General features: G+C 38.9%; 1 protein-coding gene across 6 annotated transcripts; it reads left to right on the forward strand.

Annotated features, from left to right (window-relative positions):
- Positions 1–21,738: 21,738 nt before the first annotated feature.
- On the forward strand, positions 21,739–71,841 carry SOCS5 (suppressor of cytokine signaling 5). Of its 6 annotated transcripts, none has more exons than XM_045549539.1 (2): positions 21,739–21,962; positions 67,627–71,841. In XM_045549539.1, the coding sequence occupies exon 2, from the start codon at positions 67,639–67,641 to the stop codon at positions 69,247–69,249; it is 1,611 nt and encodes a 536-aa protein (XP_045405495.1). In that variant the 5' UTR covers positions 21,739–21,962; positions 67,627–67,638; the 3' UTR covers positions 69,250–71,841. The 6 variants fall into 6 exon arrangements, 5 of the variants coding, with proteins under 5 accessions (XP_045405495.1, XP_045405494.1, XP_045405498.1 ...); XM_045549538.1 differs by lacking the exon at positions 21,739–21,962 and adding an exon at positions 22,030–22,300; XR_006734694.1 differs by lacking the exons at positions 21,739–21,962; positions 67,627–71,841 and adding exons at positions 22,037–22,300; positions 48,984–49,004.
- Positions 71,842–105,918: the final 34,077 nt, after the last annotated feature.

Below are 105,918 nucleotides of genomic sequence, written 5' to 3' on the forward strand. Positions count from 1 at the left end.
CACTTCAACACAAAGTGAAAGACATTAGGAAAGTTATATAACACATAAAAGGATAACATTAAACAAAATTAGAAAAACTCAGCAAGGAGGAGACACAACTCAGGAAAGAATTAGAAATAAAAGAGAAATTTAGTTCAGAAATAAAACTAAATTAGAAGGAACACAAGAGCAAATAAATGCAACAAGTATTCTTTTAAATATGTGTAAGGTAAAAAGGAGGAAAACCTTTAAAATCTATATGAAATGAAGACAGAAATCAAAAGACTCAAGAGAAAGTGACAAATATGGATGGGAAGCAAAGAAGATACAACATACAATAATACGAGTCCCTGAAGAAGAAACTCAAAGCAAAGAAACAGAACAAATATTTCTTTTAAATATATTCAAGAAAATTTCCTGAAATTAAAAAAAAGTACATATATAACTACATATAGAAAAAGCATATCATGTACCTGAGAACATTGACTTAGAGTGATGAGCCAAGGTATATTCTAGTAAAATTGCTGAATATTAAGGAAAAAAAAGTCCTTTGTGCATACAGCTTTAAAAGCCAGTGACTTATAAGGGAAAGAAATTTAGATTAACATCAGATGTTTCAGTAAGAACACTCATGTCTGAAGAAAATGGAGTAACATATTTAAGATTCATAAGAAAATGTGACCTGAGGATTTGATATGCAGAAAAACTGACTTTCAGGTACAAAGAACACAAACTTGTTATCAACATAAGAACTCAGGGAATATTGTTCCTGTGAACCTTCCTGTGTATCTACTGGGAAACAAGCTTCATGACCAAAGACATATCAATATAAAGACTAGTGATGAGCATTAAATATATAGCTACTTATAGAATTAAGATTTAGTGAGGGACAGAAGAGAGCAGGAGTTGTATGTAATGGTTATATACTCTGACAATGTAGATACAGTAAAAATTACTTTTAGAAAGTAGAGGCAAATACAGAGAGCAAATGAAAAACTCTAACTCTTAGTAATCATATTGGTTTATGTACTACAAGCATTGTTGTTCTGAGTCTGTTGCATTTGTAAAAACCTGTAGTACTAAATTTGAATTGGAATATCAAAATGAATTCATAAGGTACCTCATATTTAAGAAATATAGATATTTTCTAGCTCTGAAAAGGCCTAGAAACCATGACCAATACAATAGTAATGAACATACGTGGTACCTGGATTTTGGTTTTGAAATAGCATTTCCTATTAAAAGAAATCGGGCTTGTTGGAGAAGCGGCAGATTCCAGGTCTGGGGCATGAGATGTACAAGATGAGCTTAGAATGTCTGGTCATATCAGATAGCAAGCAAGGCTATCAAAGACTGCTAGAGTCATGAAAAAATGATTCAAATGCCAATGGAAGAGGCTCTCACTAGCCAAAGATGAGAAAAAAAATGAGCTACAATAAAGATAATGATTGCAATGGCTTGAAACTCATAAAATATGTTTAATACATATATGAATACATGGGTTCAGGATAACTATTAATACAATCCACCTTTGTAGGATGATAGGAAGCATTCATTACCTTGAAAACTGGCAAATAAAACGAAAGAATCAAGCATTTACTTTGCCTTTCCGGTCTGAATTGTACCACTGATTAAACAAATAGTAGACGAGGGGAAGTATCTTCTTAAAGAACCATTCCAACTAGTAAGTGAAAAATAAATAACAGAATTAGAATATTCTACAGCCCACAATAAATTAATGGATTTAGGCATTGAGCATCAATGTCTGTAAGGTCACAAAGAGAGACAACCTGGTATCATGAGCTTCTGATGTACCATCCATCATTGTCTGGCCAAAGAGATCAAACCTGAGTCTCACCAAGCCTCCAAATCCAGCTGGCAGTTTGCAGGAAATGAGGAGGACAGAAGAACATGCTGAACCACATCAGGAGTGAGCAATCAGCAACTTACAGATGGCAGGATTTCCAGACAGTAGGAAACTATAGGCCAAAGACCCTGGGTTCTTTAACAGATAAACCGCATGGAAAAGAAAAGTTTGAAGGGGAAACTGTAAGTTTAATAGGTTTAAAGGAGACACCAAAGTTTTTAAAAACAGACAAAACTACACTACTGTTTAAGGATACCAATTGGTAGCAAAACCACAAAACAATAGAAGGAAGTGATTTCTATAGAAGTCAGCATAGTGGTTACTTGCAGGGGGAAGGAGTTGTGATGGCAGCAGAGCACATGGAGGGCTTCCGACATGCCTGACAAAAGTTCTCCTTCTTGATCTGGGTGACAGTTAAAACAGTACTGCCTTACAACAATCCATTAAGCCTTCTATTTTGTTTTGTTTGGTTTTCTGCATTTGTGTTTTATTTTATGATAAAAAGAGGCTTTAAAATTAAAAATGCACATAGCCTTTGACCTAGCAATTCCACCGCTAGGGATTCATCTATATGATAAGCTCACCCAAATATGCAAGGATAGGACTGTCCATCATGGCACTGTTTGTAATAGCTAAAAAATTAGGGGTGGTGGTGAAAATAAATGTCTATTAGGTGGGGACTTACTGAATAAATCATGGTACAACCACACAATGGAATATTTTGCAGCCAAGAAAAAAATGAGATAAGTCTACATAGGTTCCTAGATATCATTAAATGAAAACAAAAAGCAAGATGTAGAACAATATCATTATGAGATCATATGTGAAAAAGAAAAATATACACTTTATTTGCATTGATATTTGGAAGGCTACCAGTGATACTGTTGAGCTCATTACCTATGGAGATGGAGTGGGACTGGGAATAGGATCAAAGGATCAGAATTTACTTGTCATTTTACATGCTTTTATGATTTTTAAAGGGTATGTGCATTTTATTTTTATAACTTTTTAAAACTTAGTTTAATTTTTTCAACATTTGTGGCCTTTTATTGTCATCTCAAACAATGAGTGATAGGGCACAGAAAGTAAGGTTTGGTAAAGGAGAAAATGGGGTTAGTCCTTCTTTTATTAGAAACTTGGAGTTGCTACAAAGCTAATAACTGACTGGCAATGCCTTTGAAAACCCCAAGTCCCAAGACTTTCTTCTTTCCACTCTTGGATATAAATGCAAGTATTTCTGATGCTCCGTTTCTAGAGGAATGTCATCAAGTGCCTGGCACATGATCTCATAATAGATCCACAATGAATTTAGTTGAAGTCATTCACTTAACAAGTATTTGTTGAGTACCTACTCTACATTAAGCCCTGGGATTAGGCACTGGAGATACAAAAAGAACAGAGTCCCAGCCTTCACAGAGCTTACATTCCAACTAAACAAGTGAATGATTATTTCCTTCATTGACTCAAATAGTCTGCCTACTGGCTAAGATGATCTGGACTGTTCAGTGGCATATGAATCATGTAAGCAAATTAAGCCATTTACTGATGAATACAAGAGACATGAAACATACAGATTTTTGAAGCATTTTCCTCCAAGGAAAGTATTTTTGGTCTTGAAGACAGCCATTTATTATTTCTATGCTATGAAAGTAAGGGAAAAATAAAATAAGTTGATGTGGTAGGCAGTTTTTGAGATAGCTGCCAAGGATGCTGCTTCCAGTTATTCACACCCTTATATAATCCCCTCCCCTTGTGTACGAGCCAGTCCTAGTGACTCGATTTTAATAAACACAACACTACTAAAGTGATGGGTGTCAATTCTGAGATTAGTTTGCAGAAGACTGTGACTTCCATCTTCTTTGCACACTCTCTTGATGTTCTCTCTCACTTGCTCTGAAGGAAACCAACTGCAATATACTGGGAGTTGCAGAGAGGCCCACATGCTGTGGAACTGAGGCAGCCTCTGGCCAATGACCAGTGAGGAGCCAACAGCCCATGGGGATTGCAGCCTCAGTCCAATAACCCGTGTGTCCTAGACCAACAGCCCATGGGGAGATGAAAGCTTGAGTGAGCTGGGGGATGGATCCTGTCCCAATTAACCCTTGAGATAACTGCAGCCACCCTCTGCACCTCCTCCATCCTTACCCCTCACCCTGTCCCCACCATGTGCTGATGCCTTGATTACAATTTTGTGGGAGATCCTGAGTGGGAAGGTGCAGCTAAACTGCACCTCAATTCCAGGCATAAAGAAACAACTGTTGTTGTCTCAAGCTTTAAGTTTTGGGATATTTGTTCCACAGTAATATATAAGTAATATGTTTGACTAAACCATTTTTGGAAGTAGACCACATAAGGAAGACATTTGCCTTTGGAAGCATTATCTGGCACATGGGGTGGAGTAGCAGAGCCTTGATGGTTTTTAGCAAATGTACTCATCTGTGCCACTTTGCTTATTTCAAATCTTTCCCAATGAGCTGACCTTGTCTCTAAAGGCTCTTCGTTCAAAATGGGCTTTAAAAAAAAATTATTTTGTAATCTTTTCTGGCAATGATTTTTTTATATCTCATTTTATTTGAAAACTTTAATTTGAAAATGATTTATTTAAGAACCATCCCAGATTCTGATTTATTATTTTATACACTTACTATTTTCTGTACTACTCTGCTTTTCTCCGTTGTCTGCATTCTTCTACCTTTCTTTAGAGCTTTTCTTAATTCTTCCAGCTTTTGGTTGGAGCATAAGGATCTACTTGAGTAAGACCTCATATTGTTTCCATTTTCAACATTTTTTCTTTTCTTTTTTCTCTGGCTAGAACTACAATTTTTTATATTATAATCATTGCTCTGGAAGCTTGTGCAAGACCTCCTTTTATTTCTCATTTAATTAAGAAAGAAGGAATAAATTCTACTTTAAGAGGTATGCCATGTGACTATTTTTAGTAGTTTCTATTGGGAGAAGACTATTTGCATTATTTTTTGTCGAAATTTCAGATTACTTAGTTCTTTGAACAACAAACATAATCCAGATTTAGAAAGCCTTAAGTTAGAGGAAGGCTTCCCACTCCCTATCCCCCCACCCTAGGGTGATAATTCGTTTGCTATATGGCAGAATTTAGAAGGATAAGAGGAAAGGGAAGATTTGGAGTACCATTTTACTTTGTTTTCCAAGTTCTGAGAAAGTCTATTTGGCATGAAATACAAAGTGATCCAAAGATTATTTTGACTGAATCAACAACACAGACTCTCTAAATAACAATTTAAAAAAAGAATAACAAAACAAACAAAAACCACATTACTTTTCCTCCTAAAAATATTTAAAGAGGGAAGTAAGCCACAGCAGGAAAATGGTCTTAGAAGAGCATGGAAATTTATGTCTTCTACCAAGAAAAAGATACAAGAGGTAATGAGAAATTAAGTGTTTTTGGAGATTAAAAAAGCCAGCAGCCCCATCCTAGTTTTCCACTTGCACTAAATATTTTGCCCCTTTCCAACTGCAGCACGGTCTTGAAATTACAAAAGCATTCTTCTCCAATCAAACAATAATAGCAACAACAAAAATAAAATGCATAAGAGATTTAAAAATTTTTTACTTTGTTTCATTTTCTTTGTTTTATCAGCAACTCCAAAAAGACGCATGGCCCCAGATACCAAAGATCTGGTCCTCTAGTTGCGTGGTGTTACTTTAAGTTGCTTCTCAGGCATAAGACAGATTCCTTGGGGATGAAAGAAACTCCTTTCCAACTTTGAAGAAAATATTCAGGGATTTAGGAGAGGGCACAGGATGTTTTTCAAGGTACCACCAGCCTTTCTCAATAAAACACCCCCAATGGGAAAACATGGAAGCCAGAAAGGGCTGGTGTGGGAAAAATATGACAAAGGCTGGCAACGTATACTCTTGTTGAATTCAACCCCAAGAAAGCAGATTGTCTACACTGTACAAGAGTTGCTTAGATTTAGTTTCAGTAAGTAATAAAGAGACATAAATTAAACAAACTAATGGTCATATCATGACCAACGGCTCCTTAGGATCTTTAGAATATGATAATTCAAGTGAAGCTTGGAGCCCCTGCCCTACTGAGATGACAGGAAATTTAACTGTCCAGGTCATTACTCCAATACATGAAACATAACTGTCTAGGTCATTCTTGGAGTATCTTTCTTACACTCTTTGAGGGCTCTGGCAGGGACGAGGCTGTAGAACCACTAGATCATCTGGAGGCCCTACCCATCATCAGTCCACATGAGCACATCCCAATATGCGTAGTCCCTTTGGGTTTACCCCTCTGTTATTTTCTAGAAAAAAGGGACTCTTTGGCAACCCAGTCTCCCTGAGGCATATATAGCAAGGGGTACTGCCAAGAAGCAGGGTGACATCCTTGCTGCTTCTAGAATCACAGGTCTTTTTCGTTTAGGAAAATATAGCTTTCCTCAAGCCCTGTTCACCTCAATAGGTTTATGTGGAAACAAAGCCTAGAAGTCCAGCCACAAGCCTCCCCTGGGCAAAGACACGTCAGCTAGAATGGGAAAAGGAGAGGGGAAGGCACAGAGAATATAAGTCAATATCTCAAATTTTCTCTAAAATGAAATTCCTTTAGTGTTCATTTTAGAGTTGAGGCAACTGAGACATGGGCACAATGACCAAAGGCATACAACTAGTTACTGACAGTGACAGAACTGGTTACTGACAGTTACTGGCAGCCAATAATAGCTGGCTCTTTCTGTTATATCAGAGTACCTCCTTCTTCTTCTTCTAATTTGCAACCTCTATTGTATTCTAAATGTGCCCTTGCTAATTGGCACTTAAGCCTCTGTACCTAGAGTTTTAGACATATTTGGAAACGTCTTTTAAAAATGTTGATCCAATCAGAGCTGAATTATTTGTGATAGCAAGAATTACTCTACCCTGAGGCAGATCCTGCAGGATAAGGGATTCAGGGAGAAATCACACTGTGTTCAATTCTTCTGGCTCTTGATGGTTTCATACAGTAGGAATCAGGTTCCCGAGAGTCCCCTGGCTCCAAAAAGCCATCCTAAGGGAGGATGGCAAAGTCCCATGGGTCCAGCCACCCTCCACAGCCACCTCCAGGATCACTTTCAGGAACCTGATTCTTCCTGTGGCAATGATGCTGGTGGACAGGGTGTTTTGGGAAAGGCACATTAATGAGCTATTCATATGTAGTTAAGTCTTTGGTCTTTCTCAGCACCAGCTGGCAAGGCTATGCCCTTCTCTCACTGTCCCTGAGAGTCACTGTTCAACTGCATCTAAGCAAGGAGAGGAAGAGGGAGTGGTATTGTGTCTAATTTTGAGAGTAATCATTACTGTATCAGTGTGCAAACATGTTCCAACGGTGCGGTTGTCTAGTTATCTTGTATATTATAGGCACGTTCCAATACCTCCTCTTTCTTCTAATAATGAACCGCAAGAGAACAGGATGCTCTATGTTATGCTTTATAATTCAGGCAGACGATACAGGTATTGGCTAACTTGATTTGACGTGATCAGCTGCTTTTTTTTTCAGCCAATCTGGCTGAAAAGAGTTGAGCTATTGTGGGAGTTGCGTTGGCCCTTCCAACACTTTTCTGTCTATCCATTAATCAGCAGCGGAATAGCCAAGGGACTATGTTACTTTGCTGTAGCACAGAGGTCTGTGGTTGTGGGTGGGTTGGCTGGGAACAAAGTTCTACCATTCCAATTCTGATTGATTAGCGCTGAAGTCATTGCTAAATAGTTACCACTCCCCGTCTTCACAAATCACTCTGTGGACAGATAGAACTAAGTTAAACAAACTGGGGCCTGTGAACACAGGTTTTCTTTTTTTTTTTTTTTTTTTTTTGCAGTGGGGAGCAGAGATGTGGCGATGGGAGGGAAGGAGGGCAAACACTGGATCTCCCTCAATAAGAGGAGAGAAAACAACCACAGTGTAGGTTCTTGTGGCGCCTTCACTACTTCCCTTCCTCACGCTGTTCCTCCTGCCCCACTTCTGCATCCGCCGTCTCTCTGCCAGCAGATGCCTCTGACTGCTACCACCACCACCTCTCCCCTCTCACCCGTAGCTCCCTCCTCACACACTCCACGAGGAGCCAGACAGAGTTACTGTCTCTTCAAGTGGTTTAAACCTCCCCTCTTGCAAAGCTTTCCCACCCAAACTCTCCAACTCCCCCAGTTTCTCCCCTGTCCTTGTACATATTTCACGTCGCTCTCTTTGTCACTTTCTGTCTCTTTTACACTGCTCCCACATCTAGGTATGCTCATGCATGGAGAGATAGCATTCTACTTCAGTCAGATGACCTTTTCAAAAATGTTTAGGGTCATTTCCACTAATCCCAGACAGAGTAGGTAAGATATTAGCGTTGCAAGAATGTTTGGACAGTATCACATTTAAATATTGCTTTTCTGTTTGTGGTTCTTTGATACATATCCAAACAACTAATGGAATTTTTTTTTTTTTTAAGTTTTAAGTAAACTCTGGTTGCTTTGGTGTCAGCAACCTCTAATGCTGCTTCTTGCCAACTTTCCACTTGGTAGGAGATGCTTCCTAAAGATGCACTTTTGTGAAATCTCTTCAGAACCAGCATAGACCGAGCCAAATTGTGATTAAAATTCTTGCTGTCTGCTCCTTTTGCCAATAGTCCTGTGTTTCCACTTGTTGGAAGTATATCTGCCTGTCAATGTATGAGAATGCTAATGCCTTTTTGATATTACTAACTCAAAGCATTCCTCTTCAAGAATGCCAGCATTCATAATTTTTAAGCCTCAAACTTTCAAGAATTGAAAGCAATTGAATTTCACTGCGTTTTAAAATAGAAAAGGTAATATTGCATAGCTAGAAATTTCTATAAAGTATGGATTGGCAATAACATTATTTATACTTTAAAAAAATGGCTCCTTCTAAATTTATGCCTATGTACCAGTCACAAGCTATGTTTCAAATACATTATTTAACTTCAAATGACTTTCTTTTTTTGTATGAGAAATTCTGATTGCTACAACGCAAAAATTTACAGAAGTCTGAATCGAAATGAAATGTTTCAAAACTCAGGTAGACATAAATTATATTTGTTACTGCAAGGAAAATACTCTTAGTTGCAACATCTCTTACAGGAAAGTTTTTGAATTTTTTAGATATGACTAATAAAGATTTATGAGGTACAATTTCACAAGGAGAAAAAGTATTTTGGTAAAAACTTTTTTTGGAAGGTAAAATAGGAAATCATAAGAGTAACTAGATGAACTTCTATAGAATCAATCTACTATCTTAATTGAGTAAATTAAATACATTAAACTTTCAAAAATTAACATATTTATTATTTAGTTTTTGGTATTGAGTTCTTTTTATTTTCCTACAGAGTTATTTGTTGGATATATTATTTTGAAAACATGCTATTTTAACATGAGTTGTCAATAACTGGATTCTAGTAATATGGTAGAAAACCAGGTGGCCTCAGCTTTATTCTCACCCTGCTACTTACCAGGTTTGTGACTATGGCCATCTCTTCAATACTCTGGACCTCTGCTTTCTCATCTGTTCAACAGGAATAAAAAATACCTGATCTCTTTGCCTCTTAATATTGTGAGGATGAAAATAAGGTTCTGGTTGTTAAATCACTTTGAAACGATAAAGTGATATATAGTATAAAGCATTCTGCTCATTATTACCTCAGAATTCCTCTCAGATTACATTGCCTCAAATGCATTATTTAGGAAAAGTACAAACTTGAATGCCATATGGAGTCCTTGTTGACACTGCAGATGTTGGTTAATTTTAGATTCTAAAAGAACAAAAGAACAGAAGCACTACCAGGCAAATTAGCCTCTCTTTAGTTTTTTCTTCGAAATCTCCTATTATACGAATACCAAACTAAAAATGGCAGGCTAAATATTATAGAAAATTACATCATTTGAAGCATTGAAATTCTGTATATCCAAGCCCTTTTGCAGAACATGAGTTTATTTCCCTCCAAAGCAGATTGCCAATGAATTTAATGCTATAAGATTAATTATGGTTATTCTTTTGAAGGCCAAATAACAGGACTTAAATCTTAAACTTTAAGTTCAAATAACACAGAGCCAAGGGAAATGTAAAAATCTCAGAAGAACCACGAAAAGACAAGCGATCCATTTTGGTAGCCATAGTCTCTCTTGAACTAATGGAAAACTGTACTAAGGTCAGCTATCCTTGGGTTCTGATTCTGAAGGTATGGTCATAGTTACAAGAGGGCATTTCTTCACAGAAGAACAGGTATGACAGATTTCCACATATTCAATGACAACTTCTTTTATGGCTCCATCAGTTTGGGAAGACCTGTCGTGCTCCTGTGTGCCATCTGTAAGACATCTTTTTGCATCTTGTCAAATTCGACTTCCTGCTTACACATGCATAAGCAAGAGATGTTTTTGTAAAATATATAGATTGCATCTGTCATTCTATCTTTTGTTTGCATACAACCTGCTCACAAAATATATGCTGGAACAAACTGAGCATTTTGTAACTATCTTGAATTTTTTTTTAAATTATGGAGGCAATGAAACAAAGGATACTTCATATCAGAGCATATCAGTAGATTATCTAAAGTAGTTTAAAAATGGTCCAGTTAATATTCTGAGCTTATATTTTTAGTAACATTTTCCAGAGAATAATTCTGTCCTAAGACTGCTCACTAAATCTTAGGACCTCAAAACATTGATGAAATATGACTTTAACTAGAAATAATTTTGAAATAGAGACTGTAAATGTTTTGCCTTTTTAAAAATGTGGTCCTCTAAAAGAGGCAAAAATTATAAAAGGTATTTTAAGCTATATTTTAGTAACTTAATGGATACAATATGATATATTTCAAAGTGTGCTCTTATGTAAATTAGAAATATTAAAAGTAAATCCAAAAGGTGGGCCTTATGACACTGCTCATTTTGGATATAGTGTAGACTGATTTTTTAAATTATTCAGTATTTTACAAATTGACCCCTATCCTGCCCATATGCTACCTCTTTCAGTACAAAAGGCCTAGGGGACAGATGCAACTTGATTCCATGTTTTATAGTTCTCTCAAACTGGAACAAAACTTTAAACCCCCAAATATTTTTCTCATGTAAAGAACTTTGGATCAGTCCAGATGATTACAGGCCTGAACCAGAAATGGATTCAAACAACTTCATTCACTGCTGAAAGTGAACTGAAACTGACCCCCAAAGTAAATTGGCTTAATTCCCTCAAGTTGACATCTGTTCCCTTCCTTCTTTAACTTCACCAGTGGGCTAGGTTTAAGCATAGAACTGGAGGAGTTATTGGGGTAAGGGGAGGGAATTTTGGATTGGTGTTCAGTCCATGGGTATGCTACAATGGTAGTCTCGCTCCTACCAAGAATAGCAGAATCTAGGAATTAACTGGAGAAATCATTTGTTAAACCATGGGAACACCATGAGTTTAATTTGTCTAATTTTGTTTGAAGATACTGCATCAGCCAAAAATCATCTGATAGCCAGAGATTAAAAAAACAAAAACAAAACATAATCCAAACTAGTTTAATTAAAAAGGTGAATTTACTGGCTCATGTAACTGAATAATTTAGAGTATGTGGTTCAGGACAAGGTTGATCCAGAACTCCAACAGCATGACCCAGGGTCTGATTTCTCTCTCTCCATTTCTCAATTCAGCATCTTCAATATTTGTTCTATTCTTAGACAAGCTCTCCTCTTGTGTGCCCAATATGGATGCAAGCTACTTCAGGGACTACTTACACGTAGGCCCAAATCCAGAGTTAACTTTTTCTCATAGGTCCAGAATTGATTACTGTGGCCAAGGGACTAGGACAGGACTAGACAGTTCAGACTAAGGTCACATGCTTTACCCCTAAGGCAGGGAGGTAGGGACTGGGGGTGGGGACATAATTCCCCTCCTCAAAGCCACTGACAAAGAGTAAGGGAGGACTATAGTCCCCAGAAGAAATGAGAGTGTGGTCAGTAGAACCGATGTTTTCTACAGATACTGGAACTAGGTGCACAAACAATTTCATCAAATATTATTTTTCACATAAGAAAGAATTCTTAATATATCCTAAGTTAGAGTCCAAGTCTCACCAGCTAAAGAAAAAAATAGGTAATGGCCAAAAGAGAGACTGTGGAATCTTTAAGTGAGACATTTTAAAAATGGAAGATATCCTGGAAAACATTTAGGGGATTAAGAAGAAAAAAATGAAGATAGTTTCAACTAGAGGTGGGACTAGATACTCTTCAGAGAAATTGGACAGTTGTACAATTTGTAGATTCTGTGATTCTTGAAGAGCACTGGAGCTAAGATAAGCTTTCTGGATGGTTATTTGCTGTATCTTGTTAACCACATGTTCTATTTTCAACACTTCTCTTATGCTATAATTAAACAAGAAAAAAACCAAAATCAAAAAACTTCCATTCACATGAAATGGAACTAAAGAGAAGTTCTACGTAGTATGTAATATTTTCTAAAAATGATAGTAATGTGGCTGGGCTAGGTTCTTAAGATGTACATATTTTTTAAAATGGCAGCTGTCACTGCCATATCACAAGTACAGATTTCTGCATCTGTATATATTCTCCCAAAGATCTCATGTAAATTAAGTGTTCTACGATTCTTCCATCCTGGTCTCATATATCTAAAATCTAATAAATAAGAAAAGGTCTTTTGGGGGTACAGGGGAACTAGTGTAAAGATGTGTGAACAAAAGTTCTCTGAAAAGGAATTTGGAGGAAGATTTTTTTTTCCAGGAAACAACTTAGATTGAATTTAGCCTTCAGTGTAAAAGGAAGGTGTATTCCAGAGAAAAGAGGGTTGGAAGGAGAGTTATGGCAAAAATTCCCACCCAGGTTCCCAATCAGGTCCATTTATGCAAATGAAGGCTTGAAAGTTGCTTAGTTGTGATTGGTTGATACAGATGAACCCTGATTGGCAATCAGTTGAGCCTTGATTGGCTAGGACAGGTGAACTCTGATTGGTTGCTTCAGGTGAGCCCTGATTGGTTGGTTTCTAAGCCCCAAATCAGAAGTCTTTGCCTATGTTTCTTTCAAAAAGGGAGAAGAGGTCGGGCACCTTGGCTCAAACTTGTAGTCCCAGCACTTTGAAAGGCTGAGGCTGGAGGATAGCTTGAGTGAGACCTTGTATCTACAAAAAATTGAAAAATTAGCTGGGACTGGTGGTGCACTGCCTGTAGTCCCAGCTACTCCGGAGGCTGAGGGAGGATCACTTGAGCTCAGGAGTTTGAGGTTGCTGTGGGCTATGATCACACCACTGCACTCTAGTCTGGGCAACAGGATGAGACCCTGCCTCAAAAAAAAAAGGGGGCTCCAACAGCAATTTATCTTGGCACCAACAACAGGAACTCGTTTGCCTTGATTGTAGAAAGGGAGGCCCTGTGTTATTTTTACAACATCTTTCTGAGAACACAGAATATGTGACCACTTCTTCACTCAGCCATGGCTGCCTTTATCTGTTTTAACATTGAGATCTCAGTTGAGATCTCACTTAGCCAGGGTGAGTCCATTGTCCATTTTGTCTGTTGGCCAGAAGCATACATTAATAGATAGAATACTTACTCTACATGGCCAGGTTATAAAGCACATTTACAAAAGTCTACCCACCTTACCAAGCCCTAAATTTCCAAAGGCAACTATGGGAAAATGAAGAATTACTAAGAGAAATGAGAAGGGATGCTAATGAAAAATGGCTAAAGAGTATTTGGCCCTGGGTCTAGGGTAGCACTAAAACTTTTGGGGGCAGGGAATACCTTACAAGTTCTCAACTCCAAACCTATCATTCCTATTTGAGACTTCATTCCAGAGATGATTACATATGTTGAATTAAGAAAATGCAAGTATTTTTTAGAGCTTGCAATTCATTACCTGGGGCATAATCAAACTGAATTTTACTCTCTGGATATTTTTTTCTTCTTTGTTTTTTTTAAGCATCATGCCAACAATTATTGGTTGTAGGAGAGGTAGATTAAATATTTTTTAAAATTTCCTTATTGGAGGAAATACAAAGATATAATTTACAGCCCACAAAACGAGTTACTCTTAATGGAATATGAAAGTTAATCCTGCTAATCCTTGGAAAAGTGGAGCTCTAATTTGGAGTCACACCATTTTTGAACATTCCATTAGAAGATTTTATTGAAGTTTATTAAAGTTTTGGAGACTTCTGGGAATTTATTGTAAGGATATACTTACTACTTATATGCCAGGTTATTCATTACAGCGTTGTTTGTAATGAACAGCAAAGATTGGAAACAACCCAAGTGCCCATCAGTAGAAGGGTGGTTAAATAAACTATGGCATAGCCTGCAGGATAATGCTATACAGCTGTTGAAAGAATGAGGAAGCTCTCTTAGTACTGATATAAAAGATCTCCAAGGTATGTTGTTAGAAGAAAAAGCAAGATGCAGATCAGGGGATACAATATTTCACTTCTATGTAAGAAAGGGGAAGAGAGAAATATAAGAATTTCTTATACTTGCATGAAAAAACACTGGAAAGATACACAGAGAAACCAATATAAATAGCTCTCTCTACTTATGAGGGTGAGTTTGGGGGGAGACCTGGGTGGAAGGGGCAGGGTTGGAGAGAGACTTTTTACTCCAACTTTTTGTAGTAGTCCCCCCATCCTTAAGGCATGTTCCAAGACCCCCAGTGGATGTCCAAAACTGCAGGTGATACTGAACCCTATATAGACTATGTTTTTTTCTGTACATACACACCTATAACAAGGTTTAATTTATAAATTAGGCACAGTAAGAGATTAGCAATGAAGACTAACAATAAAATAGAACAATTATGACAATATGCTGTAATAAAAGTTATGTGAATGTGGCCTCTCTCTCAAAATATCTTACTATACTAGAGACCTGAGCAACCTCAATACATGATTTTTTTTTTCTTTCCTTTAGAACTCTCACCTTTTCACTTAAAGATACCACTTTCTGGCTTCTCTTTGGCATATCCAAATTGCCAGCATCACTATTTTTCTCCTTTGGGGCCATTATTAAGGGTTCCTTGAACACGAGCACTGTGATACTGTGGCGATCAATCTAATAACCCAGAGGGCTACTCAATGACAAATGGGTGAGTAGGCTGTGCTGGACAAGGGGATGATTCATGTCCTGGGTGGGAAGGAGCAGGATGGCAGGAGATTTCATCATGCTACTCGAAACAGCTCACAATTTAAAACTTATGAATTATTTCTGGAATTTTCTATTGAATATTTTCAGACCTTGGTTGACCACAGGTAACTGATTCCATGGATCAGGGGGAACTACTGTATTTCATTTTGATTTGTGAAACATGCAAGTATATCAGCTGGTTAAATGTAAATAAATAAATACTAAAAAGAAAAAAACTTGAGAGAAGTCATTCTGGTCATATGGTAATTTCATAAAAGTTTAGCTATTATTAAAACAACCACAAAAAAACCTGAACACACCCTCAACCAAAGGCATACTGTGGTTAGGGTTCAAGTTAGGGGCTACAGCAGAAGCCCATACTGATTCCCATTTTCATTTGCTGAGCACCTTCTCTGGACCAGGGGTTCCTTTTTGATGCTCTCGTTGTAACCAGTGCATAGCTTTCTTTGTGCTTAAAACATTTCATGGGAATTACCAGGGCATGAGGCATTCTTTACCACTAGACTGTGAGTTTTCTGAGAGCAAGGAGGCTTATCCATTGAGTTTTGTATTCTCAGAGCCTAGCTCGTGCCCGCCACAGAATTGGCACTCAATAAACTGAACTTTCATCCACCTTCACTGCTTAGGCCCAAATCCTAGGAGTTGTATTTAATGTCTTTCCCTCATTCATCCCATTAAAAATCAGTCAGTAAGATCTTTCCATTCTACCTGCAAAATATACCTTAAAACCCTCTCCTCATCACCATCTTCAGCACCACCACCCTAATCCAGGCCACTAACATCTGTAGTCTGAGCCATCTGCCTTCCGATCCTCTCTCACTGCCTGGGGAATGCATTCTCCATATGCAGCTGGGGTGAAATTAAATCATATTGCATCCCTGCTTCAATGGCTTCCTATTACAATTAGAATAAAACTGAAATTCTACCCAGAACTTCAAAGCCTTGTATGATCTATCCCCCCAATCTGTTTCTTTGATTTCAACTCCTACAACCACTCCTCGATTCTGCCACACCATACAGACCTCCCTTCCATGCACATCTGCTTTGCCTGCTCCTGTCTCAGGGTTTCTGTTTGCTTCCCTTTGCCTGAAATGCTCTTCCCTTATTTTTGTATGGTTTCCCCCTTCTAATCATCGGTGCTCAAACCCTCGACCTCAGTGTGTGTCTCATGACCACTCCAGTTATATCATTGTTCTATTCTATTTGTAGCTATATAGCTATATTGACTATACAGATTAAAATCTTTAATTGTTGGTTTGTGCTTATTGTCTCCTACCATCAAAGTAAGTTTTATGAAGTCTCTTGTTCATCTCTGTATGCCCAGTGCCTACAACAGGGCTGGGTGCATAATGGCTCTAAAAAGTTTTTGTTGAGCAAATAAAGGCCATTAAAATTAAACATGGATAGAATATTTATTTCATTTCTTCAGAGACTTTTTTATGTGACTAATTAAAAAGGTAATAAACAATTATAAAAAGAAATGATGATGTCATGATTGGCTTTTGAAGAAACATTGTAGAAAGTAGGCTAAGAGAGTTAATTGAGGGAATAATTGGGATAATATGACTCTACAAAAAAATGGAAACTTATGTCATAAAGTAATCTAGGGAACAGGCAGGCCCAGCCACTATGTTAGGTAAAAGGCACATAAAGATGGCTAGAGTGCCGTGGCATCAGCCTAGCTCACAGCAACCTCAAACTCCTGGGCTCAAGCAATCCTTCTGCCTCAGCCTCCCAAGTAGGTGGGACTACAGGCATGTGCCACCATGCCCGGCTAATTTTTTCTATATATTTTTAGTTGTCCAGTTAATTTCTTTCTATTTTTTGGTAGAGAGGGGTCTCGCTCTTGCTCAGGCTGGTCTCCAACTCCTGAGCTCAAACAATCCTCCAGCCTCGGCCTCCAACAGTGCTAGGATTACAGGCGTGAGGCACTGCTCCTGGCAAGACATTGGTTTTTTTACTCAGGGCCCTCAAAGTCTATCAGGAGATACAGATTTGTAATCACAATATCTAATATCTACATAGTATAAATCATGTTTCACATTTATAATTACTTTATTTGATCACCAGAGTCCCATGGGGTAGGGTATTATTATAGTTGTTTTTAATTACAATTTTATAAGTGAAATAACTGAGGCTCAGAGACGTTATGTGACTTGCCTTGGATGACACAGTGAATGATGAATGAGATTTTTAATTTAAACTCAGATCTTCTGACTCAGCTCTCTTGTTATGTTTCACCACCATGTTTATTTAGTGTGATAAATGTATGTGCAACATGCCATTGGAGGTTAGGTGTAACAGAGAGAATGACTATTTTTATTGGAAAGGTCTGGGAAAGCTTCACCAAGGAAAAGTCATTTAAATGGGGCTGTGAAAGATGAAGAGTTTTCAGGTGCAGGAAGAGGCACATTGCAGGCAAAGATTTGATGAAAGTCACAGAAAGAGGAGAATGAATAGCATACTCCATGCGGTGACAAGCAGAGAAGTCGAGAGGGGGAGGTTAGGGCAATCCTGTGAAAGGTTTTCAGTGCCATTTTATACGCAGCTGGGCAGTCCATGAAAGCATGACACTGAAACAGTCAGACCTGAGCTTTCAAAAGAAAATTAGTGTGGCAGATTGGTGGATGAACTGGAGCATGAAGAAACAAGTTAGGAGATTTTTGCAATCATGCAAGCAAGATAAGCGTCTAAATGAGAATAGTGAAAATGGAAAGGAGCCATTAAAAAATGTATGTGTGAGTCAGAATCACTTATTGACCTTGAGAGGCGGAAGAGAGGGAGAAGAAAAGATTATTTTAGAAAATTTGGTAGATGATTACCTCGACCAAATTAGAGAGTACAGAAAAACTGGTTTGAGAAGGAAATGGTAGGGGGGAGATGGGCATTTTCTTGTATTAGGATAAAGCATTTACCATTAGTCATGTTTGGTTTGAGATACCTGTTTGTAACATCGAGGTAGATATGTCAAGCAGGTAGCTAAAAACATGGGTCTAGACTTTGAACGCAAGGTTGAAGCTGGGGATCTAGATTTTAGAGTCATCAAAATGTAAGTTGTATTAAAATTTCTACTGCAAAGGGGCACAAGGAAATTTTTGGGGGTGATAGAACTGTTCTATTTCTTGATTATGGTAGTGGTTACAGGGTATATATGTATCAAAACAGATCAAACTGGCACACTTAAAATGAGTATATTTTATTGAATCTTAAATCCCTTAAAAAATTCCACTAGAAATAGTAGAAGCAAACTGCCTTGTATAGCATAGTAAGTACTAAACAGTTAAAAAATTGTTAATCAATTGTTTTAGAAAACAGAAGAAAATGGGGAATTGTTCTACACACATCAGTTAAAAACAAGTGATTGGCAACAGAAAAAGCTACCATGGTTTTAGTTGTTTCAGAAGCCACTGGTAGATGTACCTGTTTATTGGCCATTTGGGGAGTTCTCCATTCAAAGACTTATTCCCCCCTCAAACCACCCATCTCCACCCTCAGCATACCCTTCCTCAGCCCATGCCTCCCAACCCAGTACCACATGGGCTGACTTCCCCATGTGGAGTAGCTCAGACAATAAAGGTACTTGAAGAATATAATATGACTCATTGCTGAACAAGAAATCTTTCCTTATTGATTGATTTTAGGCTTATGGCCAATTTGGCCTCCTCATTTGGCACAATTCCCTCAGCATCTCTTCTGAATTGTCCTTTCAGTGCTCAACTTAAAATCTACTTTGTACAAGAAACCATTTTTAATTTGACAGAAAGAGGTGAAATCTGATACCTATATTCAGCTACAAGTAGGGACAAATCCACTATGAGTATACAATTACCGAATTTATATATTTATGTTGGAATCTAAGCTCTGTCATTTACTAAGCCTTTGTGACCTTGAAGAAAATGGGGATAATAAAACCTATCTTGCAGGATGGTATGAATTAAGTCAGAGAGCATAGGTGGAAATGCCAAGTGTGGCATTGAGTAAGTGCCTAATAAATGGTAGGTTTCTTGTCAAACCTGACTATGCTTTCTGAATTATTTAGTCTAAAAGTTTCTTGAAAGTAAAAGCACTCTTCGTTGCTTTGTACTCTCACCCTAACTGATACAATGCTACATATCCTCAGAAGACATTGTGGAATGATGTTTAGGAAGCTAGGCGGCCAAGGGTAAAGTTGAAAGAGATTTATGCAATAGGTAGATGAGAAGAGAATGTCCTCAGGAGATGAAAAAAAGAAATTTGATTCACAGGTGGTGGCAAAGGTCTACCCTTATATTTCCTCTTTCCATCCATTTACAATTTTCTTTTGCCAAAGAGAGGGGACAGAAGGTCTCATTTTGATGAGTGTGGAGCTGCAAGACTATGTGCCAATACACCTGGTATTGATTCATGCCAGCTGGGAGAGGAGCTTGGCTTCTCACTGTTTTACTACTGTGGTTTCCTGGGCTGGGCAGCTTGGTGCCTAATAATGATAAAAACCATAATAATACTTCATAATTACGTATTGCCCTTTGCCAGAACTTGGATTTAATTACAATGACTATGAGGGAACTGGCAACATCTCACTCCTTGTTGGGGTGCAATACCCAGGGGCCTGGAAATACAAAGCGAAGTGGCAACTGCAATCTTCTCCTGCAGGGCCTATCCTGGCAATTCACCCAGAGTTCTCTGGGTTTGAAGCTCATCGTCAGAAACAAAGAGTACTTTTAAATTGCCCACATGTACTTGGCACTGTCAAGTAAAGCAGTATTTATGAAGCAACTATTGCCACGCATGGGGCAGAGCATTATGGAATCCCAGGCCTGAAAGGGACCAAAAAGAAAGTGATCTCATTCATAATTCTGTCCCTTGCCTAGAGGCACCACTGCCACTACACTCAAATAGGTGTGTTCACCCACCTTCCCATTCTGATTTGCGCTGGAGATGTTTTTGTGGTAGCCTGTTTCAGGTATCAGTGGACTCACCAATTGATTTAACACTCATTTTGTGAGCACCTACTGTAAGCCAAGGGACTGTGGTGGTACAAAGATGTTTAAGATATGATCCCTGACCTCAAATAGCTAATCATCTAGTTGGGGGATCTGTATTCAGGCAGCTGTAATATAACAATACAAAGATAGAGGAAAGTCCTGTACTCCATGGGAAAAGATCAGGGCAATCTCCTCTTGGAGAATAAGAGGAAAAAATGAGAAGGAAGAGGCAGGGGACTGCAGTGAAGAGCTGAGCAACAACTTCAGGAGGTTCCTATAAGTTTTGCTATTTTATTGCCTTCATAATACTTATCACCTCCTGAATTATCTTGTGTGTTTACTAATTTACTCATATACCATTTGTCTCACCTCACTCAGGAACCTTGCCAGTTTGTTCACCACTATGTCCTGAGCATCTCAAACAATGCCTGGCACAGAGTAAAGTGCTCAGTAAATTTGCCTAATGTATAAATGATGCAGGCGAGGCAGTGTCAGTAGAAATGGAGGAGTCAGGGCATTTAGTAAATATAATCAACACATCTAGTTAGAAGAGGTAGGGAAATGTCAGAGCAGTGAGGAAGTGGCATGGCGAATTACTCCTAAGTTCCTGGCTTGGGCAAATGAGTGGATGGCGGTATTGTCAAGGAAGGTAAGGAACAGAGGAGAAGGAGCAGTTTTTATGGACCTTGACGGGTGTATCAATTCCTACCTGGACGCTTCAGGTTGGCATACAAGTGCAGATGTCCAAAAGGCACTTGTATATGCAGAGCTGGACCTCATCAAATGTACACTCAGCTGTTGGGCCGTCAGAATGGTTAGATTACCTAGTGTGCAGCAGAACGACTGTGTGACCCTGAATAAGAGGACGATCAGATCCTAGGACTCTACTAGAGTCAACAGAGAACAGATTTAGAAAGATTAACTGAAGAGAAGACCATCTGAAGGTTCACGGTGACAGGGAAAATGGGGTAAGGGGTGCGTTGGAGAGGAGAAAAGCTTCAAGTCCACAACAGATTAAGTAAAAACTGACCTCTTGAACTTGGTCAAATGGATGTCACTGGTAGCCTTAAGAGGAGCATTAGCAGACTAGTAGGGAGAATAATTTAGCCTGTATATGAGGAATGAATTGAAATAAAGGCTCAAAGCTAGACAGGGTCTCACAGGCAAGGTTTTTGGTTTATTTTATTTAAGTTTGGAGGCGCTAGAACACGATCATGGGGATGTTCAACACTTAGGCAGTGACCAGTAAATTTATGAATGACAAGGTTTCTAAAAGGCCAGATGGAAACAGCCCTGCAGGCGTCACCGTCCTTGAACGGTGCTTCTCTTCTACCCTTTCAGTCATTTCTAGGCGGGGGCCCTTCCATATAAAGCGCAGGCCAAACGTGGGAGACAGAACACCCTCCCTCAGAATTGTGAGCCGTTTTTGCGGCATCTGGGAGTGGGGACGAGGTTCTCGGGTTCCCGTGGATCTTGGAACTTGGTAACTGGGTGGCTCTATGCTGAAGGGCGCCAGGGAGACTCATTCACATTTTCCTACCCGGCGCTCACGCCCTCCATTCAGAATTTTCCTCCCCTTCTCCCTAACAGAGTTGAAACCAGGGACAAAGCTTTCTCCCTTCTCCCACCTCACGCTGACCTTCCAACCCCAAACCCACCGCTGGCCCTTCTCCGACCACGTGATTCCCCTAGCCACCGTGACTCGCCGCCGCCGCCCCCTCCCCTCGGGCCCCAGCCCGCTTTACCCCGCCCCTCAGACACACGTGACCACCTCTCTCCCACCTGACTGGCTCCTCCCTTTCCCCAGGCTGGACCCGGCCGCCGTCGCAGCTGCCCGACTCCAAAATGGCAGCCGCGCACAGCGCGCACCCAGGCGGCCCGACCTCCCTGACTCCCGGGCCGCCCTCCTCTCGCTCGCTACCTCCCTCCTTCGGCCTTCACCTACACGCCTCCGGATTGGCCGCTAGGAATCCCGCCCCTCCAAAGTCCCGCCTGCTATTGGTCACGGTAGGCTGCTCTTCAGAGAGGCGTGCCCCCGCCCGCTCCCAGTCCCCCGCCCGGGGAGGTATTTTCCATTCCGGTGGGGGTTGGGGGGAGGGGGGAGGGGAAGAGTGTGAAGAGGGGGAGGTGGCCGGGGAAGGGGGTGGGGGCCTAGCGGGGCATCCGGCGGAGCTGGGGTCCCCGGGCTCCGTCCGGAGGAAGAGCGGCTGCGCTCGCTGAGCAGTCGGAGGGGACGGGACACACCGGAGGACGGGCGGACTAGCCCTGTCGGTGAGTGCGCCGTCCGGGCCCGTCTTGCCTGGCCGCAGGTGCCCTGCATGAGGCCGCCCTGCGCGCCTGGACCGGTGAGTGTCCCCGCAGTCGCGCCCGGCCCGCCGCCTGCTCCCTGTCCCCCGCGCCGCCGTTAGCGGCCGCCTCTCCGTGTCCCGGTGCCGGCGCTGGGCGCAGTCCGCCCCCGGCTGTCGCCCCCGCACCCCGGCTGAGGCAGCGCCGGCCCTCGGGCCGGGATGGGCCGGCCGGGAAGAAAACGGAGAGCCCGGGCCCCGAGCCCGGTGCAGACCGCGCTGCACGTAGTGGGAGCTTCGCCTAGTAGGCTCTCGATGCTTTTCTGTGGGATTGCATTTCTGGCTGGAGGAACGTGAGGTACCTAAGGGGAAGAGAGTCGTCCCGGGATAGTAGGAGGGCATTCGTGATCCAGGTCATGGTGAGTCGGGGGGAGGCCACCGGAGACTGAACCAGTTAGTAGGCTGCAGGGAACGGGGCACCGGCCAAGTCACTTGGGGTTCCAAGGGCCGCATCTGGGGTCCTCAAGGTCGAAGAGTAAAGGCCCACTGGGGGATGAGAGAGGGAACTGGGGAGCGTGGATGGGGGAAGTGAAAGGAGCACCTCGGGAGGTTTAACTCGAGATGGTAAGGGATGCGGAGGCGGGAGAAGGAAGACCCCTTTGCAACTGCTTGGGTCCAGATACTCTTTGGTGCTGGGGTCTGAGGCTGAAGCAGAGTGACTTTGTGGAGAGGGAGTTGTATTTAAAGAAGGAAGCTAAAAAGCAGTGTAAGTACGTCTTGGTTTGGTTCTGAACTTTGAAAGGCTTGGGAGATTGGGGTCACAGGAGGTTTTGACATTTTCTTTTGGCATTCCAACCAAAAGGTTCCTGGCTGCTGGATTTTGTTAGTTATCCTTTACTTAAAAATGTATGCATATGCTTGATGGTATTTTATCACTTAGTTTTGCAGAGAATTCTCGTAACTGCACCTTAAAATTCTTGTAGCAACCTCTTCACCTATAGCGGTGGCTTACTTCTTCTGAATTTAACATTTAGACCAGGCTGTACTATTATTTACCACTGACTTTTATTCCAGAAGGTTAGTAATTCACATGCTTCCCTGTTTCTTTACAAGATCATGCAAAATTGACCTACAAATTTTAGAGAAGGTTTAAAATATTTTAACTTTAAATTTGCGTTGGGAAGGAGATGGTAAGCTAGCAGTTCTAGAAAGCAATACTAAAATCAGGTTGAGTTTTCTAACAATTGGTAATCTTAGTGTCAGATGTTTAATTTTAATAATCTTGCATTTAGGTCGGGAACATAGAAAACGCAGTGGCAATCCAGAGTCCACAGAACCACTGTGGAGGTTCTTCATTTCACTGAATAGAGTAAGCTAAGAATTGCACGGCTAGATCTTTAATCTTTTAAATATTTTCTTAATCATATATATGTTGTTGATTTTTTACATTTGCAGAGTACTGAAAATTTACAAAATGAAAGTTGTTTCATTAGGGGAGCACTCAGACATATCTTAGAAAAATTCGTAGGTTGTATTTTGCACTTTATCATAGAAAACATTTCTGCAGAAGGTTAATATTTTCAGTTGGTACCTTCTTAGTTTGAACAACTAATGGATAATTATATATTTTTTCTCCCCATTGTCCTTGAATTTTACTATTATTTGTCCTTAGGGAGAATGTACTGGCATGCAAAACAGTAGCCTAAAATATTGAAACCTAACACCTTTTAACATTATAATGGCTTCTACTTTATTCACCTTGCTAATGTTCTATGGCAAGTGGGTGGCTGGGAAAGCTTTCCCCTCTCACCTTTGTTTAAATTGGGTTGTTTTCTCCTTTTGTAGAACTAAGGAAAAATAACACTTACTGGCTGTGAAGTAATGGTATTAACTAAGAATGAGAATGGGAAGCTTGGAAAAAAGATGTATGTGTATGAGTCACATTTCTTTTAGAGCTGGAAGAGTAGACTGTGGAGATGATTATTTTGTAGATTAGGAAACCAAGGCCTAGAGGAGTTAAAGGGACTACATTGCTAGTTGGTGGTGGAGCCAGGATTGGTGGGCAGGTCTCTGGACTCCAGTCTAGAGTTTTTTCTGCTTTATCACATTCACATTGTTTATTTCTAAAACATTCTAGTGCCAACTATAAATGGTTTTTGGATTATTTGTGATACTGTTCCTTTCTAAGAATGGAGAAGTTTGAGTTGACTACTTCATACATGAAATGATGTGAAGCTGGGTGAGCTTTTATTTAAAAGTTTAAAACAATCTGCTGCATTGCTAGTGGAAGGGCTGATAGTTCCCTGTCATTCGAAAGAGATGAACTGTCATCTAGATTAAAATATGAGATGAATGTCTTAGAGTAGGCTAGGATTCTATAATTTTTATGCTAAAAATTAATTGTTTTAAAGATTTTCAGAATTCAAGAGGCTCTTATATTTTCAAAGTAAATTATATGAAAATTATTATTTTCAGTTATTGTGGGGGTTTTGTTATGTTAAAATGGGTTTAGTACCTTTAGAAAGAGCAGTGGTAGAATTACATGGTAGTAATGAAAACATAATTTCTATAATAATTATAGTAGAGAAAGACAGGATTTGTATCTCAGCCGCTTAACATGGTCTCAGGCAAGTGATTTAACTACTGTGTACCTGTGTTTACTCATTTGTAAAGTAAATGTATTAAAAGTATCTACCTCATAGCATAGTGGTAAGGATTAACTATGCCTAGGATATAGTAAGGGCACAACAAATATTAGACATTATTCTTTATGGTTCATTAGGTATAAGTAGGCACTTGTATGCCCATTTGTTTCCATGCTGTTAACGCAGTCACTTTCAGGCTATAAAAAATTCCTAGATAAATGCATGATCAAATAATAGTCTGCCTTAAAGAACACAGTACAAATGATGCTCTCATGTTTTGTATTTTCCTTCTGCGTACATTGGACCTTTAATTAGGTTTGCATATCAAATTAGAGTGAATGTTTCATTTTTCTGAATGTCATTGGGAGATTCTTGTTGCAGTTTTATTATTCTAGAACCGAAATGTTAACATTTGGTTTGCAAGTATTCTAGTGAAAATACGATGAGTTCTGTAGGCCTACTGGGTAAGCTTAGGTGAGGAAGTCAGGAATTTGTAATATGTCTTATAGATTACAATTCTTTTCTGCCAATGGAACCGTGGGAACTCATTGAATCTTGTTTTCTATTAAGTGAATGTTTTGATGACTTCATTCATTAAGCCATTAGGTTGTAGTGATAAAATTTCTGTAACTCCAATTTTATAACATAGGGTTCTTTTTAATTTGTGCTAACCCAGGTCCAACTAGTGTCATGACCATGTGCTTTAGCAAAGATTTTTGATTGTGACAGTTTGAGTCATTAGCTATCTCAGAGCCCTTGTTAATGATGTCTCACCTAAAGAATGGTGGATTTCTCTTGGTGATATTTCTATGGTTCTGCCTTCTCTGGTTCTTCTATTGCTTTTATAGTAGCTCTTGTTCTGTTTATAGTCCTCTTAACTTTGATTCTCAAGCATCTTTGTGGTCTTTCCTTCTCGTAACATCTTTCCCTCCTGTTACAACATGTAATTTCTCATCTGTCAGGCAAGAGCTTACTTTTTTTATGAGTCTTTTTTTTAACATTAAATTAGTTTTAAAATGTATTCACATAATATCTTTTAATTGCCCTTATTTTTATAGTTTTTTTGAAATAAGTCCATTTTACAGGTTAAGGATTAACATCAGAAACAAGTTATAGCTCAAAAGCCTGTTCATTATGCCAATAGTAGTCTTGGTATTGTTTTAGATCTTAGGCAGCCATGCTGTCATTGGTACTTCAGATGATAAATACATTGGTTAAGTCTTTAGTCCAAAGTGGTGCTAGCAGGGCTAACAGAGTTACATCTAGCCATCACAAATTTCCAGGGTTGTATTTTTCTTTCACTGATATACAGAATTTTAGTGTTTAAAAAGTGATTAACTCCTAATCTTCTTTTGATTATTATCATAAGAAATTATCACAATTTATTGGATTCATGACATGCTTTTAGGAATTTTGTAGAACCTAGAGATGCAGATCCTTTCTTCAGATTTATTACATAATTTAATTATGTAAATAAATTATTTCATTAGTTTTAGAAAGCATTAGAAATACCATGTCATATTAAAATATAACCAACCATTGCTCATTTTTTCATTAAGTTAAAGTTTTCTTTATATATTAAAAATAATTATGGCATTGTTTATGGACATTGAAAATTCATGGGTATGTAGACGGAAAAGAAGCCAAACTGTGTAAAATAATTTTTCAAGAGATTTATTGTGAGCCAAATTTGAGGACCATGACCCAGAGCCATGCCCAAGAAGCCTTGAGCAAGTGGACTTGCTGTGGTTGGGCTACAGTTTGGTTTTATATATTTCAGGGAGACAGGGGTTACGGGTAAAGTCATAAATCAGTACATGGAAGGCATATGTTGGTTTGGCCCGAAAAGGTGGGCCATGTCAAAGGGGGAGGGGCTTACAGGTTATTAGGTGGGTTCAAAGATTCTTTGGCCTGTAATTGGTTAAAGACATGAAGCTTTGTGTAAAGGCTTGAAATATTTTAAGATAAGGAGATCCGTTAATTAGAGACAAGCCACTGGACACATACTTGTGTAAATTGAGGACCTACAGGCTTGTCTTGCATACCCTTAGGCTTGTTAATGTGTTACAAAGGATATCTCCAAGAAGGAAGGGGGGCATGATGTGGCTTGTCTGACCTCCCTCCTCCCAGCAGGCAACTTAGTTTTAGGATATCTCTTGGCGGGGGGTGGGGGTGTCCATTCAGTCAGCTGGTGGGGGGAGTGGGCTTAAGATTTTATTTTAGTTAACAGGTACATGGATGGAGTAGATGTAGACCATGCAGATTACTTTCTTAGTTTCAATATAGTTGTTAGAGAATGAAAGAGGGAAAATATGAATTATTTGCCTTGTCTAACTTAATGTAATTCTTCATCTGAGTTAGCCAACTATCCTACTTTTGGAGGGGTGGGGAGAAGGGTTTTTGAATCTGGTTAGAGCAGAAATAATCTTGAAAAGGTAATTGGGTGGGATTGTTGACTCAAGTTAATGTTGGGGATATTTGCATCTGAGTAAACTGAAAATTAGTTGCCTGCCTTAACTTTACACATAGGTGAAAAATTCTAACGAATGATTTTAGAGTGACCATACTGTATTATGAAACACAATATAGCAATAATATGTTTTCACAGGTTCTTATGTGCTGTGTAACACCAAAATTAAATTTATGTTTACTTTGATGAATTATCATATAGTAATCTTTTATCAAAGCTAATAAGAAGCAGCGATGAAGATAATTTTTTAAAAATTATATTTGAAATGGACTTACCTGCTCTGGGATTGTCTTAAAATTATGACTTCCTTATTTTATTTGAAGACTACCATAAAGAGGAACAATGTCCAGTCTTCCTATTTTGAGCAGGATTCTTGAGTTAGAGGTGATAATCAACTATTGATATACTGTATTTCAAGTGATTTAAAAAGATAGAGGTTCATTTAAATAATATATGGAAAATGGAACAGTGGGAAATAGAATGATGAAATGGAAATGATATGGACACTGAACTTTAGACCTGTATATATGGTAGGTAGTTGGAGGGAGGGGAATTGGGATAAGAATTGGAGGTTGGATAGAGAAAAGTGTTAAGGAAAACTAGGATTTTTAGTAGTTTAGTACTAGTGTAAGTCCTGAATCCCACAGATTGGCATGCCTTTGTTTCAGGATGTAATATTATGATGTACTGTATATATTTTGGTTTTGGTTCATGGTTCCTGGCTCACATATCTGTAAGCCTTGTTATTTCCTAAGTGACTAGAGCAATAAGGATATCTTTTGTTAAAGTGTTTGGCCTTTTGTCCTTGGGACAAAAGGTGCTCAAGAACAGCTTCACAGAGATGAAGGTGCGTGATAGTCTTGTTATTTACAGCAAGCCCTTTCAGACACACCTGAACATAGTTAATAAGGCAATTTTTGGAAAGTCCCTGGATAACCACTAGATTGGGGGGTGGGGGGTTGGTCTGCAGGGGAACCAGCCTTGTGCTGGTGGGGGTGGCGGGGGTGGTTAGAACTTGCAGTCCCATCCCCAACCTTAGAGGAAGAGATGGGCTAAAGGTTAAGTTGATGACCAGTAGTTTAATCAGTCATGTCTACGTAGCAAAACTTCTATAAAAACCCGAAAGGGACGAGGTTCTGGGAGCTTGAGGATAACCAAATATGTGGAGGCTTCCACGAAGATGAACCAAAACACATCCACATGCTGGGAGAGTAGCACATTCCATGGGGACAGAAGCTCCTGTGCTCTGGACCCTTCCAGGCCTCACTCTACGTATCTCTTTATCTGGCTGTTTTATTCATATCCTTTAAAATATCCTTTGTAATAAACTGGTAAAAGTGTATGTAAACACTTGTAAGTACTTTAAAAAATACTTTTAAGTTACCTTTTAAACACCTTTATGTGTTTTAAAAGTGTTTCCCTGAGCTCTGTGAGCTGCTCTAGCATATTAAACCCAAGGATGGGGTTGTGGGAACTTGGTTTATAGCCAGTTGGTCAGAAGCACAGGTAAAATAACCTGGAGTTTGGGTTTGGCATCAGAAGTGGGGCTCAGTCTTGTGGGACTGAATTCTCAACCTGTGTGATCTCACTCCAGGTTGATGGTGTCAGAATTGGCTTGAATTAGACAGTATCCTGCTGGTATCCACTGCAGAACTGATAGCATGCTTTCTGGTGGGGAAAAATCCCCATACATTTTGAGGTCACAGATATTTTCTATGTTGATTGTTGAGTGAGAGTATAGGAGAAACTCAGTTTGATTTTTTTTTTTCTATATGTTACCAGATAGGAAAACTTCTGAAAAATATTCTGTAGCTAAAGGATAAACTCACTAAACATTAAGTATAATCTGTAAGAAGTCCACGTACTTTCCTAAGTGCTAAAATACTCATGTGGCCAAAGGGGAGCTGGTTTATCTAATTATTTGTTTAGTTTTTGACTTTGGCTATTTACATGAGAACAGCAGTCTAACTGCCTTACCCTTCGTATGATCAGTACTAGGACCAGTTTTATTTAACATTTTTATAAATGATTTAAAAGTCAGACTGGCAGTGAAAGTTGCCAGATTTGCAGCTGCCTCCATGTGCTGTTCCAGGTAGTTAAAAGCCAAGCCAACAAGGAGAAGCTACAGGAATATCCTTTGATGAGTTTTCATGTGGCACAGAACAAGATAATGCATTTAGGAGAAGGTATTCCAAATTGTATTTATAGGACCTGAGTTGTGACCCAGGAAGGGGATCCAGAAGTCTGTAGATGACTTCCTTGAAGGCATCTATTTTAGTTGCTGCTGGTCCAGAAATCCAAGAATATATTGAGCATTGTTGGGTATGGTTCTGAAAACAAAAATGATGTTACATAAAAATAATAAAGGGGTTATCATATTATGACTGTTTATTATGTTCCAGGCTAAGTGATCTACAGCCATTCTTTCATTTAATTCTCTTAATTCAGAAAGGTAGGTGGTAGTATCCAATTTTATGGAAGCAGAAGTTTGACTCAGGAAGGTTTAGTGACTTTCCCAAGTCAGCTAAAATGTGGTGGAGTTGGGACTAAGGCTCTAGTCTTTTTATTGCTAATCCTGAACATCCCAAGATATTAGGTGACATCACTTAAAACTTGAGATAGTTTGATTTAGGGCTTATGAAGTGCTCTTTTACTCCTTGCTGTGGTCTACTTTGATACTTGGAGAGGATTTAGAGACATTTCTTAAATTCTTGATTTTTTAAGGAAGGCTAGGAATATTTTGGTGTATAGTTTTATCTTTCAAGAAGATTGCTAAGTCACCTCTAGCTACCCATAAGACATTCCTCCTCTTGACTTTGTAAAATGCTGAATCGTTAGTGGTTATTAATAAAGGTAACATTAGTTAACAAGGAAAATATTGTTCAGTAGAAAAGTCATGAGAGCAAGAATCCAGAGACCTGGATTGTTCTAAATGGTATAAAATAGTTATGTGAAAAACATCAGGATAGCACTGAAACAAGCATCGTAACATTCTTCTTGCTCTGGGAGTAGAGGAAGACTTAGAATATGTCTTGAGACATGAGCAGGTGAAGAGGGTTTCAGAGTTCTAGGCAAAGGGAATAGCAGTATACTAGATGAATTACTGAACTGTACTGAACTGCAGTTTTCCTCAAAATTGATATAAAATATAAGAATCAAATACTAACGGCAGCATTTAATTTTGGAATCCCCAAACATGAGGTTGTAAAGGACCAAATGAGTAAGTATATGTGAAAATGCTTTGTAAACTTTAAATGCTCTACAAATGAGAGTATTAGAAGACTACTGATGTTTTTGTGAAGGGTGGACGAAGAGGGTGCAGTGAAAACTTAGGTGGCAAGAGGAGCAAAGAAGGTAGAAGAGAAGTGGGGAAGGGAGGTGTTAAAGGTAAAAGAGAAGAAAAGAATAAATGTGAAGGAAATTGCATTTTATTAATAGTTCTCTTTGTGCCTGTCAGTCAAAAGGTAGGTAATAAATCTGTAACTGAAGAATTTTAACATTAATTTACTGTAAGGAAGAAGCACAGCAGGTTGTTGAAACGGTTTTTTCACTTTTCCATTTAGTTTACACTGACCATGTTAATAAGGCTATGAAAATAAGCTAATTGAGAGTTGGCTGTATTGTCTGATTGTTTCTTCACTCATTATTTCTGTACAGGTTTAGCTAATGGCTTTAAATAGTATAAGGGTACTCATAAAAATAAAATAAGCTGGACTGAGTTACTATTTATTGTAGATTATTAGAAATGAAAGGGCATAGAGTATTTAAGGAGAAGAGTGATGTTTGATCTTTCTAAATGGGTGTCAAAGAAAATTAAGAAATCACACTAGGACCAAGGCAGACGGAAACAAATTGTGAAGGGTTTTATATGTGTGCCATACTAGGAGTTTGGATTTTTATTTAGTTTCATAGGTGGGGAAGTGACACAGTTTTGTGTTTTAGAAAACTGATCATAAGGCTGGGCTTGGTAGCTCATGTCTGTAATCCCAGCACTTTGAGATGCCAAGGCAGGAAGATCATTTGAGACCAGGAGTTCAAGACCAATCTACACAATGTAGCAAGACCCTGTTTTTACAAAAAATAAATTAGCCAGGCATGGTGGCATGCTCCTGTAGTCCCAGCTATTTGGGAGGCTGAGATACAGGATTGGTTGAGCCCAGAAGTAAGAAGCTACAATGAGCTATGATTGCACCACTGCACTCCAGCCTGGGTGGCAGAGTGAGACCTTGTCTCAAAAAAAAAAAAAAAAAAGAAAGAAAGAAAGAAAAAGAAAATTGATCATAGCAGCAATAAAGAGAGCAGTCTGGAGGAAAAAAAGATAGGAGACATTTATTCACCTAATAATTATTGAGCAAATACGGATGTTCCTTGCTTCTTGACTTAAAATGGGGTTATGTCCTGATAAACCCATTGTAAGTTGAAAATATCAAGTCAGAAATGCATTTAATACACCTAACCTACCAAACATCATAACTTAGCCTAACCTACCTTAAACATGCTCAGAACACTTACATTTGCTTACAGTTGGGCAAAATCATCAAACACAAAGCCTGTTTTATAATAAAGTGTTGAATATGTTATGTAATTTATTGAATACTATATTGAAAATGAAAAACCAAATGTGTACTCAAAGTACAATTTCTAGTGAATATGTATCACTTTTGTATCATCATAAATTTGAAAAATCCTTAGTTGAACCAAATTGTACGTCTGTAACACATATGGCAGGGTGAGTGAATGGGAGGAAGTTCTCTCTGGCCTGGAGTGGGAAGATCATAGTCAGAGATGCTATTTAAGGGTCTGTCCTAGTTCAGGAAAGAGATTATATTGATTGTCTGAGTTAAGGAATTTGTAGTGGGGTGGAAAACAAGAGCACTGATTTCAGAGATATTTAAAAGTTTAAATCCTCCAAACTTAGTGTTTAGAAGTGATGTAGAGAAATTGAGGATGAGTCCAAGGTTTGGGGCTTGGCAATAGAATAGTATGTGCAAGTTCGGTAGAGAGGGAATACTGAGTTTGATTTCAGACAAGTAATTATGATTTTTAAATAAGTAATGACACCAAGGTATCAGTTGGAAATAGGGGCCTGGATCAGGAGTGTGGTCAGCTTTGTAGATACGATTTGGAAGGCATATAGTTTATAGCTGAAAATCATGAAATTAAATGAGTAATACCCATAATTTCTAAATGATAATGCATTTAGAGCAGGAAGTAACTACCATTACTGGTACTTAGTTCAAGAGTGTAGACAGTTTTTAATATTTACCTGTTGCCTACCACCACCTGAAACACTACAACCTAGCCTTACAAAGAATATACAAAAATCTTGTTGCCAGAAACCCAGAAATATCTTAGTGTGTTTGAAACATTATACCAATTGGGATTGTCCTTCTTGCTTTCCGCATGCTATCTAGTCATTCAGTACAACACAAGGAATTCTTAGACAAACACACTTCTTATTCCTCATCTGGAATTATTTTTTAGAATCCCCGATTGCTTGGTTGGGTTGGTGAGCTGGTCTGAACAGCTGAAGCCTGAAGTCTTTTTTCTCCTTTAAAATCTAGTCCAGAGCATCCCTAAGCAGTTAGCTCTTTGCCTCTTTCCCTCCTACCTCTCCAGCCCTTTAGAACTTAAGGGAAAAGTTAAAACAGCTTGAAAAAACCATGAAGAGGCTGTAATCTTTTCAGTTCTCCTCCAAAGGTTCTACTCTTTAAGCTAGGGGATGGAGTTGGTGAGTCATTAAGATGAGATGTCCAATTTCACTAAAATAAATACATCTATTAGGAGCAAGATCTTCAAGTGCTGAAGGAAATTTGGAAAGAATCTTGAGTTAGGTGGTTTAGTACTTAGTGGAAAAGATGAGTTTTGGGTTCCGTTTTAAAGGAGGTAGAAAGACAAGGCTGTGCAGTGAAAAGTAGGAATAACGCTATTAAGAAGTGGGAAAAACTGTACCAAGAAATAGAACATTAAGGAAGAAAAAGTGAAAGAACTGGTGAACAGGATTCCATATCTACAATGCACATTTTGAGTTGGGATTGTTGAAAAATTAAGGGTAGTTGGATGATTGAAGACTAAAGTTTAGAATTGGAACTTCTCAAAACATGCAGGTAGAAAATTGAAGGTGAACAGAAGAGTATTGTAACATAATTTAAATAGCAATTTAGCACTTCAGTAACAACTGTTACAGTTTATGATTATTATAACACTGATTGCTTAATTTATATACTAGGTCCTTTGTATCATCTTCTTGTTTTCTTGTTATTTTCCTCTATAATAGTGATTCTGAAGCTTTGCTGAACATGGGAATTATATGGGGTTCTTGTTTAAAATACAGATTTCCATCCTTCCACCCTCACTCCCAAATTACGGTTTGGTAAGTTAGGAATAGGGCCGAGGTGATATATATTGTCCATGGACCAGACTTTGGGAAATACTGTTCTAGAGAGTGGGCAGAGAGTAAGAAGAGAGAATTTTATTTTTTGGTGGTTTTTCTTTTTTCTTTTTTTAAAGTGGAGGTATAATTTACATATAGTGAAATAAACAGATATTAAGTGTACGGTTCCATAATTCTTGACAATTAATACATCCTTGTAATCCATGATGTCCATCAACCCAGAAAGATCCCCTGTGCCCCTTTCCTATTCAATCTTTGCTATCTCTCCCTTGCCATACCTGCAACCACTGTTGTGATTTCTTTCATTATCAGATTAACTTTGGTCTAGAATGTAATATAAATGGAATCATGCAGTATGTATCTTGTGCATCTGGCTTCTTTTGATCAGCATGATGTTTTTGAGGTTTATCTACATTATGTGTTATAGTTGTTTGTTCCTTTTAGTTGCAGACTAGTATTCCATCATATAGATATTATTGTTGTGGAAAGGGTTGTTTCCAGTTTTCAACTGTTATGAATAAAGCTGCTGTGAGTACTATATACTTCTTGTACAAGTCTTTTTGTGACACGTTTTCTTGTCTCTTGGGTTAATACCTAGAAGTGGAATTGCTCACTTATAGGATAGGTATATATTTAACATTATGAGAAACTTCTAGAACAATTTCCAAGATGATTTTACACTCCCACCAAAGCAATCTATAAGAGTTCTGTTTGCTCTATATCATTATCAATATTTGGTTTAGTCATCCTACTAGGGTATCTCATTGTGGTTTGAATTTGCATTTTCTGTTGCCTATATTGAGCACTTTATTGTGTGCTTATAGGCATTTGCATATCTTCCTTTGTGAAATGTTTGTTCAGGACAGCCAATTGCCAAATGTTTGTCATTTTGCTGTTAAGTTTTAAGATTTGTATATATGTTGGATACAAGTTCTTTGTTATGTATATATATTAACAGATTTTTTTCCCAGCCTGTGGCTTGCCTGTTCATTGTCTTGATGGCATCTTTCAATGAGCAAAAGTTTTGAATTTACTGAAGTCTATTTTATCAATATTTCCTTTTTTGTTAGTGTTTTCTGGGTTCTGTCTAGAATCTTTGTCACCCCACAGTTGTGAAGATATTCTTCTATGTCTTCTTCCAAATGCTTTATAGTGGTAGCTTTTATGTTTAGGTCTATGAACTATCTCAGATTAATTTTTGAGTATTGGGGTAAGGTCTTGGTTGAGGTTGGGTTCCCCCAGCCTCACTTGTTCCAGCATAATTTACTTTCCTTTCTCTATTAATTGCTTTGGCACTTTGATCAAAGATTGGTTGACTGAATAAGTGTGGGTCTGTTTTTAGACTCTATTCTATTCATCTGTTCATCTATCTCTATGCCAACATCACAGTCTTGATTACCATACCTTTAATAAGTCTTGAAATGAAGTAATATGAGTCCTCCAATTTGGTTCTTTTTGAACATTGTTTAGACTTTTCTAGGCAATGTTGATTTTCATGTAAATTTTATAATCAGCTTATCAACATCTACCAAAAAAGCCTTTTGGAATTTTGACTATGGTTGCGTTGAATCTATGAATTGGAAAGAACTGACATCTTAACAATGGAATTTTTCAAGCCACGAACATGGTGTATCTCTATTTAGATCTTTAATTTCTTGAGCAGTATTTTGTACATTTCAGTGCAAAGGTTTTCTACATAGTTTATTAAATTTTATACCTAAGTATTTTTAGGCTAGTGTACATGGTATTTTAAATTTTTTGTTTTTCAATGACATCTTTCTAGTATATGGAAATATGGTTAATTTTTGTACATTTATTTTGTATCCTGCAGCCTTACAAAGTTTACTTATTAGCTCTAGTAGGTTTGTTTTGGTTTTGGTAGTTTTGCTACCAAAGGACTTTCTACATACATGATCATGTGGTCTGTGAACAAAGATTACTTTTTTTTTTTTTTTTAAGAATTGGAATGCTGGCCAGGCCTGGTGGTTCATGCCTGTAATCCCAGCACTTTGGAAGGCTGAGGCAGGAGGATCACTTAAGACCAGGAGTTGGAGACCAGCCTGGGCAATGGCAAGACCCTGTCTTTATGAAAAATAAAAAAATTAACCAGGTGTGGTGGCATGAGCCTGTAGTGCCAGTTATCAGGAGGCTAAGGCAGGAGGATCGCTTGAGCCCCAGAGTTCAAGGCTATAATCACACCACTGCAACTCCAGGCTGGGTGACAGAACAAGACTCTGTCTCGAAAAAGAAAAAGAAAAAAAGAAAAGAGTTGGAATGCCTCTTTTTTTCCATGCTTGTTGCATTGTTCATGATCTCCACAAGAATATTGAATAGCAGTGGTGAGAACAGACTTCCTTTGTCCTTGATTTTAGCAAAGGAAAAGTTCAGTCTTTCACCACTGAATACGATGTTAGCTATAGGTTTTTCATAGATTCCTTTATCAGATTGAAGAAATTCTCTTCTATTTCTAGTTTGCTTAGGGTTTTTTTCACAAGTGGATATTTAACTTTCAAGAAAAATTTTTCTGCATCCATTGAGATGGTTATATGGTATTTCTCCTTTATTTTGTTGAGATGGTAAATTACATTGCTTGATATATATGTGATGTTAAACCAACCTTGCATTCTTGAGATAAATGCCACTTGGTGAGATGTGTTATCCTTTTTGTTTTGTTTTGTTTTTGCTAGATTCAGTGAGAGATGTTGGTCTGTAGTTTTTTTTTTTAAATAATGAATTGTTTTGTTTTGGTATCAGAGTTATGCTGGCTTTATATTAGGTTATTAAATATGAAATGTCTGATTTCCTTAAGTATTTAATAAAACAAATTAGGAAGTGTTCTCTCTTCTTTTCTTTTATGGAAGAGTTTGGGTAAAATTGATGTTCTTCTTTACATGTTTGAAGGAATTTATTAATGAAGCCATCTGGGCCTGGTGTTTTCCTTGTGGAAAAGTTCTTCATTAAGGATTCAATTTAAAAAAGAATAGGCAACTTCTCAGGCCCCTCTCTCGGGACCCGTGAACCTCGCCCAGGCCCCTCTCTTGGGACCCGTTACCCTTGTAAAAAATAAATAAAAATAAAAAAGAATAGATATAAGATGATTCAGATTTTCTATTTCTTTTGTGTCTATTTGCTAATTTGTCTTTTGTGGAATTTGTCCATTTCATCTAACTTGTTGAATTTATCAGCATGTAAATAAATTATAAAATTTATGAAGCAATATTTTGTCCTTTTAAGTCAGTAGGATCTGTTCCCTTGCTCATTCTTGATATTGGATGCATTTTCTCCTTTTTCTCCCTTGATTTATTCTAACTTCAGTGTGGGTATCAATTTTATTAATCATTTCAGAGAACTAACTTTTTGAGCTGAGAGTGGTTGCTTATGCCTGTAATCCCAGCAATTTAGGAGGCTGAGGTGGCGGGATCACTTGAGGCCAGGAGTTTGAGACCAGCCTGGGCAATATAGTGAGATTCCATCTCTAAAAAAAAAAAAAAAGAAAGATATCTGGGTGTGGTGGCTTATGTCTGTAGCCCCAGCTACTGCTGGGAAGGCTAAAGCAGGAGGATTCTGTGAGTCCAGGAGTTTGAGGCTGTAGTGAGCTATGATCATGCCACTGGGCAAAAGAGTGAGGCCTCATCTCTTAAAAAAAAAAAAAAAAAAGACAACTTTTGGTTTTGTTGTTTTTTCTCTATGATTTATCAGTTTTCCTATTTCATGTTTTGAGCTCTTTCATAATTCCTTCCTTTCTCCTTACATTTTTACACTGAGTTCGATTTGCTCTTTTGTCCGTAGCTTTTTAAGGTGAAAGCTTAGATTGTTGATTTTAAAACTGCTTTTTAGAAACAATTATCAGCATTTAAAGCTATAGGTTTTCTTATAAGCCTTGTCTAGCTGTATTCCACAGATAATGATATATTGTGTTTTCATTATCATTCCATTTAAAATATTTTTAAATTTTTCTTGTAATTTCTTCTTTGACCTATTGGTTGTTTGAACAAATGGTTCTAAGTATTTTGCAAATATTTGCTATTTTCCAGGTATCCTTTATTACTGTTTTCATTTAATGCCATTGTGGTCAGAGAACATATATACACTTAATAATTTCAATTCATATAAACTTTTTGATTGTTTTTATGGCCTAACATGTATATCCTGGTGACTGTTCAGTGTGTAATTGAAAAGAATGTATATTTTTCTGTTGTTGGGTAAAGTGTTCTATAAATGTCAATTAAGTTAGGTTGGTCTTACATCTTTATTAATTTTCTGTCTGCTGGTTCTATCAACTATTGAGAGAGGAGGGTTGAAGTTTCCAACTACAATTGTGGATTTACCTGTTTCTTCTTTCAGTTCTATCAGATTTTGTTTCATGTTTCAAGCATGGTTAACAGCACTGTTAAGTGCATGCATGTTTAGGATTATTAAGCCTTACTGAAATTTCCCCCCTGTCATTATAAAATGTTCCTTTTTATCCTTGGTAATTTCCCTTGTTCTGAAGTCTCTGTCTGAAGCAAACATTTGTTTTGATTAATATTTGCATGGCATATATTTTCCTATCCTTTTACTCTTAAGCTATTTATATTATGATATTTAAAGTGAGTTTCTTGTAGAGAACATGTAGTTGGGTCTTGTTTTTTTATCTAGTCTGACAATCTTTGTTTTAATTGATGTGTTAGACCAGGAGTTTGCAAACTATGCTTGGCAGCCCATCTGTTTATGTAAATAAAGCTTTATTGGAACACAGCCATGCTCATGCCAACCAGTAGTTTAGACCATTTATACTTAATGTAATTGTTGATATAGCTGGATTAAAATGTGCCATCTTACTGTTGTTTTCTATTTGTTTGTTCTTTTTTCCTTGATTTTTCTCTCTCCTTTTAGATGGATTGCTTTTTATGATTTCATTTTATCTTTCCTGTTGCTTTATAACTTACATCTCTTTACACTTTTTTTTATGGTGATCCTAACAATTAATCATGATCTGCCTTTAAATATTATACCTTTTAATGTGTAATACAAGAATCATAATTCTAATATAGTATACTTCCAATTCGTCCTTTCCATCGTTTATGCTTTTGTTGTCATTCATTTTGATTTATGTATTCTTTTTGCTTTGTCAGTAGTTATGTTTCAGAGCAATTAAAAATGAGAAAAATATATTTAATATTTACTCTCATTTTAACCGTTTCTTAAGATCATCATTTCTTTGTATAGATCCAAGTTTATATCTAGCATCAAATTTCTTTTGCTTGAAAAACTTCCTCTTGCATTTCTCCTAGTACAAAATTCCTCTCTTATGTTGTTTTCAATTTTGAAAGTTATCATTGTAGGTATAGAATTCTAGGTTTTCAGGGTCCCATTCCGCCCCCCCCCCCCCCACATTTGGTACCTTAAAAATGTTGTTCTCTATCTTGTTTGCATAGTTTCTGACAAGAATTCTGTGGTAATTCTTGTACTTGTTTCCCTGTTTGTAATTTTTTTTTTCCTTTGGCTGCTTTGAAGATTTTTTCTGTATCACTGGTTGTCAGCAACTTTATTATGATAAAGCCCCTTGGTGTGGTTTTTTGTAGGTTCATTGAGCTTCATGGATCTGTTGATGTATTTATCAAATTTGTAAAAAAATTTTAGCCATGTGTCTTGAAATTTTTTTTCTTCCCAAGTATCTCTTTAAGGCATCATATTTTCATAACTGCTTAGCATCTAATGTCTTAAAACTATTGTTTGATATTTCATCTAGTTTTCTACTTGTTTATAGCAGAAAGACAGTTCTGAACCTTGTTACTAGCTCATGACTAGAAGTCATAGTCTTCTGCCTTCATTTTTGGAGGATATTTATGCTGGATATAGAATTTTAAGTTAACAGCTTTTTTTTCTTTTAGTACTTTAAAGTTATAATTTCATTATGTTCTAGCTTAGATTGTTTCTAATGAGAAGTCAGTGGTAATTCTTACAATGGTAAGAATTGTAATATGTCTTTTTTTCTCTCTGAAGATTTCTCTTTTTATGTTTGGTTTTAAGCAATTTTATTAATTTTAGGATTAGCTTACCCCTAATACAGAGGCATAACTTTTCTGGAGTCTCTATTGAATACATGAGGTGTTCAATGAGGTGTCTTCCCTGTGGTTGCTAGGAATTTTAATGTCTCCCAGACCTTTGCAAGCTCAGGTAGTTGTTGAGCCCACACTCTGTAGTTGTTTTTTTCCCTAGATGTAATTCTTTGGCTGACGTCATAGAGTATGGCTTGTGCATATGCAGCTTAGTCTCCAGGCAAAGAATCAGGAGATCTCTCTACAGATCTCTGAAACTTTCTTTCCACAGTTCCCTTCTAGTACTTTGCCCCTTAAATTCCAGTGACCTCAGCAGCCCAAAACTTCAAAATCTATTTTCTCAGTGGGATTTTTGTGCTTTTGTGGGGGCTTCCCCTCCCAGTGGCATAAGCAGAAAGCTAAGGCATTTCTTGAGTCTTTGTTTCTCTTTTCTCAGGAATCACAATCCTATACTGCCTGTTGTATAACATCTGAAAATAATATTTCATATATATTGCCGAGTTTTATGGTTGTTTACATCAGGAGGCCTAGCCCAGTACCAATTGCTCCATCATAACTAAAAGTGAAAGCGTAGATGTTTATTTAAATTTTTCTTTTTAAAAACTCTCTATAGTTTTTGGTGTATCATGCTTTTTAGAGTAAAGCTTTATTTTAAAAATGAATGCCAGCTTATGTTTTAATTTTCAAGCGATACTGTTACAGAGAAGAAATTTTTAAAAAAGAGGAAAAATAACTCAATATCCCAAAACCCAGTTTACCAGTTATCTGAACATCATTTCATACATCTTTTATTGCAAATATATATAGAAAGATAATTTTATTTTAAAAATAGCATTATATACTTCATGCTGTTTTTAATTTGAAGCATTTAAGCTTAATTAACAGAGGTAAATTTGTTAAATAAAAGCAACAGAAGAAAAATTGTTCAACCATAGACAAATACTTATTTACTATAATAGATATTACTTGCTAAAAGATTTTTCTCTAAGCTTAAGAAATAAGATTACTGAAAAAGCCTAAGAGGTCAGAATTATTGTGTCATTAATTGCATGCTCCAATAGTTCTTGCCCATTAAAAAGAATCAAGTGTTATTGGCAAATATCTGATGCTGGTAGGAACATACATTGGTACAACATCCTAAGTGGCAATTTGACAATATTCTCTTTGCCCCAGAATTTCATTCTAAGGAATTTATCATAAGAAAATAAGCAATGCACACAAATATGTGTTACTTATTCATCATTACAGTGGTATTTATAATGTTAAAACATTAGAAGCCTCTAAATGATTAAATTATGCAGTAGCCGGTCGTGTACCCAAATACCATAAATCCATTACAAATCATGCTCTTTATAATTTTGTTTAGTGTACTGATTATAGTAAAAATAACTGGCAAGAAATAAAAAATCATGAGCTTTAGGATGTTTCAACATATAAGAAAATGTTTACAATATAGTGAATGGAAAAAGTGGGATGATACTTTTGAGTTTCTTAAAAAGGAAACATTTATTTAAAAGAATATAAAATAAAATATGCCAACTTTGAGTAGTTAGATTATGGATAATTTTTCAGTCATCTCGTACTATTTAATATTTTTCACAATTTCTGCAATAAATGTGTATTGTATTCATAATAATCCAAAGAACAATGTACTTAAATTTTTAAAATTCTGATAAAATTAATGATTTGGGGGGCGATGAGGGAAGAAGGATTTAAGCGAATTGTAGCTTTTCTTATCTTGATAATGCCTTTTTTCCATTTTTGCAGATAATTTAGCTTGAGCTTTATTGAACTTTATAGATTTAATGAAAGGGACATTTTTTCTTACACTATATGTAATAGTATAAGAATACTGTATGTATAATATATATCCTAAACTTTTTCCAAACTAAGTCAGTCTCCCAGGTTTCATAGTTTAAAATTGTTTCTATCAAGCACTTCTGTATGAGCTTGAATAGATTTAATATTACTTTCTTTCCTTTTCTCTTTTTTCCAAAGCGGTTTTAAGAAGTTTCGGTCTTGCTTTCTCTGTCACTGTTACTGCCCATTTCTTTGCAGGTGTGGATGTACTAATGTTAAAGAAAGAATGAAATTCATAGTCTTTGGTTTTCTTAACAAAATACCACATTTGCTGTCTGTAGCCCTGGCTTCTAAGGATATAGACCTGGGGCTCTTCAGGAACTCACTATAGTGACTCAGCTTCACATATTTTGCTGTATATAAAACATGTTAGAAAGCTAGAGCAGAAAGTTAACATTCAAGAGACAAAGGAATGTTGTGGTTAATGAACAAAGAACTAGACGTGTCCTCCAGGGAGGCACCATTCATACAGGACCTCATAAATGACCTTAAATGTCTAGAGTCTATTCCTCAGCCATTGCAGATCCAGAAACTCAGTTTTGTCAGGTGAACTGATTTCATTCCAAGCAAACTTAATGAAGGTTAATATAGAAAACAAAGCAAATTTTAAAATTTATATTGGAGAATATATCAAGTCGTGATAGTCTGACAGCCCATGTCTTCATTATAGGGCTGTATCTGCCAAAAGGATGGGAGTGATTGGGTTCACTGATCAGAGTCTGTGTCTTGAAGGCTAAAGACAGTGGTTCATTCTTTACTATCTTATTTTTAGGCTTTGTAAATGGCTCTGTAGCTGTAGGCAAGTTATTTAACCCCCTGAGCCTCAATGTTTTCATCATCAAAATAGTAATAACTAGTACCTCGTAGGATTGTTGTGAGAACTAAATAAAGTAATCCATGTAAAGTGATTAGCATAATGCCTAGCACATCGTTACGATTCAGTAATTGTTAAGATTGTTTTTATCTACTTCTACATTTGAGGTTTGGAACTTAAAGGTACACTTGATCTTTTCTTGATCCCTGCAGACATTGGTGAGAACTCTACTGCTCTTAGAGGTACTAACATTACTTGATTTACAAGAACATTGTTGTTCTGAGTGGTAAAAATTTAACTCAATTTAGTAAAGAACTATGGTGAGTTTTTGCATAGATAATGTTTTACTGTGAGATCTAGCCATTTTAATATTTTCAGACTAAGGTAAGAATCTTTCTTTTAAGGAATTCAGTAGTGTTTGCTTTTCTAATATGGCATTTCTAAAACAGCTTGATATTTCTTCATAAACAAAGAAATAAAACCCAGATAGCAAGTTTAATAAGCTGTTTTTCCTTACAGCTGACAAATTTGTAAGATTTTTGTTCTATGGTTAGTGTTTGTAATTCATTATATTTGTAGGTTATGATGTTGTACAGGATCTGGTCCAATTTCCTGTTTTTCTCATGAGCTTACAGGGACCTGTAGAACCAGAGTGAAGCTAAGCCAGACAGCTGATGCATCATAGGGGGTCCCTGGGACTGCGAGGTGCCAGTGCAGCTGGGCCCAGGACAGTGAGGCCCTTGATATAAGTGTTTGTACTCTGGAGGAGGCAAGGAGGGCAGCCAGCTCCTCCTTCTGGGTGTCAGCATCCTTTCTTTCACATGGTTGTGAGAAGGCAGTATTGAATTTAAGCAGTGAGCTTGCTGTCCTGAGGTGCAGACATCTGAGAGAGCCCCTTCTGGAAGGAGCCTCTGCCTGCCCCTCCTTTCTTGCTTAGCCAAATCCAAATCAGAGGTGAATGAACAAATGTCCTTTTTGTGTCAGGTGTCATGTCTACTAACTAGACACTGTAGAGCAGTTGGGACTTATCCAGGAGCTTTTTTATGGAAGAGCTGAGACAGGTCTCTAGATTCTAGCGTATCACAGTGCCTCTCTACTTGAGATGAATTTATTTTCTCTTCTGTGGAAGAAACTTATATGGGAGACTTGTTTAAAAAAATGTTTTGACATCTATTTAGATGGTATTCTTCAATTGTACTACGTAGTACTTTATTATTTGTAGTTCTGGTGTTTAGATGTCTAATTATCTCACAGGTTTGTATTGTCTCCTTAGCCAAGTCCCTGAGGACTGTATCATTGTGATCTTCTCTTTTATATGACCCTTAGGGCTTGGATTTTTTTTTTTTTTTTTTGAGTCAATGTCTCGCCCTTCCACCCAGACTGGAGTGTCGTGGCATGATCATAGCTCATGCAATCTCGAACTCCGAGGCTTAAGCAGATCCTCCTGTATTAGCCTTCCCAGTAGCTAGGACTACAGGCTCATACCACCATGTCCAGATAATTTTTTCTTTCTGTCTGTCTTTTTTTAAGAAATAGGGTCTTGCTATGTTGCCTAGGCTGGTTTCAAACTCCTAGACTCAAGTGATCTCCCACCTCAGCCTCCCAAAGTGCTGCATTTACAGACATGAGCCACCATACCAGCCAGGGCTTGAAATATTTTAAGCATTCTGTAATTAACTTGTTGATTAGTAGGTAAATATTTATTGTCAATTTTTTAATTGCACCACATTTTACATTTTAGCATAATAGAAAACATAAACAAAAATAGAAAGAGCTGGATTTACTACTTGTAGCTCATATCCTCAGAAGATTTAAGATCGAGAAGTTATACTAGCTCTGTTGTCATTTGAAAGGAACCTTGTGCTGCCACATTAAACTTACATGTAATGTGTTAAGAATTAGGAAACGTTAGGGACAGTGAAATAGGTCACTTATTTAAATAAATGGCTTTTAATCATCTTGTTAGAACTACTACTAACTTTTATGGCAGCCATCCAAAAATATATGCAGTTACAGAGAATGAATAGCAGTCTTCTTTGAATTATAATCCTCTGTGTGTTTTGGTGTACTGATTTGCTGTGGGTTTATTTTCTTGGAGAAAGAAGAAATATTTCATGTCTTCTTAGGATGATTCACAGAGTGATCGAACTATGACCAGTCTTAGTATTTGATCCCAGTCAGTATTCTGCAAAGTGCATGTTTTTGATGTCAAGGGGAATCAGGTGAGAAGAATATGGATAAATTAGTATAAATCTGTAACTGCTATTAGAAAAAACAAAGATTAGAAAGAACAAGGCACATTCCATAGCAATAATGGACAAAATTGTAATTACTGTTCCAAGGACCAATTGAATGAATGTGTCATCTTTATTCAGACTTCTATTTGATTTGTCTATGCTCTGTTTTGTCTCAGATTATCTGTTTCACGTGGTGATACTAAATATTTGTGTTTAGCTGATACTAGGTATTAATAGCCTCTATGGTTGGTTGAGGGATATAGTTGTTTCTGAGTCTAGAATTTATACCCATGTCATATCTTTGTAGGTAATTTTTTAAGTCTCCTTCTGCCTATCTCTTTATTCTCGTTTTTCACTGAGGTAGCTACGCTCAAAAGATTTACTTTGAACCTTAATTTGCAAAGAATTAGAAAGTTCTAAGATAATTTATACTATGTACTTTAAAAGGCTTTTTGCATGTTTAAAATTAACATACAGCAAAATTGGTTATTTGGTATATAGTTCTATAAATTTTAACTAATGCATAAGTTCATGTAACCACCACCACAGTTGGGATATAGAACAGTTCCATTCCCCACAAAAACTTCCTGCTGCTATCCTTTTGTACCACATTCCTAACCCTTTGGTTATCCTGCCCTAAGCCCTGATAACCACTGATGTCTTATAAATGGAATCATATAGTATGTTATCTTTCAAGACTGGCTTCTTTCACTCAGCATAATGCCTTTGAAATTCATCCAGGTTGTTGCATGTATGATTTTAGTGCTCAGTAGTATTCTGTTCTATGGCTGCACTACAGTTTATTTGTCTATTCACCTGTTGAAGGACATATGGGTTATTTCTAGTTTGGAGCAATTATGAATAGAACTGTCATAAGCATTTATATATGGATTTTTATGTGAACACAGTTTTCATTTCTACAGGGTAACTACCAAGGGTTGAGATTGTTGGATCATATGGTAAGTGTATGTTTAACTTTATAGGAAGTTGCCAGACTGTTTTCAAGAATGACTGTCTTACTTTGCATCCCCACTAGCAGCGTATGAGAGTTCTAGTTGCTCTGCATCTTTGCCAGCATTTGGTATCACTGCTTCTTACTTTATGTTTTTATATCATTTTGGCTTTAATGTGGACTTCCCTAATGGCTAATAATGTTGGACATCTTATTAAGTATGTACTTAATTGCCTTCCATCTATTCTCTTTGGTGAATGCTCTGTTCAAGTGTTTTGCCCATTTTTAAATTGCGTGTTCTATGTTTTCTTACTGTTGAATTTTGAGAGTTTCTTACATATTCAGGATACAAATCTTCTATTGAATTTGTCATTTGCCATGTTTTCTCCCAGTCTGTAGTTTGCTTTTCATTCTCTTGACACTGTCTTTCATAGAACAAAAGTTTTTAACTTGATTAAGTCCAGTTTATAATTTTTTCTTTTATGGATTATACTTTTGATGTTATGTCTAAAAGTTCTTTGGCTAACTGTGTCACAATGATTTTATTTTTTATGTTCTAAAAGTTTTATAGGTTTGCATTTTACATTTAGATCTATGATCCATTTTGAGTTAATTTTTATATAAGGTGTGAAGTTTAGGTTTAGGTTCATATATTTTGGCGTACGGGTGTCCAGTTGTTACAACACCTCATATGTTTTTGCAGAGACTATCCTTTCTCTATTGAGTTGTCTTTGCACCATTGTCAGAAATCAGTTGGACATATTTGTGAGAGTCTCTTTCTCAACTGGATTCTATTTTTGTGGTCTTTCCCTTCTCCAGTACTATACTGTCTAATTGTGTGGCTATTCTAGTTCCTTTGTGTTTGATTTTAGAATTGGTTTGTCTACATCTACAAAAAATATTCTGGGGAGGGATTGATCAGAATTGTGTTAAATTTGTAGATCAAATGGGAAGAATTGATGTCTTTACTATGTTGAGTCTTCTAATCCATGGATGTGATATAGCTCTCTGCTTATTTCTATCTTCTTTGATTTCTTTTATAGATTAGTTTCAGCAAACAACTCTTGGACATGTTTTGCTAGATTTGATATCTCAGTATTTCAATTTTTCAGAGCTATTATAAATGGTATTTTAAATTTTTAGTTTCCAATTGTTGATTGCTAGTACATAAGAATATGGTTTTGGCGTGTTGACCTGTATCCTATGACCTTGTAATCTTACTCATTAGTTCTAGGAAATTTTTTTGATAGTTTCCTTGAGATTTCTCTGAAGACAGACATGTCTGCAAATAGGGACAGTTTTATTTCTTTCTAATCTGTATGTTTGTTTTTTTTTTTTTTTCCTTGCTTTCTCTTACTGGCTAGAACTTCAAATACAATGTTGAATAGAAGTGATGAGAGTAAATGTTATTGACTTGTTCTCAGTCATAGAGGGAAAGCATTCGGTCTTTCACCATTATGCCCTTCTACTTGATTTGAGTTCATTTTGCCCTACTTTTCTTCTTAAGGTGGACTCTTAGGTTATTGATTAGAGACGTTTCTTTTTTGTTAATATAAGCATTTAATGCTATACATTTTCCTCTGAGCATTGCTTAACTGCATTGTACAAATGTTAATGTGTTTTTATTTTCTTTCAGTTTAAGATACTTTCTAACTGCCCTTGAGACTTCCTCTTTGACTTGTAGATTATTTATAAGTACATTGTTTAATTTCCTTTTTTCTTTGAGACAGGGTCTCTCTGTGTCACCTGGACTAGAGTAATGGCCTCATGATAACTCGCTGCAACCTCAAACTCCTGGGCTCAAGCGATTCTCCTGCCTCAACCTCCCAAGTAGCAGGGACTACAGGCACAAGCTGCCACACCCAGCTAATTTTTCTATGTTTTGTAGAGATGGGGTCTCACTTTTGCTCAGGCTGGCCTCAAGCAATCCTCCTATATCGGCCTCCCAGAGTGCTAGGACTATAGGTGTGAGCCACTGTACCTGGCCTAATTTCCAAATTTTTAGAGATTATTTCTATTACTGATTTCTAAATTTTTTATGGTCAGAGAATATATTTTGTTTTAAGTCAGCTCTTTTCAATTTGTGAAGATTTATTTAATGGTCCAAGATATGATCTATCTTGGTGAACATTCTGTGTGTACTTGAAAAGACAGTATACTCTGTCTGCTCTCATTGGGTGGAATGTTCTGTAGGTATCAGTTAGATCCAGTTGGTTGATGGTGTTAAATACTATATTCTTAATTGATTTTTTTTTTTTAGTTTACTATATTTTTGTTACATAGATTCCTGAGAGGAGAGTGTTGAAATCTACAACTGTAATTGTAGATTATATTGTCTATTTCTCCTTCTAGTTCTGTCAGCATTTACTTTACTCATCCACCCCATATATCAGCCTCTGAACCACACTCCATCTTTTGAAAAGCCATTCCCTTTCCTGAGTCTGTGCCTTTGCAGTATCTGCCTGTTGGGGCGTAGCTATTCAGTCTTTAAAACCTAGCTTAACATCATCTTTCCCTCCCAATCTCCCTCCCTCCCTCACTCCCTCCCTCCCTCCAAGGTCTCACTCGTCACCCAGGCTGGAGTGCTGTGGTGTGATCATAGCTCAGCCTCCCGAGTAGCTTGGACTACAGGCATGTGCTACCAAGCCTGGCTAATTTTATTTATTTGTTAGAGAAGAGGTCTCACTTTGTTGACCAGGCTGGTCTCGAACTCCTGGCCTCAAGCAAGTCTCCTGCCTCAGCCTCCTGAGTGGAATGATCATCTTTTCTATGAAGTCATCTTTTACTCCCTGCATTAGTTAGGATTAGTTAGATATAGTAGCAAGTAACAGAAACTTCATAATAACGATGGCCTAAAAATGAGAATTTCTTTCTTTCCTGTAAAAGTTCAGAGTTTGTAGTATAGGGCTGAGATGACAGCTCTGATCCATGAAGTTATTAGGGAAGTAATTTCCAGCTCATGGCTTCAGTATCTCTCATATTTGACCCTTGACCTCATGGTTCAAAATTGAGGTATTTGGCCATGTGTAGTGGCTCACACATGTAATCGCAGCACTTTGGGAGCCTGAGGTGGGAAGATTATTTGAGGCCAGGAGTTTGAGACCAGCCTGGGTAACATAAGGAAACCTTGTCTCTATTAGATAGATAGATAGATAGCCAGCCAGGTGTAGTGGCATTTGCCTGTAGCCCTAGCTACTTCAGAAGCTGAGGTGGGAGGATCGTTTGAGCTCAGGAATTCGAGGTTGCAGTGAGCTATGACTATGCCACTGCATTCCATCCTAGAGTGACAGAGTAAGGCCTTGTCTCAAAAAAAAAATTTTTTTTTTTTAGGTATCTTTGTTTGAAGTAGCAAGATGTATGAGAAGAAATGATAGAGACAAAGGACATATACTAGCTGTCTCTTAAGAAAGCTTTCCTAAAGCTCCCACACTACTGCATATCTGCTTGCATCTCATGGGCCAGAACTTAGTCAGTGGCTGCAAGGAAGGTTATATAACTACTGAAGACAGGGTGAGTAGTCTGCCACATTCCCCCAACCAGAGGTAGCTGCTTTGTGCTTTGCGTTCCCAGAGTACTCTCTTTAGTTCACACTTAGATTATATTGTATTTTGATTTTCCTGCTGGATTGTGAACTTCTCAGAGACTATGTTTTTCATATTTTTATCTCCAGCACCTTACATAATTTAGCACATAGTCCATGCTCATAAGCGTTGAATGAATAGATAAAGATATTCTGGAAGAGTACAGCAAAAATATCAGACATAAGCAGATGGCAACTTTTAAATACTCATGTGAATAAGGATAGTTGCTTATGTAGACATTGATACCTATATCTTATACTTAAATTTTTTCCTATCTTCTCCATTATGTAAATAAAAGTAGACGCTGCCAATAGCAGATGGCATGGCTGCTGCTTTTTAATGTCTCAAAATTGATTGACACATAGAACACAAAGTTAAAAGTCATATAATTTTTCTTTATGTTATACTTTTTTATTATTGTGGTAAAATATATACAACATAAAATTTACCATCTTAATCATTTTTAAGTGTACAATCTCACATTTGTCTACCCTGAGGTTCAGAACCTTGTAACCAGAAGAGACTGGTAAATGAGTAAAGTTAAGAGTTGCATTCATAAGTGACTGATACATGAGTAAAGAGCTGAATTCATATCAGAGTGCTGCTGTTTTGATTAACAAGTAGAAAGCATTTTTTAAAACAATGGAATACTCACCAATCCTACCACTACTTTTCCCCTTTCATTCCTTTTTTTTACATTTTGGAAACTGTCATCTTCAAAGCTCATCTGTACTAGTTGTTAATATTATGTGGCATCACATAATCTATTTCTGTCCTTTAGCCTATAAATAGTACCTCCATATACAAAGGAATGCACATTACTTATTATTGGCACTCTTTTGGATAGGGTATTTCCTCCTTCTTAATCCAGTGTTACTTACCACTAATCCCCAGCACTGTTTGAGAAAGTCAGGCTGGCTTGAGTGGCTTGAGAACTATATTTGCTACTCCTTTCTCCATTGATTGTGTTCTTCTGCCTATTTCCAAACCCCTGTTTCTTTGTGTATCTCTTTCCTCCATCACTGTTGCCCCATCTTTTCTTTAAAAAGTTTTTTTAATACTTCATTATTCATTTCTTCTGCATTTTATACATAACTTTGGTTTTATTTATTTTTTCTTCTTCTTTGCTTTTTTCCTTCTAAACCACATAACTTTGGTTTTATAATATGAAATCAGATTGGGCCTTTTTAAAGATCTACTTCCTTTTTAAATAGCTTTTTTTTCCAACTAGAAAATTAATTCATATTGAATCTTAATGTTCTGGAAAATAAAAGAAAAAAATGAATTTGATTAAAATGATTTGATCACAATAATCAAAAACTATCCAGAGGTAACATCAATGGTATTTCCTAATAATAATCTTTTTAAAAAAATGTTTGTAGGTATATGTGTATATACCTACACCTGTGTTGAGGTCAATTTGGATGTACCTCTATTAACTGAACAATATGGTTATTGCCATTTTTTGCTAATATAGCTAATGGTGTGATCAATATCTCCTGTATATAAGTCTTTGTGTCCTTGTCTGATTATTTTCTTGGAATAAATTTCTAATTGTGCAACCTTGGATAAAAAGATATGCATAGTTTTTAAGCTTTGATACATAATATAAAATTTTCTTCTTGAAAAGTCAGATGAATTTATGTTCTCACATTAGAATGAGAAAATGCTAGCTTCCCAATACCGATATTAGATAATACCATTAAAGTGTAAAAAAGAAACAAAAGGAATCTGTCAAGTTGATAAAATTTTGTATTACATTTTAATGTGCATGTCTTTGATAAATTACAAGAATCACCTTTTTTCATATATTTATTAGTCATGTATACATCTGATATGTGATTTCTCTGGAGATGTCCTTTGCTATATCCTTTTCTTTTCTTCTTTTTTTGTTTTTTTAAAGAGACAGGGTCTTGCTATGGTGCCCAGGCTAGACTCGAACTCCTGGGCTCAAGCAGTCCTCCTGCCTCAGCCTCCCGAGTAGCTGGGACTACAGGTGTGCACCACCACCACACCTGGCTTATCTTTTTCTTATAAATTAAATATATTAAAACTTTGTCATGTGTTGAAAATATTTTGTCCAGCTTATTGTTTACCTTTCAATTTTGTTTATGACGTATTTTTTGATATACAGAAGTTTTAAATTTCATGTCATTACTTCTTTTCATCATTTACTTTTGGTTTCTTTTTTCAGCATTTTGCTTGAATAGATCTTCCCATCTCTTCTTTGAGAAGTCATAAGTTTTCTTACATTTATTACTTTTTTTTTTAATGGTAGGTTATCTGTTTTTACAGTCCATTGAAATTCTCATCCATTCCTCTTATGGGAACATTTGAGATTACTCAATTTTAGACCTAGAAATATAGAGATTTTTAGTTTCAGAAAACTGTTAAATTTATTTTTATATTTTTCTGCTTCCACAAGAAAAAAAAGAGATGATTATCAGATCTATACCTGGACATTTAATGTAATGATAATTAAGACTTGTACAAGGAACTGGGGGGAGTCTCTAAATATATCGGAAGTTTAACAAAGGCCTTCTATTTGGGTTTTCTGTTGGTAATAGTAGGAAAAAAAAGGAAGAACACAATGAGTTATATTTTTCTCATTTTCTACTTAAAGGAAGCATATAAGTTTTTTAAGGAGAGAAACCTTGGTAAAGTCAAAGAGGAATTTTTTTGTATGGGTCTTTATATGAGGGATGATGTCTTTGATATAATTTTTATAGGGTATGGAATCATACAAGACTAGTTATTTTATAAACTCTTAATAAAAGTTGAGGGCATAACATTAAATTGTACTTCTGGTAAAGTATTTATGTAGGGAGCCAAAGAGTGAGGTAATTTGATAAGGGATAGAACATAGAAAATCTTTGTGGATGGTTAGATATTCCTTAAACTAGCTCTTTGAAGATAATAATCGAGACTTTTTGATCTGAGTTTGTTTTATGTATATTTGATTTCTGGTTAGTACTTGAAAAATAGTTGTGGAATGGTTTATCCACATTAGATCCATTTAACTAGAAAGTTGTGCATTTTATTGTGAAAACTAGGAAGTCTACTATTTAACAAGATGTAGAATTATCCCATTTAAGAGGGTTTCCAGGATTACCTGCAAGTAATAACAGAGGATTTTTGCCTCTACACTTCAGACAATTACAGTGTGAACTGTTAATCTTACCTCATTTCAGATCTCACAGAATGTCTAAGAATTTTTTGAGTTTTCGGGAAGCACCACTTCTGTCATTATCAAAGAATATTGAGAATTTAAGCTGCTCAATTCTTCTTTGAAACTGTTTAAACATGCTTTTCTTTATCTATAAAAGAACTCTCATTTTTAAGCTATGTTTATGGAAAATAAATATTCCTTAAATTGTGTAGGTAATTTTTTGGGGGGTGAGACAGGAAGGGGAAGGTTTGCGTTGAAGGAACAGTTTTGCTTCCATTAGGTATTTTTGCAACTGGCACTAAACTTACAGTGTTTAAATGGAACACTGAATTTGCACCTGATCAAAAACATGACTAGCTCTGTAGTATGATACTACTTAGATAACTCAGTATGTTGCATATTAGGATTTTAATTTAATTGGAGAGTAGTATGATAAGAGTTTGAGTTGTAACTGCTGTGCTGTGCTAGACCTTAAATAACTTGAGTCTATTTGTGGAATGCTATGCTTATTTTTTAAATTCTAATATAAAAAATTGCAGATCTTTGAGTTTAGCTAATTGGGTTGCTTGTAGAGGAGGGACTACCTGGGCTGGCTAGAGACAGAGGGTTCCTTATCCTCTTTAACATCTACCATGAAAAATTCCTCACAAAACTCTTGGTTGTTTATTTACCGTCGTAACCATTTGAAATACAGTTTTTTTCCTGAGAGTTTCTTTGTTTTGGTCTTCAGAAGCATTGAAGAGTGACAAGTCAGAATTCCCATTTTTAGAGAAAGGTTCTTTATATACTTAAAAACAGCCATTTGGTCATCTTCATTCTCTAGGTTATATTAATTTCAGCTGTATTATCTTTATACTACTAAATTATAATATTATTAACTGTTGGTTTGTTGTTCCTTTTGTTCCCAGTTCTTGAGGGGTGGAGGAAGTAGCCAGGCACAGAATCTTTTGATAGTTTTTTTTTTCTTCGATGCTTAAAATCCTGGGATCAATATTAATGGAAGAGGGAAGTAAGAGTAGAGGAAGGTAGACTATTTAGGCAGCTGTTACAGTTAATCAATACAGATGATGATGAAGACTGAACCTGGGAGGAGCCATTGGAGCTAGAGAGGAGGGAGGGACCTGAGGAGTAGACTGTAGACCCACACTCACCACTCCCCAGGGTAATTATAAAGGCAGTGGTAACCGTAGGATATCTAGCATATTTGATCCCCTGCCATTCAAATCTCATCCTTTCAGAGCATAGAGAAGTTAGAACTCCTTCTAAGGAAATAATTTGAAAGAAATATCTTATCAGTCTGTCTGCTTACCCTTAAGGTCATATTCTTTGTTGCATCTCTTTAATTTTGGTTTCCACATCTTTATTGTTAGTACAGTATATAGTTATGTGATTGATTTTTGTGTGTTGATCTTGTTTCTTGTGACCCTGCTGAACTCATTTTTAGTTTAGGGTTTTTGGGATTTTTTTTTTTTCTTTTTCGAAGATTCCTTAGGGTTTTCTATGTGGACAATCATGTCATCAGAAAATGGAAAGTTTTATTTCCTCTTTTCCAATTTATATGCCTTTCTTTTTCTTGCCTTATTAAGCTGGCTATTGCATCTCTTTTGACCTCTTGCTGTGGCCATCAGTGATTAGAAACTAGAGTTGTTAGATTGGCTTCTTTTGCCCAGAACATCTTGCCTGGGTTGGTGTTTTCCTTGTGCAAAATTTTTTTAAATTTTATTTATTTATTTATTTATTTGAGAGAGAGAGAGAGAGAGAGAGAGAGAGAGTCTCTCTCTCTCTCTGTTGCCCAGGTTGGAATGCAGTGGTGTAATCATAACTCATTGCATCCTTGAACTCCTGGGCTTAAGGGATCCTCCTGCCTCAGCCTCCCAAGTAGCAGGGACTACAGGTGCATTTAAAAAAATTTTTTTTAGAGATGGGGTCTTGCTGTGTTGCCCAGGCTGGTCTCAAACTCTTGGCCTCAAGTGATCCTCCTGCCCTGACCTCTCAAAGTGCTGGGATTTCAGGCTTGAGCCACCATGACTGGCCCCTTGTGCAAAGATTTTTAATTACTGCTTCAAAGACTTTAAAAGTTATGAGTTATTGATTTTTTTAATTTATTCTTGAGTCAGTTTTGGCAATTTCTGTTTTTCTAAAAATCTAGTCATTTCTTCTAAATTTTAAAATTTATTTACTTACAGTTCATAATGGTCTCATCTTTTAAATCTTTGTTTTAGGTCCCCTTGTGTTCCCTTTTTTATGTCTAACATTATGTATCCCCATAATTTGTGGCCCCAGGCTATTATGCTCCTTAAGGTTTCTTTGGTCTTCTCTTGCTCTGATCAGTGTATTTGCACATAGCACTCCTCTCTAACCACACTCTTACCCCTTCTAATTTGCAGTTTCTAAGCTGCTATGTACTTGGTGTCCAGAGAATAAAGTTTGCTTGAATTGTGGGTCATTTTAGAGAAAATATGCACAGAGCAAGAGCTTTAAGTATTCACATGTGAGAGCTTGAACTTTATCATAATGTCGTCCACATGTGGTCCTTGGCAAATGTTAAAATGAAATTTTTAAAATCTTTTCAGCTTACTTGTTTCTCAGCTTTTGATAGGTAAGGTTTTATTTCAGTTCTATTAATAAGCTAATGGTTTTTTGATTGCCCTTTTTAAAAATAAATTTGTATGTTACATGGTAATTCATAAAACAAATCCAAGGTGTATTACTTGGAGTTTCTAGTCTGTAATTTTGGTCAACGTACTTCTCTTTACATTCGTGTTCTTACATGATTAAAAAGTATCCTTATTTGCCTTTACTTCTCCTGGTATCCTTCTCAAATATCTTTCTAAAGAGTAAACTAATTCTGAGATGTTTAAATTTTCCTTTTTCTTAGGTCAAAAAAAAAGGGAAATTGTCCTGATTGGTTTTCTTTTTCTTTCTTTCTTGGATTCATGACAAGCTGTCAAATTATTTGAAGCCTATTAGTTTTCTTCAGACCTAAAATTTGGCATAGAAGACAGTAGTACCTTTAAGTTTTTAGAAGGATAGTTTATTTTAAACAGTTTTAGGTAAAAAGTAAAAGGAAGGTGTTATCAAAAATCATTTTATTGTAGTCCTCAGAGTCTTTGTATTTCTTGTGATGCTTTACTTAAACTGCTGGAGTTAGAAAGTGGTTATCATTCTTAGAGAAAGAAATGGTTCAGATTACATTTGCTCACTTACCACTGGTAACTGAATATTCTTTATAAATTATTAGCAGGGTCATAGTGAGCTCACTATTAAGTAGTTCCCCAAATCAGAGACTCTTTTCTGGATTAAGCTAGCTACTAAATTCCTCAACTGAGAATTATTTTACTTTGTTGGTTCTTTTTAAACTGCCTTTTGTATGAAGGGAGATTTGTGGGAAGCTTTGTGCTCTGGGAAGCATGATCTGTAGAGTCAGTGCTGTCAGTACTAATCATGTACAGTTTAATGCTTAGTAAGGTTGCTTGGTTTGCCTAACTGAAGTAGCCTCCCTGGAGGTGGGAGATCAACGCAGGACTAACCAATAATCTCTCCCTAGACATAAAACAACCATGCTTTTTGCTACTATCACTAACATGTACCTTCTCTTGCTTTGGATTGGTTGTATATAGGAAGGTATCATTTTTGAGCCCCTCTTAAATACTCAGCTATATTTATGTCATGTTATCCTCCTAAAAAACCTTGTAAGAAAGGAATAATTGTTCTTATTTTTAAATGGAAAGGCTGAGAGTTAGTGAGAGCTTGAATTTGATTTTGGGTACCGCTAAATCTAAAGCACATGTTATTTGTGTTATACCACAGTCTGCCAATAATGCTGGCGAGGTAAGAACATTTCAGTGAATGGTACATTTGTTAGTATACTACATAAGGTATTTTCCCCATAGAAAATGAGCATAACTTATTAGGATTTATGCTTCTCTAGTGGGTGGTATCTATAGAGTAAAATTGAAATTGTGGCATTATTTTATAGACTAAAAAGGAATTTGAATCCCCCCAAAATGAATATGAATTATATTCCTAGGCCTTGGCCGGTACTGTATTATCCTTAGTTTATGTTGTAGATGAACTGTACCTTCAACCACCAGAGAACACTGAAATTTCCATAGCGCTTCCTAGGAAGTAATATAGAAGCTGGGATGATTGACAGAACTTTCAGTCTGACAGATACTATACATAGGAAGATATTGACATTTGTGACATGAACTGGAACTGAAATGGAGAATTATTTTTAAAAAGAAAAGCCAGAGATGCTAGATAGTTTACTGGGAACGTTTTTAAAACCTCTGTCTCTTAAGTGTCTCCCATGAGCCAAAGGCTTTATGTATATTATTTCTAATCCTCTTCATCCAACCCATGAGGTAGGTATTATCCTCATTGTACCAGGAGGCAAATTTAGGTTCGGAAATATGGAGTACATTCAAGTCTACAACATTCTTAAGTGGTAACACTGGAATTCAGCCCTCCCTCATAGCCTCCCAAGTGTTTGACTGTTTCATTGCCTGTGCCCTTTTCATTATGGTGCCCTAAGCAAAGCTCGGGTAGTGTCTCTATATGGGATTTGGTCCTAAGAATAGTATTTCTACTAGGCCTGGAGCGCCCTCCTACATGTTATTGGAAGTTAGAATTGTGTGGGTAAAATTTTACAGATAGAAACACAAAAGTAAGTACTTCTTTTCTTATTAGAAAAAGAAATAGCCCTTAAATTGTCTTTTTGTGGGGGTATCGTTGCAGAGTCTATGTAACATGTGACTCTTTGACTCTTAGTTTGGTTCTCTGTCTTCTTTCTTTTTTCTTCTTTTTAATAATGGACTACTATATTAATATCAGAGAGAAATATAAGAACTTCTTAAACTTCATCCATTGAAATTAGACATGTGGTTACAAAACACATTCTTAGCGGACTATGTGGTTAAAAGTAGTATTCTAGAAAAGCAGTAGAACTTAGTCATGTAGACCCATTAATTACAACAAATACCAGAACATTTCTGAGTGGTGTATAGGTCTACACAGAGTTGTAGGTTTCGTAGTAGTAGTAGATAGGCATAGAGACACCAGAACATTCACAGTTGACCTATGAATATACTTTTTATTCTGGATTCTTTTGGTCAGAGTATTGTTTCATTACAATTAAAATGGAATAGGCCAGAAATTGTCTTTTGAATATGCATGTGCTCCCTTTGTCAAATTTTAATGTTAGAGTTATGCTAGGTGTATATATTAACTTAAGACACATTCCATCTTTTTTGTGCTTTACAATAGTTGAAAAGATATAGAAATTATGTATTTGAAGTTTTAAAGGACTTACTAATGACACTACAGTACTTAGAGTTGTTAACATACAGTTCTAAAATTGATTCAAGAAGAGGTAGAAAACCTGAATAGATTAATAATAATAGAAGAAACTGAACTCTAGGTTGTTATTAATCTCTCAAGATGTATCAGTTTCTACATCAATAAAATTGAGATTGTTACTTGTAGGGTTGTTGGGAAAAGTAAAATGCTTGTATCAGAGTCTGACACATGGTTAGCCCCCAGTAATGTAAATTGCCATCACAGCTATTACCTTAATCATTATTATTCTCTTTTGTCAAGTTTAGGCTTTCTAGAGGTTTGTCTGTTTTATTGCTCACTTCAAAGACTCTTAGATTTATTTATCGTTTTAAAAAATACAATTGCCAGAGATTTTTCTCTTTTACTGTCCTGATCCTACTCTCTGACATAAACTAAAAAAAAGAAAAATACACTTTATAATAAATAAGACGGGATATAGATAAAGACATGGAGGAGTTGGGTTTTTTTAATTATAAGAGAAGATTATGTACAGCTTTTGCTTATGGAAAGATGCTCACCAAATATTAACAGTGATTATCTTTGAGTGGTAGTATTTCAGGTGAGGGTTAGATTTTTAAAATGTGTTTATGTAGTATTGTAATTCTTCTGTATGTATTTGTTTTCTTTTTACAAGAAGTAGTTTCCAATGTTATCACTGTTATTCACTAGTGATCATCCATATACCTTTATCTTTACATGCTTAAGTTTATCTTCTTAGAGTATTGATCCCCAAACTGTTCCATAGAATGACTGTTAGTTTTGGTAAATGTAATACTGAAGGTTTTATGATGTACTACATCAGGGGTTGGCAAACTATGGCCCACGGGCCCAATCTGGCCCACCATTTGTTTCTCTACGGCCCATGAGCTAAGTATGGATTTTATATTTTTAAATGGTTAAAAAAAAATCAGAAGAATAATCATGTGTGACAGGTGAAAATTATATGAAATTAAAATTTCACCGGCCAATCAATGAAGTTTTATTGACGTGCAGCCGTGCTTATTTATTTACATATTGTGTGCCTGCATTCAGGCACCAATGGAAGAGTTCAGTAGTTGCCACAGAGCCTGTATGGCCCACAGAGCCTGTATGGCCCACAAAGCCTAAAATATTTACTATCTGTCCCTTTGTAGAAAATGTTTGCTGAGCCCTGTACTACCTTAGAGAAACCTGTGTAGAATTTTGTTTTGTTTTGTTTTGTTTAATGTTGCTCTTTAGAGTAACCATCTAGAGTATGTAATTGCCAAGTTAAAGAATAAGAGTATTTTGATAAATATCACTAAATTGCCATGCAGAAAATTATACTCACACATTAATAACCTACTTTCTAAAAGGTCTGTCATTTTCAGTTCTGACAAAAATTTCTTTTACCTAAGTGTTAAAAGAGCTTTATATTATCCTTAGTTGTTTCGTTTGGTATTTGGTTATTAATTCACATTATGTTCAAAATGTAGCCTGTATAATTTTTAAAATTTTATAATGCAGTATGTCATGTACAGGAAAGAGTGTATAAAATTGAAGTGCATTCTAAAGACTAGTTAATAGGCACAAAGCATGGACCCAGACTAAGAAATAGAAAATTACCAGTGTTTTGGAAGCCTTCTGAGTGCCTCTCCTAATTCTGTATCCCCCTCTCCAATAGGCAGCCATTATCGTAACTTTGTTGGCATCCTTTCTTTTATATCTTTATTATATATGTATATATGGCTAAAAAAGATAGTTTGGGGTTTGCTTATTTAAAAGATAAATTGATTTGTAATAGATATATTCATCTGTTATCATTTCTTCCTCTAAGCATTATGTTTTGTATTGATACAAGTAGCTATAGTTTATCATTTCTGCTATATAGTACTCCATTATATGAATGTATATGAATGGACTAATGAGAGTTCACTTAGATGTTTCCATGACGGCCACAACTGCAACATTTTCTTCTTCTTCTTCTTCTTCTTCTTCTTCTTCTTCTTTTTTTTTTTTTTTGAAAAGAGATGGAGTCTTGCTTTGTTGCTCAGGCCTGAGGTACAGTGATGTGATCATAGCTGACTGCAGTCTCAAACTCCTGAGCTCAAGCGATCCTTCTGCCTCAACCTCCTGAGCAGCTGGGACTTCAGGCAGGTGCCACCATACCTGGCTAATTTTTTTCTTTTTCTTTTTTAGGTAACAGGGTCTCACTATGTTCAGGCTGGTCTCAAATTCCTGGCCTCAAGCAATTCTCTCAACATGGGCTCCTGAGTAGCTAGGATTACGGGCGGGAGCCACTGCACCCGGCCAAGTGCAACATTTTCTAAATTGAATTTGTTACCTCTCTCCAAACTTGCACTTGCTAAAACTTTTCTCTCTTTTAGGTGTCCTGTATCTGAAATAGTATCTCTGTTCACCCATTTGCTCAAGCTAGAAACCTAGCATCATTTTTGACACCTCTTTCTCATTCCCCATTTTCAGTCAGTCACTGATCCTTTAGATTTGACTTCAGAACATCTTATAACCCATCTCTGCTGTCACCATCTTAGGCTCTCACTTGGACTCCTGCGGTACTCTTCAATGCAGTATCAGCATCTATCCTTGTTCTCTTATGGTGGCTTACAGGGCCTACCTCTCTGATTTCATCTTGGCACTCCTCCCCTCACTTGCTAGGCTGTGTTAATTTCAGCCATTGTTCATATCATGTTCATTTCTGCTTCAGGACTTTGTAAATGCTTTTCCTTCTGCCTGTCGAACATTAGTAATTCATTCCTACTTATCCTTCGGGACAAAATTTTGAAATATTACCTCACCAGAGAAGCTTCCTTGCTCACCAACCCCCAAAGGAGGTCATGTTTCCCTGTTATCGTTAGGACTTTGTGCTACTCTATCCTGGCACTAACTATAAATTTTAACTAAATGATTGTTCAGAAAGGCCTCTTATCTGATTCAGTCAGGACCAGTTATCTTTTCTAAAGTCTAATAAAGCAAGAAATCTTAAAAAGGGATACATACCTTAAATATTTAACTTAAAGAATATAACTGTATGTTTATTTGGTATTGTTTTGATTAAGGAGCCAAGGCCTCTTCTTTGAGAGTAGGTCTACTAGTTGCAGATCCATATTGGCTACTTTGCAGAAACCATATCTATAATGTATCACCTAAGATTCCAGTTTGAGTTTTTTAAGTAGAACAAGCATTTAGACTCTTCTAATGCATTCTGAGCTTAGAATCCTTCTAGATCTTAGCAATATTTTTTCCACTTCTTTGAGCTGTTTTATTACGTATATCTAAGTCAACGGCATAAGTATTTTACTTTTATTGAGTATTTCAAAGTCATTCAACTTAGTCAAACTCTCCACTCTGCCTTATTTCATTAGATTTAATTAACATTTAATTAAGTCACATAATTACAATAATATAAATGGCATGAACAACTTTGGAACCTAAGATAACTATATAAAAATATAACTCAACTGATAGGAACAGAAGTATCTGGTTGTGCTAGATCAGAGGGTTCTACATTTTTTTGAGTGTACATGTACATGGTCTACTGCATTAATAATTATGTGCACTGTAATAGTATAACTCTGAGGTTGAATTATATGATCATTTTTTACTCACAAAATAATAATTTTATATAATTGTATTTTATATAGTTCGACCTAATATCAAATAGCAGTATAAAGGATAAATAGCCATCAGGTTGGATAATATAGACCATGTCACAATATGGTATGTAAATAATAATTACAAATAAATAGTTTTCTAAAGACCAGATGATTCTCAGGTTCTTTTAAGGAGCTATAGCTATAACAGCCATACATCCCTGGAATTCTGGGTCAGTCTTATTGTAAAACATTGTGTTATCTTTTCCTAAAAATTATTGAAATGCCACCAAAATATCAATCAAAACTTTAGTCTCCTAAACTGCCTCTTGTACCTGAATTTGACACAGAAATACTTTAATCAACCCATGTGTCCCAATATTTGTTATATAAATGAATGACTTTTTATTGGCATGGTGTTATCATGGCTAAGTATTCTAGATAGACTGAACAGTGGGGAGGGGTTTGAGTTGGGCCATATTCTTCCTCTACTTCATATGGCATGCAGTATCCTCTTAAAACGTGTTGAATTTATTTCTTATAAAGTATGGGTTAAGTTTCATTAATACTATTTCAGTTATTTTGTGTAAATTTTGTAATGTATGGTACTTAGCATTAAGAAGAGCCATTGACTATACTCTTTAGTTTTTTATATATGTAAATTTTTGTGGTAATGGAGTTTGACCTAACTCTTTATATTTCTAATTTATAGCTTATCCAGTTAAATATAATTTTTCAACAAAAGCCATTTAACTTACAAAAGCATTATAAAACCAGTTTCAAATTATGATTCCTTGGGGAAAGGAGTTATTTTTTAGAAATTTGCTTTGGATAGTTTTAAGGATACGTAAGCATGTGTAGAAATGTATAAGACTGTAATGGATAATAAATTTTCATTCTGGAATCAATACAATAGAAGTTTAACACTTTTTTTAGCCCTCTATAACTTTATATAAAACTGTAAAGTAATACAGTTGTGATTTAGATCTCCAAGAGTCTCAGCTTTATCTTAAACAGATTTCCAAAAATTTAACAGCAAAACAAAAGAACCTCAAACCTGACATTGTAAATATTAAGATAGTTGAAATGCCTTCCTTATTCTTACATGTACTAGTCTATGAATCATGTCAGTACTTTTTCCTTCCCACTGTTACAGCTGCCCGTGTTACCCCATGGCAAGCAAAATCCACTTTCTTTTCCCAGGAGTGTGGAAGCATAATAGCCTTTCTTTAAATTAGAAATTTTGTCAAAATGAAATATGATAACATTCTCCAGATTAGAAATAGACAAATAACTAAATTTCATGCTCTGAAAAACTGAACCAAAGCTTCAGTGTTGGAAACTGCCTTCTATGTCCTGGCAGGTACAAATATTTTCTGTATGTCCTACTCATTCATACAACTTATAAAAAGCTGTATAAGGAGATGAGTGGTTTTAGGTTTGGTCATTTTCTAAAAGTCATTTTTCAGGTATAATTTGCTTGTCAGACAAATATCTTCAGATAGCTACAAAATTTATCATATAAACATGGAGAAGAGAGACTTCTGGACTTCTTGAATATGGCTCTTGTAGCGTGTACAGTGGTGTGGTTTATTTATCTTATTAATACATACTCTAGACTAGGGTCAGTAAACTTTTACTGAACAGGGCCAGATAGAAAATATTTTAGGCTTTGCAACTATATGTGATCTCTGTCAAATGTTCTTTGCAGGGTTTTGGGCTTTTTTAAAGCCTGTAAAAACATAAAAGCATTCTTAGCTGGAGTCCCTACAAAAATAGGCCCCAGGTCAGATTTGGCACTCAGGCTATAGTTTGCTGTCCCTTACTCTAAATCAGTAGTATCCAGTAGAAATATAACCTGAACCATATCTGTAATTTAAAATTTTCTAGTACCTGCATTTGAAAAGTAAAAAGGTGAAACTAATTTTAATAATATATTTAATAAATTATATCCAAACTATTATTATTTCAATATGTGTACAAGCTGCAATTCAGGGACTCAAAAGCCCCATGGATTGGACAGCACAGCTCAGACCAGAGCTCCTCAAAGTATGGTCTATGAGCTGGTGCCAGTCTGCAGTTTGTTACCACTCTGTGACAAGTTAAATATAGAAATTGAAAATAAGCATTTAAAATATTTTATAGCAATTTGATGGTTATTTGCTGTCTGTTTAATCTAACAAAAATTGGCACTCATGTCTTTTTTTTACATTTCATTTTTCTAGTAATTCTTATTATGTCTTACAAAAGAATTGTTCTACAAAATTAAAAATAAAAACATAAATGGCTCTTCATAGCCGATTGTTTAAGAGGCACTGCTCTAGACTGTCTCTCCTGAGATTCTGCAGGCCTGCTGTATACATGGCAAAAATAAGAAGAGAATACTAAGCAGCATCCTTTTACTTGTCTCTTTTAGAGCTCCCATTGAGAACTTTTAAAAAATAGCAGTGTCCAGAACCTCTCTTAAACCAGAATCTCTTTGAGAGGGAGCCTGTCCATCATGTATTTTAAACGATGATTATAATATGCAGCCAGGGTTATGATGTGGATCCCTCATTCCAGGAGAGGGACTTTTGTATGGTAACATTTGTTCTCTTTAACAGTAAAAAGGGGACTTTTCAGTTAAATATATCAAATTCAGCATTAGAATTTAATTTTAAAAAGGTATAAGTAAGTCATAAACCCACAAGTAGAAAGCAGGAGAGCAGGCAGAAGTAGGCCAGACTCGTCAATGAATTTTTGGTAGAAGCAGGCAGCAAGAAAGTAACAGAACTATAAAGGCTAATCTAAGTGCCTGCAAAGGAGGATGTTGAAAAGCAGCAAACCAGTTTTTACTGCTGGCTCAGAAATTAGAAGAACCAGTTCCTTGAGAAGGTAAGAGCAGGAGTGGCTGAAAATCTGTGTGTGTCAGACTCCCAGGTGCCCTTTTCCCTGAGCAGCCAGGAGACCATTGTTCCTTTACCTTGGGTAAAACTAAAGGTTTAGAACTTAGAGAAATTTAATCTAAGAGGTTCAGTCATAGGTGAAGTTGGGATATCTTTGGAAAATAAGGACACCTTTTGAAAAACAGGCACTAAATAAAGTGGCTAAGTGAAAGTATGAATATTGAGATTGAAACCTCACCATTCCCCTTTCCCAGGCCTCAGAACACAGCAGTCAGGTGTATATGTCCTAGATAAAAGGTTGGAACATTTCTCTCTGGGATAATTCACCAGCCAGGAGACAAAGCTTATAGGTACTGACTTGTAGGGATCCCCTAATATACGAGCCAACTCATTGCTTCATCACCCTGTAGTAAATCCAGCCAGTGGACAGCCCTACGCATTTCAGACAGAGCCCCTCTCCTAATCATTATTTCAATGTTAATGGGCAGCCAGGGATCATCAGACACTTGTGAAAGCCTCTAAAATGAAAAACAGATTTAAAGATTCAAGGAGAAAAAAAGGCACTCAGAAGAAACAGATAAAAATATTTACAGTGTTGATTTATGTATTTAAGAAAAAAGGAAGAAACATTTTAAAAGTTTGCATCCTAAGAGAAATGAGATATTGCATATGGGAAACTAGAATAGGGTGCTATTAAAACAAACATGCAGAGAATAGGAAAATGGCCTTAGAAATTAAAATTGTGATAGGAGGGTATAACTGTAATAGATGTGTTAGAAAGTGAATCTGAAGAAATTTATCATAAAGTAGAAAAAGAAAGGAAATGCAAAATAGAAAATGCAAGATAATCAAAAGATCTATCTTAGGTCTGGTGTCTAATGATAAGGACTTTTACAAGGAAAGGAGGAGGGCAATGGGGAAGACATTGAGAGGGCCCAGGACAATGAATGAAAAAAAGGCCACACTAAGGAGAAGCTACATTTTTTCAGAAAATAAAAACAGGTCACATACCGAGACTAGGAATTGGCATTATATTGACCTTTTCAACAGCTACACATAGAAGTTAGAAAACAATGGGATAATGCCCTCAAAATTCCAAGGATAAGTTATTTCAAACCTTGAATTTTATTCTGAAACAATTTTAAAATGAGGATAAAATAGGACATTTTCACAAGAGAGGTAAAGGGAATTCCTAAATGGTAGTGCAGGAAAGTCACAGGACAGCACAGTGTAGCAGTGTTGACTTCATTGAGAGTTGTTTTACAATCCTGTTAAAGAATTTGTGAAAAAATGCTATACAGAGAAAACAAAGCAAACAAAAAAGAGGCAGTTATTCTAGGAAAAACAAATGTACAAGAAAGGAAAAATAGCTTAACTGCATACAATATTCTTATGGTCATAGTGAAAACACTGAATATCAATTTAACCAAAAAATGTACTTTTAACTGTTTTGGGGAGGAGGAGTAAGGATAAATGAATATTGAGACTATGGTTTAAAAAAAAAATCTGAAACCATTATCTTCCATAGTATGAAGTCAATAGATAATGTCAAAACTGAAAAATCAACAAATAGCAATATGAACATGTTACCTAGAAATGATGAGGAATTTGAAGTCATAAAATGGGAATCAAGGATGGGAAGAGTGTGCTGGGTGCTATTTTTTGTTAGAAGACTTGCATTAGTATTTGACCTTGAAAGCATAAATATATATGAATTAGGTAAAAATAAAAAGCAACCTTAAAATAAGAGAAATGAGAAGGAAGAAACTAGGATACAAAGGGGTTAGGCTATTGGAAGAGTACATCTAATAAAGATAATGGAGTCACCAGGAATGTGGCAGGAATCAGGCTATAATAATAGGACTATGAGCACAGAACTGAAATCTTAATGTAAGAAGTAATAACAAGGCATGTGCAATTCAAATGGTATAAGCCTCGAAAAAAAGATTTTTGCAAGAGGGAGGAAACAAAATGTTCTGAGATCAACATTAATGAGATTTAACAGTTCCATGTAATAGGAAATTCATTTAAATATATACCGACTACTGTGTGAACTTCCCATGTGCCTAAACAGCATGCTTTTAATAAAGAATCATCTGAAAATACATTTCATGATATCACAGACATTAATTCTCTCTGTTGGTGTTACCATTAGTCAAAGAGCCCTTTCTGAAAGAAAATAAGGGGAAGATACGTAATTCATTTGAAGAAAGTTTATTCTGTATTGTTCCCTTGACCGAAGTCAACTTCTTAACACAGGTATTCATGACAAAGAGAATTAGTCAAAGTTATGGAAAGATCAGCTCTAATGACTTTTACCACTATAAGAAAAAATACTTAAATAGTTTTTCAAAACTGATGCCAAACTTAAGAATAGTGCATAATTTATAGATGATAAATATGAACAAAAAAAAATTAAGAAAATTAAAATTGCCATATTTATTAAATGGCAAAATAGAAACAGAGACCTTTTGAGAAAAGTTTTTTGTTATCAAGATGTGATAAAGCCAGTTGAATTTTAAGTTTTCCTATTTCTTGTAATGTTGACTTTCAGGTATACTGAATTAGACAGTATACTTGTCGATGTAGTCTTAAAAGAATTTGTAAGGTGCCATAAACTGCTTTACATTTTTTTTTAAGGAGCAAGAATAAAGATGCCAAATTACATGTTTTTTGTTTTGTTAATAACTATAGCAATAATCATAGCTTTTTTTCTGTTACTCTATTATTTTCATACTTCCAGGATTAAAAATTGGGAAGCTTAAAGACACCTTTTCTAAATATTCTCTTTATTCGTATTTTACTTTTCTATTCAAACTGCTTCAAAATCATAGATAAAATTTGATACACTGTAGGATAGGGAGGGAAAATATGGGATTTTTTAGGTGACTAAGCTGTAAACTTTAGAACAGTAGGGAAAGGGTTGATAAGTGAAATTGCATAGATTGCTACTTAAAGGTTTTTGAACTAATTTTAATGTGTTACACAAATGTGGTCCTGGTTGTAACTTTTGAAGAGTTGAATACAGATATGTCTCAACAGCACAGAACGTATTTTGTCTTTGTAATATTCAAAGTAAGGAGACAGAAAACAATGTGATAATGAAATTAGGTTGATACACGGGGAAAAAAAAAACAGAGTTTAATTAAGAGAGTTTATTTCCTTTCACCTGAGTTCAGAGTATTTTACCTGAAAGAAAATGGGAAGTGAGGACTGGCTTGAACAAGGTCAGTGCCACTGCAGGGCCTGGTGGCCTTACTCCTGCCAGACAGAGAGTTTGCCTCATCCCCTCAGCAGGGCAACGTGAGGCCAATTCTTGACCCAGGATTACTGAGATTCCTAATGAGAAGGGGAGTGGGTACTGCCTTTTCTATCTTCACATGCCACTTTAATTAATTCATTTTTCTCCTTTTCCTATTTTGCCTTTAGATCTTATAATCAATGGATAAAGTGGGGAAAATGTGGAATAACTTCAAATACAGGTGTCAAAATCTCTTCAGTCATGAGGGAGGAAGCCGTGGTGAAAGTGTGGACATGAACTCCAATAGATGTTTGTCTGTCAAAGAGAAAAACATCAGTATAGTAGACTCAGCTCCTCAGCAGCAAAGCAGTCCCTTAAGAGAAAATGTTGCCTTACAATTAGGATTAAGCCCTTCAAAGAATTCTTCAAGGAGAAACCAAAATTGTGCCACTGAAATCCCTCAAATTGTTGAAATAAGCATTGAAAAGGATAATGATTCTTGTGTTACCCCAGGAACAAGACTTGCACGAAGGGATTCCTACTCTCGACATGCTCCATGGGGTGGAAAGAAAAAACATTCCTGTTCTACAAAGACCCAAAGTTCATTGGATACTGATAAAAAGTTTGGTAGAACTCGAAGTGGACTCCAAAGGAGAGAGCGGCGCTATGGTGTAAGCTCTGTCCACGACATGGACAGTGTTTCCAGCAGAACCGTAGGCAGTCGCTCTCTGAGACAGAGGTTGCAGGACACTGTGGGCTTGTGTTTTCCCATGAGAACTTATAACAAGCAGTCAAAACCTCTCTTTTCCAATAAAAGAAAAATACATCTTTCTGAATTAATGCTTGAGAAATGCCCTTTTCCTGCTGGCTCAGATTTAGCCCAAAAATGGCATTTGATTAAACAGCATACAGCTCCTGTGAGCCCACATTCAACATTTTTTGATACATTTGATCCATCTTTGGTTTCTACAGAAGATGAAGAAGATAGGCTTAGGGAGAGAAGACGGCTTAGTATTGAAGAAGGGGTTGATCCCCCTCCCAATGCACAAATACATACATTTGAAGCTACTGCACAGGTTAATCCATTATATAAACTGGGACCAAAGTTAGCTCCTGGAATGACTGAAATAAGTGGGGACAGTTCTGCAATTCCACAAACCAATTGTGACTCGGAAGAGGATACAACCACCCTGTGTTTGCAGTCACGGAGGCAGAAGCAGCGTCAGGTATCTGGAGACAGCCATGCCCACGTTAGCAGGCAGGGAGCTTGGAAAGTCCACACACAGATCGATTACATACACTGCCTCGTGCCAGATTTGCTTCAGATTACAGGGAATCCCTGTTACTGGGGAGTGATGGACCGTTATGAAGCAGAAGCCCTTCTTGAAGGGAAGCCTGAAGGCACATTTTTGCTCAGGGACTCTGCGCAGGAGGACTACCTCTTCTCTGTGAGCTTCCGCCGCTACAACAGATCCCTGCATGCCCGAATTGAACAGTGGAATCACAACTTTAGTTTTGATGCACATGACCCATGTGTATTTCACTCCTCCACTGTAACAGGACTTTTAGAACATTATAAAGATCCCAGTTCTTGCATGTTTTTTGAACCATTGCTGACTATATCACTCAATAGGACTTTTCCTTTTAGCCTGCAGTATATCTGTCGTGCAGTCATCTGCAGGTGCACTACATATGATGGAATCGATGGGCTCCCTTTACCATCAATGTTACAGGATTTTTTAAAAGAGTATCATTATAAACAAAAAGTTAGGGTTCGCTGGTTAGAAAGAGAACCAGTCAAGGCAAAGTAAACGCTCCTGCCCCCAAAGGGTATTCACTAGGTCTGCTTTCATGTGCATCAGACAGTACACCTCTAGCAAGCACACATCAGTGCTAGGTTTTTTCATACAGTATGTAAGCTTAGTGTTAGTGTCTGTCAGATGCAGTCTGCTGTTACTTATTCAGATAAACGTGGTGCCTATTGGAACAACAGGATAGAGCTACAGGTGTTCAGTAAGCGACAAAAACCTTTTGTTGATTTAGTTAACAGTTTGGTTTTTAATGGCTGTAGTAACTGAGTGAGGCAACTGTGGGGCATTTGCTATGAAGAATTCTATTTCTTACTGAAGAACAAATTATTAATATTGGATGAGTATTTCAGCAGTGTGATTAATGTTTAAAAGTATTTTTTCTAAGAGTTTTTCTATAACCTTCCAAAAGTAGTGATGTTAATAGTTACTATAAATCAAGCTTTGGAAGTCTAAAAAATAAAAGACTGCCTTCCTTTTAGAAAAAAAAAATGCAATTTTCTGGCCACAAGGGCATAGTGCAGTTCACTTAAAGTGTTGATGTAGTTTATAGTCAGACTCCTTTTCTCTTCTGCAAAAGGTACTGTTAAGTAAACCAGGTTTTCTAAATAGTTGTTCTTAAAATTTCACTTAGGAAGTTAGTAGTAGGATTTTATTTAAAGGCCCTAGGTATTAATTTTTTAATGAGTGCTTTAACTTAAAACAGATATTTGAATAGCTGCTGCAACATAGTGTCTTGTGTGTGATTTTTTTTAAGTTGACATGTGCAGTCTAATCGTTTCATAAAAGTTGGATCTTTTCCTGTGCCCATCATGAGTTTGTGAACCATGAAGAAAATGAGACTAGAAGATGCCCAAACAAGTCAGATAATAGTAACTACAGTGGTTGCTAATGTTGAGATTATTAAACTGTAATTAATAATTTGGATGGCAGTATTTATCTCTTGGTTGTAAACTCTTATAGCTGAATTACTTAAGTATAATTTATAGAATTTCAGTGCAGTTAATTCTTAATGGAAAATCTGAAACCTAAATTGCAGATTTAAAAGGTACTGTACAACCATTGTATCTGTAAATAACTTTAATTAGCACCTTTTTGTCACTTAGAATAATATGTAATACTACTTGAGTGAACTCTTTTGGAAGTTATATCAAGTTCTAGTGTTTGCTTCTTAGTAATTGAACTGAATTTACAGTTCTGTCCTAGACATTTTGCACTAAAGTAGCCAAATCCATTCTTGTGTCTTTTTGTTAATGTGCTCTGTACCACTGGTGAGTGCTCCATAGTTTCCTTACCTGCTGCTACAGAATGTTGTTTTACATCCCTATGGCTATTGCCAAGGCTACAAAAAAGAAAAAGCTATATTTGTATGCAACACTAACCTTTTGACTGCTAATGTATGTTTCTGCTTGCTGTGCCTTGTTATGGCTGCTTTTTTGTGCTAATAAAGTATGTTTGGTGTTCTCCTTGTATATCTGCTGTTTTATACATTTGCAACAATTTCTCTTATAAATGGAATGGTTTGGGGTTTTTAAATAAGCATTAACTGACAATCTACTGTAGTTAATGCAGAGTTACTGTACAGTCTAATATTGACTTAGCAGAATAAGCTAACTCTAAATTTAATGCTCTACATCTTTCCAATCATAATCACATATACTGTGGAACAGTATCTATAGTTATTACAAATTACTGTACAGTTTAGGTTGTAACAAAACTAACAGAGAAATAATAAACCTATTGATTGATTTCTCTGCTTGTAAGTGAAACATTGAAACTGTCAATGACATGTCATATAGCCTCCCACTGCATCAGAAACAGGTTAAATGAAGTCTTGTGAACTAATAACACATCAGTACCATTTATTGGTTTGGGGACCATTGTAATTGATGATAATGCCCAAAATGTAGAACTTTAACCAAAGACTTATCCATTTTAAAGCAAAATGGGGATTGGAGGGACTTTTAATTTATGCTATTTCTAATAGAAGTCCCTAAACAACATATACCAAAGTGTTTGAGAACTTCATCCAAACCTACTTTAAAGCATTATGTGCAATTAAGTTGTTATGACATAATTATATTGCATTATTGTTGGGTCCGTTTTCTTGAGCTTATAATGTACCTGGGAAATAAACCTCTTAAGAAAAAAAAAGTCCATACTGATTATTGGGGAAGGTATATATATACACGAGCAAGATTGTGTTTTAGAGTGGAAACTTGAAACTCCAAGAAAGCGCTTGATGTTTGTTTTTATATACTTGTAGCAAATTGGTGTTCTAACTGTAGTTTTATAGGAAGTGTTAATGCTTTTATGTATTTCAGAACTTTCATATGTTAAATGGAAATTGTTTTAAATGTGTAACTATTTGAGTTTATGTAAGCATGTATACACTGTGCTAAAAGTCACTTATGTTTCAGTTTGTGTATAATATCAATATGCAACTTTTGGTTTAAATTTTTTTCTTTAAATATTAGTGGCTTACATTTAAAAAAAAAATCACCAGCATGAAATTGCACCTAAGTCTATATTCACTGTGTCCTTTTCTGAATCTCATTGTAACCTGTCAACTAAATTTTGAGTTTTTATGGTCTTTTTGAAGTGTGTTTTAATACAAACCAGGAAATTCTTTAGGAGTTGGGACACATCTTCATAATGAAATAATTCACCCAAGGAAAGGTTGCTTAGATTCACATCCATTTTCATTCTTTCATTCTCTCCCTTCTCCACACACCTCTCTCTCTTTCTGTATGTATACATATACATTTATAAACACACACATACATATTTCTGGTGTTAACATTAGACAGTATTGCCACCTGATTTAAAATGATTTAGAGGCTTTATTCCACAGATACTGCCTCGGGAGTATCCCTGTACCATTCAGATTTTATTATCTGCACCTCAAGTTTTGCCTTGCTACTATAGTCTGTTTGTAATATAGTCACCTTGCAAAGAGAGAGAATTCATCAGTATTTTCTCTTTTGGCTAAACACAGTAAAGAATTTGAAGAAGAAATAGTTTGGTTGAAGTAGAGTTAATAAGAGTCATAAGTAAGTTTATATTTCTTAGACAAAAATTGAGCCCAAATAGTCATTCTCCACAAACCAATCTGTATTTTTATGGTCTTTTGGAAGGTTTATATAAGATTTATAATGGCTTGAACCATAAAAATCGATGCTTGAATTCTAAGCTTCACTTTGACAAAATCCAAAGTTTATGAACTTTTTTATTTGACCTTTTGATCTGATTGCTGTTCATTTCTATCCAAGAGCTTCCTTTTCTCCCTGGCACTAAACACTAAATTTGCCGAGTTTCATTGAAACTAGTCTTCAATCTCTTATTTTTATGGTGAATAGCAAAAGGTGCTTTTTAGTAGTGACAAAGAGCCTATGGATGAGTCAGGATCCTCCAAAGAAAGTTATAGACAGAGCCATCTGAGTGCGTGTTAACACAGGGCAGTAATACCAGGTCGTTTGCTTATTTTATACCCCAACACATATGGTTTTACTTAAAATTAGATTAAAATGCACACAAAGGGCTGACTCAAAGGTGAGAAAAGTTTCCAAAGAGGACAATGATGTTTGCTGCATGTGCATAAAAAGTACATATATATGGGGCTCAGGGTTTGTTTTATATTTTTGCAACAGCAAAATATCCAGGACATAGACTTTTAAAATAATATATTCTAAGGTTTGGGGTGGAATTTTTGTGGGAAGTAGTTGGGTTTGGGGGGGGAAGGGAGTGTTTTTCATTGCAAAGTATGGATGAGTTGGAGCAACTCTTTTCACACCATACAAGCTTGCTTGAACATTTAGATTCTTTTCAACCATTCATTCAACAAATTTTCATTGAAGACCCATGTGCCAGTCACTATTTTAGGTAATAGGGGTACAAGGCAAAGTTACTGGCTTCTCGAGCTTATTACATTCAAGTAGATAAGACAGCAATGAAATACAAAATAATTTCAGGAGCTATGAATAAAATGAGGCAGAATATGGTGACAGAGGGATAGGGGCATAATTTTATAGGGTCATTGGAGAATAGTAGCCTTAAATGATGAGGCAGTCACACCAAGATCAAAGAATAGAGCATTCTAGATGAAGGGGAAAATAAAACCAGTCCCGAAAGCAGAGAGGTGATCATATGCTGAGAAAGAATGCCAGTAAGATGAGTCCAGTGCGTGTGGTGGGCGGTGGTAGGTGATAAGGTTCTCGAGGTTGGCAAGGGCCTGACCGTTCAGGGTTGTGAGTCCACAGTGAAGGGTGTAAATGTTACTCTGTGATGGAAAGCCGTTGAAGGGTTTTAAGCAAGGGAGTGATGCAGTTTGCTGCATATTCCTCTGGTAGGTGGAGAATAGACTAATGAGGCAGGATGAGGGAGACTTTCAATCATCTAGATGGGAGATGGGAGCCTGGACTAGGGTGGTAGTCGCAGGAAAAAGTCAGATATAGGATGTGTTTTAGTGGTAAAGCTGACAGGATTTGATTTTCAATTAGGAGAAAGCAAAGATGGCCAATTTTTGGCATGAGCAAGGATGGTGATTAGCTGAGATTCCAGAAAACCAATGGAGGAACAAATTGGAGGGTATAAATCAAATCCTGCCTAGGATATGTTGAGTTTTGAGATTCCTATTAATTATCCCAATAGAGACATTGATTAGGCAGCTGGATATATTAGTGTAGGGTTTAGGGGAGAAAATAAAAATGATGAATCACCATATGGATAGTATTTAAAACCACAGAACAGGATACAACACCTAGGGATTTTATGTGGAATAAAGTATTTCTTCGAAGGAAGTAATTATGGCAACATTTATCTTAGTTTGTCAATTCAAGATTCTGTATCGTTAGATTTTTTAAAGCCATCTACTTTCTATAAAGGGCTTGCCTTTCAAGAAGTTTTAACATACTGGAATCATAACCTTGCACTGAGTTTTAAAACTTTATCCACATCAAATTTGGGTGTCATGCTTTTCCCATGTCAGATTTGTGTATCTTTTTTAGTGTGAATTTCTATGTGAGAAATCCAAGTTTGTTATGGATTATTTAGAAAAGACTAAAGATTTTACAGAACGAGTACTAAAAAGGAGTCCATATTACCATTTTCTCTACCACCAGCACCCTGCCCTACTCTCTCAACTCCCCTTTTGTAATCTTGGAGAGGTAACTGCTATTAACATTTGTTATTTACCCTTCCACCGTTTTTGCATGCATTTTTAACAGTTAAAAAGTCAAATTTTATAAAATATATAGTTACAGAAATAGTTGTAGGCCTTGGGTCACTTTCTGAGGATTTTTTGAAATAAAATTTCAGTAGAGGATGAGGCCCCTTATTTCATTGAGTTTATAAGCCAGTGGGGACACTGGCATATATATAAATGTATAATGATGAGAATAGGTGGAAATAGACCAAGTAAAAACTGGTATTATTGGTGATAAGGAAAAATAGAAGAGTGACCCAAATGGAGTCAGGTTGATCTGGGAAGGAGTCTGGGATTTCTGTCATCACAAGAATGTCTGAGAACTTGATTTAGCAGAAGGTGGTGGAGAGGCCAGGTGCAGCAGAGCAGCAGGCAGTGACTGTAGAGGGGCAGGGTGGAGGTGGAGAATCCGTCGATGGTAGGGTTTGAATCTGCCAGACTCAACAGTCTGAAGTTATCCAGCATCTGAAGCGAAGAAGAACTAGAAATTGTGCCAGCAGCCGTGGGATGGACTGGAACCACAAGGGCTTGGAGTCAGGAAGTCCTGTGAGATTGGCCTAGATCAGATCGCTCGCACTGGAATTAAACCGAGGAGCACATGTGAGAGAAGTTGCAAAAGAAAAATTAGCACAATTTGGGTAAGGAGAAGCAAGCACTTTGCTTGCCTAGGAGGTTTCTAGTTAAATATGTAGGAGTTTCTCCAAATTTAAGCAAATCATAAAGCCAAGCTGTGTCTCCCACTTAATACAAATATGTATCCCGTTTTTAAATAAAATTGAATATGGATATATTTTTGAAAGGTACATTTTAGTGTAAAAATTAATAAATATTTGATCATATAAGGAAAACTTCATCACTACTGGCCACACTTAACATAGAGGAAATTGGGTCAAATCTAAAGCAACACCAAAAAAATTTTTTATTTGACAAAAATGCTGAGGAAAGGTAGCAAAATAAGATTTAAGAGGGAGTTATTAAACCGGACTTGGTGGCTCACTCTGGTAATCCTAGCACTCTGGGAGGCTGAGGCGGAGGATCGCTTGAGGTCAGAAGTTGGAGACCAGCCTGAACAAGAGTGAGACCCGTTTCTACTAAAAATAGAAAAATTAGCCTGACGTTGTGGCACAGGACTGTAATCCCAGCTAATCAGGAGGCTGAGGCAGGAGGATCACTTGAGCCCAGGAGTTTGAGGCTGCAGTGAGCTATGACGACGCCACTGCTCTCTACCCAGGGAAACAGAGTGAGACTCTGTTCCAAAGAAAGAAAAAGGAGTTACTGAATTTAACTCCCCAAATCGTACTATGATTGACGTAGTTTTTCTTATTTCTCAATGTTAGTGTGAAAACTGCTTTGAAGTTTTATTGTTTAGTAGCAGTATATTTAGAAAAGTACTGCTGTCTAACATTTCTTTCCCTGGGTATTTACTAAATATCCCTTTCTAACTAGGAACCCAAGATTTTAGGGTCTTGTCTTTTCCTTTTACCTACTGTATCATTACATTGAATGATTTAATTTTTTCTCATTTATCTTAAAATGCAAACAATTGTGCACTTAACCCTACCTTTTTATGTGCTTCTAATTCTATAATAAAAGGATGAATTATTTTAAATTTATTGTACTTTTCTTAAGCCATTTTAAAAAATTGAACAGGAATATTTTGAAGCTTTGTCACCTAACTTAAAATATATTTTTAGGTGCCCTTAGATGTGATTGAGACAGTATTAAATTTTAATAGCATTAAAGGAATAGAGAAATATTTTGGTATAGTAGTTCCAACACTGTGAATAATATAAATGTGTAAATTATATCTTTAAAATATTGTCTTTTAGCAATTTCTTTCCTAATGATAATAGAACTGAAAGGCTAAAATTAATTTTTAGAATTTGGCTCTGCTAAATTTCTCAATCCTTTGAACAGTCGATAATCAGAGAAGCAGTATAGTTTATTGGTGATATAAACAAAATAAATGTAAGGTCCTACATTTGATAACTAAACAAATAATTTTGTCAGAGTCTGGGCAATGTACCTAATATAAACTGGGGAAAGCTGCCATGAGAGTTTCCTGCCCAGTAAACAAACCATACATAACCTGATGCAGCAGGTGGATTAGTCTGTAATACATAAGATTGACCTGAGCTGCCTGCGTCTAATCCCCTACTCTTCTTTGATATCTGGCTTAGAGGGGTTAAGTGACTTGTCCAAGGTCAAAGAGAGAGAGAATGTCAGAGCTAGATTTCAAACATGATCTGAGGCCAGAGCCTAAGCTCTTATCCACTATACTTTATCGTTTAGATCCTAATTAGTCAGCCAAATTAATATTTCCTTCAACCCTTTGTTCTCTTTTATTGTATTTTAAAAACAATAGATTTTAAATAGCTGGTAAAAATAGATTCTAGACCATTGATAAATGTGTTGAAAGAACAGGCCCTGGAATCTCCTTAATTCATGTCCTCCAGTTTGTCACTTGAGTGCCCTTGCCTATTTCCTCCACTTCCCGTAGTACAACTGTCCCCTTGCTTACCACTCTCCTGTCACGCTGGTCGCCTTTCCAGTGCTCTGTCATTCCAATATCTTTCCCATTCAGGGGCTCTGCATGTGCTGTCCTCTTGGAATTGTCATCTTCCCACTCTTCCTCATAGCAAGATTCCTTTCCTTCTTGTACCTAAGCTTGAGTGTCACCTCCTCAGAGAGACTGCTCAGGCCATTTAAAGGAGATTCCCCCAATATTCTCTACCTCTGCCCTGATTTTGTTTTCTTCATAGTCTTTATTACAAGACTTGCAAATATTTTATTCACTTGGGCTTTTGTATTTTGACTCTCCCTCTTGAGAAGCTCTGAGAACAAGGACCATATTTATCTTGTTTGCTATTTTATCCTCAGTGCCTAGGATAGTGCTTAACACAGTAGGTATTTAATATTTGTTAAATGAATGAATGAGTAATCCACTTGTATTTATTTCTCCATACAAAAAAGTTATGACAACCTTATCCTTGTCCTAAAATCTAGATTGCCCTACATAGTTCTATCTCCCATTTAGTTATTCTATGAAAAAAGGTAAGATTAATCTGATGTGAATTGTTCTTGGTGAACCCATGCTGGTTCCTGGAGATTACACTTTTTTCTTAAATTCTCACAGGCCCTACCTTTAGTAATCCAACCTGGAATGTTGCCCAGGATTATATGAAGCTCATTGACTGCAGTTTGTGGAACACCTGACTCCCCTTAAAGATAAGAATCACCTCTCTCTGGTCTTCCGGGATGCCTTTCATTTTCCTCAACACCTCTGGTGACTCAGCCTTCAGAGACCTTATTTGGAGACTCTTCATTCTCTGGAAGAAACTAATACTGGCCAGGATATTTGGTTTTTTGTGTGTTTGTTTTGAGACAGGGTCTTGCTCTGTTCCTCAGGCTGGAGTGCAGTAGTGGGATCATAGTTCACTGTAACCCGAACTCCTGGGCTCAAGCGATCCTGTCTCAGCCTCCAGAGTAGCTAGGACCACAGGTGTGCGCCACCATGCCCAGTTTTTTTTTTTTTTTTTTAGAGATGGGATCTCACTATGTTGCCCAAGCTGGTCTCAAACTCCTGAGTTCAAGTGATCTTCCCACCTCAGCCTCCTAAAGTGCTGGGATTACAGGTATGAGTCGCAGGCCAGGATATTTCAACATATTTATAATAATTATGTTTTTTTTCTAGAATCTCTTCACCCATTCAGACCATTGATTTCCCTCTTGCCAGGTTTTGTTCTGCCTTTTTCAGAAAATGTAGAAGTATAATATGAATCGGATAGCTGAGTTTTCCATCATCTATTAACATTATATCATTTACTATTTCTTTATTCATTGTCTGCTTCTCTCAAACATAACTAAAGCTGTGTATGTGTGTGTTTTAAATCAAAATACTTTCCTGATTGTGTGTGTGTATGTGTGTGTGTGTTGTAAATCAAAATACTTTCCTGGTAGTAAGATAAGATATCCTTATTTATGCATTTGGATCATCCTCTTTAAATATACCACAGCTGTCTAGCAAAAACAGATAACCTTAAATACTTCCTCTTGAAAAGCCTGCACTTTAAGATAAAATACATGGTTGTAGATGCTAAAAGTACAACTATTTAAAGGAATGCAGAGTAAAATTTTTCATTAAAATCAGAAAATTGGAAATGCGCCATATCTGCAGCTTTAGAAACTTGTTTAGTAATAGATTTCTGGTGAAGACCATAGATTGTGTTTTCTACCTGAATATCCAGGATGCAGGGCCCAGTGGGTCATAAAATCAAATGAACACATCTCTGCCTTTTCCCCCTTCATCTGTCTCCCCAGTCTCGTTTTCATACTTAGGGTCCAAATAATTTTCTTCCTTTGTATGTTAAGAGATATATTAAGTATGCATTTTTTTAAGTTCTTTGGGTAGTTTCTTGCAAATTCCAACACCAAGAAGGTGTGTGTGTATGTGTGTGTGTATCATAAATACAAAAATTCAAAGTGATTGCTCTTATACTAACATTTTAAAATTGTTTAGAACTTCAGTCAAACCATGAAAGAATGCTGCTTTGGAAATGGGCAAAGTATGGTATGATGTTTTCAAATGGATTATCAGTATAGTCTCTGTTCATTGAGCTTGAGCTCCAGTGGACAGGTACAGGATTACTCTTTTTTCAGTCCTTAATAAATGAGTGAAGAGACTCAGAGGAACCCATATCTTCGTGTTTGAATGGTTGAAATGTAGGTATGGGTGCTGTGTCCTCTCCTGCAGTGTGGGCACAAAGCTGTCCAACCAGGTGGCTTTTAAAAACAGACAAGTAGATGCCTAACATGATGGCCTTGCTGTGGTGATGGATAGCCACGGGGAGGTTATCCAGAGAACAAAGAATCGCTGGAAAACACTAAGGCCCATATAGTTGGAGGTGACTGTAATTTATCTGTCGGCCCTAAGTTATGTGGTACTTAAAGTCTTTTTTTTTTTTTTTTTTTATAAAAAGCAATGCTCTTGACTAAACATTGTGTGAGGCTGTATGAGATCCTACAGGAGGTGGGGTGTGGTGAGGTAGGTGACTTGGGCTTGGGGTCAGTGGCTGCCACTCCTGTCATCTTAGTCAAATCACAGTTTCTCTTGGCCTTTGTTTCTTCCTCTCATGAAGAGAAAATAATACCTGCTTATCCCACAGAACTATATTTTGGAAATCATCTCAGATAGGAAATGACAGGTAAAACACAGATCATTAATTTTCAGAACTCTGTGGCATTTGGAAAAATGGACATTTTGTAATGTATGTGTATAAGTTAATATAAGGCAGAGCAGATTTACTGAAATAATTCTTCATCTGAGAAGCTGTTTTTTCTATAACATTTTTCTTCTGAAGAACTCAGATTTATGTCATAGCTGTGTGACTGTTGCCTGGCTGGGTTGTGCTCAGCTCAGCGACCTATTAACCGGTGAGTTTCTTAACTGTTCCCAGGCTTGTTTTCTTCAACTACCTCCCTCTTTGAGAAGTGCCTAGTACAGAGCCTGGCACATGGTAAGTGCTCGGTAAGTGTTATTATTTTCTTTGTCCTTACATCATCTGTGCCTGCTATTCCATTAGTGGAAATGCAGTACTGGAATCCAGAGGTCCTGATCAAAATTGTAGTGTTTCTTTTTTATGCTAAAGGCTTGGCTAAACTGAAAATTTAGTTGGTAGTTCTAAATACTGTTGGTTTAATGTGGAGTTTTAATGAAGGACACAATCAAAATGTTTAAATATTATCTCTAAATCTTCATGGGGGGAAATCTGTAAAATTTCTTGCTTGGAAAATTACTGGGAAGCAGATAGGATAAAGAAAACCATAATTCTATTCAAATTTTTATTTTAATGTTCATAAAATGTTTTAGTTTTCCATCAAGTGGAAGAATATATCTTTGGAATCAGTAGAAGTATAGTTATTAAAAATTTAGTTTTATGTTTTTTTATCCTGGTAGAAATGTATTAATAGCAATACACATAAAAGGAAAAGTTTCCTTAATTATTTTTCTTCAAATGCACCATTCTATTTTATAATTTTTGATATGAGGATAGGATCAGGAAACACACACACACACACACACACACACACACACACGGACTGGGGCGTGGCTGCTGTAGCCAAAAGACCTGCTGTAGCCATCTTGTACCACCAATACAAATCATCAAAGGGTGGTCATCTATGGGAAATCCACATTGTCATCAACTGCTGCCCAAGATTTTGAAAACGAGTGTGTTTTCTTTCATGATTGAGATTTCTGGAAAGGGTCCCAAGTGTCCCTTTTCATCTAAGTTCTGTTTGTCACTTCCCGGTTTTGCACACTGATTCATTGCTCGTTGGAACTGTGATTTCCATGAAGGCAGAGACCTTATCATTCTGGTCCTTGCTGTATCCCTAGAGCCCAGCCCAGTGCTTGGTTTACGGTAGGCCCTCAGTAAATATTTGTTGAAAAAGTGAATTATTTTCAAAAATAAAAAATATTTGATCACCTACTGTGCATAAAACGTGGCCTTTTGCCCTAAAACTTAAATCTCTTCCATTTGAAAGAATTAAAGAACAAGATAGCATTGTCTGCTCGTTTTACCTTGCTTTATGTCAAAAACTTTAATAAAAAGTCGTGCTTTATTCCTTTATTTTTATGACTTAATTTCCTGGCTACCTTACAGTTAAAAGACTCTTCCGACCTTATTAGTGTTGAAATTAATGCTTAACCTTTTTGGCATTATTACTTCATTCTGCTAGCTATATACCCCCTCTAAACTATAAAGAGATTGAATTCACATCATCTGATTCTAGAACTGGTAGAGGTTTAGAAGATGTCGGCTTCGCTTTGAAGTTGCAGTGCCTACCATTTGTTGAGAAGTGGGGCTCAGGGAACCTGTAGTGTATCAGGAAACAGAGGAAAGTACTTCTACCTATCAACATGGATTTTTTTCCCCTAAAAAGAGATGAGACAGTGGGACATAAGTAAAAGACCACATAACTGTCACTCCTAAATGTTTCTATTTACACCAGGTGGATACTAGAGTGGTGTTTTATTCTCTAAGGCAAAATGTTAAGAGTATTGTCCTTGAGATCTACGCTGGAGACGTTTCTAACACAATGTTCTGAAAACATATGTTACACTTGTGAGGAATGTCTCTGAACACCCAAATACAGATCAAGTGAAAGAAAGTGGTATTTTGATTTTAATCATTTGTGACTTCTAGTGCATGTGCTGTCCTTAGGTCCTGGCCATGTGCTAGGGCTTGTGCTGTCATGCAGAGGCACACATTTCTCCCTGGCCTGTCAGCTTGGGAAGGAAGGTCAAGATGAACAAAGGGAATTCCAAACCACACTACTTTGGCCCTATCCTTAGAGGTAAAGCTCAATTCTACCTTCAATCATTGAATTCTTCTTTCAGTTCAAGAAAGCTAATGCCATGCTGATTTACACAATCAAATCAGAAAAAATTTTTTTTTTTTTTTTTTGAGACAGAGTCTCTGTTGCCTGGGCTAGAGTGTCGTGGCATCAGCCTAGCTCACAGCAACCTCAAACTCCTGGGCTCAAGCAATACTTCTGCCTCAGCCTCCCGAGTAGCTGGGACTATAGGCATGCGCCACCATGCCCGGCTAATTTTTTCTATATATATTTTAGTTGTCCATGTAATTTCTTTCTATTTTTAGTAGAGACAGAGGTCTCGCACTTGCTCAGGCTGGTCTCGAACTCTTGAGCTCAAACAATCCACCTGCCTCAGCCTCCCAGAGTGCTAGGATTACAGGTGTGAGCCACCGCGCCCGGCCCAAATCAGAAAAATTTTGAGGAAAGAAGTAAATAATTTCAATCCCTTTATCACTGATCTGCTTTTTGAGTGATTGTAGTTCTTCTAGCTTTAAAAACTTTATATGTTTTTTTGTTCCGTGGTTATTTTATTCTGTCATTGAAAGAAAAGATACAATCTAATGGCCTTAAATATACTTAATTTGAATTTTTAATTAAATATATTAAGTGGTTAAACAAATATTCATCTGGGATCTCCCAACCCCACATCTTAGGAGGATATCTCCATGCTTACCAGACAGTCTCTGTGTCCAGTGAATGACTCCTCCAGGAAGGGACTGGCCCAACCCTTACGAAAGCTGTTCCTAGTCCCCATCAGTTGTAACAAGAAAGAGCCATCCAGGTGTGGCAGTTAAGTGGCCTTTTACCTGTGTCTGTTTTATCTTGTCTCTTTCTAGAACTAGGTAGAATCACCTCCCTCCTCTAACTGATGCACACTTCAGGTCACTTGAGCCCATTTCTCATGTCGTAGGTTCCCATCCATTTAGGACAGTGATTCTCAAACTTCTTGGTGTCAAGATCCCATTAGACTCTATAAAATTATTGATGACCCAAAAAAACTTTTATTTGTGAATTTATATACCAATATTTACCATATTAGAAATTAAGGCACAAATTTAAAAATATATATTTGTTAATTCTTTTAAAAATACTAAAACCCATTATACATTAACATAAATAACATTCTTTGAAATATACCTATTTTGTAAAACAAAATTCAGTGAGAAGAACAGCATTGTTTTAATCTTTGCACATCTCTTTAATATCTGGCTTAATAGAGGACAGCTGGATATTCTTATCTGCCTCTGCATTCAATCCGTTCCAGTATGTTGCTTTGGTTAAAAAATATGAAGAAAATCTGGCTTCACGTAGATATGTAGTTGGAAAAGGAGTATTTTGATACCCTTTTCAAATAGTTGTGGATATTTTTTGGTGACACTAGAGCAAAACTTGACAAATGATAGTTTCTTAAAGGCTGATTGCAAAGTAAAATCTGAAACCCTATCAATGAACTTTTAAAATGTATTACATTAATCACTTCTTGGCCTTTTGGCTAAGATCAAGTGTGAGATCCATCAGTCTATCTTGTACTCTGAGTGGATTTGGTAGCATCATGCATTGCATTGGTCATTTGGAAAATACTGGCTCACTGAGTTATGCAGTTCTTCCAAATCTTTATTCATTTCAGTATACAATGTTTTTTAAATCCCATTTAATAATAGCACCACTGATCTCATCCTTAAGTATTGGGAAACTCATAATATTGAATACAAGTTTTCCCAAATTCTAATTTTTGCTTGAAAATTCAGATTTTATCATTAGCAACAAATACTTTCAGTTGTTTTCCTTGAAGTGACATTTTCAAGAAAATGTCGATACTCAAGTCTGAAAAGCCATAGTTTTTCATTCTTTCAGATAAAAATGGTGTTCCGTTACAAAGTGGCTAGTTCAGCCTATAGTTCAAACAGTCACACAGTGCTTGTCTTGGAGAAAACCACTGTACCTCAGAATGCAACAGAATGCTTTATGCATGCTTCTCATTTTGTTATGCAGAATATTAAAAAGAGATGTACTCAAGAGTTGAAGTTTAATAAAATTAATAATTTTTACTGCTTTATCAAGGACATTGTTACGTGAAGCTGGCTTCTTTTTGCTGTTGCCAGGGCATGGCAATAAACAATATGCTCACTCCTAGTGTACTGCCTTGATTGATGCAAAGGTACTGTTTGCCTACAATTGCTTTTGCACCATCAATGCAAAATTTCAACACAGTTGTGTCAGTATAACTCATGAGATTCGAAAAAGTTACTCAACACCTTGACTATTTCAGCACGTGTTCATTGCCATGTGTTCATATAATAAAATATCTTCAATGACTCATTGGGGCTGATATGAACAAATATAAGCAAAACAGCAAATCCAGCAACATCTGTCCATTTTTAAGGTACAAGAGCAATTCTGTAAATTATACATTAACTCAGTCTTCATGTTTACAGTGAAATCTGCAATTTGACAAGTTATCATGTTTTGGAGAAGCAGCACTGGTTTCTTTTCCTGACTTTTCATCCAGCAAGCATTCAGCAGTATCAATTACACAAGGCTTTGTCATTCTCTCAGCTAGTATGTGCACTTCTCCAGCCAATGCTGTCTGATAACTCACCCTGTGGGATACTTTGGTATCTTTTTCATTTCTAGTTTGAAAACCTAAATCACTATTTAGCTTTTAAAGAGCTCATCATGTCTACATTGGAAATATTCCTTTTTCTTTGAACTCTGATCAGGCTCAAAAGGACAATTTGAGATTTTTGTGTTGCATAAGACACAATAAGGAGACTTACTAGCATCCACGAAGGTCAGAGGAAGAGAGCTGTCATTGTATTTTTATTTCTTCATCCAGTTTCTTTGAAGTTGATCCTCCCTTCCGTGAGTCAGGGAACTCATACTTCAGGTTCATCTTCTTCAGCATCTTAGACAGAGACACTACATGTGGGGATTGGGAAAGTGAGTCTTCTAATCTTTTGTTTTCAAGCCAATGATCTATCCTTAAATTATAGGATGTTTTCCCTTTCTTTTTCTTTTTCTTTTTAGAATACTGAACTCTAATTGTTTTAGGTGAATTTTTTTAATTTAAAAATTTTTTGAAAAAAATTTAAAATATTGCAAAAATAAAAAAACCCAAACCAACAACAAGGTATACTTATTTGTTGTTGAGTTTCCAAATAGATGCAAGGGAAACTTTGGGATTTCAAAACAACAATACATTGGACAATAATGAGGTTACAGACATTACAGCAGGTATAATGAAAGATGGTAATAGTGTAGTCCAAGTGTTAAGAACAAACTGAGTTAATCTCTGAAAATATACACATTTATATGCTAAAAAAAAACCCACAAGAGTACAAAAAACACACATTCCATTAGCTGTCGGAACATTGATATCATCCTATGTCATGTAGCCTCTGGAAAACTCAACTGTATTCTTGTGAAAGAATGAAAGTGAAGAAAGCAAATGATGCCTTAGTATTATTATAAAATAGTTTTGACCTCACAGACCTTCTGAAATGATCTCAGTCCCCTGGAGTCCCCAGGCTACACTTGATGAATCACTGGTCTAGGGAACCATCAGTTTTAAATGGGTTTAAATTATCTTAAATATGCCAAAGAGAAAAAAAATGCCAAAGAGGAGTATATTACATTTTCTGTATTTGATGCACCTTGTAGAACCTAAAATTAGATTTGAGGAGTTGCTGATGTTTTGAATGAAGTAAGAGACTTAGTGACTCCAGAGGCTGGAGCTCAAGAGCCATAGATTCTAACTTGGGTCCCTTGTACCCTCCGCCTTTGCAGTCCGACTCTGGACGCCCTGATCCAGTCCTTGTTAAAAAGCTAGTTGGCTATTTAGCTGTTTGAAAAATGAATGAGTTTAAATCCCCACATGTTGCTCCTCCAGATCACTACATGACCACTTATTTTCCTTCAAAGAGGAAACTGCAGCAGCTAGAAGTATTTGTATATGGTTGGAATTTAATCACTTTGCATTTTAAACACTTCTTCTAAAAGAAATTTCCTTTGATTCAATACAAAGATACACGATTATGTATCATGTACCCAATACTATTTTGTACTTCATGGAATACAAAAGGTGCACATCCCTGCTCCTCAATTATTAATTTTTCAGAGACTTATTGCATGCAACAAAGGATTTAAGAAAATATATAGTTAACTATTTCCTCAAATGTAATCAAATGCTCAAATGTAGGTTATGAGCAATGAGAATAAGGTACAGGAAGGGATTTTGGTTTTTACAGAAAAGGTGAGATTTAAGAAGGCCTGGCAGGATTAGTAGGAATATATAGAGGCAGAATGGCAGGGCTGTTCCAGGAGGACAGTGGTTGGGATGAAGGCTCTAAAGCTGGAAGATGGAGCTAAGCTTGAGGGGATGGAGGTCACTGGGGCTGTGACATTTGCAGACAGCCATATCCAGAGCTGCAGAGGTGAAGGAAAGGGTGGAAATAGTTGTTTTCTTCTTCACTCTCCTACCCTCAAATTGCCTTTGGTTTAGCAAGGAGGAGCGAAAGAGAACCAAGAGAAATTGGGGACGCAGCAGAGGCGGGAGGGAAACTCCAGGGTGAGTTACCATCTGTCAAAAGAGGTTGTGGGAGCGAAATGAGCAAGAGTATTAAAGCACTGGTGTCTGTGGCAGACGTGGAGATGCGCAGCCTAGATCTCCTTCCCAAAAAGGACTTGCCACCCATGTGCAGGAAGCGTGGGTAGCAGCCAGCCTGCCTGCAAAGGGCTGTCTTGCTCAAGGCCACGCCCTTCCCTGGACAGCTTGTGTCCTGTCACAGGGAGGCCAGCATGGGAAACCACAGCCATTGCACACATTGCAGGACGACATTCATGACAGAGCTCCCTGCTGGACTCCAAGGCCTCGTTGCTATTCAGTTTCTTCCCCATTCTACTTTCTCTCTCTTCCCCTCACAGGTGTTGAACCCTGATAATACCTAACACCCCAAATTCTGCCTCAGTGTCTGCTTCTGGAGACTCCAATCTGTGACATTCTCTCATCCAGGGCTGGAAAAACATATATGTTTATGTATGTATTTATATTTGTATGTATATCTCTGTGTGTGTATATATGTCTTAATTACTTTCCTATATTCAATGGTACACTGTCCATCAATTATTAGCAACTTGTGTTTTCAACCTGTTGGCTTAGTTATTCTAAATATAGCTATTCTAAATGAAAATCTTTGTTGCCAAAAAATGTTAAAATGGTAAAATTATTTATTTTTCCCACTAATCCCAATGTAATTTTTGCCCATTTTGAGATACATATTATATGCTCAGAACAGCAGGGTGAGACATAAACAGATAGAATCAGCTGATTTACTGATGCTTGTGGGCACTAGCTACGACTTACGTGTTGCACAGCTGTGAACTTTAGTACCAGGCTCCCCGAAGCCGACTGCAGATGGGATAGAGCTGATTTAAAACATGACCTCCAGGACTGATCCTCAACTTCCCATCCCTGCTCCTAGCATTCTTGTTTTGGCATTAATAATATTAATCAGAAATATGAATAATTCTTGGTAAGAATAAAATTTATTCCATTTGTAACTTCAAAACCATACTCTCTGAAAGTTTGATAGCCACTGTCTCAGTAGTCCCCGCTGTCTTAGCTGTGACACCATCGACTGGGCTCAGTCCTGTGGCCCTCCCGCCTGTGCCTGTGCAGAGGGCTGGCATCTGATTGCCCTGGGTCTGTTTGTAGGGAACTCAGCAGGGCCACGCTTTTTCCAAAAGACCTTCCATGAGATAAGGAGTTGGGCTATAAGATCCCCTAAGGTCCCTTCCTCTTCTGACATCCCAGATCGCAGGTTCTGTGCAGTGTCCAGCACACAGGGTATTTTGGGTCCTTAGAAGTAGATTAAATGGTGATTTAAAAACTCTATTTTAGGCAAGGCTTTTTTTATGGAACAACAACAAGCAAAGATGACACCCTGAAATTCTTCAGGAGAAACAAGACTTCCTGTCGTGCACCCAGGTGGAGGGCCAGCCCAGGGCTTGGCTGGAAGGTGAGCGAAGGCCACCTTCAGTTTCCTTCCCTTCTCTGCTCTCTTTGCCCTGCCCTGGGTACACGGGCTGCCTTTGGCTCTGCCTGCCCCTCTCACCATACCTCCCAAATATCACTTCCACAGGTCACTGCTCCCCTGACTCCCCGGTGTCTCAAAATGCAGTCCGATTCCTCAGCCGGACACACAAGGTCTGGCCACTCTCCCAGCCGCGCACTCTGTGCTCCAGCCACGCTGGGATTTGCACAGGCCCTAAGCGCACCGCTCCCCTTCTCAACCCCGGGTCTTTGTGCTTCTGTTCTTTCTCCGTAGACCTCAGGTTCCAGGCATCTGAGCCGGGGGAGCCCTCCGGGACTCAGGGCTCTGTGTGGGAGGAGCCGGGAGACACTTGGAGTGTGGCTGGCAGGTGGCGTTTCAGGCGGGGGCACTGGCGGGAGCCTAGCGCGGAAGGTGTGAGAGGTGGGGTGGGGGCAGGGCTTGGGGGACAGTGGATGTCATGGGTGATGGGGAACCGGGGATGGGAACCCGCCTCTCTCAGCAAAGGGACCTGTGCCAACAGGCCACCTTCACCCCAGCGGTTCAGCCAAGGTTTTTAAGGAATGGAACTGGAAATGCCATTTACTGCCCTGCTGTTGGCCCAATATTTCTTATTTCACATTTTGCCCTGGAATTTCCATTGTCCTCACTCCACAGAGGAGACTAGATTTTTATGGGTGATAAACTATGTTCTCCAGGTTAGATGGCATTTCAACAAGTGCCATCATTACATTTTTCGGCACCCAGCCATTCACATAGCTCTTCCGCTTTGCACTGATGGAACAGCCCTGTGCAGTAAGCAAGACAGGGGTAGGATTCCCACCTGAGGTGCTGGCTGAGGTGCCCAGGGCGACCAGCTGCAAGTGGCATCACTCGATAAGCACATGGCGAGGGAGCGCACAGAGCCTGTTCAGTGTGGCTTCACTGCTGTGGCGACAGCAAATGGAGTTCACAGACCCCGAGGCTACCGGCCCTCTGCTAGCAGAGTCAGCACTATTCCAAGAGAGGTCTGGGCTGTCCCTGTGGGGGCAGAAAGCCCAGGCCTAGATGCAAGGGTCTTTTCCACCTGAACCTGTCCTCTGTGCCCCACTGCGGCTGGCGGGACTTTCTCCCGGATGGCTCTCTTTACCAGGGAGAGTTCCAAGTCCCAGTTCTTTCAAGTGGTTCTGGAGATGGCAGCGTTTGGATAGAGCGTTAGAACTTGGCTGGTGCCTGAGCAGCCAGGACCACGGCGTCTGGCCTTGCGTGGGGCAGGGCGACCTGGTGACGTGGGGCTGAGCCCAGGATCAAGTGAGACAGGTCTGAAGTCCATCCGAACCTCTTAAAGCCTGGACAAGTGGCCAGCTCTTTGCAGGGTTTGTGTCTTTACAGCCTACTGCAGCTCCCAGACGTGTGATTTAGGATGTTGAAAGCACTTGTTATTCTTTGTGCTAATATGATGAAAGCAATACTAATAAAGTGTGGTCTCTCTGCGGCTGTGTGAACAGGGCTGGGCTTCCTGCTTCCCCCGACCTTGGGTGAGGTGGCTGCTCTGTGGCTGGGTCAGGTTTGGCTCCGGCAGGATTCTGTGGCCCTTCCAGCAGAGCTGATGCTGTGGCTCTGAGCCCTTACTTAGCTTGTTGTTTCCCAGGGTGGTCACAGGCCAGGGAGCAGCTCCAAGCCTTCCTGGCAAGGCAGGCTGTGGAGGCAGAAGCAGGGGCCCTGCCCCAGCCATGGCGGACTCCAAGTCCTTCTGGGTAGGGCCCCACTACTCAGTCCCCACGTGGAGGGGAACTCAGAATCCCAGAGGTGGCCTGAGATCTCCCAGTTGGGAGGCAGAGGGAGGCAAACCGGTGCCCTTTCTACTGGGACAGCTTCCTCTTTGTCATGTTCAACAACTCCAGGACGTTACCGCCTTTTGTGACCAGCATTTCATTCTAACCTTCCCATCTTCCTCCCAGGAAAGTGAGGATTCAACAATACAAATTATGAAGCTCTTCTGCTAGAATCAGACAGAGACGAAGATCTTTAATAAGAGCCCATTCTGAATGCTATGCTGTTGTGCCCAGGTCCCCAAGAGGGTAAAGGTGACATGGGAATTAATATCTCTGAGCTCCTTTTCAAACCCTCAAGTCTGAGTCTAGCTGTTGCCACACGGAGCCTGTTTCTCTGTGAATTCCCTAACATTCCAGTTGCCACTGAATTAACCTGGCCTTTAGAGAGAACAACACTTCTCTTCCCTTTGGACAGAGTATTGTGGGAAGGCCATCTCTGAATCCTCAAGAGTGGCTTTTGTCTCCCCTGTTCCTGTTCTCGCATGTCAGATGCGGGGCCAATCTTATTTCACCCTCCCATAGCCCAGCCCCGTGAATCTGCCCCTTCTCCCATCTCCGCTAGATCGGGGTGGGCTGCGACTTAAGGGGAGCCTCTCCCAAGGCCACAGAGCTGTGGCCTGGTGAGAAAGATGCTCTGAGCATCTAAGATCCTTCAGGATGTAAGTATGGGGAACTTGAGAGGCTGTTGCCAACTGAAGGGTTGTGGTGCAGAAAAGGGAGAGGCGAAGCAAAGCAGGGGATCTCCATGATGGCCAGGTTACTCCAGGTCAAGGCCAGAACTCTTAAAACATCCGCCGCTTGTTTCTCCAGAATTTGGCAGGATTGTATATTGACATTCACAACTTGTCTGATGCGTCGGTGTCTTGCCTCACCATTGCTTTTGAATTCCTCAAAGACTAGTACTACATTTTCTCCTCTGAAACCTCACTGCTGGCCATGACAATACTGCCAGGAGGTCTTTCTCATTGTCTGTGGCATAGGACGAAGCCTTCCATTTTTGCTGGAACCCTGCAGACCTCCTGGCCCTGGCCAGCGAGCTCCTAAGGGAAAGAGACACAATGTGGTGGCCTGAAGGAAAATGGGCTTTGCAGTCCAACTGTCCTGGTTTGCATCTCAACCCTGCCTGCTGCCTACCTGTGTGGCCCCGGCCAGGTTACTTAGCCAAACTGAGCCCCACCCCCTCGTCAGTATCGTGGGCACGACTGTTGGAGTGAGATGAGAGAGAAGTGTGTCCGCACCTGGCTACCATCTGCTGTCACTGAGAGCTGGGTGAAAGGGTGCAGGACCAGGGCCCCATCTGGAAGGGGGTGCATGGAACTGGTGTTCAGGGGACACCTGGGACTGTGGTTTCTTTCCAGTCATAAACTCATTTCCTCAGAGAGCAGAGAAACAGCCTGGGTCTCCGGGCTCTGCAGCCCTCACAAAAGCTTGCTGTGTCTCCTCAGCCCATCCACACATCTGGTAGTACTTACTGCCCTAAAAATGCTTGTCATGTTCACATTTCACAACATGAGGCAGCCCCTTGGGAAAAAGACCTCATAAATGCCATGCATTAAGAAAACCCAGGAATACCTTGCATTTACATACTTCCAGAAGGCGAAGGCCCAGGACCAGGAGCATACCCCCTCTGCAAGTGGCAGACATCCGGACAACACTGAATGCCGGGGGCTCACCTGCCAGGGTAGGCAAGGAAAACCCCTCCAGAGCAGTGAGGAGGACTTCCAGAAAGCAAAGATTCTCTTGACTGCCTAAGAAAGGCTCAGTTCGAAAGATGAGAGAAATAGCACGCAGAGCCTTTCAATTTCCTGAGTGACCAAGAGCATGTCACTCGGCATCTCTGGGCCTCTCTTACTCGTCTGTGCATAGTTGCTTCAGTCTCCACTGCAGCTGTGATTCTGTGAATAACTCTGGAATGAGTGAGGCAGAGGTATTTGCCCACGTGTTTATATCCTGCATGTTCTCAGTGCCTAGAACGGTGCCTGGCATGTAGTAGATACTCCACAAATGTTCGAATAGATTAATATTATAAGGTTGAAATCATAAGCTTCTGTTTAGATGTGACCTTTACCCTTGACTACTCTGACAGCAGGTAAGTAACCTCATCTCTGAGCTCCAAAGTCCTCATTCGTAAAGATGGTGACACCCACACGTGATGAGCTGAGATGTTTATAAAGCCCACAAAGGGTGTCTGATACACAGTGGGTGCCCACTCAGTGGTGGCTGTCATGGTTATTTTTGCATCTGCCACACTTCTACTTGTTGGTTTCACGGGGGCTGTCGGGATTTCCCCCCCTTCTGCTGTCTCTTCTTCCCCCCCCCCACCCTCAATATGCGGGTGTACAGCCTGGCGCTTCTCACTCAGCGGCCAGAGAATCAGACCACAGAGTACTGGCTGGTGTTATAGTAGGAGGTTAGATCCAGGTCAGAGCTAAACAAGGGCTGGCAGCCTTTGAGACAAGTCATGAAAAGAGGTGGGGATCCTTTCCCCAGAAACTCTGTTGGAATACAGTAAATGTTTTCATGGGTGTGGGCTGGCTCCTGTGTTGCCCCGTGAGGAGGAACATGGGACTACATAGGCCCGTGAACAGCCCAGGGGCCTTGCAATGAGGCCAGCAGGCTGAGCCAGAGATGCTCTGGGTGTGAGCTGCCCCGCACCAGCCCCCAGGTCTCAGAGGGGAAAGAGCTGCTGGAACATGCGAGCGCTGCCTAAGGACAGAAGCAGAGCGCTGCCTGGGACCCTGAACCAGCCCAGTTCGAGGCTCTGAAAGAAAGAATAGAGAGGGGCCCCACTACACCTGCTTCCCCATGAGGCCCCCACATGCTGAGTTCTTCAGAAACCTCCTGACAATCTTAGAAGTCCGCCAGGGACAGGCTGGAGCCCCTGCTGGGTGTTGGAAAGGCAGATCCTACCCTCTTAGGATCCCCTGGGGAGAGGCAGCCTTTCTGTGCAGACATTGAGTTTGTTTTCCTCAAAACTGCTTCCAGCAACTGAGGAAGAGAGATGCTCTACTTGCGGATGAGACATCCAGGAAGGCCATGCCCGGCTCCTCTCTGGACCTCAGGGCAGCACTCCCACAGGTGGCCCCGCCAGGCTCCTCCCCCAGCCAGCAGGGGCTGCCTCCTGTCCTCTGTGCCTGTGTGTCCCCGAGCCTCCTCCCCACTCCTCTCTGCTCACTCCTCTTCCGTGTGGAAGTGGCTGCCTGGGGTCCTCTCCTACCCTTTCTAGAATAACCCACCCAGAGCTTCTGCACTTACCTAATTGTGCCTTGAACCGACTCCCTTTCTCCATCTCTTGGGTTTCTCTGGGTCCTTTTCCCAGAATAACCGTGAATGCTACAGAGGAGAGACTTGCGATCTTTGGTGTTTCCCAGAGTGCTAGCTCAGTATACAGCAGGTGTGCAGCAATGCTCCTGGAATCACTGACTGAAAGGCTGTGTAACCTCCCATATGAACATGCACTTTTAAAAGCTTGTGACAAAACAGGTGAGTACTCAACTCAGACTTTAAGATTTATTCTGAGAAATTTGGTTTTTCTCTGACTCCAGGTGTGATTGCTTTGAAGTTAATGGAGAGCACTGGACTAGGAGAAAGGACATTAGGACTGTGCCCCAGCCCTGCTGCCACCTGGTGTGTGTGATCTAGAGCAGGGGCCCCAGTCATGGGATACCCAGGCTCGAGCATGAGGGTCTCAGGGGACCACAGCCAGCTACAGGGAATAGAAAGAACAGGCTTTAATGGGCAAAAGCTGCCATTTCCTTATTTAGCAATACGCATGTCTTTGTAAATAACAGATTTAAATAAGTAAAGCAAACTGTGAAATCAGTGGTTAAAAATGAAAAGAGAGGGGCAGGACTAGAGAATCTAGCAGCTGGTTGCCGTGCCTACCTCTGTGACAGGTGGGATGGAGTGTCTGCACGAGCATGTCTCTAACGGTCCTCTTTCTGGTGGGCACACTTATCAGCGTGCTGCAGTGAGCCCTGCACATGCAAACTGCAAAGCCAGCTCAGCCCACAGCAGCTCTGGAATGGAGGGCCTCGGCCTTGGCCATGACTCACCTGTGGCCACAGGGTTGCCCCTCACCAAAAAGAGGAAAAGGAGAGAAAATGTTCTATTCCTGGTCAAGAGCGTGGAGACCCAATTGCAGGTGGGGCATGAAGACCTGAAGCTCGTCCTTGGGTGGCTGAGTCACAGCATCCCACACACAGGCCGCCTGCCACAACCCCCTGGCCTTCTGCCATCTGCTCTGCCCACACCTGCGTCTGGCCCACGGCTCACCAGTCACTCTGGTCTCCAACGGCCAGGACTGCATGTTGCAGGTGGCCCTTGGGGAGATCCCACCTGGTCCACTGCTGGTTGGTGTAGGAGAGTCTTCTGCCCCCAGCCAGACTTGGGCACATTTCCCAACATGCTCATCAGTTGGGGACAGGTGGGGTCACTTCTAATTAGCATTTCACCTCTCTGTGGTTCCCACTGCGTGTCACAGTCTGTCCTCATTTGTGAGCACCGAAGGCTGGAAGCCCAATGCTGAGTCAGCACTGAGTCCACAGGGCGTCCCCAAAGCCTGGACGGTGGAGGGGAGCTCTCCTGTGAAGCAAATCATATGACACAGACGCCTGCCATGTACCCGGGCTTGTCTGGCCAGGCACTGCGCTAAACATTTTTTGTTTTTACTTACAGTATAATTTTATTTTTTAATTTTCTTTCTTCTTTTTTTTTATTTCAGAATATTACAGGGGTACAAACGTTTAGATTACATATATTGCCTTTGCACCTGTGCTAAGCCTTTGTATGCAGAATTGTATTAACTCCTTACAGCCACTGTAGGAGGTGGTGTCATCATTGTCACCCTCGATCCTCATTTAATACATAAGAAAACTGAGATGCAGAAAGGGCAAAGGACTTGGCCAAGGTCACAGAGTTGGTAATGGTGAGCCAGGGTTCAAAGCCTGCCAGTCCGACTCCACGCATCCTGCTCTTAACCCCAGCGAGGCCACAGCCCACCCTGACCTCACCTGCCCCACAGCGTCACAGGCCCCTGTGCACAGGCCACAGGACAAGTGCCGGCTCCGGGGGGGGGAGGCAGTACCCTTGGTTGGGTCATTGCCCTCGAGGAGCCTTTGGGTTCTCAGCAGTAATTTGGGGTTTGTAAGAGAAGCTGCCTCACTGGGCAACTGGGGGATTAAATCTGCCACTGAGTGTCAAGGCTTACAACAGTGCCTGGTACTGGAAGCACTTCATAGCCGGGCGTCATTATCACGATTATTAATAATATGATTCTTCCAACCGGAACAGTCCAGGCCTGTCCTCGGAGGAGACTCCAGGAGATTCGTGGATTAACTTCCAACATCCGTTCTCTGTTTAACTTATCCCTTAATCTCATTCTTCCACTTTTCTCCTTTTCTCCTCTTTCCGACCCTGACATGTCCCTGACTCTGTTTAATTCATTCCAATGCTCAGGGCCCCACTCCCTGAATGCCACAGGTGGGTGGGGCTGGGGGAGTGGAGGAGCTGGTGTCATAGGACATAAATAAACTCACACAGGCTCCTCTTCTTTAATTGCAGATTCTATCCCATCACGCGGCAGTTTTTGGTTTGTCTTCTCTTGAATAAGTGAGGTGTGCCAAAGGAATCAGTGCGTTCCGTCCCACTCCGCCCCCAACCCTGCCCCCCCAGAACTCATTGAATGCTCTGGTGCGGTCTTAGGGTCCTGGTGCCCGGCAGATGATAAGCGCTCAAATATCTGGCTAACGAAGGAAACATGCTTGGTTTCTACCCCCCTGGCGGACACGCCATCAACGCCCCAGCTCGAGTTTTGCTGCCCACTCGTCGTCCCCTCGCTCCTCTCTAACGTCCAGGAAGGGGTTTCAGCTCTAACTTCCAGCTCGGGGAACCGCGGAGCCTGAGTGACGGCGACGAAGCCGAGCGCACACCGAGAGGGACTTCCATGGTTTCCCGTAGGGCTGGATTTGAAGGCGCCAAGAAGACCCCTGCGATCTCCGTACACTGCGGATCTCGGAGGCTCAGCGCGCCGCGCCGCGCCGCGATCCCAGGGCCGGGCCAGTCCCGGTCCCCCGCGCCCTCGCATCATCCCTGCGCAACCCTGTGACAGCTGGTGGGCGCCTCCTCACTGTGACAGCAGCTGAGCACCGGCCACTAAGGCAGGAGGAATTCCGAGGGCGAAGGAAGAGGGGACGGGGACAGGAAGGACGCACGCTGTCCCCCGTCAGTCCTGCGGGGTGGGACAGGGCGGTGGGCGGGCGCCGGGAGGGGAGGGCGCCGTTTACCGGCACAGGCGACAAACATAAAGCAAGGCATTGTGCTAAGTGCTGAGGAAGTAAAAAGGAATCTTTGTTTATAATTTATACCCCACCTACTTCCAAAGAGAATTTTGAAGGTGACTCACAATGAAAACCACATATGCAGAGAGATCACTGAAATAGACATGGGAAATCAAATCCATGGACGTGAAGACAGGAAGCCCACGTGTATTCCCGCCAGGTGCCAAGTCCTTGAATGTGCTGCATCATTTAGGCCAACAGCCTCACTGTACAGACCAGGCGGAGGAGCAAAGAGGCCTGCCCAGGGCTGGGGAGGGGACCTGCAGGGCCGGGTCCTCCCTCAGGCACGAGCAGGCCCGGTGCCTCCACCCACGATGCTTGCACCGGTCCATGAAAATGTTTTAAAATTTATTTTAAAATCAGGAGAAAAAGGAAGAACATTTAGGTTAAAGAAAATATAGAATATTCATATATACTGTATTAATCTTATAGTGTCCTTGTACCAACACAATATGTTTAATTACTTTTTTGGAGGAAGGAGCCGGCAAACGTAAAAGCACCTAGGGCCCCTGAAAGTCTAAGTGCAGCCCAGGCCACTCAGGTCTGCCCGACTGCACAGCCCACGCCCTTTCCACGCCTGTGCAAGAGTATTTGCTGTCATTGAGTGTAACGTGCAAGTCAGTGGCTCTGCAGCTAAAAAGAGACCATGATGAGATAAATAATTCTCAGTTTCACAAAATGGATGTGTAGTGGGGGAACATGTACTCACTCTACAATGCAATTGTCGGGGGGGGGGGGGAATATAGCTTTACATTTTTTTCTTTATAACTAATCTTTCTTATCAATTCCACTGGGCAGCAGGAGGGAAAAAAAAGACTCTAAATTTCATCTAATTTGTTAAATTTCTAGCTGGATTTAGCAATTAAAGTGGTCTTTTGTGGGTAACTTGGGTGACTCCAGTAAATCTGGAGTTTTTGGAGATTGCTTTCTCTGCCTGCTGAACCCCAATGTGGCCGATGACTCTGACCAGATCCTCCCATGGCCCAGGGAGGAGGCCCTTGGGTTCCCATGGCATCCCCTGGACCCTCACTGCTCTCCGCTGTGAGGAGCTGGCCTAGCCTGCTCCCTGAACTCATGACCACTGCCATGGGATGGCCCCATCTCACTTTCTGGGGTGCTGTGCTAGGACACATTGCTGGAGCCCATGGTCTTTGCCAGCTGCCCTAGTGGCCACTTGGTCTCTGCCACTCTGCTGAGACCATTCAGAATGGTCTCAGGCTCCCCTACCTACTATTAATACTTTCTGCCTCACCTCCACGCCTTTTTGTGGGTGCTTCTCCCAGACCTAGCATGCCAGGCTAATGGTGCCTCTAGCCCAGACACTTCCTGTTGCCTTCATACTTCTGTATGCTTCAAAAACTCCCAACTTGCAGGTTGTGCCCTGATATATTGGTGGGGAAGGTGGTGGAGGTAATAATGGTAGTGGCAGAGATGAGCTCTGGTGCCTGATTTGTCTGTTCTCTCTCTATCCCCCTTCTCCTACCCATGGACTATGAGGATAGAAGGGACAGGCTTTCCTGTCATCATCTTCTAAGATGTAGTCAGCCAGGCCTAGCTCTTGGTACACTAAATGAGAGTCAAAGGAATTTAGGAAACCTTTTCTCTTTTAACAATGACTAGCTTTCCATCTGAGGCTCAAACATTGCTTCAATGGACAAGAAGCTCCAGAATAAGATTTATAGGATATGAAAATTCTGAAAATCTAAAAATAATCTGAAAAAATTTTAACCCCATTGCACAAACATGTTAGCTCAACAGGAGAGACTAACTATGCTGATATTAAATTCCAAAAGGAATGTATTCTGTGGGTCCTTATGTAGGGAACATTGAACAACATGATGAACACTATCTTCAATACTTATTTGACAAAACTTCTCCCAATAGCTATTTGTTATTAATATATCAATCCTCAATAAAAGTAGGCAAGAACATTAGGCATTTCTCTGGTGAAAGGGGTCTAATCCTGGTGAGTCCAAGTATGCTATATTTGGTATTCTTACACCTGGATGCAGCTTAGACACCCCAGAGAAAATATAGCATAGCATGCATCATTTCTCTCAGGCAGTGATTGGATGTGGGAGCAAAGGCATTTTTCATCTCTCCCACCCTGAAGGAGATCAGGGAGAGTTTCAAGAAAAAAGGGAGGGCATATGGGCACAGCCACCCTCTCAGCCATCACAGTTTTCTTGGAAGATTAGTCATGATTCAAAATGTGAACCAGAAATGACTTGGGAGTTTGGGAAGGAACTGAGTTTTGAGAGGAAATGACTCAACAAGTTGGAGAAGAGATCAAACTCCAGGATCTTCTACATTCAGGCTGAAGATATGCAACTATCAAAGGTCTGGATACAAATTATCACTCTTAGTCTAAACCAGAAGCAAGATTCTAGAAGGATGTGCATAGCTGCCTTAATCAGAAAGAACATCATGAGGAAAACCAACATCTTCACATTGGAATGGACACAAGAGATCATCTTGTCCAACCACTGCCTTTGAGATGAAGAAGAAAACAAGCGTGGTCACTATCACTACCTCTATCAACACTGTATCGGAGGCCATCCCCATTTCAATAAAGAAAGAAAAAAATTTTAAGGGTTAAGTTTGAGAAAAAGGGGACAAAACTTGAAATATGTACAGATAATATTATTGTATGAATAGAAAATCCAAATATTATTAGACCAAGTAAAAAAGTGTAGCAAGATTTCTGGGTATAAAATCGACATGCAAAAAATGAGTTTATTTTAATATATAAGCAATAAGCATTGAGAAAATGTGATCATTTAAATTTGCAATAAAAATGAAGTATTAATGAGTAAGTCTAACAAAATGTATGCTAGACTTATATCAAAATATTAAACTTTATGGAGAGACATTAAAGGCTGTTCTAATAAATGCAGAGGTATGCTATATTCATGGATAGATGAGTCTATGTTGTAAAGATGTCAGTTTTCCCAAATTTATATATAGATGCAATGTATCCCAATCAAAATCCCGATACATTTTTGCATGTAGAATTTGGTAAACTTGTTGTAAAATTCATATGAAAGTGCAATAATAATGGGAAGAACAAAGTGAAGGAATTGTCCTACCAAGTATCATGATGTATTATAAAGCTTTAGTAATTAAAATAGCATGGCTTTGGCATAAGCATAGAGAAATAGATCAGTGAAGCAGAAGAGAGAGCCCATGAACAGACCCACATATATATGGATACTTGATATATGAGAGAGTGAGATTACAGAGCAGTGGGAAACAGATTTTTTTAAAAAAAAATTGTGCTGAAAAAAATGGGCTATACGGGGAAAAAAATTGAATATCTACTTCACACCATGTACAAAAATAATTTTAATTTGGAATAAAGACCTAAATGTGAAAAGTAAAACTACAAACCTTAAAAAATAAAAGCAAAAAAGGAGAGAGACAAATACCTTCATGGCCTCAGAGCAAGGAGTTCTTAAATGAGCTATAAAAATAAAGAAATAGGTTCAAGAAGTAGACTGACCTTAAAATTAGCAATTCTGTTTATCTTACGTTATTATAAAAGTTGCTGATATTAAATTTTAATATTTTAGATGTCATACTGGTATTGTAGTTATGTTACAGAGAGAGATAGACTATCTTTTAAAAATAAATTCTCAAAATTTTATGATGAAATAATAGTGTTTAAGATTTGCTTCAAAATAATACTGGAGGAGCAGAAGTTGAAAGGGTATAGATGAAAAAAGATTGGCCGTCAAATGACAATTGCTGACGCTGAGTGATAGGTACAAGAAGGTTCATTATATTCTATCTATTTTTGTATATGTGTGAAATTTCCATCATAAATTATTTTTGAGAGAGAGAGAAAGAGAGAGATTGAGAAGGGACCATAAAAAGATGAAAACAAACATAAACTGGAGCAACACATATAGTTAACTAATATGCAGAACATAAAAAACTAAAAAGTCAAGGAAAAAAAAAAAGACAACCCAATTTTTTACATAGGCAATGGACTTGAACAGATAAATCTGAAAAGAGGAAATACAAATGGCTAATAAACAAAAAAAGTGCTCAACTTCATTAATAATCAGGGAAATAAAAATTTAAACCACAATATGACACCATTACATGTACACCTGATTGGAAAAATTAAGTCTGTAGTACTAAGAGATGACAAGGATGTGGATGCCTGTGGGAGTGTAAATTGGCACAGCCAATTTGGAAAACAGCTGGACTACGTCTAGCAATACTGAAGAGCATGCCATCCAGCAATGTCATTCCTAGATAAACACCCTAGAGCATCACTTGCACGTGTGCCCCAGGAGACAAGAAAGCTTATAGCAACATTATCAGTAAGGGCCATACATTGGAAACAACTCAAATGTCCATCAACAGTAAAATGCATAAACTGTGAGTTTATATGGTACATGAAATCTCAGCAATGAAAGTCTATACACTGAAACTATAGCTTTATACAGGATGAATCTTACTACGTTGAGCAAATGAAGCAAATTATGAAAGAATACACACACTATGATACTTATTTCCAAGTTTAAAAATACACTAGTCAGTTAAACTATATGAAGATATGAAGTTGCAGATATTCAACTATTTTTGTCTTACAAATGGCGATTTCTTATCATTCAACCTAATACTGTTTAGGATGCATACACCGATGGTAAAACTGTAATGGAAAGCAAGATATTGATTAACAGAAAAGTCAGGATAGTGTTACCTCTGAGATGGAAGGGAGATTTGATTGGGGAAGGACGCAGGATGAGAGTGGGTGGGGAACTCCACAGGTACTGGTCTATTTCTTGATCTCAAAGCTGGTTACAAAAGTATTTCTGTTATAGTTCTTTTTTAAACTATGCATATGTTTTGTGCATTTAAAAATGACATTTTTTTAAAAAAGGAAAATAAGAAAAATGTAAATGCCAATTCTGAGCTCAGGACACGCTAGCCAAACAAGAGATCAATGCAAGTTGGGAGAGAGAGAGGGGAGGGAAAGAGAGGAGGGCGCCCCCTGCTGGAAGACCTGGGACCCACATCACAGATGACCCGTAGCAGTCACTCAGCACAGGTGGTTTGTCTTATTTTGTTTTTTCCAGATAACAACTCTTAATACTTTTATTATTCCACTTAGGATGCTATATATAATAAATTATTTAAGTGTGTTTCTCCAGTAGAGGGTGAGCTCCTTGGCGGCGAGGACTGAGAAGTTTCATGCTTGTACCGGTAAAACAGACTGCCCGACACACTGCAGGTGACCCATTGAACGTTCCCTGGAAGGATGGACTCCGGATGAATAGATGGGGGATAGATGGATGGATAGACATCTTAATGATTGCAGGCCTTTAATAAGGGATTTTCTTTTCAGAACTAGTGAAGAGATTTTTTAAGCCACCCATGGTGAATGAAGTGGTTTTATAAACATAAAAGCACTAGTGTGGTGTAAACAAAGACTACAGCATCTTCAATGACCTGCATTCTGTATTGTGAATGCTCCGAAATCTCTCTTTCTTATTACCCAGCCACACAGGGCCTGCAACTTCCACGCACAGCTCCAGGGCGCTCCCTCTCTTTGTGTTTTAGGTACATAGTGTTCCTGGAGTTGTGCGCTTGGCGGGGAGGGGAGGTTCTGAACCAGACTTTGCTCAGGCAGGCCATGGAGCAGCAGGCACAGGACACCGGGTGTCAGGAGGTCACTGCGCTTGCCCGGCTGGCTCTCTCCTGACGCCTCCCGCCCCTTTGTCAGGAGGCCACTCAGATGGCGCTGTTTTGGGAAATACTTTCCTTCCTCACTCCTCCCTTCCCTTTTCCTTTCTTCTTGCCTACTTTTCTCCCTCCCTCCTTTCTTCCTTCCTCCCTATTTTCCCTGTCTTGCCCCTCTTTGCTTCTCTCTCTGTCCCCTCTGCCTCTCCCTGTCCCTGTCCTTGTCCCTCTCTTTTGTCTCCGTCTCCTTCCCTGCACTCAGCAGCAATCCTTCTCATCCCCTGTTTGTATCTCCTACCCCCAGTCAGATGGCCCAGTGGTACAGAAAGTGAACCGTTCAGTTCACCTCCCCACCCTCCTCAAGAGACCAGCTCTGACTGTGGTTTGGGGGAGGCTGAGTTCCCTCCGGGACCTTTGCCCGTGCAGGCCACACCCCACTGCCACCCACGGTCTGCAGACCCCTCTGGGTGGCCTGAAACTTGCTGCACCAGGTGACCACGGAGCCCCCCTGGGCTGGCCGGGGAGCCCTTTCCAAAGCTGCTGCCAGAAAAGGAACCTTCTTTTTACTTCTAAATTTATCCATCCTTAGCTCCGTGGGCAAATGCCCCCCTCTTCCTGTCCCCCACAATAGAAACACAGATTTTGGCTGCCCTTCTTTTCACCTCGCAGAAGGGCTGCTTTTGCAATAAGGGGCATTAGGAGATTGTCGTCTGCCAGGAATGCATAGATGTTTTCTCTCCGCAGACTCTGCCCTGGGCTGATTCGACCTGATTGACAGGAGAGCCAGGGACTGTGGAGCAGGGGTAGGGGAGCAGGGTGGGAAGGGGCTGGGAGAGGCAGAGGGAGAAGGAAGATCAAGTTCCAGAATATTAGAAGTGGTGGAGGAGAAGGAAGCTCGTTCTGTGGGACCCAAAACACACCCCACCCATTTTTCAGAGGGGGAAACCAAGGCCTGGGAGAAACCAGCAGTTTGCTCCCGTCCCGCGTGGGTGATTGGCAGAGCCAGGCCTGGCAGGCAGGTCTCTGGCTCTGGCCCGGCCCAGCACCTCCCACCACCTTACTCAAGGCAAAGAGAGTTGACTGTCTTGGCAGCAAAATGAAACCTTTTGATTTACGAGGAATTCTGAGATATCTTCCAGTTGACAGTCTTTGGAGAATTGCACAAGCCCACACTTTTGTGGGGGCAGCATTTAATGAAATGAACACATGAGTTATTCACTTTTCATCAAGGATGACATACAGAGAGCACATATCAGGATGAAAAATAGGTTCTGGCCTGGGATCCATAACCCCATGGTCTTGAGTGAGCAGGAGAGCCAGGGAGCAGCCTGCGCAAGAGGCAGGGGGTGGGGAGGCAGAGCTAACGCCTTCCAAGCACTTACTGTGCTATGCATCGTCTCATGTCATTCTCACACAGAAAGCGAGGTACTATTGCTCCAGTGTTACAGATGGGAAAGCTGAGGCTCAGAGAGAGCAAGTAACATGCCCAAAGCCACCCAGCTAGTGGGCGACAGAGCCAGGATTTAAATCCCAGGCTGCTTTGGCTCCGCTTCAGGCCAACTGTGCAGACGCAGCTCAGAGTGGGGCTCACGCTGCAGACGCTCACTCCAGATGGACGCTCCAAAGACGGAGGAGGCTCGGGGCCTGGCAAGGGGAGCACCCGGCTTCAGTGGCCAGCACGTGTAGCGGGACAGCAGCTGAGCCTGTGAGGTCTAGGGGGCAGCTGGGCCCTGACAATGATGCCCGGCAGTCTCCGTTTTTGCTGCTTCCCACCTCCCCAGCCTCAGAGCACTGTGGCATGTGTATCAGGAGACCCATCTCAGATGCAGGTGCAACAAGTACAGGCCTTCAAGCCAGGCAGACCTGAGTTCGAATCCTGAGCCTACCACTTATTACCTGTCAGAGCCTAAAAAAGTGTCTCAACCTCTCTTGAGCCTCACTTTCCATACCTATAATATTTGTGTAACAATACCTACCTCTTGGCATTGTAATAAAAGTTTAAAGATGCTATTACTATTAACAGCTATGTAGTAGTAATAAACTAGCATATTGAGTGCATCTATGTGCCACACACTATACTAAGCACTTCACCTGCATTACCTGATTGAACCTTCAAAACAACCCCTGAAGTACTCCTGTTATCAGCCCATCTTCCTTGTAAGAAACAAACTCAGAGAAGGTACTTGCCTGCCCAGGCCCAAGGTTAGCAAAGGACAGGGTCAGAATTTGAACCTGGATCTCTGTGTACTCCCAGCCCACTAAGATGACTCTCTCGACAAGCAAAGTACCTAGCACATAGTAGACACTCAGCAGGTGGGAGTTCCAGTACCTTCTTTCTCCCCTAAAAGCCCAGATTCTCACAGTGCCCTCTGGGATTCGCTTTGGGGCTTGCCTACATGCGGCTTTCGGAAAGTCAGGAGAAAGTGAGGGGGTGGGTGTGCCTCCCGATTCCGCCCCCCTCCCCCAGCCTTCCTTCCTACTGGGGTTTGGCAAAAGCTGCTTCACTCCAGGCCTCTTGTGGAGCTGGAAACAATGTGCGTTTATTTTGGCACTGCAGAGAGGGCCCCATTCCCCCCTCTGGACGCCTCTGTGGGAAGAGGACTAGAGAATGTGGCCGCTGTCAGTTCCCGTTATTCTGCCCAGCACGTCCACGGCCCAGTCACCATCACATGCAGCTCTGAGAAGGAAATGAGATAAGAGCTTTCTTTCCACTTCAGGCAGATCATAAGATTTGCCCCTCCTCTCACCATGCTCCCCTCCAGAAAGAAGTTGAACTGAGGACACCACGTTGCAATTAAACCGAGTGCTCTCAGCAGATCTCTCAGCCCTGGGCACATCCTCACCTGGGTGTGTGGAGACCTGTGGCAAGTGTCACAACAAGCAAGGCCCCATGGCAGGTGTGGTGACTAAGGTCATAGACACTCAGGGTCTTGAGGGACCATCACTGTCCTCTGGTCCAAGCCCCCACTTGGCTTAGGTTCAGATTCAGCCAGCATTTATCAGATGCCAACCCTGGGCCAGACCAGGAGTACTTTTGTATCTGTTATTTCGCATTTCAGAATCCCCACAACAACCTTTTCAGAAAGGCCTTACTTTCCCTTTTTTACAAATGTGGAAGCTGTGGCTCAGAGAGGGCAAGCAGTTGGCTCAAGGTCACGATGTGAATAGGTCAGTGGTAGAGCCGGGCTATGGTCGTCTCTGAGACGAAGCTGCATCTGTCCCCAAACACAGGGGGAGTCTCTTCTACAACACTCCAAATAGAACGTTCATCACACTTTGTCTGAGCTCCTTAGGTGTTTTTTGTTTCTAAAGAAAGCCTCATCTAAACTGTTTTTTAGGGTTGAGTTAAAACCTGCCTCCCTGTCACTTTCACCCATGGGTCCGCTAAGTCCTAAATCTAACTCCAGGCGAAGTGACGAAATCCAGGTTTCTGCCCTTGGCCATGTCTGTTCTGCAGAGATGGGAAGATGATCCCCCTATTCTTGCCCCAGGACCGGTGTGGACACATTTCTGAACATCCTTTGAGCTTCCATCAAATGGCGGTGATTGTATCCACTTCGCCGGGTGGTTAAGGGATTCAGTGAGAGGACGTGCAGAGCCCTTTGCCCAGCACCTGTACATAAGCTCTCAGTCAATGGTGGCTGTTGTCATTATTTTAGCATCGGTATTATTTAACCTCTCCATGCCCCAGCTCCTCTTCCACAGAGTGGGGATTATAGTACCTATAATCAGTTTCCTGCAACAACAGAAGTGGGCATCCCACAGTGTGAAACCCTGTGTCCTCTCCATCCACCCCACTGCTGCTGAAAGGACAGGGGGAGAGGGGAGAGCCACAGGTGGGGCCATGAGGCTGCGACGGGCTGGCTTGGGAGCTCGGGAGTCACCCCATAGAAAGTGGGGAGCCGGAACAGCTCTAGGAGGGTCGTGACGAGGGAATGTGGTATTTCAGGACAGTTGCCTGCCCAAAGGAGCAGACTCAGCTGAGCGTGATGTGGCCAGGGCAGAAGGAGCCAGCTGATGTGGGTGTGGGGGTCCCTCTCCCACCCTCTCAGGAGGGCGTTACCAGCAGCAGCCACTGGAGCTCTGAGCCCCGGGAACACGAAGCGTCTGGCGCCTTCTCTGAGGCTCCCAGCTTTTCCTCACCAGTGGCTGGTACTGGGTTCCCATCTGCAGCCATTCTTCCAGCTTTGGGA

Source organism: Lemur catta, chromosome 4 (assembly GCF_020740605.2).
Source record: "Lemur catta isolate mLemCat1 chromosome 4, mLemCat1.pri, whole genome shotgun sequence".
Lineage (NCBI taxonomy): Eukaryota > Metazoa > Chordata > Mammalia > Primates > Lemuridae > Lemur > Lemur catta.

Bases quoted from the DNA above. Each gene is read 5' to 3' on its own strand.
- SOCS5 (XM_045549539.1), top strand. From the start codon at position 67,639: ATGGATAAAGTGGGGAAAATGTGGAATAACTTCAAATACAGGTGTCAA.